Source organism: Cyrtonyx montezumae, unplaced genomic scaffold (genome assembly GCF_038088225.1).
Source record: "Cyrtonyx montezumae isolate F1298 unplaced genomic scaffold, pur_monq_1.0 scaffold_12, whole genome shotgun sequence".
Lineage (NCBI taxonomy): Eukaryota > Metazoa > Chordata > Aves > Galliformes > Odontophoridae > Cyrtonyx > Cyrtonyx montezumae.
This window is the reverse complement of record NW_027071848.1, coordinates 7,736,065-7,880,243: the sequence shown is the minus strand read 5'-3', so window position 1 is coordinate 7,880,243 and position 144,179 is coordinate 7,736,065. Positions and strand designations below refer to the sequence as shown.

General features: G+C 39.9%; 1 protein-coding gene across 1 annotated transcript; it reads left to right on the top strand.

The window, feature by feature from the left end:
- Positions 1-35,380: 35,380 nt before the first annotated feature.
- Positions 35,381-109,201, top strand: SLC36A4 (solute carrier family 36 member 4). Its single transcript, XM_065729985.1, has 10 exons — positions 35,381-35,499; positions 37,130-37,220; positions 38,326-38,414; positions 39,376-39,471; positions 41,004-41,088; positions 47,776-48,003; positions 48,845-48,943; positions 61,800-61,969; positions 66,193-66,362; positions 108,733-109,201. Exons 1-10 carry the CDS (start codon positions 35,381-35,383, stop codon positions 109,038-109,040), a joined length of 1,455 nt encoding a protein of 484 aa, XP_065586057.1. The 3' UTR covers positions 109,041-109,201.
- The last annotated feature ends 34,978 nt before the right edge of the window (positions 109,202-144,179 follow it).

Genomic DNA, 144,179 nt, shown 5'->3' with positions numbered 1-144,179 from the left:
AGATTTCCACTTGATGGCAGCAGAGCCCACCACACGGGCATGCACGCAGCACCAGGCATGCAAGTACACTGAGCATCCAGACAGGTCTGCTCTATCACACACACTAGGTATTTTTAATTCTAGTGATACTACAGTTTTCTGTTTATTATTGATGAGAGAATGGAAGTGGAATAGTCCTCACAGCACAGAAATGGCTTTTAAGAAAAATACTCAATAAATTGTGAATGTAATGGGTAGGAGATGAGAACAGACAAGCACCAGAGACCTGTCTGTTTCCAGAACTGGAAGGTATATAATATATTCCTCAAGTGGTGAAATTTCCACCTGTGACACTATATAAGAGAACAGACTGACTCTAATTCAAACCCATGTTCTCAATAATTTAATGGCTTGGAGTAACGTTTTCATTTTCAGTTTAGTTCTGCCTGTTTTCAGTACAAATGGCTTGTTGTGAATTCTGGGTGCTGGGGTAAACAGAAAATAGCCAGAAGTTTAACACTTCTGAGATGGAGCCAGTTTTCATTTGTTGGCTTTAGAGGTGTTTTCATTCTTAGATGTAAAGGAGAGCAGGTCCAGTGGTGGCCGTGACCTTCCCCAGCTCCATCTCCTGCTCAGCATCAGCAGCTGTGGTGTCCACAGATTTCTCATTCTTGGACATGTTTGCCATTGTTAATTAGTTGGCCCTCATTTTCTTGACAGGATAAAGAATAGCTTTTAAAAAGACAGATTTCTTCTTCATTGAAAAGTTAATTTTGCTGTAAATGGAAAGAGCTGAGGGATCAGCTGCTCTGGATGCCTGTTTCATGCATTCTGATAGAACTGCTACTTGTACATTCCACCCAGTTTGTGGAAAGCAGGACAGAAACATCCTGATAGACAAAATCAGCAGTTCCCAGAGAGATCTTCTACTGCTTTACAGAACAAGTCCTATTCCGAAAATCTTTGCTCTGTGTAAAGTTAGATTCCATACTCCACCATCTTGCATTTCAGGGGAGGCTCAGGTGTTGGATATTAGGAAGAATTTCTCTTCAGAAAGAGCAGTGAGGCACTGGCACAGCTGCCCAGGGAGGCAGTGCAGTCACTGCCCCTGGAGGTGTTAAGGAACTGTGGAGATGTGGCACTGAGGGCCGTGGTGTGTGGGCATGGAGGGGTGGGCTGGCCATTGGAGTAGATGATCTTAGTGCTCTTTTCCAACCTTAATGATTCCACGATTCTATGGTTTTGTAGTAATTTTATTAATTCTTGTTGTATTAATACTTCCTCATGCAAAGTTTCCCAGGAGCTGTCATCAAAAAAGTTCAGGCTTTAAAAGCTAAACTTGAATCGACGTTGTCTGAAGAGTGGGTCTGAAATTTAATTCACGTGTCATAGATGTCCTAATAAATGGCTACCTCAGCCAAAATAAAATTTTATGAATCCAGCAGGTGAACAGCTTGTCCATAACTTCATGATATACACACTTTTGATGAACCTGTGCTTGATTTACATCTGTAATACATTTGTAACAATTACCCATGTGTACACCCTTTAATAAATCCTCCGTTAAGGTAATGTAAAGCCCTAGGCAAGTTTAAAACTCTGACACTCTTGGCTGTGATAGTTGTGCCAAAGGCTTGAGACATATTTCCCAAATTCCCCAGAGATTAAAGTAAATTGTAATTCACGGAGTTTTAAAAATATGTCACGCACTCAGTCACAGAATAATTTTAGGCCAAAAATACAGCGTGTCAGTGTAGATCATGAACAGCTATTCTTGCATGGACACATGCTACCTGTAAGCCTGTCTCCAAGCAGCAATTAAGCGAGTCATCGTTAGCAGTGAGTAGTATAACAGGTACCCTATAGTGCTAAAATTACTAACCACAACTAAAACTGTGCTTCATTACTTTAAATATATTCATTTTTGTAAGTATTTATTTATTTAAAAAAAGCTTCAGGAAAGGAAAGTGACCACTGAGCTCTGCAAACCAGCAGCTCCCTCAGGCACTCTCCCCCTCTTCATCCCATGAGCTCCAAAGACACTGAAGTTAGTCCTGTGAAGAATCCGAAGCAGGAAGAAACCCAAACAAAAAGAGAAGCTGGACTACGATGCCCACTCCTTCATTTCCCTGAGCAATTTTCATGAAAAACTGTTGTGATGAAGAACCTCAGAGCAAGTAGCTCACAGTCCTGGACGTCGCTGTACTCCTCTTTGTTCTTTCAATGGCCACTACAGCAGGTGAAACACTAGATCTGCAGCCCAAAGACCTGCTACCAACAGACGTATGACTGAACAACGTGTCCAGCTATTTACCTCTTGGATTTTTGTGAGTCCTTTTTCTTTTGGCTTTATTTCCTAGGGCTTGTGTGTCTTTGGAGGAATGCCAGACTGCAGAATGATAGAATCACAGAATTATTAAAGATGGAAAAGGCCTCCAAGATCATCTCATCCCACGATCAGCCCATCACCACCATGCCCACTGGACTGAACTGTTCCTCTTGCGTGAATATTTCTTGCTGATTGGTAAATACAAGTCAATTTGTGTAAGCTTAGTTATGTGTTAAGGCATTCAGAGTTTTTCTAGGTACCATTTGACTGCTATTTATGTCAAAAAGATGATATATTTAAATTCTCTTTTGTCATTTATTGCAAGCTGCTTTAAGCATCATTATTTTTCCTTTTATATAATTGCAATCATTAATTTAATTACACCCTTCTGTATCTTAGTTCATTCATCTATTTGATATAATATTATTTATAATGTAGCATCAGTATCTTATAAATGTTTTTAATTCAGGAGAGGAATATAGAAGCTCAGAAGCTGTGAAGGCCTGCACTGCATCCATAGGTGCGGGTTCTCATAACACAGAAGGCTGTTACACATCCTTTTTGTAACAGGCAAAACTGAAGGCTAGGATTCCTTTCCTTCTGTTATTAATCCTAACTGCAGGTTTCTGGTGACTTCTCTGCCTCCTCTCCCACCTCCTCATGCTCCATCTGGAAATACAGATTCTTGAGGTGCTCTTATGAGGATAAGTGAAGCACTTCTGCCACTCTTGTTGACCCCCCCTACAAAACAAGTAGTGCCCTGATGCTTAATGCTCTGTGTATTGCCTACCATCTGTGTAAAACAGCATAGAAATTGCTATTTACCTCTCATATTTTGTGACATGTCACTTAGCTAGGACACCAGCACAGCTGCCCAGAGAGCTGTGGTGCCCGCCCCTGCAGGTGCTCAAGGCCAGGCTGGATGGAACCTGGGCAGCCTGAGCTGGTGGGGGCAACAGCCCATGGCAGGGGTTGGGGCTCAATGATCTTAAACATCCCCTCCAACCCAAACCATTCTGCGATTGTATGATTCTATGAAGTGCTCTTAAGGAGTTGGAAGAACGAAACAGTGTGTGGAAAGAAACAGTCTTAAAGTATCTGATGTTTTACTGCTAGAACAACTTAGGAATAAAAGAGGAAGAGACTTTGGGCATCCTCAGTTATTCAGTGACATGTAATTAAGTGATAAACAGAGTACTGGCAATATCACAGCCTAATGCTGTGTGTGAAGTGTGTGCTGTGAGTGAAATGGTGTACCCTGCTCTCTCCATCAGTGACTGCTGAAACAGGACAAGGCAAATTGAGGGTAACTCAGGATGATGGCAATATCCAGCTCTTACCCTGGGCTTTGGAAGGCTGCTTCCTCATAGATAGGCAGGCTCTGGGCCTTGCTGCCTTACAAAATTATGTACTTCATAGATTTGAAAACACTACCCGTGACAATCAGCTACTCAGAAACATTCAGTAAGGAAGGCTGGAAGGCCAGCTCTATACTTTTGTCCTTCTTTGCCAAGAAAACAGTTTTCTTGTCAGATGAGAGTTTTCTTTATATCAGAAATTTCTCGCTGTAGAGTTATTTTCTGGAAAAAATCATTCATCTGTTTTCAGGAATTGCTTAAGTAGCCTAGAAACTTTCTGCATGACTTACTGCTATTCTAGATGTATTAATCACCTGCCAATTCCAGCTCATAGGGCTGAAAAGGTTTTGAGGTGACCTTACAACAACTGAATATGAGCAACACATGTTACAGCTGGGGAACTTTAGAAATTAAATGTATTTTATTTGACTGCAATGGGGATTTATGCCCAGACCTAACATCTAAGAATTTCTTCAGAGATTAAATACTCAATCTGCAATTAAACACAATATCAGCTATTTTCTGCTCATGTGAATGCCCTCTGCAGAGTGACATATCTTTACTTAGGAGCAATAGATTTTATAGGTATTATTTTAGCCAGAGGAAAAAAAAATACTGAAAAGAGTCCCTGTGTTGGATTATTTCATAGAGCAATTCTCAGCTGGATTCCTTTGACTCAGGATGCTTTATCTCTCCCCGGTCGCACCTAAATCTTTTAAATGAAAAAAAAGCCCAAAAAACACAAAAACCCAGAGTATTCTTTCAACTTTTTAAAAAACAGTGTTAGAAGTTTTAAAAGTTTGGATAATGTTTTCTTTCCCCTGTACCCCTCTTCTGGCATAAGATGCAATAAAATGAAACTAGAGAAGTTTTTGGTTCTCTTTTTTGTACTTTTTAACTTGAAAGTAAATTTTAAAAACACAACTCTTCCAAATACAGAGAGGATAAAATTAGAGGAAAAAATGAGAAGAAGTAGAAAAAAAAATAATGAAAAAATCCTGGGTGGCTTTATTTCATCGGATCTTCTGGCCAGGAAAAGAAAAAACTTGCCTTTCCTTTCCATCCAGTCCACGGTTGGACTGGATGTTCTTGGAGGTCTTTTCCAACCTTGGTGATTCCGTGGTCTTTCACTTATGTCATTCTGACTGAGGGGGCTTAAGTGATTTACACTGTCACAAAGTTTCTGTAGCACAGTCATGACTTGGGATCATTCATAGGTAACTGTTCTATCCTTACTGTCTGGAGTTTCTGCTAGGCTCCAGGCTTTGTTGGTCTGCTGGACGCAAGATCCATAAGCTGCAGAGCGTACCTCTCAGTCTTCTCTCTACCTGCTGTGATTTTTGTTCCAGATACTTCTCTAAGGCTTTTGTATCCAATCAGTGTGTGATAAACAAAGCTCAGAAGGAACCTCCATCCTGCTTTCAGTGAGGTAACGTGGATCCAGTGCTTCCAGGGGTCACTGACACTTTCAAAACTGGAATGTCCTTCTGACCTCCAACTGCAGGAGAGACAGAGGATAAGATGCTCTACCATGAGACTAAAAAGCCTACGCATGTCAAGAGGTGCCCTAAGAGTATTATCCTCAGGCAATTCTAATCATCTACATTTTTAGATCATTATTAGCTTTTAAATCTTAATTGGTGCCTGATGTGTCCATCATGGTACCTGTAATATCATCATGATGACAATTTAAAAGTAATATAATGGTGCATAAAAGCCCAAAATGAGAGACTACTTAATGGCTCTCACTGTATTGATCTAAAAATAAGAGATCAAGGAAGAAATAGTACCAGCTGGGCTAGTCCATAACAGACCTGTACCATCAGCCATGGATGTGTCTAGCAAATTGCTGTACTTCTACAAATGGATGAAAGCAGCAGATGGTGTGCATTAGTGCAGATCCAGTTGCTTCACTAGGACAAATGGCGCCTTCCATTGGCACAGAATCTGCTCCTTGAAACTTCACTGAAAACAAGATGAGAGGTGATTGCTACCTAGCTTTATTCATAAATGATACATTAAATGAGAGAAAATAGAGGATGCTACTATAAATGTTTTATTTAGATTATGTAGCACTCCTGGGCTCAGAGCCAGTTCTCCAAACATAACCTAAATATTTCTCTATGCTCTAGAGAACATCTGAACAAGGAGTAAGTTTGAAAATAAAAGCAGTTAAGCATTGCAGACTTCCAAAACTGAGGATGCAGCCTTAACTTGGCAGTTTTATCATGCTCAGTGATTTGTAGACTCTACTCCTGAAGGTTTTTTCCAAATACTAACTAAACTGCACATCAAATGTGTCCTCAGGTTGTGAATAAAGCTGAAGCCCTGAGACCTGCATCTCACTGCCATCCAGACTGAACGGTGAGGTGGGCTTTGGGAGCTGCCCTGGAAGTGAGCTCTTTCCCAGCTCATACCTGTGTCTCAAATTGGAGAGAGCTAGCTGGGACTTTTCCAGATGTTTTTCTGCAGACCAGAATTAGCTCCATAATCACAGCCACATCCTTGAAAGCTCTGAGCTGCAGGAAAGGCATGAAAGCAAGCAGCCAAAGTTCCAAAATAACCTCAGCAGTTGAGATGCACCATGTATGTTGGACTGAAAGGGAAGTTACTTGGAAAGTCTGGTCTTGTGTGCTAGACAATGTACAAGTACAGAGCTTTATAAATACAGGTTGGGTGTATCATGGAATCGTGGAATCATTATGGTTGGAAAAAACTCTTTAAGATCATCTCACCCATCCCCACCGTGCCCACTCACCACATCCCTCAGTGCCACATCTCCACAGTTCTTGAACACCTCCAGGGATGGTGACTCCACCTCCTCCCTGTGCCAATGCATCATCACTCCTTCATAGAAGAAATTTTTCCTAATATCCAACTTGAACTTCTCTTGGTGCAACTTGAGCCCATATGCACCCAGCGTGCCCTAAAATTTTAATTTAAAAATTAAAACATATTTGTTGTGGGAATCCCAATCTTCTATTACTCAAACCACCTTGTTATCTATTTACTTCCACTGCCTTTTGCTATTCCAGGCACTGGTTACTGAAAACCAAAAAATTGCTATTGATCCTGGGAGTGTCAGTTCCCACCATATTCTCATGGGAACTGATTTAGAAGTTCTTATTAATTGAACTGACTAATTGGGTGAGTTTAGTTAAGATTGAAATTGATATTTCTAATTGTATTGGTTCTGGAATTAAAAGGAAGATTCTTAAACAGTTTTGTTAGGAAAATAAATGGAAAAAAGAGAACTGTGAAAATTGAAAAGACAGATTTGCTGTGTATTAGATGAATCTCACTATTCTTAGTATGAACTTGACTACACATTTTCATCCAGAAATATTGCACTTATCTTCACTGAATTTATCTTCCAATAATCTGCAAGATAATCCCTTTTCAGAACTAATATCAGATCTAATATTAGAAGATTTTTAGTGGAAGAAGAAGCGTCAAAACCAGACTATTTGCTGAAGTAATTAGTTGCTTGTGGCAGTCCACTGCTGGATGGTGTTCCATGGGAGCAGCAGTAGGCCCATCTAGCCAAGCCCAGGTGAAAAAATAAACTACAGCAAATTTGCCTTTGCACGAAGACGTGCTGTGCAGAGTAAATAAGATTGGACTATTCTTATATTTGTTCAAATCATTTCATTTTTTTTCTCTTTCTACCATGTCTAAGTCTGACCAGGATAGTCATACTAGTATTTTTCCTCTGCGTAATTCATCCTTAACTCAAGATGATCTTTTGCACCCCTCTATGATATGGCGTAATTTATTTATTTGCTTACAGTTCGTGGGAAGATGGGGATCCCCATCTTCGTGGGATTTGGAGCCAGAAGTGAATAAATGCAGTGGGAAGCAGTAGAGCAGTGAGCATGGAGGTGAACAGCTCCTGCTGCCTACAGACACGAAAAACCCAGCTGACGTTTTATGGCTGTGGTAAGCAGGCTAACGTGATTGCCGGCAATTGTCTGTCGTGTGGGAGGCTATGTGCTAAAAAGGGCTGTGACGTTCAAAGGAACTGAACAAAATGACCGATGTCAATGTTCAGACAAGAAAAGGGACTTCTGCTGATGGGATACTGGTTTTGTCATGACAAACTGAAGTCCCTTAATGGACAGGCTGGGAAGTGATTATGGTTTTGGCTCTGCAAGACCTCGGTAACTGCTGCCCGGAGCTGACACAAAGAACAGGTGTCATGCTGACCATAGAGCGGATCCATTGGTACACAGGCTGCCCTTGAGTCACACCGGCTTGGTGAGTTGCCACAGAGTGCTCTCCTTATGCTTCCACAAAATGACTTCTGCAATGATTTGTGGTAAGAACAATCTGAAGATCCCAGAAGCTAAAAGGGAGCTTGCACCACTCTGAGGTGCCCAAGGCAGCTCCAGGTCACCCCAATCAAACGTACAGGACTCCATGTGAAGACTGGGTGCATCCCTCCTGTGCTGGGAGCAGTTAACACAGGTCTTCTCTGTCTCAGTATAATGTTTAATGTAATTTGAAATGACATATTTAAGCGGGAGGAAGGATGGGTGGGAAGGAAATGACATTGCCATTATCAAATTTCAGCATTCATCTGTACTAGTCAGGTGTTGGCTTTGGTCAATAAGGTTTTATTTTTGTACAGCTCTCCTACAGAACAGATGTTGTAATTCCTCACAGCCTGTTCAGCTACCATGAGATACGTTTAGAAATACAATTAGCGATCTGAACTCTCCATTCCTTTATTCCCAAGGGGACTCCATTGAAATTGTTTCAGCCTTAAGCCTATGCAGAAAAACAGTATGTCTTATTTTGTGAAAATAAAGAGGAATTACAACATACTTAGTGAAAACTGCGTTCTTCCTCGGCAGAGAGAGATGTATATTATGTGGCAGGCTTTTTAATGAATGCATTGCTTTCGATAAAGGAGAGAACCAACCAGAATTAAACTACACAAGCTAAATAAGTATTTGCTCCCTATTTCACATACATATGGAAAAATATATTTTACAAAATAATTTATGTCCAAAGAGCCTTTTACATACTTTCTAAGGAGTATTTGGAATACCTCTAACTTAGAAGGAGCTTTCAAATGTAATGCTGAGGGCTGAGTAGCACAGCATGCCACAGCATGATGACTCCTCTTATCGTCAGTAATCTCTGACTTATTCCCTCCATCCTTTTCAACTCCAAATTAAGTTACAGTACAAAGGCAAAAGCTTAGGTTACCATAACCCATCTACTGCAGATCTTCTGTTGGTGGACAACAAGTTCACTGAGCACTAAATAACCTTATCTGTTATGTACCCAGAGTTCCTTTAGCCCAATTGATTTGAATGATGAATCCTCCTATTGAGAACAGATATTTTGTTTTCTGAAAGATCCATTGGGGAAATTTTTTTCCAAAAAAACATTCCTGTGTAAGATTTACCAGACTTAAAGTTCCTGAAGTTCTTCTCTATAGGAGAAGACAGGAAGAGCATGGCAGGAGAGGTTTCCTCCTGGGATGAGCTCCATGGAGAATGGCAGCACAGCAGGTGCCTCTCCATCACAGCAGGGAGATGTTGGAGACAGTTGTGATGGCCTTAGGCTACACAGCTATACACGGAAACAGGGGCCTCCATCCTTAAAAGTTCAGGATCTTTTGGATAAAAGAGGGTTATAAGTGTGGCATTTCTCCATATTTAAATACTGTTGCAATGTTGTAGGAGTAGCATAAAACATTATTCCCAGGGGTCAGTGCTGGGGCCATCCCATTAAAATCTTCCTTGATGATCTGGCTGAGGGGATTGAATGCACTCTCAGTAAGTTTGCAGATGACACCAAGTTGAGGAGGAAGTGTTGATCTGTCTGTGGAATGGCCACAAGTTGCGCCGGGGAAGATTTAGATTAGACCTGAGGAAGCATTTCTTTTCTGAAAGAGTGGTCAGGCACTGGAATGGCCTGCCTAGGGAGGTGGTTGAGGCACCATCCCTAGCGCTGTTCAAGAAGCGTTTAGATGAGGTGCTAAAGGACTTAATTTAGTAGTTGGGTAGGGATAGTGATAGGAGGATGGTTGGACTAGATGATCTTATAGGTCCTTTCCAACCTTATGAACTTATGAACTTATGAACTTATGTCTGAGGGGCAGATCTGTACTCAACACTTGTGAGGCCACACCTTGTGGAATGTATACACTTTAGGGCCCCTCACTACAAGAAAGACATCAAGGCCATGGGATATGTCCAGAGAAGGGCAAAGAAGCTGTCCAGGGAGGTGGTGGAGTCACCATTCCAGGAAGTGTTCAATAAATGTGGAGATGTGGCCATGGTGAATGGGCACGGTGGGGATGGGCTGATGGCTGAATGAGATGTTCTTAGTGGTCTTTTCCAACCATAATGATTGCATGATTCTATGATCATCTAAGGAAAGCTAGCAGGGCTTTGTCCCCCTTCATGAAGTCCTTCACACAAGAGTAGCACGTGAAAACAAAATGTAAGTCTAAAATCAGTTGATTAAAGCACCAAGTGAATAGCCCAGCCATATCACTGATTTGAACTGGTCATTTGCGCTGGAGCATATGTTCTGTAAATTGCAAATGAACTGAGTGTGTGAAGGTTGGACAGTCCCTGTGGATCATTCCTCAACAAAGTTTATCTATTGTGTTTGAAACTCAGTCATGTAACAGCTGGTTCTTACCTATAACAGCTGGTCCTTACAGGGCAGACTTTAAGCATGAACACATGAACATATCACACATCTTATCATAGAAAATCTCTCAGAGGATATACCGTTTTCAAACACAAATGTTAGAAAAGATAACTGATGAAAAAAAAATATATATATATATTTCCAAAAAGATATATATATGTTTTTTTCTTCTCATTTTTCAATGTCTTAAATCCATCCATCAGTTTCTTTTATCAGTCAACTGAGGACAAATATTTTTAGTGAAGCTGAATTTGGATTTAAGGACATGAAAGCTGTAGGTTAATTGAAATCACAGAAATAACTGAGCTTAATTACTAAATGGCTGAACGTTCTCTCCCAGTGAGAGGATGTGCACGCAGGGAAAACATTCGATGAAAAAATATCTTTGCACAGAGAGTGCTGTAGCACTGCAGCACTGGATACACCGTTCTGCAAGAGTGAAGCAAACAGAGGAGGGAGCATAAGTTTTGAGGTATTCTATGTTTGAGAAATAGAGGCTTTCTACTGATAATTACTTAATAGCCATTTTTCTATTTAATGATCTGTTCCAGTGGCAATGCAGTGATAAACTTTTCTTCTGCTTGAAAGTACTACAGGAATAGGTACTACACAAATGTACGGGGATGAGATGAACTTGTATTTCTTGTTAGCCATAAATATGGATTGATGCTTTTGAAATTCCACATAGGAGCCACCCTGAAGTAACCTGCAGGCAGAATCTGAACACGTGACACGGTCTGTATAACTTTTTGCATTGTGCACCTGTGCATGTGAAAGGCACTCACACAGTCTCTTATATTACTATGAGAGAAAAATGTGCCAAGTTATTGGAAATCAGATTCTGGAAAAATTGTTTCCAGAAATTTGCTGCCTTCACAACTATTTACCATCTTTAATGTTGGGGGTGGTGAGGCACTGGAAAGGTCCCTCTTTTAGAGACCCTTCCAATTCAAAGATCTCTATGATTCTATGAACTATGGAGGAGATATTTTGCATTAACAGTATATTCTTTTTATTCTTTTAGCTTTCTTCCCCCAAAAAACAAAAGAAAACCAAAACAAACATGAAACCACAAACCAACCAAGAAAAGACGTATTTTCTTTTTGAAGTAATAGCCATTCTTCCAGCATGCTAAGTATGAAATTTTAAAAATGCTGTTATCTTACTGTAGGTAATGATCCTCTCTCTATTTTTGCCGATTAATTGATTAAAGAGAGCAATCTTCTCCATTGGTTTATTGAAAGGTTCAGCTCCTTGGACAATCTGAGGATCTTAGACACTTTCAGCTGAAGGTCCTTGAGTTGATGTGCAATGCTTCCACGCCTTCCCACATGGAGCAAGATTTTCCTGGTAACTGAAGGTTTTCAAAGCATTTTTGAGATAACAAGAGAATGCATCATCCTGAAAAGTGCTTTTTATCTGTCACAACTCTTTCATTCTCTCTCCTTTCCCAATAGTTTAATGAAACACTACTGTATGAACAAGAGCAGGTCACACAATCTGCCAAGTTCCAACGTTTTTCATAAAGCTGTACCGGATGCATGTTTAAATGTCTTCCCTCTCAGCCTAGTGAAGCATTCCTCCCATAGGAGTAGGGAGGAGAAGAAGTCGAACTAGTTTATGACCAAGCTTGATGACTTGGTGAATGGCACTAAATGATAAGTTTGTCCCTTGACTGCAAGCAGCCCAGACTTCCCGCTGGCTCCCCTGTCCCCAGCCCGTCAAGAAAAGAATAGCATCAGGAAAGAAGCGAAACATCCTCTATTGACTTGGGAAAGTTTTGCTGCAGTTCACCACCTGCATCCCATTTGCAGTTCAGGATAAACTCTGCGTTTACACTTATGGTACCACTGCAATTACAGTGGCTAGCTGACAAGGGAATTGGGCCCTCAGCAACTTGCTTACTGCTGTCATCAAATGTTACTGCAGAGCAATGCTGTTAGCAGCTGTTTTCCTCCACATGAGACATTTGCCATTTTGCTCTAATTTGTACTGTTTACTCCTGTAATGGGAGCAATTACAGTATTTCATTAGCAGCATTCCTTAACAATGAGCTCCTGAAGGAGCAGAACATTTACAAGCAGGCCCTAGCAGCTAACACTAAAAAGCCCTATTTATTGTTTGGTTATATCTTCATCCTATAGGGATTAAAACATCAAGGTTTCATTGAAGAAACTGGCCTAGCCATGACTGAACATTAATACAGAACATTAGGAACAAGAGAATAAGTCTTTAAGTACATGCAACCTCATGTTTATTTAAGCAAATGTCACTCACTTAAAGAAATGCAATCGGAACCTCTAACTACTTTTGTTCCAGAAAAGTATCCAAAGACATGTTGTGGAAGCACTACTGGCTTATATTAAAATATATGCTGTTGGTATCTTGCACTGTTGGATCTTAACATTGTTTGAGTTCTACCTAGGAATATTTAAGCTATTTTTTTCTCTGCTTAGAAATGTCTTCCATATTCTGTGGCTAGCAATGCACTGGGATAAAAAATACATAATGGGATTTGTACTGTTTGTTAATTGGTAAGCCAACCATGCCTTACAAGCCTGAGAGTGTCTATAACTTCTCTGTGAGGTGTGAGCTGGCATAATTATATCTAATTGCTGAATGGAAACTAATTCTAAGATCCAGCAAGGCCTGAAAATGTTGCTTATTTTTCACCTGCTTAAAATAAACTGGATGGATAAGACAAAGCAGAATTGTTTTAACTGAGAGGGAATATTCAGATTAGATGTTAGGAAGAAATTCTTTACTCAGAGGGCAGTGAGGCCCTGGCACAGCTGCCCAGAGAGCTGTGGTGCCCCATCCCTGGAGGTGCTCAAGGCCAGGCTGGATGGGCCCTGGGCAGCCTGAGCTGGTGGGGGGCAACCAGCCCATGGCAGGGGTTGGGGCTGCGTGGGCTTTGAGGTCCCTTCCAATCTGAACTATTCTATTATTCAATGATTCTATGATGTAATTTGCATTCATGAATCAATGGCATCTTTCTGTGTGATGAAATACATTATTTTAAAAGTTATACAGATAATTAATGCTGTGATTTGTCTACTGATCAACCCTCTCTCCTTGGTCTGACTGCTCTTAGTTTGAGATGGAGCAGCTGAGGATGTAGAAGTGTACAGTTTCTAGACAAACTTGTTCTTTGCAGAACATATGCTTATCTGAAACAGGCTTTCTCAGAACGAAAAGCACCAAGGACATGTGCATAGTTCTCACACACTGCTTATCAATCCTATGTCTGGCACAGCATCACTGCAGGCAAGCTCTGTGTTTGCAAACAGCGCAGATAAGAGCACTGTTTTGATACAAATTCCTGTCTGTTAGGGATAAAGCCTGAATCTCCATAACGTAGCATGGGTAGTTGGTTCAGCTCTACAGACTACAGCAATTAGTCTGCAGCAGAAATCAGAAGGGTGTTTTATGGCTCATCCTTCTCACTGTCTTGTTTACACAGGCTTGTGCTTTAACACAAGTCATGTCTGTGTCTTGAGCTTACCTAAACTTGATTTCTGAGCTTGATTTCTGGTTGTGAAGAGATTGGACTGTACAGAGTTCTGCTGCACAGCCCCAGCTCTCTCAGCCTCAAAAGTGATGTATTTCCTCCTCAGTGGAAAGTGCATTGCTTATCCTTATTTACACTACAGTACACAACAGGACTAAACGTCACCATCCCTAGAAAATCTTGTACCATTTGGACAGGCTTCAACACATAATGGGTTGAATGGGTTGTCTGTTTTGGACAGAAACTCAATAGGTTTGATGTGAAAATGAACTCGGGAGCTGTGTGCTATCCTTCTGTAGACATCACACTAATGGCCCTAGTTTGCTGAAACCTGCAACGATCTGTGATATTTTCAAATGAATCTCAACACAAAATTACTGCTGGAGATAAGGAGACAGCAGAGGCTCAGCTGCCAGCAATGCTTCAAAGAACCAGTCACACCATGGCCACCACTGCAGCACCATGCCCAGAGGAATGCAGTTCCCAGAAGCATAGATGGTTCCAGTGCAGAAAGTACATCACAGCCATTTTTAACGTGACACTGAATGCTTTTCCAAGCACCATCTTTTACTGAGACCTAGCTCTGGCCTTTTACTGCTGCAGAGGCTGAAGATTTGCACACGCATTTGTGTGTTCAGCACTGGAAACCAGATTCATGAATCTCAGAGCTCTAAGGACATTTTGTTTGGGGACTCTGCCTGGAGTACCATTTATTAAACAAATCTGGTTGGCATTTATTATAGCAGCATGTTATTTTCCCAAACTTGCTTGATTATACTTCTGCCTTGGATCAGCTATGATAATATTTATTCCAACGGGATCTCATTAGTTGCGATACAGGAAATCATTGCTAAATTACCTGGCTCAAAATATTAGTTCTGAATATACTTATTCACAGAGCTATTTTTAAAAATTCTGGGGTTCAAGTGAGTATAAGCTTCTTCATGAATTACATGATGATCCCATATTAGTTGCTCAGTCTTTTGGGTCTGCTGTTATTTAGGGCCTGGCAGTACACTTGCTGAAGTTGCAGGAAGATTCCTTTGTCTGGGATGGACGTTTTGGGTCAGGCTGCTTATGGTGAAATTTTTTGAGATAATGTTATATGTAGAGGAGAATAAAAGTTGCAGAAAGACTGGAGGTTAATTTTACCTGCTTGCAAAGCTGTCGTTTAGTCTTCAGAGCAGAAACAGATCAAGTAAGTTTTGCAGAATAAGAAAAGATAATGGCTGATTTTCTTTTTTTCTATGTATGGTCATTATCAAGCATACAACCTTTCTTATTCAGATTATTTTCTATAGAATAACTGTGTAAAATGTTAGACACATTCTCAGAGATATTATTAATCATACAATCATAGAATGGTTTGGGTTGGATGGGACCTCAGAGCCCACCCAGTCCCAACCCCTGCTGTGGGCTGTTGTCCCCCACCAGCTCAGGCTGCCCAGGGCCCATCCAGCCTGGCCTTGAGCACCTGCAGGGATGGGGCACCACAGCTCTCTGGGCCTCACCACACTCTATACAAAAAAATTCTTCCTAACATTGAGTTTAAATGACCCTTCTTCTCATTTAAACCCATTTCCCGTTGTCTCACTGCTGTCAGTCAGTTCTCCTCGTGCTTGTAAGCTCCAGTCACACACTGGAAGGCTGTTAGCAGGACTCCACAGAGCCTTCTCCTCTTCAAACTAACAAGCATATCTCCCTCAACCTTTCTTCATAGGAGGGTTGCTTCAGCCCTCTGATCACGCTCCAGCATTTTGATCATCTTTGTGACCCTCCTATGGAAAAAATGTAGATCTCTTTGGAAGTAAATTAACCGAACTGAACGGAACTGTTGGCCTTATAAAGGAAATACTTCCTCAAACCACTACTGAGTAAAGATGCAAAATTATCTTCCTTATTGTAGAGTACATACTGGCAAGAGATTTCTAGTCCTTTGCATAAAGAACAGCAATAAAAATAAGACATTAAATCTAAATTCAAATTTTACTACATATTTACCTACTCAGGAGGGAGGAAGATATTTACATGCAACTGCCCCAAATCTCAGTAGGACTTCTGGGCTCTGTAGGCTGCTTGTTTTGAAAAAAAAACCATATTTCTGTTTACAGAAGCTCACTAAACTCTGTATTTCTCTATGTAGGAGGTCATTACTTAAACTTTCAATCTGTCTCTTTTATTTCCCAGTAGTATGGATGTAGCCAAGGGCTATGTCTGCATCACCACGTTAAATGCATTCTCCAGCACTTGGGCCAACTTTCAAACTCCTTTTTCCTCCCAAATTGAGTGACTATTTAATTGGGAATGGCCTGTGCCAAGTCCTAAATTATGCCTGGGAGTTGTTTAGGAAACTTTAAGCATGAAAATACCCCCGGCACTACCCTAACAAATAAACAGTACACATGATAATTTGTTAGTGTCTAAGACTGTGTGCTAGCACCATTTAATTTACTGTTACTGCTTATTGCAGTACATGCTGATAATACAAAGTACTTCAGATGATAGCAATGTGAGCCATGCTTAGATGTCAAATATAATTTAGAGATTCATTGGAATGAACACAAAGGGAGCTATTTCCTATTTAAGAACCAGAGATATTGAAATAGATCTTTATTAGTTATCTGTGTTAGTATTAGTTCTGCCTGCTGTGCTTCTCAAGAGGGTGAATGATGATCGCTTACAGATGGCCAATAAAAGTTGCTGTTACCCAAACAGGCGAGCACTCAAGCAAACTCCATCAGCCAGAACCCATCCCCAAGAGCATGCAAATGTGGCAAGGAGTTGGGTTCAGCCACTCACTGACTCACTTACTCTTCCCTCAATGTCTTTGCTGTGGGTATGGTGACGTGAGCAAGGTTGGGATACATGGCCAGATGATGCAGCCTCATCCTTCCTCTTGGGAGCTAGATTCTACCTGTCAGTCAGAGGGAAAGATATCAAGCTATGTGCTCATGTGCTCCTGAGATTTTACTGTAGCTCTTACAATCCTTTTTTTTTTTTTTTCCACACAGTCACTCTTATTGAGTGAACTTTCCACACCAGACTTTACCCCAAGATGGAAAGCAAGCTTTCTGTTTGAACTGTGGCAATGGGAAGTTCAAGAACACGACTTCCTTCAAGGCTCAGAATCCTGGAAGCAACAGAAGAGATCTACAGTTAGATTTATTTATTTATTTTTTAATTCTTGCTTTCCAGCTCCTAGGAAGATAAACGGAGGAAACAGAAGTACTTGAATTGGGTTTACTGATACATAGCAAAGTTCTGTATGGACTTCTAAGAAGCTGGGCCACTGCGTTAACCTGCCCACTGAAGTTATCCTTTTACTTTTAGTCATTCACCTCAAGGAATCATAGAACCATGGAATGGGTTGGGTTGGAAGGGACCTCAAGTATCCCCCAGCCCCATCCCCTGCCGTGGGCTGCTTCCCCCACCAGCTCAGGCTGCCCAGGGCCCGGTCCAGCCTGGCCTCCAGGGATGGGCACCACAGCTCTCTGGACGGCTGTGCCAGGGCTGCAAAAACGTTCTCTCTGACATTTAATCTAAATCTCACCTCTTTTAGTTAAAACCCTTCCCCTTTATCCTATCACTCTTCACCCATGTAAAAAGTTGTTTTTCCTCCTGTTAATACATTCCCTTTATGTACTGGAAGGCTGCAATTAGGTCACCCCAGAGCCTTCTGTTTTCCAGGCTGAACATACTCACTTAGCTATAGAAAAACAATATAATTGGCACTTCTGCTTAAAATCACTTGCTTACAAAGTACTTAGCTGCTCAGTACATTAATTTAAAAAAGATGTGTTGAAAAAAAATATGCATGGATGTAGCCACTAGATGGAGAGCAAGAGCTGGTTAGAGAACAAGAGCATCAGTACACGATGATAAACTTGAGCTCTCATCAGCTGCGATCTGCCGGCCTTGAGCTGCTTAATACATCGATAACGTCTCACTAATGCATCTAGCCCCTTGTATAACTGTACACAGGTAGGCTGTTCAATAAACTGGAAAGTTTTATTATTATTATTATTATTATGAGTTGGCAGAGGTGTTGATGAATTAGTGAGGGAGAGGACTATTTTTAAAATAGCTGTGATAATTCCTTGTCTTTCAATGGCTTTGCCATAGGAAATGCTCAGAAGGTGGGTCCTTGTTCATAAGTTCATAAGTTCATAAGGTTGGAAAGGACCTACAAGATCATCTAGTCCAACCATCCTCCTATCACTATCTCTACCCAACTACTAAATTAAATCCTTTATAAGTTCATAAGTTCATAAGGTTGGAAAGGACCTATAAGATCATCTAGTCCAACCATCCTCCTATCACTATCTCTACCCAACTACTAAATTAAGTCCTTTAGCACCTCATCTAAACGCTTCTTGAACAGCGCTAGGGATGGTGCCTCAACCACCTCCCTAGGCAGGCCATTCCAGTGCCTGACCACTCTTTCAGAAAAGAAATGCTTCCTCAGGTCTAATCTAAATCTTCCCCGGCGCAACTTGTGGCCATTCCCTCTCGTCCTGTCATTACTTATCAGGGAGAAGAGACCTACCCCCTCCTCACCACAACCCCCCTTCAGGAAGTGGTAGAGTGCAATAAGGTCTCCTCTGAGCCTCCTCTTCTCCAGACTGAACAATCCCAGCTCCCTCAGCCGCTCCTCATAAGACTTGTGCTCCAGACCCCTCACCAGTTTTGTTGCCCTTCTCTGAACACGCTCCAGGGCCTCAATGTCCTTCTTGTAGTGAGGGGCCCAAAACTGAACACAGTACTCGAGGTGCGGCCGTACCAGAGCTGAGTACAGGGGGATGATCACCTCCCTGCTCCTGCTGGCTACACTATTTCTAATACAGGCCAGGATGCTGTTGGCCTTCTTGGCCACCTGGGCACACTGCCGGCTCATGTTGAGCCGAGCATCAACCAACACCCCCAGGTCCTTTTCCTCTTTACATTCTTCAAGCCATTCTGCCCCAAGCCTATAGGGGCATGGGGTTATTGTGGCCAAAGTGCAGGACCCGGCACTTGGTCTTATTGAACCTCATCCCATTGAGCTCAGCCCAGCTGTTCAGCCTATCCAAATCCCTCTGAAGGGCCTCCCTACCCTCAGGCAGTTTGACACATCCTCCCAACTTTGTGTCATCTGCAAACTTACTGAGGGTACACTCAATCCCCTCGTCTAGGTCATCAATAAAGATATTAAACAAGATGGGCCCCAAAACTGACCCTTGGGGGACACCACCTGTGAACCTAATGAGGTTCAACAAAGCAGAGTGCAAAGTTTTGCACTGGGGTTGAGGTAATCCCATATATGTATACAAACTGGGAGAAAAACTCCTTGAGAGTAGTCCTGCTGAGAAGGAGTTAGGTTGACAGAAAGCTTAACATGAGACAGCAGTGTGCGCCGGCATCCAGAGCCAATGGTATCCTGGGTTCCACCACCAGAGGGACGGCCAGCAGGGCAAGGGAGATCACTGCCCCCTCTACTCCGCCCTCGTGAGGTCCCCCCTGTACTGCACACAGGTGTGGGGCCCCCAGCGAGGAAAGACACAGAGCTGTTGGAGAGGATCCAGAGGAGGGCCACAAAGACGATCCAAAGACTGAAGCACCTCTCCTGTGAAGACAGGCTGAAAGAACTGAGCTTGTTCAGCCTGGAAAAGAGAAGTCTGTGGGAAGACCTCATTGTGGCCTTGCTATACTAACAGGGAGTTCATAAACATGAAGGAAATTGACTTTTTACAAGAGTAGAGAGTGATACGATGATGGGAATGGTTTTAAAGGAGGGGAGATTTAGATAGGATGTCAGGGAGAAGCTTTTCACTGAGAGAGTGGTGAGGTGCTGGCACAGGCTGCCCAGGCAGGTGGTGGATGCCCCATCCCTGGAGGTGTTTTAAGGCCGGGTTGCATGGGGCCCTGGGCAGTCTGATCTAGTACTTGATCTAGTGGTTGGCAGCCCTGCCTGAGGCAAGGAGGCTGGAACTTGGTGAGCTGTGCAGTCGCTTCCAACCAAACCATCATTCCATGATCTTTTGCATTATCTCATCTACATGACATCTATGAGAAATACAGCGGCCAAAAGCAGGAGTGATAGTAGTCTGTGTTAAGAGAGTGCAGTTCAGGTCCTTACAGTGTCACAGATTACTGTTTAGCTTCAGGCAAGCCGCTTTTTCACTCTGTATTTTTCCCTCTGCTTCTCTCACATTTTTTTTCCTTTGTAAGTGTCATATAATGGAATTTTCCTCCTTCCTCAGTCAAGATAAATACTGTGGAGACTGTGCTATAATATTGTAAAACATAGGAATGTCTTTGAGCAATTTGTGGGTATATTTTTTAATACATAAATTTCTGATTTTTTTTCCAGTGTTGCGTGGCTCCTTACCTTTAAACTTCAGCCAAGTAACATAACTGTGGTCCAGCTTATTGCATAAAATTAAATGTAACATCTGACCAAAATAAAAAAAAAATGAAATGTAAAAACATAATTTTAAACAAATAATTTTAAACAAAAAGATACATTGGCATCAGTCAGAATCTGTCATAAAGTGTGAAATTCAAAGGGGATATGATTGAGTCAGCAGTGAACTAAACATGGTTACAGAAGCAATTAAGACTAATATGTAAATAAATTAATAAGACAAAAAGCAAATTAAATCAAAAGTATTTGCTGAAGCTTTTAATGTAGTGAGACAGACAAAACTGACTGTAATTTGACATCTTAACAACTGACTTCTCCCAAGTCCTGATAGGACCTTGAGTACATTTGTAATACGAGTGTACTTTCACAGTCCCATTTTTGCAAGCAACAGTAACAGTTTGAGACAAAAAAAAGGGAACCAAAAGATCCCTCATCAACATCTTTGTCAGCTGTGGCAGTGTTTGGCATTAGACAGAAAAGAATGACTCTTTAATAGAGGACTGACCCTGTAGGTTTGTTGCAAAGTCTGGCTACGTACTTGTTTTTAGCATGATATCCTTAGAAACTGTGAAATCTGTTAGCTGTATTGCCATTAGAAAGTTAAACCAAATTTGGACCACAGGGTTAGTGCTGCCAAATATAGGAAATTAATTCCAAAGGAGGAGGCAGATCAGTAATACTGTCTCTGTTGTCAGTACTTGTCTTGTGAATCATAGCAGAGTTTTGGGCTAGCCAACTCCAGTGTAGCAGGTGGACACAGAAATGGAGGTCAGAGTCTCCTGCATCCAACTCTACCTGCCTTTTTTTGGTCATCTTGCTCTCTGACACCAGACATGGTGGTAGCCAGACCAACGACAGTCACTAGTGAAAACAGGACATAGTTATTTTTACCTTGGCCTGTTCAGGCAAATTAAGATAGCATGAAAGTAAAAATATTAGCAGCTGACATTTTTCAACTGCTGGTTCTGGTAGCACAGCAATGGGAGGTTTTGGGGAAAACATGGATGTGATTTCTGCTCAATTCATCCCATCCAGGACAACCTTATTCCATTTCAGCATTATAATTAACAGCAGTTCAGTAGCATTTCACAAATGAAAGTATTGTATAATTTGCTTCTCGTTCAGCACAACACTTTTGGTGCTAAGGGACAATACTGGCCAAGAAACAGCCTGAGGCTCCATAAAGGCTATAGCTCCCTGGGGAATGGAGAGGGAGAACCAAATGAGCTAGGTCTTGTTGCTATACTTGTAATCTAGGTATGCAATAGTTTGTGATATTTTGGTCTGAAGTAACATTTTGCTAATAAAAGGTTTTCACACAGAACGGGAGAGGCAAAACCAGAGACCAAATATGTCTGGGCTATGTGATGATCCCAGACAAATCATTCCTGCAGAGTACAATAAATATAAAATTGATTTACAAGCCAGAGGGAGAAAGGAAAGGTGTCTTTCTTCCAAGTCTAAGTATACGAGGGTTTTAAATGTCCATCAATTCTCCATGAACATTTTGATACTTGGTAGAAAGCGAGCACAAGAGGTTTTTTGGTGTGGGTTAAAACTGTGTTACCATCACAGATGGTCACGTAACAGGGGTGGTTCCCTCCTCCCCAGATTTCACAGGTTGTGAGGGGGACATTTCAGTAACACCAAATCCAGTGGCATAGGACAAGAGGTGTTCAGTGCACTGATAAAGGAAATGCCAAGTAAGTTAAATAATTCAGAAGATGACACCACCTATTGGGGTATTCTCCCGTTCTGCTAAATGCTTTATGAGGTTTGGGATACACAGTTTTATGCAACTGACATCCAATAGTAAGTACTCCACTGAGAAATGGATTTTTAGGGTGAAAAATGTTTGTAAGGATATGGAAGATTTATTTCTTATTAGAGTGCTGCACTAGTTCTTTGTGAATGGAAGACACAATTTTACTGTGTTGACATTGAAAGCTGAAATGATAGCTGTTCTCTTGTGACACTGACATTTCACAAACTGAGTGGGCTGCCTAGAAAATGAAAACTGTATGATTTTTCTACTGCTCTCCTTTTCCCTCTGTCCCTTCCACACTTCCATTCATCCTGCTCTGGGTACCAGTACTTCTTAAATACCTTTGATGCTTTTTGACTTTTTTTTTTTTTGAGATAAGATTTAGTTCAGCATACCTTTATAGATTCTTCAAGTTTTAACTTCATCTCACACTATCATTAGTGTAGGTGGGCATAAAAAAATGGTCAGCATGTCAGTGAGAAAGGCTTCTACAGGCACCTTCCATTTTTGCAAATAGTACCAATACGAGTCCACTCCTGGATTGAGGTTAGCACAATGGAAGGTGTTAGTTTGGCCTGGCAGTCACAAGAACTAAGTTAGAGTCGTAAAAGCCAGCAAAAAATTCCCACAGCCTTCTCCCCCTTCCTCAAAGAGGCACTTCGTACCTTCACAGAATCACAAAATGGCTGAGGTGGGAAAGGTCCATCTGCTCCAACCCAGGGACACCCAGGGCAGGGTGCCCAGGGCCATGTTCAGGCAGCTCTCCAAGGAGAAGACACCACAGCTGCTCTGGGAAACCGATGCCAGTGCTTATTCAGAGCATCCTTCAGGCATCTTGTTTGGTGGAGAACAGAAAATTTCTGAGCACATCTGGTGTGAGGACCCAGCACTATCACCAACATGCAGAGCAGAGCAGTCCCAAAAAAGTGACTTCCAGAGGCCACTTTCCATCTTCCAAATCAAAAAGGAGCAGAATCTAAATCAATGCTTAGGCACAGATGGACAGGAGTCACACACAAGGAAAATAAATGGCAGCTATTGTCAGTTTTGATGTCTGTACTGCACTAGTCCAGGCAGCTTACTGCTTGCTCACAGACTGAATATATTATGCAGGCAGAAACAGATCATTGGTCATTTTCTGAACTGCCCATGTTGGGTCTGCCTATAGCGACTGTGTGTGATCAATTTTCATCCTGTTTAATGGCTTTCGTGGACAGAAAGACAGCTTCTAAATGCTTCCTGAAGATGAGCTGCTGACCTGGATTTCTACAGTAAGTGCCAAACAGTAACCCTTTTAGTTCCCACTGAGCACTGAACAAGCTAGGATTAGATGAAAAAAAGATGGATCATCATGTTCACTGAACACATCAGTACTACTGCAAGTCTTGTACCTACAGACCAATTACAAATTTCAGAATGATATGATCCTGGGAAAATGTTATAGGTGTATTTACCATAGTGCTCCATTGTCTGGTGATTATAGATTTCCTAGGAGCTTTCTGTCTCTTTCTCGGATTTTTTTCTTGTTTGATTGGATTTAGTTAAATGGAAACGTAGCTACTGTTCTGATTTCTATAACTGACATTTCCTACTTTAGCGTTAACAAATATTTCCAGTAACAACTTTAAATTATTGGCTAGCTATGATTTTACAGTATCCTGAAACTAGTTTTACTTCAGGAGCTCAGTAAGGCAGATAAGCCTCCCCCTCTTCACTCTCCTTGAACACTACTTCAGAGGAATACGAGGGCCACAAAAGCTGCTGACAGGAGAATTCCCACAAGAAGCATGAAAAGAACCCCCGCAGTGAAGGAGGTGGTGTGGATTTTCAGTAGCTCTGAGCTGCAGTTCTCTGGAGGTTTTCCTAAATGAGAGCAAGCTCTGGGACTAATGCTTCATGCCATAGGCTATGCTAGTTCCCAAATCAGATGTGAATCTGACAGCCACCCTAGGGCTCTGCTGGTAAGTCACGTCTTTTTTGTGGCATCACAGCCAGTGTCTTCAAAAGAGATCTGGGCTTACGTACTGTCTAGCTGTAAAACCCAGGAATAGTAGAGGCCCCTTATAACGGGGAGACATTTATCTTACAACACCACAATTCTTATCCCTTACTCAGACATTTATTTTCCATTCTTGTGCACGTATCAAACACTCAGGGAGCACTGTATCAGAATGTGTGGGCTCTTCGAAAGTGCAAAGGCTGCCGGGGTAATGGTGGGGGACTGTGGAAATGGAGGGAGTCACACTGTGCATTCTTGTCCTCAGTGCTTTTTGGGAGAAGGCGTGAAGAGAATTGATGAGTGCCTGGACATATTCTTGCAGAAATGTGGTTAGATATCCAAAACATTGGTGTTCCCCTGAACATTATAGCACAAGACACAACTGATCATAAGCTGGAGACAAATGTCAAGTCCTAAGGGCCATGTGCAGCATTTTAGATAGCTAATTAATAAGCATTACGGCCATGCAGATGCTCGGACGAGCCTGTGTTATATCTGTAGGACATGCACAGAGTTCAAGCACTATTCTTCAGGTTGTAACACAGGTGAATTGAACAGGATCATGTGGAAAAGCTTTATGAATCTGAGCCACTATCCAAAATTATCATATGATCTTCTTTACTGTGACTTAGTAAGTTTGTCATATGTTAAATTAGGATTTCTTTACTTAAAATATTTAGGATTAGTGATACATGTTCTGACAGAGATTTGCTAGTATCTAAACCTCTGTGGTATTTTCCCAGGTGATCTACATACTGAAGGGATGCTGCACTTTGAACAGTGCTGAAAGGATGTTGGCACCAGCAGCTCACTAAATTAAACAACTAAAGGGAACCTTGATATTGGCAAAGTTTGAGTGACAAGTCCCTTATGCAGATCCACATGCAAATATAGATCTTTATTTTCATTAAGTGACAGAAAAATATTTTACTTACGCCTTGTGACAATGAGTCATGTTGGGAAACATCCTGCTGGCTTTCTCACATGTTTCTGATATTTGAACGGTGCTGAGAATTTCTGTTTGAAGTATGAACCACCAACAGCTCTTGTGACAGCTGCAGCATCTTCTGTAATCATATTTATTCTTCATCAAAGCTTAAAGAGAATCAGCATATTCCAGGCTCATAACATTTGGTTACTCAACAGCCAAGTTTTACAGATTATAGTGGGAATCATCTAAAATTTCTTGTTCATCTCATCTGTAGCAATCAAATCCATGAACAGCGGTTTTGGAGTTTTAAGCATAGCTGTTGAACACCATGGTCCTTTTAAGATTTGTTTTCTTAACCAGTGACATTGAAAACACGCATTCTTCAGCTAAATACCTCATGAACAACTTCAGGACATGCTAGGTATCACCCAGCTGAAAGCAGCCTATCAAAAAAATCACCCAGGACTCCTGTTGGACATCAAGTAGAACGTGAACTAGCGATGTGCCCTTGCTGCTAAGAAGGCAAGTGGTATTCTGGGCAGCATTAGACAAAGCATCATCACCAGCAGGTCAGGAGAGGTGATCTTTCCTCTCTCTTTAGCACTGGTGAAGCCAGACCTCGAGTCTCATGTTCAGTTCTGGGCCTCCAGTCCAGGAGAGACCTGGACAGATCAGAGAGAGTCCAACAAATGGCTCTGAAGATGATGAAGGGGCTGGAGCATCACTCCTGTGAGGAGAGCCTGAAAGAGCCTCTGTTCAGTCCGGAGAAGAGGAGGCTTAGAGGAACCCCATCAGTACAAAGAGGGCAGAGCCAGGCTGGAGAACAGGAGATTCCAACTGAACACTAGAAGCAGTTCTGTGCTGTGTGTGACGGAGCACTGGCACAGGCTGCCCACAGAGGCTGTGAGGTCTCCTCCTCAAAGATCTCCCAAAGCTGCTGTGGCACAGTTCTGGGCACCCTGCTTTTGCTGTCCCTGCTTGAGCAGGGGTTGGAGCAGGCAGACACAGAGGTCCCTTTCCACCTCAACCTCTGGGCCTTCTTCCAAAGAAACTTATCACGGTGAAGAGATACAAGCTGTTCCATGCGTAGTCTGAAACTTCATAGCAGGAAGATAGAACAAAATGGTTTCTGAGACAATACACGACAAACTAACTCCCCCCTAAAAACTTCAGTCTTCAAGTTTATTACATTTTTTTTAAGCCACACTGACCATTAAGATGCTGACTTTGTAAGACAGTTTAGGATGCTGATATTTTATCAAGCAAAAGCAAAAATAGGAATCCTTGGAAACTGGCCATTAGATATTAGAAAATAAAACAAGGAATTTGTAAAAAAGGAAGCTCACAATTTTCATTGGTGATTTGGAAAATTAAAAAAATATATAAATGTTCTCAAGTCAGCAATTAAATGAGCTATTGCTCTTTGATTCATGGGTCAGCAATAAGCTATTTGGGGTGCAATGAAATGCAGATGCAGCATTCGTATTCAAGGTGATATCAGTGTGCTCGCATGCTCTTAAATAGATAACAGTGATATAAGCCTTGGAGCAATGCCAACCGTTTGCCAATCAGACAGGATTACAGACTGCAGGCAAACAGATGGCAACATAATTGAGGGCTACCAATGGCTCATTAAAGCATCATGCAAACTAATCATCTTGTAACTTAGAACCTGAATAAAATTTTAAAATATGAACTGCTACAAAAAGCAGAAGTAAAACTGGTCAGATGCAGGCAGAACGATTTCTAGTGTTTGTATGTCTGCACTCTGGAAGAGACAAAAGTAAGGGACAAGAAGAATAAAAAATGTGCAATGGTTTCTCTGCGAGGGGGCATTAAACAGACGAGGATTCTATATGAAAAAAAGAACAGAGCATACAACAGTATCTGCAAAATCAAGAATGACTTGGAAAATGTGAAGAAAAATACTGTGTTTTTACGTTAAAAAACCTACAGGTTGGCGGATAAATATCAGGTACAGGCTCAAAAGGACATGCCTATTTGGACAACACATAATTCAACTATGAGACTAAAAGCCACAGGGCGGTCTGGAAGCCACATATATAGAGCCTGAAAAATAGATCCTCTAAAGAATTGGAAGAAGAGTCCCTCAAAACTTGAGGAATCTCTGAACTAATGCTAGCTGATATCTATGTGGAAGAAACCAGCAAAATCAACATGAGTTGAATCCATGATTTCTATGAGGGATGCTGCAAAGGCTGTTCAGAATTTGAAGCTTAAGGTAAATATGCATTTGGTGCTTGCAATATTCACAGCATAAAGTAACTCTGCATTGATGGATCAATGAAATAAACCAGATGCTTGTAATAAAGTAAATTCTCCCATTCATACTAAAGAGGATCAATACAAATGTAGTAAAATCATGAATATCCATCACAACGTATTCTCTCCTGAATTTTCTGAACATTTATTGACCATCACTGGCTGCTCAGATATTTGATACATTTTTTGGAGCATACTGGAGAATTCTCCCTCGACACATCACAAACCTCTTCCCTGAGGAGCGACCTCTGATGCAGTAGTGAAATGCAGTGGAAATAAATGGCTTTCCACTGGATAGGATAGGAAATAATGATGTATCGTGGCCTTAAATGTTTTCAAATTGTATGAAAGATTTACTGTGTGCTAAATAGAAATGACAAAGTAGAAGGAATGAACATCCTTTGTGAATACAGATTTTTAATACGAACCTCATAATCTGATACACTTGTTTTTTCAGGCAACAAACACTGCTGTTATTAGAAACAGCAGAGAACACAGAATATACGTTTATATTGACAGAATTTATATATTCTAAGTAAATATACAAATACTGTAATTAGCAAATCAGTTTCTGAAATCAATAACCCACAGTCACAGGTTGCCTACTACGAACCCTTTTCCAAAATGAATTTGATAAGCCAAGAGCTCACATAAGTGACTCAATTTTTTTTAATGAAACTTTGTAGAAAAAGATAAAATTGACAATATAAAGTCAATGTTATCCCTCCTGGAACTTTGTAGATAATTGAATTAATAATGCTTGTATGAAGATGACTGAAGCTTCTGGAAATTTTCAGAAGATTCTTCTGTTTCTCCTGTTTAGGAAAATGATTATTTTGTTGTACTTTCTCACTGAAAAAGAAGTTCTCTGTTTTAAGAAACCAGCAGCTGGAAACTTCATTACTTAAATCGTATCAGGAATAGATATAGGCAGAACTTTTATAAAGCTGTGATGAAAAATATTGATGAGTTATTCCGGGAGCAACTGGTATGAAGATGGATTAAACAGAGAGCGAGGCTGGGGAGACCAGTTTCCAAGTATTCAAAAACAGCAAGCTTGATTGCTTGATATTAAGGTCTTCAAATCATGAAAACAAATACTCATAGAATTATAGAAGCTTCTGTTGTACAATACTTAATTTCACAGAGATTGCGAATGCTACTTCAGAGCGACCTGAAGCTGCATTTACACAGATCAGCTGATATCCAACCTAGCACCTTGAAACACTTGACTTCCAAAGACTTCTTTTCTTTTTTTAAATAACAGTTTGCTTGAGCAAGGAGAAGCAATGATCAACGCCACTCCGAGGCTTGGCCAGCACAGGACACGGCTCAGAAGGCGTCAACGCACCCAACATGGCGGCCGTGCCCCCAACCCCGCCCGGCAGACCAAAACCCCGTCCCACTCCCGCGCGCCCTCTCTTTCCGGCCGCTACCTATGGTTCGCCCCGGCTGTGCGCATGCGCGGCAGCGTGGCGGCCGGCTCCATAGTGTCGGAAGGGCGCGGAGAAGCCGGTGGGAGATGGCTGCTGGCGGAGGGGAGGAGCTGGGTGAGCTGTGTGCGCGCTGCCGGCAGGAGAAGCCGCTGAGCAGCGAGGCGGTAGCTCGCCGCGGGGCGGAGAAGGGAGCGGTGTGAACAGCGGCCGGCCGACTTCTTTCCCCCTCCCCTGGAGGTGGAATGGTTCGGTCCATGGGGGATGCGCCGCGGTGCTCAGCGCATCGGGGCGGGCGGGAGGAACCATCCCACCCGGGGGAGGGGTGGGCCTGGAGCCGCTCCGGATCTGCGGGGACGCCGCGCGGAGCCGAGGGGTGTTGGGGGAGACGGGTGCTGGGCCTTCAGAAGGAGATTCTTATTATTATTAATGGGGTTATCTGCTTACAAATGTAGCTGAACTCCAGATCAGACTTCATTTTTTTTTTATATTTTATTTTTAAATGTTGTTTGGTCCTATTGAGTATGTCTTTGAGTGTGTTGAGTGCACCCTCAGTACGTTTGCAGATGGCACCAGGTTGGGAGTACGGGCTGATCTGATTGAGGGTAGGAAGGCCCTACCCAATGCTGGGTCCTGCACTTCTGTCTCAAGCCCAGGCAGTGCTACATGGTTGGGGCAGAGTGGCTGGAAGGCTGCACAGAGAGAAAGAATTTGGTTGATAACCAGCTGAACATGAGCCAGTGGTGTGACCTGGTGGGCAAGAAGGCTGATACCATACTGGCTGGAATCAGAAATAGTGCAGCCAGCAGGAGCAGGGAGGTGATGGTCCTTCTGTACTCAGCACTGGTGAGGTCACATCTTGAGTTTTGGGCACCTCACTACATGAAAGACATCTGAAGTGTGTCCACAGAAAGGCAATGAAGCAGTGAAGAGTTTGGAGCACAGGTCTTGTGGGATCTGGGATTGTTTAGTCTGGAGAAGAGGAGGCTCAGTGGAGACCTTATCACTCTCATCACTACCTGAAAGGAGGTTGAAATGAGGTGGCAGTCAGCCTCTTCGCCTAGGTAACAGCAATAGGATGAAAGGTGTTGGCCTCAAATTACACCAGAGGAGGTTCAGGTGTTGGATGTTAAGAAAAATTTCTTTTTAGAAAGAGTGGTATGCATTGGCACAGGCTGCCCAGGGAGGTGGTGGAGGTGTCCAAGAACTGTGGAGGTGTGGCACTGAGAGACGTGGTTAGTAGGCATGGTGGGGATGGGTTGTTTGTTGGACCAGGTGATAATCATAGCAGTCTTTTCAACCATAATGATTCCACGGGTACTTAAAGCATTTAAGTTCCTATCCATGTATCATCAGTTGACTGCATATTAATCATGCAGATACATGCACCTTCGTCTAGATATTGCGCTGGGTTAGTTAAAACTTCGCAGATAATTGTGGTGTCAGCTGGGGTAAAAGCACTCCTCTACAAGACCATAATAAACTGTGAAGGCCTTTGGCTTGTTAATTCACACCTTGTTCTGTTGGTCTTCTCGATTTTGATGGTTATCATGCAGAAGCAAACAGTTCTTCTTGTGTATTCAGTGACGTTATTGACTTCTCAGCATTTATTGATAGAAAAAATTGTACTGTAAAGCAGAACAAATTGACTCCTACAACACAGTCCGTAAGGGAGAGAAACATATGATGCAGATTTATGTCCCTCTGCCTCAAATAATGATTAAAGTAGCTGCATTATGCATGGCACACATAGCAAAGAAAGCTAGCAGAATGTATTAAATTGTACTCTTCTAGAAAATATAAATAATGTTACCCTATAGCAATGAAAAAAAAAAGGTACTTCTATAACATATGAGTTTTCCTTTTAAATTTTTGTTCTGCAAAAGTTTTTTGTTTTCTTGCTTTTATTCCTCTTGCATCCAGTCAGAGTTATGGCTGTGGGAAATGAGAGGGGTTTATGGTTCAGTGGGTTATCTGTTAGTTCCCCCTCGAGCTACAAAAGGATTCATAAGACATTCAGTGCAGGCAGTGGTGCCCTGGGCACTGCCTCTGTGTAACCTTGTGTTCACTGGGAGCTGCTGTGGTGGTTGTGGGAGTGTAACAGAGTAACGTGGTAGAGCTCGTGATTGTAGACAGTGCTGCACAGTTCACCTGCAGAAAATACTGTGAAGGCTCTTCATAGGCTGAGGGTTAGGGTGTGGGGGAAAATACTTGTGGTTAAAAGCTTAACTGAGAGTTATATTGTGTGCTGCTTACTGAACCCGTTGCAGATTCTGAAAACGAGTGTTACTGTTTCCTCTGTGACTAAATATTTTTTTTCTGACTGCTGAGCTGAAGAGCTTCTCCGTGACTTTAAAATGATAAACGTACATCTGTAAATTGCATGGAATTGCTGAGCAGATGCCTCATCTTGTCATGGTGCTGGCTGCTGCCTGATGTTGGCGTGTTCCTGTGTTACAGACCAGGAACATATCTGCTGGTTGTCATTCTTCTTCCATACAGAAGCCACTGCTTGGTTAGGTGACACAGCCTGTGGGCTTGTGTGTAGGTTACCAGCATAGCCCTTGGGAAAATAGCAGCTTCAGATCGTACAGAGGCTGCAGTGTACACTTAGTGCTGCTGATTTTTGCTTTTATGCAGCAATCAGAACAATAGCCAATAAAACAGACTGTGTCCTCATAGCAGAGATGTGAGTCACCCTCTGTTTAATAAACATTTTGTGGGACCGTGAATATCCTGCTGTGTTTTTGGCTTTGTTAGTGTGTTCTTGTGTAGGAGCTGTGGTTGTGTGATGAAGTACCTGTGAGATTTGCTTTGATTAATGCTTTTGCCAGGTGTATAATGTGCAGAGGTTGCTCCAAAAGTAATGCCTCCTACTGATTTCCTTGAAGACTGCTACAGATGTAAAGAGCTTAATGACACCTTTTGATCGAACCGATTCTCAGCTACAGAGCTCTAGTTTTCAACATAGTCATCACCATTAACTGTGCATTTTTGCCAGTGATGAACAAGAGTCTGCATGCTGTGCTCATGAAACTGCACCAGCGAAAGCGACCCACTGTCACCATTGCTGAAGCACACCGCTCATTGCCTCTAACTGTGGCTGTGACCACAGTGGTCTCCATAAACATTCAGCAAATGCTGATGAGTGTCAGTGGGTACTGTTCTTCATCCAATGATGCCCCTTTGCTTCCTCTGCACTTCCATGTCAGATAGCATTTTGACAGACCCTCTGCTGCCAGCTGGAGCGGTTCCATAACACCAGCATCCACCTCTGATGTGGGCCAATGGAATAAAATAGGAGGCGTTACTTTCAGAGCAGCCCTCATGCGTTGAAAGTGCTGCTCCAGCAGGATCTGTCCTCTTCCATAAACAGAGTAAAACCAGCTGATATAAATGATGGTAAAGCTATATCCTACCCCTACACCTTTCTGTGCATATATGTCAAATCCAGTTCTTGCTGTTAGATCACACTTCCCAAACCCTCAAGGGAAGCAAAAACAAGTTGCTGAACTGGATTTGGTAAGCAGGTTTTAGATAAGAATCTGCCCAAGACGTGAACTCCTCTGAGGAACAATAGATTATTTGACCTCATTTTTCATATTTCTTTGTCTTTAACTTGGTTGGCAGCTGTGGAAACAGCTTCATCCTTTGGTCTCCTTTTCAGCCACAGCTGATGTTGTCGCCTGTGGTGCTGAGAGATTCAGTTCATTTTTGGAGTGTTAATTGCTTGAGCAGTACAGAATAACTGAAGTTCTTAGTGAAAATTGTGGAACTTTCTAACCAAGGGATTACTTGAATATGCTAAAGGTAGCTTTGGAATTAAATACGTTTGGTGACAGCTCAGCAGTTTCTTCAGCAATAAGTACAGAGGTGAGGTTGAATTCTACGTTGTAGGAAGATGCACCAAGCAGAAAATAATGGTCAGCACAATTTTACCATTGCCTAGTGGCTGAAGTTCCTCCAAGGTCTCAGGATGCAGGATTGATGTTTATGTGTGATGCAGCATAGCATGTATCCATAATGGATCGAAGATGCCTTGCTGATAGTAGAACTGTGTGCAGAGCTTTTTGGCATCCTTTTGTGGATGTTTGCAGAAGAGCACAGAAACAGCAACAAGCATTTGAATAACAGGTGAAGGCAGTGTGGATGGAGTGCTTGGTCTGATAGATTTCTGTAGTAGTTCAAGCAGAAAAGAGGTTTGTATTGGCTGATGGAAAGATGTCTGAAAATTGTGTGGTACTTTGGCTAAGTGGAAGCAAAGCATCTGTGGAAGTGAGTTGTCATTCTGAGCTGTGCTGAATTGTGAAATAAGATGTGAAATCAGAGTGCACAGAATCAAGTTCCAGTGCCCTGCTGTGGGCTGGTTGCTGCTCAGCACCTTCAGGGGATGGGGCATCCACAACTGCTCTGTGAATATCATTACTGAAGCGGATCTTTATTAGTGTGTATTGTTTCGATGCATTTGGGGCAGCTTGGTGGAGCAGGAACTTAAGGAAGGCTGAGGTATGTGCTGTACCATATGCTTTGTGAGGCAACAGTCAGGTTCACCTCCAGCTGAGCTTTGGCATGCTTGTGCTGTTCTTGTAGTTAGAGTTTAATCCTCTTTTTATGCTTTTTGGGCCATTCTAGGAAGCACTCTAAGTCAGTGTGCACATTCCATGCTAATAGCTCTGGCAGGCTATGGACTTCTTACAGGTAGTCTCTGTGTAGGCCCAAAGTACTTGCTCTTCTACTTTGTGGGTATGTATCTGTGTTATGGGACAGAGGAAGCTTACTTTTTTTTTGACTGATGTGCTCTAGACCACATGTTTGAATCCATTAAATCCATAATAACTAAAATTAGGTATCAGTGGAAGTATGGATTGTGCATCTGGGACACAGCTGCAGTACCCCAACAGTATAGATCTGTTATCACACGAAGAGCCATGCTCAGAAAGTTGCATGAGCCAGAATTTATTATGTTTTATCACTGCCACTGGTGGCTCATTCATGTGTTGTAGCCCCGAGGTGTTCCCAAGTCATGGGATCAAGGAAGAGTAATGGGGAGAAAGAGACAGTTCAGGAGCATTTGAATGCCCAGTTCTAGCTTGGAGATGTTAGGTTTTATTATTTCCTGTTTTAATGATTATCAGTTTAATTGGCATTTTTTTTAACTTCTGTCTTTAGTACAGCAGTGTGGTAATATAAAAATCAGCTATGGAATGCAAATACCATGCAGTGAATATCAGTAAGGATTATATCTGCAAAAAAGAAACAGAGATGTTTGTTTTACTTTAATGCAGCTTTAAACATTTTTTAACTGTGACATTTGGGGACAAAAGTCTGGAGGCATCTTTTATTTTCAAATAGCAAAGGATATTTTTTCCCCTTTCTCAGAGCTGCCTGTTCCCAGTAATCTGTGCACATCTCTCTCTGATTCAAGGGTGCTGCTCTCCTCCCTACACAGAACCCATCTGCACACACAAGGGAGGCCCAGGCAAGCTGTTAAAAGAACACGACCCTCCCTCTGCATGTGGTCAAAGTGAAGCCCAAGAAAGCTGCACAGAGCCAGCGAGTCACAGGCAGCAGCTGTTCAGCACCTTGCTTTGCAGGATGGGCACCCCTGCCACGATGATTGCTGGGTGGGTGTTGTGGGAAGCAAAATGATGATGCAGAGGGAACCTATCCCTGTCTCCAGGAACTGCCAATAAAGGATAATGGGAGTGGAATTTATTTTAATGATACTGCTTGGGCATTTAAGCAGGAGGACAAGTTTTTAGCAGGCAGAGGACACAATGACCAGCAGGAATAAAGGGCAAACTCCTCTCTGGATGTCACTATCCCCACTGTTTCTGCTCCATCCACCTCTGCAGAACCTATGTCATTGTTTTTCACTATTCTTTCAGTGCCAGTTGTCCATCCCTTCTTCTAAATGCTTCAGCAGTGGCACTGGTGCTTGAGGTCTATTCAACAGATGTTATGAATGGGTGTTGCAGAAGGCACACAATCTCTTTGCTGTTGGCAGGATTTGTTTTGCTTAACTGTAATCATTTAGAAGTGATTACAGTTTAATCAACATTGAACTGGCAAAAACTGCTGGCGTTGCTTGAGAGGCAGTTCTGTTCACTGCTGGCTGCTTGCTGTTGCACTGTGCTGTTATTTAGCTGGGTAGCAAGATTGCATATATAGACTGCGGTGTCAGTTTATATTGCTTTATAAAGATCTTGAAATTGCAGTTTAAGCATGTAGTTTAATTCAGTTATCTGAGTTTTCCTGATAGTGATGGGGGATATCTTCTAACGTACCTATTGTGCCCATCAGTTGTCTTGGATGCAGGACTTGAAGGTATAATGAGTAGGTCTGTGGATGATACTGAACTGGGAGGAGTTGTTCTCTCCTGGCTGACTTTTCTTTTTTTCCTGAATGTTTATTAGCTTTTAAACTAAATAAACAATCATTATTTGGATGATACAAAGTTATTTTCCTTAAAGCTGTAGTGTTTGGTCATAAACAGCCCACTTCTGAATAGTGTGAATGTGCGTTGGACAGCATTTGTTGTGTGGGCTTGTACTCTAAATACTAATCTATCTAAATCAGCTTTATACTGGATTCTGTTTCTTTTGTAACAGAAATAATTCTCATAGAATGGCAGATTATTTGAAAATTGTCTTTAATTTCTAAACTATACTTTTCTTTGCAATACTGAGTCTGTTTTAACTCTGTTGTTTAGACATGGAAGTAATGAAGCCCTTAATTGATGAAAAAAGTTCAGATGTCTCAGATGAGGAGCATGAAAATAATCTCCTGCCAGTTGAGAAGCATTACCAACTTGATAATGAAGAAGGCATTACGTATGTGTTATTCTTAACTGTCTGCTTGTTAAAATTTGTTGCCTCCAACTTTATTTTCACAAGTAGCTTACTAAACTCTTAAGGGGTTTCTGCAGCCATGCTTTGGTTTTGTAGTTATACTGGGGGCCTCTCATACAAAAATCAATGAATTGTGAGTAGGTTCTTTGGAAGCTAACATTGTACTGACTAAAATACTCCAAGGTGACCATTGTTAAGTGATGGGGCCACTCAGAATCCAAGCACTGTTTACAGTAAATTTGGATTGAATTTATTTTATAATAAAAAGCGTAAGAAGGTATATATTGGAAATAGATTATTTGTTAAAGTTATACTTGAAGATCTTCTAAGTTCTGTTTTTGTGATTTCTTTTTTAGTATTGAGTAACTTTCATTGTCAGAATTGTGTTTTGTGGCTGATGATTGTTTTGAATGTTATTATTATAAAGCAGCTTTGATGGAACTTTGAATCTTTCTGAGGCAAAAAGACAACAAAATTGCACAGAAAATAGCCTTTAGCAAACTGGGAGAAGACCCGGAGGTCAGACTTACATGTCCCATCATTTCCCATAGAGATTAATAATAACATCCTTTGAATGTGCTGGACCACTTGTAAGTAGTTAGAGCAAAGAGATGATTCACAAATCGTCTTCATCAATGACCTAGAAGTGGGATTGAGGTCACCCTTAGCAAGTTTGCTGATGATGCCAGGCTGACACAACAGAAGGAGGGGATGCCATCCAGAGGGATCTGGACAGGCTTGAACAGTGTGCCTGCTTGATCACAGTTAGGTTCAACAACACCAAGAGCATGGTGTTACATTTGAGTTGGGGCAATGTCAGATATGCCTACAGACAAGGAGATAAACTCATTGAGAGCAGCATCTGCAGAGATGGAGAAGGACCTGGTGGTTGAAAAGCTGGACATGAGTCAGCAGTGTTGCAGCCTGGAAGGCCAACTGTATCCTGAGCGGCATCAGCAGTGTGGTGGCCAGCAGGGTGAGGGAGGTGATTGTCCCCTTCTCTTCTGCCCTCATGAGGCCTCATGTGCATCCAGGCCTGGGGCCCCCAGCACAAGACAGACACAGAGCTGTTGGAGTGCATCCAGACGAGGGTCACAAAAGTGCTCAGAGGGCTGGAGCGCCTCTTCTATGAAGAAAGGCTGAGGGAGCTGGGCTTGTTCAGTTTGGAGAAGAGAAGGTTCCAGGGTGATCTCATCATGGCCTTCTTGTAATTGAAGGGAGCTTATCAACAGGAGAGAGAATGACTTTTTACATGATCAGACATTGACAGAACAAGAGGGAACAGTTTTACACCAAAAGAGGATATATTTAGGTTAGATGTTAGGTGGAAATTTTCACTGAGAGAGTGGTGAGGCACTGGCACAGTCTGCGCAGAGAAGTTATACATGCATCATTCCTGGAGGTGTTCGAGCCCAGGTTGGATGTGACCCTGTGCAGCCTGATCTAGTGGGTGACAACCTCGTTCATGGCTGAGTATTGGGACTAGATGTTCTTTAAGTTTCCTTCCAACTGAAGCCAGTTCTGTATGCCAAAAAATGACTGATAAGAGGATGTGCTCCCCCCACCCAATGTGAGTGTACATCTAACTTGATTATGTGTCTTTCATCCTTAGGTTTATACAAACGCTTACCCACCTTCTCAAAGGAAACATTGGAACTGGGCTTCTTGGTCTTCCACTTGCAATAAAAAATGCTGGCATTGTGGTAAGGTTTAATTATTTTTCATAGATAAAAAAATTTACCTGGAAGCTCTGTGAGTATGTGATAGAGCCTGGAAAATGATATATGTTTTATATTGACCTTTTTTGACTTGTTTTCTATTTTTTCTTTTCAGTGTGGTAAAGATGTGAAGGCTGACACAAATTCAAACTAAACTTTTTATTTTTTTAGTCTAGGTAACTGTGTTAGCATATATTGTATTTTTGCTTAGCCAAAACATTTCTTACTGTAGAAAACCACAAAAAATTGTCTGAAAGCAGAAAAATTTTTGATTCAGTCAGATTCCCATGAATGGGATTTGCTTTTGGGTTCATCTGACTTCTGTCCAATCTGTGGCTAGACTGTATGTCAGAGATGTTCTGTCGTCTTCTTAAATCAGTCTTCTGAGCACAGTTAGTTTATATCAGATAACGGTTAATTTTCTAAGGTAGTGTAAATCAACTGAAATTTTCAACAGAGACAGTTCTTTGTTACTGGAGGTTTAATGTATGGATGGAAGTTACATGTGAATAGCAAGTACCTTCTGTGAAAACTTGTGGTCAGACTTGTGTTCTATAACCAACTGCTTAATTCAGAAATTATCCACGACTCATAATTGTAAAAGTTACCATGGGGGTAATTGTGGTGTGGTTTTTTATTACACTACACGTCCTCAGCTGTTCTCAGGTAATGGGAAGAAGCCTTTAAGATGGCAATGCTGATGATAATGAAATGGTGCAAAGCATTTTATAGAGATGTGCAAAGTGTTCAGTCTTCTCTTGTGGTAATTCTTTTGGTGAGTATCTTAATGAAACTGTCCTGGGGGGAAGTTGTTCATGCACATTTGCTATTTGCTCGTGTGATCATCTCTAAGAAATCTTCCATCAAACAATCATTTAAAAGTAAGGAACGTGTAGAAAGTCTGCTGTGAATCCTCCAGTAGTGTGGGGAGGAGGAAATTGCATACAGCTGTAATCCTTAGAATCTATTTATGTTCTGAAATGTAAAATTTTTGCATGTGAAGATTTCCCCCGTGTATTTTCATGAGAAGTTCTGTTTGCATTACTTCTGTTGCTTATGTCCTTTGTCCTCCTTTTTGTCTCCACACCAGGTTGGACCAATCAGCCTTGTGTTCATAGGAATTATATCTGTTCACTGTATGCACATCTTGGTACATTGCAGCCACTGTCTCTGTCAGAGGTAAATGTGGAACTACTCACTCTGTTGCTGAGTTGGAATATTTTTTTCTTCTTCTCTAACTCTGATTTTTGGTCTGTGGAATGCTGTAATGTAGCAATTTGTTCAGATCAAAATCTTGTACTCAAAAAGGAGCACGCATACTTATGGTGCAAGTACAAATGATAGCTGTGCTTTGAACAGCACTGTGTTAATATATTGATAAAAAAATTTCTTCTCTGCTACACAAAATTAAGTTGGTTTAATATGTATCGTCCAATATCCTGTTCCCTCTTTTAATGGGGAAGTAGTCAGGTCTTTGTCATTACAGTTTCAGTGGCTTACCTTCAGTCCTCTTATATCTTCATAATTTTATAAGTTGTCAGCTTATAAATACTGAATATATGGGGAATTGTTAATTTATTTCATGATTACATGTGAGCTCTGTTTCCTTGGATTGTGACAGTTGGATTTTTCAAAATTATGATGCTAAGAAATGTGTTAAAGTGTTATATGTAACAGATTAATGCTAGACAGTCTTCCAAGTGAGATGCAGAACACTCTAGGGGAAGTGGTTTCAAATTGAACTAACAGTATTTCCATTAGTAGTCACTGTCATTAACTACTTTTATCTTGATCAGGTGATAAAGGACAGCAGTGAAATTTCTCATGTTAATGTTTCTGACCTGAAAACACAAAAAGTTGTTAGCATGCACGAATTTGGAAAAGCTATCATACAAAAAAAAAAAAAACAAACTTATAAGTACTATTGAATGAGTGGGAAGCAGCTTGGGTTTACATGCTCACAGTGTGCTGGATATTCCTTTCTGCAGGAAAGAAACTGTACTTCTAAAATTCAGTAACTGCAGAGTGGTGTCGTTCATGATTCCTTACAACCCTGTGAGGCCACTGGCATTTTGAGGGTGGACATCTAGGCTCTGATAGTTTCTAGTAACTCCATTATTTCTTTGCTCCTTGATCTCAGGTTGAAAAAGTCCTCACTGGGCTATAGTGATACAGTTAGTTATGCCATGGAAGTGGGGCCTTTGACTGCTCTTCAGAAAAGATCCTCTTGGGGAAGGTAAGTTTACAGTAGAACTTAATAAATCAGTTATTAAAATTAATGACTACATGTGGAGTGCTTAGGAGATTTGCTTTACACTGAGATGTAGCTAGCTTTAAGAATGCATTCTCTGTGCTTGAAACAAGAAATACCAACGCATGAAGTTATTTCCTAAAGTCAAATTGTACATTGGGGAGGTTTGGGGAGTGAGTCTGTCTGTAAGGCATTTCAGTTGTGGGGAGCTGTGAAGGAAGGAATTGTGTTCTGTAGTGTAGGAAGACGTATGGTATAACCAGAAGTGAGTTCTCTGTTGTCTGATTTGGTGATGCAAGTTTTTGCCAGCTTTTACCACAGACGTGTTTCGTTGTAACTTCACTTTCTGAGCAAGTTGGTACTGCAAACATTAATGACTTTTTGTGTTTAGTCTGGAAGGAATCAAAGCATTTTTTTATTTCTGTCAAGAAGAGATGATGGAGAAATAGTTACTCCATTTTTATAGGAACAGCCTGCAGGTATTAATAGCTTGTAGTCTCTGTTAAATGCTTTATCCCTCTTTGAAAAAAAGACCGTTTTGTTGTCGTTGCCATCTGTTGCTGTATAGCTCATGGAGTTTATGGTGTGACTATGCAGTGAAACTGAAAATCTGAGCTGTTGTTCCATGTTTATTTTAAAGGGTTTTTCTTCTCTCGAGGAGAATATTTTTGTCTCATTATTTTCAAGGATTTAGCACCTTGCACTGTGTGTTTTGGATGTTACTTGATTTCAAATAAGACCGAAGGAGGTAGAGTTTCAGGATCATTTGTGACTCCATAGGAATGAACTGGAGCTGAAATTGGAGGGAAATTGGTTTGTAGTAAAATAGAATGAAAATACTTTAATGCACCAAAGAGTTATATGCCACAAATGACATTTCTGCTTCCAAAGACACTGCTTCAGCAAATCTGTTCTCTGGGGCATTTCTCTACTGTTGAACTATTAAGAGAGTTTCATTATGATGTGTCTTCAGGCCACCATCCTGTGAGTCATTTTTCAAAAACAATATAAGCCATAGTTTAGAATTTTTTTTCCCAAGAGATGGAGTGTTTGAATGTGTATTTGGATCCATTTGTATAGACCCAATTAGCTGTGAAAATGTTTGTCATCTTGAATTGCTGGAGCTTATGTGACTAAGACTGTATGAGACATTTCATCTCTGGTATCAGTGGTAAACAGCTGTGTTACAGTTCTAAATTACTGCAGCAAAAGTCATTTGCAAACTGAGTATATATGTCCATTGTTTCTATTTGTACAACACCTTTAAATGTTTGGATTTCCTTTGATGCCACTTTAAAGTATGTGAGATGCCTTTTAAAAAATGCTTAGAAAATCTCCACGACTGCCAAAAAAGCCACAAAAACATCTTATTTTTGTCAAAAGAGGAACCTACATTCCAGTGTTCATGTGAGATTTGAATCTGGTGTTATGACTTAATGATAACTACTTTTGATACTGTGTATTAGAATGAGTTAACATATGTAAAGTATAATGTTTGTTTATTTTTTCTTTTTCAGATATGTTGTGGACTTTTTCCTAGTGATAACACAGCTGGGATTTTGTAGTGTTTATGTTGTATTCTTGGCAGAAAATGTTAAACAAGTGAGTAAAAAAATGGAAACTGAGTTGGCATTAAATTGTTTTTCATTACTTATATTTCCTTATACAGTCCAAAATAACTTGTAGAGTGTGGAGTTCAGAGTTGTACAGAATATGTTCTGTCATGGTTTCCTCCAAATTGCTTTTGGAAAAAATGAGCACTGTGCAAGGTGATCTAGATTTGCATATTGTGCAAGCAGTTGTAGCTTCCTTACCCTCTGATTTGCTTGTCAGATTTCAAGATGAATTTAAAAAATGATTAAAAAAAACAGGACTATGTCTGGTCTAGCATCTGTTTTTCTTGGAATTTTTCTTTATTTACCAGGCCTTGCTACTGCCTTTGTTATTCCCCCTGATCTCCTGAGTGTATTTTACCCTTTGCATGTCATGGAGTCTTTCTTTGGATGTATTTTTGTTTAACCTCTTCTGTTTTCCAGAACTGTCTTGCAGTTATTTAGCTGCTTATTATCCCACAGAATCTGTTGAATCTAAACCAATCAAAAAAAGACCTGGTCTTGGAATTTCCATAGTTATCAGTTCCAATGCTTTGGTAACTGTTAGACAACTTCTTCTTGGTGTCTAAGCTAGAATTTATTATTGACAATATAAGTCTTTTATTTCCTGCTCTGCCTCTTGAGTATTTTATTGTTTCTATGTATGGATGCATTTATGTTTAATGAATATTACTATCATGTTCTCCCCTCACCTCCTTTTTAAACTAAGATTTCTAGTCACTTCCGTCTTTATTTGCAATGAAGTGACATTTTTTACTTTCTGAATGCTGTGCAGTTGGTTGCATTCCTTTTGTTTTTGCCAAGTTTTATCCTTGTAGTTGTTTATGCTGGTCTTGAAGTCGTGCTTGTGACCAGTAGACTAGAGAGGTTTTGTCACAGATCTTGCAGTTCATATTCCAGACCTGGCATTTCGGTGTGGTTATCATCTAGCAGCATGTTGTTATTAGTTCATGATTGATTTGTGACTTGATGAGACTTCCTGATCCTTTACTGCAGAGTTACATTTGGCATTTCTTCTAGTTCATTTCATAGTGATAGTTTCTGCTTACCTATGAAATTCTTTATTTAGTGAATTGGTGTTTGGCAGATCTCAAGGCTGAATTTTCCTTCTGTATTTTTTCACTTTCCATCTGGAATAGATGTTTAAATTGTGCTTACTACATCTATGTTATTAATGAAAATATTAAATATTACTGCTTAAGTAGCATTTCATGTTTCACGTAGTGTCAAACAGATGCAAACAAACACATTTCAAGGTGTTATGTATTTTTAAAATAAATAATAATCATTAGAAAACTGCTGTGATTAGTTTATGCAAGCTGTAGACATCTCAGGATGTCTGAATGTCAAATATTTTGTAATGCTAGATTTATGAAAAAGTCAATAAAAACTTGCAAATGAATCCTCACAGCCACAATAAATTCCAAGTAACCCTCAAACCTATCAATAAAACCAGACTGTCCCTTTTCTCCCACAGTCATTTGTCCCCAGTAAAACCAAGCTAACAAAAACATGCGTATCACTGCTCTCGCTTCCATCTATGCTTTTTGCCTCATTCTCCAGCCTTTCCAAAGTCTCATTTTTCTCATCAGTGGAAATTTTTCTGTTGACAGTCTGTGGTGTCTGCTGGTCCTCTCTGCACACTCATCAGTTGCAGTCAGCTGTCTGTACCTGTCTGGGTGTATAGAAGGTCAGCAATCACAGACTGTCTACCTGGACAGAAGCCGCAGGCGTTTGGGTCTCTTGGTTCTTCCCTTCCATGCACTTAAATAAGTTGCTAGGATTCTACCAGTTTAATCTGCTCTGTATTCCAGATCTATGATTTTGGCTAGCAAGCTGACATAAAGCTATTGAGATTGAAAATTGATTGAAAGAGCTGTAAATTAGGAATAAGGGTGAAAGGGGCAAAATCAGACTTAGTGGTGATGAGCTGAGGGATAGCATGTTGCTGCTTGAGGTATGGTGTGCTGGCGAGGTCCTTCAGTCTGCTCCATGATGTGCTGGAATGCACTTGAAGTGTTTCTGCACTAATGCACACTGCATGTGGAATAAGGAAGTCTGCCTAGAAACTTTCGCTTAGTTCAAGAGCTATGACATCATTGACAAGAATGAAACTTGGGAAAAATCCTCTAGCTGATATGTCATGGTGGACAGTTGTAGGCCCTTTAGCAGGAACAGTCAGGAGTGGGGGTTGGGGGCTGGCACTGTGTGTGGAAGCAACCAGGCTGTTCCTTGTTCAAGGATGTCTTGAGATTGACTTGTTCTTGTGGGTAACTTTTAGTTCCCCACGTGTTAACTGGCAATGTCATACATCCAATACAAAGAAGCTGGCCCAGGAAATTCCTGAGGCAGTTGAATATAACTTCATGGTGAAGGTACTAAGGGTTGTAATAAAATAGAGGTACTTACATTTGTCATTTGTGAACAGAGAGGGTTTTATGGGTGAAGTGATGATTGGTGACTATCTTGACCATAGAGACCACAGAGTAGTTGAGTTTTAAATTTGTGGTGATAGGAGGAAAACTGCCTTGAAAATTTTGACCATAGATATGGGGAGAGCAAGACTTTGGGCTGTTCAGGGAACTCATTAGCAAGGCCCTTGGGAACCTGCTGTTGAGGATAATGGGATCCATCAGTGCTGGTCGCTTTTTAGGAGCCATCTCCAAAGAGTGTGGCAGCAAACAGTTCCAAAATGTCAGAAATAAAACAGAGCTGAAGACTGATGTGGCTGAGCAGATCTCTTCTAGAGCTTAGTTGGAAAAGTTTATTGATGCTGGAAGTGAAGCTGGGCAACATGGGAGGACTACAGAGATGCCATTGAAGGGAGAAAGTCTGTGCAAGCCAGAGCTGAAGATAGCCAATACTGAAAGGAACAATAAAAAGCTTTTTTTTTTTGCTTGTAAGAATGTTAGCAGCAAATTGTTCCATTGCTTGATGGAGATGGTCCCCTTACAAAATAGGGATGCAGACAAAGCAGAGATGCTTGCTGCCTTCTTTGCTTATCTTCAACACTAGTGGCAAGTGCTGGGAACCTCAGAGCCTGGAGTTAGTGATAGTGATGGACTTCCATCCAACTCTGTGTGGGATTTTCTGTTTCTGTTGGAGCCTAATGGGATTGATTCCAGATTGCTTAGAGAACTGCCCAGTGTCTTCACAAAATCTCTCTCAATTGGTCTTGGGAATATGAAGGGCACCTAGTCAACTGGAAGCTGACAAATGTTCCAGTTTTTGAGAAGGATGAGAAAGAAGACCCTGGTCAGGTACTGAAATAGGCTGTCTAGTTGGGGTGGTAGTCATGACACCAAACCTGCTCAACTTCAAGAAGCATTTTAAGAGTGCTCTCAGAAATAGTCTGATTTTTTTTGGGTGGTCTTCTGCAGAGCCAGGAGTTGGTCTCAGTGATCTTTGTGAGGCTCTTTTGACTCAAGATAACCTGTACTGTTCTGCGTTAAGGATGACTATGAACCTGTGTCTGAATACCTCTGCTTCTGTAATTATTAATGTGGGTGAAGAATAGGATAAGAGATGTTATAAAGTATTGATCACCTATGTAGGCTTCTGTTCTACCCAAAAGATAGAATAAAGATGTCTTGGTATATCTGAAATTATTTTAATGAGGAAGAAGAGTGCCTTCATGGGCAGCTAGTATGTTGTAGACATATGCTCCCCAAATAGATGAGTATATTTATTATATTTAAGAAGTATTTAGTGTTAGACAGATGTCAAGACTGGAAGAATCAGCATATACAGAAGCAGGGTACTTTGTATTCTCTTCCTGAAAGAGAAGAAAATCTTAAACATGGTCCCATTGTCATAAGCTATCTCTGTACCTAGAAATCCTATTTCACATCTGACTTTGCTGGCCTTTGAAGTGAGAATTTTTATTGTGTTCTTTGTAGTCAAGATTTGAATTGAAGCCTTTGACATCAGAGAAGTATATGATCAACTAGTCATTATATATACTTCTTGACCTTAAGCAAAAGGAAAGACTGATCACCTGTTCTGTAGGTTTTGGAAACAAAATTTTTACAGAAAATGTATTGCTCCTTTCTTGAAGAGTTTTAAGCTGGGAACAGAACTTACAGAAGAGACAAACTCTGTAAAAGCAGTAGCTGCAGAGACCCATGATGTGTACTCTGTGGATGAATTAAAGTCAGCAGTTCAGAAGTGCGATTTGCAAGCATGTATGATTTACATTGCTCTGTGTTTTTCCTCTGGGAGGGAGGTGGTGGTGTTTTATTCTGGGCAACTTTCTGTTTGCAGAAATCTGTCCCTTAGAGGGCACCAAAGAACACAAATTAGTACGACTTTATATCTATTTATTTTGATAAATGGAGGGATGAGGCAGATGAACAGAAGGAATGAGGCAATGGAAAATAAGATAAAGGAAATTCATAGTAATAGTGTTAATAATAGTAATCCTTGACCAATACCTTTCCTATTATGGATACTATGTATTTTGATTACCATCAATGCACCAGAATGTCTGAGGTTAGCAGGGACTTGTCAACTCCTGTCCCAGCAGAGAAACCCAAACCAGAGATACCCAGGGCCATGTCCAGGCAGCTCTGGAAGATCTCCAAGGAAGGTCTCCATTACCTCGCTGAGCAGCCTGTGTCAGTGCTCCGTCACCCACTCAGCACAGAAGTGCTTCCCAGCGTTCGAAGGGAACCTCCTGTGTTCCAGTCTGTACCCAGCTGTTGGCAACTTGGTGTGTGTGCACTTGACAGCCTGGGACCAGGGAGAACTTCCACTGACATCTCCTATTTGATATATATTCCTAGTTAGATCTAGTACCACACCAAACTTTGTATTCTTTTTCCTTTGCTTTAGCTGTCGCTTCAGAGAGCTGAGGGCTCTGGTAAGTGAGTGGGGTGTTCATCAGATTTAGTTAGACATTATTGTATATGAGGCTAAGTATTTATTTACCTTCTCACTACTGGAGATGTAGTGTAGCTTCTGGCTCTAAATCTTTTCTGATTATTTTGTGGGATTAGTATTTTGCTGACTGCATTACATTCCATTTTTCTGGATGCTTTGTGCTACAAGTCTGTTTCTAATTGTATCAAATTTCAAAGGAAGTTTTTCTGAAGAATTTTCTTCCTGAGGCATCAGAGAAACTCATGTTCCTGATTTCTAGGTAAATCTGATAGGGTGTAAGTAAGTTCTTAAATATGAGGACATCTAGAATTTGAGAAGAATGGCAAAACTGGAATGTAATGTGGGGGTGTGATTGCAACAAGACGTGGAGCAGAAACACAGAGGGAAAGACAAAAGAATCTGCCCAGAAGATCACAATCTCCTTTCATACCATGGTTACTTTGCTTTAGCAGCTTAACAGAAGATAGTAAGTTGAGAGTCTTAACTCTTGCCCACTTGCTCATGAATATCTCCTGAGTTTGCTGTGAAAGTGCCATTTTCTCATTGTTTGGTGATGAGGCTAAAATATACAAACATATTCTTTCATGTGTAGGAGCATTTTATAAGATCTTTGGCACTTTGAAAATAAACTGTCAATAGGATGAACTGTGAAACATTTCTTTGTCCTTTTCTTTCCAAATTACAGGATTACAGTATGGTCCCGTTTGCATTATATGTGTGATCATGCACTGCTTTGGTGCTAGATCTGGCCTTGTGTATTGTACTGCTTGTTGCTCTGTGTTGAACAAGGAGGGAATTATAGGAAACTGATCATCTCAAGGACTGCTGTTTTGATCCCACTGGATGTTGCATAATTTGTAGACTGTGTGACGTAAAAGTAGGATTTGGGATGTAAGCAAGAAGAGTGGTCTTGGTTGAAGCGACTAAAGAAACTGAATTCTTCTGACATAGTTCTAACATAAGCATGTTTGTCAATTAAACTAAATTTTCTGCAGTTGCTAACTGTGCATATGTAGCATCAGGAGTCAGTTAGCCAAGTTTGCACAAGGGTGTAGTCTTGGATAGAGCTGAAGGCAGTGGATGCTGTGTTTGGAGTATATACATGGAAAATGTAATGAAAAGTGGGGTACACAAATAAAGCACTCCTGTGAAGGAGTCCATTTCAAGCAATGCACCATCATGAATTTCTGACTGAGTTACTGTGACATGTAAAATTAAATAGTGTTTTTAGTTATCAGTAACTATGCTGTTTGCTTAGAACTGTTCTGACTAGATATGAAGTTGTATGTGATAGTAATACCAGTGGTAGGACTAGAGGAAATGGCCTCAATTGCTCCAAGGGAGATTCAGGTTGAATTTTAGGGAAAATTTCTTCTCCAAAAGAGTGGTCAGGTGCTGGAAGGGGCTGCACGAAGTGGTGATGGAGTCAGCATCCATGGAGGCTTTCAGGAAACATTTCGATGTTGTACTGAGGGACGTGGTTAGTGGGAAATATTGGTGGTAGGTGGGCAGTTGGATGATCTTGGAGGTCTTTTCCAACCTTGATTCTATGATCCTGTGCTCATGTAGATTTCTTTAGTCACTAGTGGGATTATGATGAAGTCCTTTATGGCCCGATTTCATCTTAAGGATGAAATAACTTGAGGGTGAAACACTTGCCCTTTCTTCCTCTTTGCATTGTGAGTATGGTGAAACCCAAATGCTTGACATTCAGCACCGTAAAAAAACAGGAGTGTGATCAGTAATGTGACCACTCAGTGCTACTGCTATTTAAAACTTTTTATTTTCCGTTCAGGTCCATGAAGGATTTTTGGAAAACAAGACTGCTTCTATAAATGTCAGCCTTACCAGCAATTCTTCTGAGAAAAGGAGCACGGATTTACGAATATACATGCTTTGTTTCCTGCCATTTCTGATCCTCCTGGTCTTTATTCGTGACCTGAAGAGCCTGTCCCTGCTTTCATTGCTAGCCAATCTGTCCATGGCTGTCAGCTTGGTGATCATTTACCAGTATATTGTTAGAGTGAGTATAGAAAAAATTATTATTAATGTGATGTCTTACGTGTTGCTTGGGATAATTAGTTTCTGACTGATAATTTCTGAAAGTCAGAATGATCTTGTGATTTAAGGTAACGGGGCACTTTTATCCTTGAGACATGACAATGCTTCCATGGTATTTTTGAAAGAATGGATAATATTGCTGCACTCAAGATATTGAAAATAAAGGTTATAAAGTTTCTTGAGTTGTTGAGTGGAAGAGACAGTGGAGTGCACCCAACACTATGGAGGTTTTAATATGTGGACAGTCAATTTCAGTTAATTGCAACAGAAGAACAGATTTGAAGTTTTATTTCTAGTGTTTCTCCAATACAGTTTCTTATGGAAGAATGGATACTGCATTCTTCTATCTCCTGAGAAGTAGAAGGTTTTTTGAGTTTTCTGGGTTGCTGCTGTTTTTATCATTTGGGAGCACTTGAAAATAAAACAAGTAGAACCGATGACTGAAAGCAGTTGCATTCAGAAACCTCTACATCTTTTCATTGGTATGATTTTTGAAAAGTATAAATGGTAAACACCATTGCATGCACAGTACCTGGATGTATGGTGTGCACTGTTACTGTTAGAGAAAGCTTTCACATGAGTCATAATAGGGGCAGGAAGCAGAGGATGAGGAGGAAGGCAGAAACGATAAGCTAGAGTTGTTGGCTGGGATAGGAGACAGAAGTTCCACAGAACATGTTGGTGGAATATGTTCTTTTGTCAACATCTACTGATTTTTCTTTCCTAGAGGCAAATGCAGCAATCAGAATTGTAGGAACAACTTATATTCTTTATGTAACACAGTTCTGCTTTGTTTTCTTTAGGATATAACAGATCCCCAAAAACTGCCTCCTATGGTTGGCTGGAAGAAATATCCTCTCTTTTTTGGAACAGCAGTATTTGCTTTTGAAGGAATTGGTGTGGTAAGTTGTTAGTGCTGACTCTTCAGAATATCTAGATCTGGATGGTTGATGGAATATAGACAGTTTGTCTGGTGTCTAAGCTAGAAGTTGAGGACTTAACATCCCTGTACAGGGGTATTTTAGTGGTTGCTGATTGCTAATTGAACACTTAACCACCTTCCCATTTAGAAGAATGTATGTAGTTCATAAATAGATTAAGACAGCAATGTAATAATAATTAGTATCATCATATAATATTCAGCTGATAATGTGGTAAGACTAATTCAACAGCTCATTTGGAATTGATGAGTATACAAAAAAAGCCCAACATATTTCAGCATCTGTCCTTTTCCTTTGGGATCACAGGGGACAGAAGTGATTTATCGTAGAGGTATTATTTGTCTGGCCTCAGACTTGTCTATAGGGATATAGACAAGTGGTGATAAGAAAAAGTTTAGAAACTTCCAAATATTGATTTGACTCACGGACTCGTGACAGTGAATGTTACTGCTTCCTGAAATGTTTTAGTTGTTTATCGCTCCTAAAATGTATTTTTGAAGAGTGATGGTTTTTTTAAGCTCTTGTATTCGTATCCTACTGCATCTGAGGACTTTCTGATTGCATCTTGCAGTAGCAAGGTCTGCAGGTTACTTAGCATTTTTGTTCCACATAATATTTTAAAAACAGACGAAGAGGCACCTGGAAAAGGTAGGTCATAATGTTGTGAACTTTTTGGAAATTATTATGTACGCTGTATTTGTTACTACTATAACTATGTACTTCACCACGTGCTAGTGAGTGCTTGAAACTAAAGCTAAAGAAACAGCAAAACTCGGTCAGCTCTGAATTAAACCAAGGAGCTGAATAGCAAAATCCTAACTCTGAGTATGTTATGGAAGTGTTTTCACAAATATATGGGTCTAGTGATGATGAATCTCCATTTCTCAAACTGCTTCTCACTGTTACCTAGACTGAACTGACTGATGTAGAGGTTTAGCTACAATGTGATTGCATGAATCTGGACATCTTTTTTCTCATCATCTGAGAGTTCTGCCATAGGAAATGGACCTAGGCTGTTTGATACCCACAGCAGCTCTTGAGCAAAAAAAACCCCATCATCATTTAATCTAACAGATTGGCTGTGTTAAACTTACTGCTCCTAAATTCCGTTGCTGTCTACAACTGCCTGAAAGGAGGTTGCACTGAGGAGGATGTTGATCTCATTTTCTCAGGTGTTAAGAGGTAGAACACAAGTCAGTGGCCCTAAGTAGCACCAGGGGGCATCAGGAGGGATTTACTTGTGGAAGGGATGGGTGAGCATAGGAACAAGCTGCCCAGGAAGGTGGTGGGATTGCCATCTTTTGAGGTATTTATGAGATGTGGAGCTTAAGGACATGGTTTAGCAGTGGACCTGTAGTGTTAGGTGGGTGGTTGGACTGATTGTGTGATCCCTCATGCTTTGTTCTGTTTTCTAAAAAAATAAGATGATTTTTTACAGAATACCAGCTTGAGTAGTTTTTCAAAGTCATCCTACAAACCTGAGCCTTTAAAAAATATTTTATGTATTAATATGATGATTTGAGCTGTTCATGTCTGCAGGATCAACCTAAACTCTTGTGTGATGACTGATTTGAACAATGTTGTCATTTTACTAAATTTCAGGGCAGTTCACTTGTAATGCAACTCCTATAGCAAAAGTAAGGTTAGTCCTGTTAGAGGGCTGATTAACAGTAATGCATCCTCAGCTGTGATACTGAAACAGTGCTGCACTTTGATGTGCTTCCTATTCCTTTTTTGTTTGGTGTGAGTTTTCTGTAGAAGTGGGAGTACTTTATACCACTGCTGGTTGGTATAAAGTACCTGCTGCAGCAGCTTGCACTTGGCAGCTGGGTTTTGATCTGTCTGCTAACAAGAAGAGCTGGAGGCAGTGTAGGCAGTGATTTCTTAATGCTGAGCTTGAATCAGGAATTGAGTGCTTAGTACAGTAAATCTGGTGGCTGTCATTCATAATGATGGGAATCCATTTCAGAGTTCAGCACATGTAAATTAAAATGTTAGGATCAGGGTGACCTTTGGCAAATTGTATTGACTAGTGACATAAGTTGTGAAACAGTGGTAGCTGTAACTGGATATGATAGATTGTTTTGGATATATGGTTTTGTTTTAATCCTTAAAGTTTCAATCCAGGAAATCATAATGTGCTGGTCAACAGATGGCAAAATTCAGAAATTGAGAAATAGTGTAGCCAGCAGGAGCAGGGAGGTGATCATCCCCCTGTACTCAGCTCTGGTACGGCCGCACCTCGAGTACTGTGTTCAGTTTTGGGCCCCTCACTACAAGAAGGACATTGAGGCCCTGGAGCGTGTTCAGAGAAGGGCAACAAAACTGGTGAGGGGTCTGGAGCACAAGTCTTACGAGGAGCGGCTGAGGGAGCTGGGATTGTTTAGTCTGGAGAAGAGGAGGCTCAGAGGAGACCTTATTGCACTCTACCACTTCCTGAAGGGGGGTTGTGGTGAGGAGGGGGTGGGCCTCTTCTCCCTGATAAATGACAACAGGACGAGAGGGAATGGCCACAAGTTGCGCCAGGGAAGATTTAGATTAGACCTGAGGAAACATTTTTTCTCTGAAAGAGTGGTCAGGCACTGGAATGGCCTGCCTAGGGAGGTGGTTGAGGCACCATCCCTAGCGCTGTTCAAGAAGCGTTTAGATGAGGTGCTAAAGGATTTAATTTAGTAGTTGGGTAGGGATAGTGATAGGAGGATGGTTGGACTAGATGATCTTATAGGTCCTTTCCAACCTTATGAACTTATGAACTTCAGCCCTTTGAGGACCTCTTTATGGACAGAGAGCTGCTGGGGGTGGGATTGTTGTACCAGTACTGCTGCTGCTTTTCTTCTGTGCTTTAGCTCCTCTCTGGTTGTGGGCTCCCTGTTCTGGCTGTGAAGTTATGAGGTTGATATTCAGGCCACAGAAGAGAAGGAAGTACCAACAGTACTTTTTGAATGCTGCATCTGCAGGTGATAGATGGAACGAGTGTTCACAGAATATGTTATTTTATTAGAATAATGTTTGAAGCATCTTTCTTATTCTGTGGATGAACAGATCTGTTTATATAAAGAATGTGAGATTTCTGTGACTGAATTAAAAAGTAGTTTCAGACTGTGCTTCTGAGCAGACCTGGATTACAGTTAAAACTATTTTTTAGAAGACTATAAAACTGAAGCCTTTGGGCTTGGATGTCTGTAGCATTACTGTGTGCAAGTGAGAACCTACGCAGACACAGTAGTAATCAATGAGTACTTTGCAGTGAAATTCCAATTTGCTTTCTTGTTTGAGGTATAAAAAACAAATCTAAATATGGAAGCAATATTTTAATATAAACTCAAGGAGAGAGAAGGAGGGTCAAGTAGGTTCATAAAATTTAAACAAGATATATATTCTATATTTCATATAAATATGTTTGTGTAGTTTAGTATGGTTTTTTTTTTGAGTGCTGCACACTAATTAGCATAGCAGAGAGAAAATGTTACTAAACATTATTTCCAGGTTTAGGAAATAAGTGTGATATTTCAGCCTAGTTCTTGAAGACATCTGCTGAAACTGCTTTTAAACTTGGATATCACAGCTTTGCAGTAGGGAGGTAGGGTGGTATTTGTATACCTAGTGGCAGGCTCTAGAATCCCCTTTGGCAGCAGCTAACCAATTCCAGGAGATTTAAAAGGAGAAAACTAAGTGGATTATAATTTTTAAATGTCAGTATTTGCATTTTGAAAGTGATGCAGATGAGCTTATTAGACCTATGGATTGAGATAAACACCTCTCATTCTTAGAAATTCTTTTGGCTGAGTAGTAGTATTCTTTTAAATAGTTAATGAATCCCAGTGGCACTCTTCTGTTGTCAGACTGGGTTTGGCAGATACAGACATTTAACAGGTAATGTGACATAGTCTGGATATACTTTAGTCATCTCTAGATTGGGGTGTATCAGTTTCATTGTTGTTCTTCTGAGACAGCTGACACATGAAGGCAGTATCATCAGAGGATGCTTTCAAATTTGGTCACCAAAATGTAGGTATCACAGAATCATACAGTATCAACATATCATACTGAATACAGAATCATACTATATCAACAGTATTTGTTGACTGTGGATATGACCTCCTTGTAAATTTACATGGTAATTGTGGACTTTAAATGTCGTGTCAGTGAGAGGCATGCCATAGCTGCTGAACAAAGCCTCTTGGTTTGACTCTCTTCTGAACAGGTTTAAAAAAAGGAGTAAGAAAGGAGTCAAAAGATTATAGACATAAAAACAGTGATACTAATTGTAGCAGATACAATTCTTTTGGTTAAAAACAGTCACACTCAGATTGGTGAAAAGCTAGGCTTCTTCATATTAGCTCCTGTGGAGATTTCACAGTTATGAGCAGCTCAGCGTTATGGTGCAGCTATCTCACTTCTTGAAAGAGCAGAGGGAGAAAATGTAATGGACAAAAAGCTCATGGCTTGGAGATACGGACAGGGGGATTACCCACCATGTGCAGGTGGTGTTCTCTGTCCCTTCAGTGGCAGGGAGGGATACTGAGAGGACCAGGAAAAAACATCTGATAAATACATGGCTGAGAATTGGTGGTACCACAGCAGGATGTTTTTATTGATTATTATTTTAATTTTTTTACTTTGAGACAGTTTACTCAGCACCTGGCACAATGGCTGCAGATGGATCTGTCTCAAAGAAAGAATGGATCCTAGCCCAAGAGCTGGCAGGACACATCGAGAGGGCTTTTAAGTGTGAAGGAGGAAAGGATGAAACAAAGCACAGTAGAGATGAGCCTGGGGGGAGCAGTGGCAAGGTTGGGGTTGAAGGCAGTGGCTCAGCTGAAGTGCATTTACATGCATACAGCATGGAGAACAAACAGGAGGAGCTGGAAGCCACAGTTCGACAGGAAAGTATTGACTTAGTTGCCACTACTGAAAAATGGTGGCATCACTCCCACAGCCTGAGTGCAGTGATGGAGCTGACTTGGGCAGAATAGTCATGGAACAGTAGAGTTCTCAATGCTTGGTTGTCAGCAGTGGAGTCACCAAAACTGCTACCCTGGTTTTCAGTATTATTGTTGCAGTATTATTGCAATGGAATATACTCTTCTGCGACATTTTTTGTGTTTCTGAATCATATTTTCTTTTACCACTTATCCTGTAGAGGTTTTGAAACTAGCAGAAGTTATAGAGGGCACATTAGAATATAGTATTTTATACTCTATTGAGTACAGTTCTAAATGCAACACAGTGGGGAAAAATAACTGAAGTGTATGGCTGCAACTGTCTGATCAATTAAGGAACATAATTTTTGTATTGGCTTATATCTTACAGCAGTCTGATGTGAAGGACAACAGAGCCTGTAACACTTGAGTGATTTTGACAGATAAAATACCTTAAAATATCATTGGTAGATGTAAGGTGCTCCTTTGTAGTTTTTGGTATACATCGTAAAGCAATATTCTAGATTTTATTTCTGAATAAAATTATTCTAGTAAGACGTGGTAGTACACAAAGTTGTTTAGCTTCTGTTAAATCTCAGAGCAAGCTAAAGGTTGAGTAAATGTCATAAAGGGGAGATGAATAAAGTCTTAAGCATAAAAAAAGGATTAAATTTAAAACCTCACAACAGCTCTGAAGGAAGTGCCAGATTCAAGGCAAGCAAGATAGGAAGGGTTTGATTAATGCCTTTACTGTTAAATCAAGGCTGTCAGAATTGGGCAATGGATTGTTTGTGGTGGATACAAATAATTCTTTTATTCCTGCAAGAAACTTACTTGCTGGAATCTGGGGGTATTGCTTTTTGGGGTGGGTGAAATTGCCCAGCAGATTCTGTAATGTAGTGCTCTGTAATAAGAATTTTGCTTGAGTTTATTTTGTATAAACCATTTACTCTAACAGAATCAGAAAATCACAGAATTGTAGGGGTTGGAAGAGACCTCTAGAGATCCCCTAGTCCAACCCCCCCTGCCAAAGCAAGCTAACAAACATATAACAAATAATGCTTAATTACCTTCTGTCTTGCACCTTTTCATAAGCAATAGTAGCCATACTTCCATTTTCAGCCATGAGGGATCTTAGGGAAAATAAGATTGATTATATTAGGCTGTATTAGGAAAGTATCATCAGCAGATCAAGAGAGGCAATTCTTCCCTTGTCCTCAGCACTGCAGATGCCATACCTGGAGTGCAGTGTACAGTTCTGGGTTCTCAATGTAAGAAAGACCTGAACATACTGAGAAGGGTCCAGTGTAGGACACCAAGGTGGTGGAGGGACTGGAGCACCTTTCCTATGAAGAGAGGCTGAGTGATCTGAGTCTGTTCAGTTTGGAGAAGAAGAGAAGACTTGGAGGTAACCTTACAAAGTTTAACAGGAGTAAGCACTGGATTCTGTGCTTGTAATAGGACAAGTGCAGATAGATGTTCAAACTGGGAGATGAAATGATGGAGAACAGCCCTGCAGAAGGGATTTGAAGTTTCTGTTTGATGGAAAGTTGAATATGAGGCTGTTACAGTGAAACCTCACATGTGCAGATTTGAATGCCACAATGTAAGAAAGACATAAAACTATTAGAGAATATCTAAATGAGGGCTACAGAGATGGTGAAGGGTGTGTAGGCCAAGATGTATGATGTGGCTGAGATCCCTGGTCTGTTCAACCCAGAGCAGGCTGAGGGGGGAGGCCTGATGGTGGTCTTGGAGGGACAGCACTGTGCTCTGCTCTCTGTGACAGCCACAGGGCCCGAGGGAATGGCATGGAGCTGTCAGGGGAGGGGCAGCTGGGGGTTAGGGACAGGGTCTGCACCAGAGGGTGGTGGGCATGGAACAGCCTGCCCAGGGCAGTGGGCACAGTCCTGAGCTTCTGGAGTTCAAGGAGTATTTGGACAGCACTCTTAGACTGATGGACGGTTAATTTTTAGAGTCCTCTGTGGAGCTAAGATTTGGACTCGTTCATTCTTATGGGCCCAATCCAACTCGGGATATTCTGTAGTCTTAGCAATGTCTGTAAATACTGAAAGAGAATGTGGAAAGAGGATGGAGCCGTTCTGTTTTCATTGGTGCCCAGCAAGGAACAGTGGGCACAACCCAGAGCCCAGGAGATTTCCTCTGAATACCTGAAGCACTGCTGTACTTTGAAGGTGATAGAGCACTGGCACAGTGCTCTGCATGGACATGGACGGTCCTGGATGCCATTGCTGGGGTTGGAGCATACCCAGAGGTCCCTTCCCACTCTGTGATTCTGTCCGTTGGTATAGGAGATGGGCAAGAACAGGCAAGAGAAGCCTAACAGTGTAGAATTAGATAAGTTGTGGTGGTTATTTTACTTGCAGAAAATATACTCAAAATCTTTATGCCAACAGTTCCCATGTAAGCTGCAGGGTTCTAGGTCCGCCACTGACCAGAATACTTTTTTAAAACCATTTGCAGACCAGAAGGAATGACCAAGGTGTCATGGTTTTGTGATTCTTTGGTATTGGTATTCTACATCATAACATCATGTAGTGCATTTGGAGTTAAAGAGTTAATGCTCCAGCTCCGTGGATCATCGATAGTTCCAGGTATGCCTGTCTCAGAAGAGAAGAAGAACTCCATTCCCCAGAGGACTGTGCGATGCTTTGCGTTCTTACGTGTTTACACTCAGAGGGAAAGATAGATAAACACTAAGGTCATGGGACACTTTTTTTTTCCTTTGGGATGGACTCAGCAGTGGGTGCTTGCTGTTGTCCGCCTTCAGCGTTAGCATAAGGCCTTGGGTTTATCGGACACTCTCTCTCATTTTATTTGATTTATTAGCTTTAATTCCAATTATATTGTATTATATTGTGTTATTTTGCTTTCTGATATCTTATTTAGTAAATTAGCTTTCCTCCTCAGATGGTTGCCGCTGTTTTGTTCCTAGGCCCATCTCCCTTTTCCCTTTTCCCTTCCCCCTTCCCCTTTCCTGGGGCGTGGGTCTGAGGGTCCCCCCACGAATCGTCACAGAACCGGGCTGAACCTGCCCGTAAACTGTTGGCACAAGGCCTGGACTACATTGGATTGCTCTAGAAGTTAGGTAGTAGAATTTACATTTGTATACCTTTTGAATATCTTTGATACCAGCTTCATAAGTATCTGGTTTTACAAACAAGTTGTAAAAGAAAATGGCTTTTTTTTCCTTCTTTTAGCAGTAGGGCATAATTATAGATAAATAATTTTTCATAGAGAAGAAAACATTGATGTATAAATCATTTTAAATAAAAACAAAGGAAAAAAGCTTGATCTGACTCTGTACCTTAATCTAATTAAAACAACCATTTGACTGTATCTTTTAACATGGAATACTCATTTAGAATGTGTAAGGGAGGGAGGGCTGCTTCTTTTCATTTTTGTGGCCATTCATGAAAGAAGGGAAGATGAGCATGTGTATTTAAGCATACACATGTGTTACTGAGTTATTCATGACAAGATTGGTTTTCAGCAGCAGTGACAGTTAAATCAATCCGATTATCTGCAGGCTGAATTCTCTTGTTCCTGTTATTTTTGGTTGTGTGAGGGAAAAAAAAAAGTACAGTTGAGATTTCTAATTAGAATTAGACAGTCCCCTGGAGCTTACTTCTAAATGGTAAAGTCTAATTGCAACCAGAATACTCAAGTCAAGTAGTGAGGAGACAGTGTTATTTCTGGGGAATGATTCTAGCTATTGTGAGCAGCTTGAAATGAAAGGGTAGATACTTCATATGATTTGTGATTGTAGATTTAGGCAGGTTATTTCAAATACTAGATTATGATGCTTTTCCAGCGCAGTATGGATAGTTCTAAATTAATCTTTTGGTGGATTAAGGGGAGTTGGATTTCTTGTTAATGTATTTTCTTGAAAATTAAGAAACCAAAAGTTAATAGCTTTTAAAAGAATCAAGCATTAAGTTCTAAGTAAGATATCAGTAGCAAAATATGTCAGTGTCTCACAAGTGATAGAACTATCTCTCTAAAACAGGTGACAGAGAAAAGGATAGAAAATGTATTAACTGAAAAAATGATGGAGCATAAGAAATAATGCAAATGATCAGGTTTTGGTTAAAATAACTAATTTCATGGGTATTTAGGGCTGTGATGGGACTAGTGTAACTGGGACACACAGAGCATGAAGAAAGCAGAGAGAGCATGTAAATCATAAGGAGAGAGAAAACCAGCTCAAAGTTCCAAAACACTGAAACTATCTCTTAGGTATCTCGAGGTTCTCTTGCCTCCAGTGTTCTGCCTTTGGTAGCCTTGCTTGGGAGAGACAGTTATTCCCCAGAGTTCTCCCTCAGGAAACTATTTCACATTACTAGATTCTGAGATGGTTATAGACATGGTGATAGTTGATAGATCTGAAGAGTGTGGAAGAGCTAGATTAATTATACTGTCTGATAGAGCAGAAATATTGTTTGAATGAGTGGACAGCAGCATTGAAGCCTTGACATGAGGTACTGAATTAATGCAACATTTCTCTTGAGGGAATATGTTCTGATGCAAGAATGGGACAGATGGAGGGAGCTGGAGATGTGGATTTTGCTCCTTCAGGTGTCCTTCGATCATCTATTTTGGGTGTTAGCTTTTTAAGAAAATTACTTAAAGAATTAAAGAGTGAAATTAATTTCTGGTTCCAGAAAAAAAGGACAAGAAAAACATTCAGCCTTGGTGTTTCAGAAGGAAGTAAAGAAAGAAACTCAAAAGCATTTTCAAAAAGATCCTTATCTCTGTTGCATTTAGTTAAAATGTTAGGCTATGTGAAGTCACCTCAACAGGGACTATACAGGAACTGAAAGGAAATTGAGAACAAAAATCTCTGCAGCAGCTGCCTGAGAGTGGCACAGAAAGAACAAGCTTTTGGGCATCTTCCTCCTGCTCTGTTCTCTGGAAAGGGAGTAGAAACTGTTGTGCCATTTGCCCCATCCTGCAGGCATTCAGGGTTCAAGGCCAGGTTGGACTGGGGCCCAGGCAGCCTGATGTGGTGGGAAGCAACCCGGCCCATGGCAGGGGATTGGAACTGGGTGGGCTTGAAGGTCCCTTCCATCCTAAGTCATTCTATGGCTCTGTGATGATGAATTTAATGTAAAGCACAGCGTATGTACAAAACATCATTACTGATAAGAATTATTTATTAAAATCTGTTACCTTCCACTGTGCAGTCATACAAGCATCTTTTATTTTTAATGTTCTTCAGAATGACCGTAGCCAGCATGTGTCATAAATATACAACATTCTGTTTTTTAATTGAAGATGTGGTTGAAAAGGAAGAAGTTTCTTTCTCTCCTGCAATTTTTATGAGTAGTCTGACAAGAAATCAGCATGACTGTTAGGTTTGTTTGAAGGAGTGTTATAATGAACAGCCCAGTGGTATCAGTAATAGGTCTTTGATTTGAGCTCCCTCTGACAGTGACACCACAAGATTTTTTTCCCATTACAAGTCTCCCACAGATGAGTTTTGCTGCCCTTTGAAGGATGGATGATCTCCAGGATCTCTTTCCTGCGAGGAGTCCTAGTGGAAAGCCGCCACGTTTTTCGTGCCAAGCACGTGTGTCTGAGTTCACTGCTCCCCTTCTGCCAGGAATTTAGGAAATGAATGTTGAAGACTCTGAGAATCAAATCTCTCAGCCTGAGAACTTAATGAGAGATTCCTCATATCTATAAAGCTGGGCAAGCAATTGATGCTACAGTTCTGTAGGGTTAATATAGGTTGGAATAAGAACTTAGTGTAACAGTTGAACTTACTGGGACTCCTGGAAACTGCAAAATGTTTTCAAATTTAAGCAGAAATTGTTGCATTTGTAACCACCAGAGAATTAACAGGTTTGCAACAAATCAGCAGTTTTATTGCTCTTCCAGGCCCAAATGCTGCCTGTTGATTCCTTGTTTCAGAATAGTTTATAGGAAATAAAGAATGAGAAAACTCAGGTGACAGGAAAAATAATCCATGCTCATTTGCATTCTGTGAAGTTCTTAATAAGCAGTTACAATAGAACAGTCCCATACCTACTCAGGACAAGAAAATCTGGAGTGTTTTCTGTGCTAGCTGGCAGTTCTTCACATGAAATAGAAGAATATGATGTGATGGGCACTGCAGCGTCCCAGAAGCTTAATCCTTTTAGAGGAATGAATGTCTTTGTCTCTATGACAGTGAATTTAATATTTGTGCCTACATGTCTCCTTTTGTTTTTCCTTGCTGCACACCACTGTCATTTAATAATTAAGTTTTGAAGTACTTCTTGGTTTCCATTTTTGCCATCTCCTCAAGCAGATTAAGTTACAGTGCCAGTTCACGTTGCTTACTGGAGCAAAAATTTAACAGTGGAAGCTCTGGGACATATGAAGATTCTCAGTTTGGGCATTTAATTGATTGAGTGTGAACAGAAAACTTGAAAAAAATTACTTCTAATTTTGCATCTTTTTTAGATGTCTCTTCCCAGTTAAAATGACCTCATCAGGATTTCCAGTGTGTGAGACATAAAATATGGGATGAATTGATAGTTGTGATATTCAGTGATAGATCAGGAAGTGAGTATCACTGAGTGACCGTGAGGAATGATTACTGTGGAGAAAGTAATATGGCAGCAATTTGTATGTAGTTTCTGTTTACTTATTGGTGGAAATCTGCTTTTTTTTGTGATGTGTATTTGTTAAATTGTAGAGTAACTATTCATATGTTTAGAATCCAGAAAAGAAGAGTAGCTTTTACAGGATGGCCCTGTTGTACTGAATGTCTGTATTGTCTCATGTGAGTGCATCCCAGAAGTGAAAAGCTAGTTTAATTCCATTTCATACCGTTTGCAGAGTGTAAGCTACCTGCCTACTTGAAGATAAGCTAAGCTGCAGTTTTAATTCCACTGACTATACTGACTAGATCTTCATTACCCATCTTTATTACAGAAGCTTAGACATTTTACTCGTGTAGACATAAAAAATTAGCTGTCTTAATGTTGAACCATCTCCCATATTAGTAACCTGAGATGAGTGTAGACTTGAGAAGGATATGAGAAAAGCATGCTTGTCTGGGAATGTCTGCATACCTTCAGTTTGCATCTTCGTTAAAGCATTCAAGGCTCTGTTACATTGATGAAACTCGAAATGAGAGCAGCAGAACTATGTTGTACTTATTACATGTGTGTTAGTTGGATTTCCTGCCCTGCTTTGAAATTCTGTGTTGATGGCTAACAAGTTACTACGTATGTTTTTCTGTATCCCACGTAATACTTGTAAAAGGGATGCAGTAATGGTTGCAGTGCCTGTTCCTTTGCTTGAACTGATGAGCCTAGCAAGCTCAAACAGTTCAGACTCAAAGCATCTATGCTACATTCAGGAAAAGCAGCTTTCAGTATGCCTGGCCATATCAATGTCAACAAAATGAGAAATAGCATCAGCCCATGTTCTGGTAGTTCATGGAATCGAGAGAGAGCAGAGGCTGGCTGCTGAGCATCAGCTTGTGTGCAAATCACTTTCATGATTGGTTTGTCTGTGATGGATGCTACCAGTGCAGTCCTAATGGAAAAAGGAAAATTACTTTTGGATTTTGAGCATAATCTGTTAAAAATAAAAATAAAAATCATGATACTCGTGCTGCGTATGCATTTTCACCTGGGCATCAACAGTTTCTCTTCTCATTTTTACTAACCTATAAATACTGCTCTATACATTCAAAATTATGCAGTTTTCCAGCCAAGATCGGTGCTCTTCAGTAATTGACTGAATATTTCCACTGTGTATATAATACAGCTTCAGGATTGTAAAAGGTTATTGTAGAGCAATCTTGTTTATTAATAATGGCTCTTAAAATTTCATAAATCAACTTTGAAATGCAATTTTTCTCACTGTGTTTCCAGGTACTCCCATTGGAAAACAGAATGAAGGACACCCTGCGCTTCCCAGTGGCGCTGAACATCGGCATGGGGATCGTTATGACCTTGTATATCTCATTAGCCACTCTTGGCTATCTGCGCTTTGGGGATGAAATCAAAGGCAGCATAACGTTAAACCTACCACAGGATCAGTGGTAAGTGTGAGTGTGACTCTGAAACCCTTGGTCTCCACACGTTGCATGCTGAGGAAGCACCAAAGACTTTCACCTGGTTAGAATTCGTAGTTCTGCCTCCACCTGTGACTGCATGCATGTGATAACTCTTAAGGTTGTTGTGCAGTTCTAGTGTTTTTCAGAAGTTTAATTGCCAGATTCCAAATATAAATACATGGTATGATAATAAAATGTGTCAGGAAGGATGGAGGGGTTTTTTGGTTGCTAGAATTGTCATTTATCTGTTATTTTTGCTTTGTTTGTGTGGTGTTACTGCTTGATGTTCCTCAATGCATATTGCTCATAATGTCTATTTAATTGTGGCCATTTGCACACATTAATAACCAGAAGTCTTCAAACACTATCCCTTTCTGTCCGTGTGATGAATCTGAAAGGGAAATTATTTCTGTTCATGATAGTACATGGTATTAATCCATTGATAAGATTAGTGAAAAGTTTGTTTTAAATGGTAGCTCTGAGTTCCTTTGCTGAAATTGAAGTTTATTTGTTCTATAAGATGAGTTCTGTTAAGAGAAGGAAGAGGAATGCAGAACAAGGCGAAGTTTCTCACTGCCTTTTTCTGCTGCTTTTCGTGAAGCTCAGGCAAACAGGATGAACTTTATTAGCTGCTGTCTAACAGGGCTATTCAAATACAAATTTTCAAATAGCTCTTGGCTACAGTGCAGATGTGATGATATTTATCCTCATGCCTTTACAGACCTAATACAAAGAAAGAGATAATAAAAGAGATGGAAACTGGTGCTCTATAAGGTGGGGAATTGACATTATAAGCTAATAGCATCAGAGCAGCTGCTCAGGGCTCAGATGCAGAGATAACAAATAGTCTGTTTTCCTCTTACCCTGTTTGGTATCCCAGAGCACCAAGCAGAACGAGGAGAAGCAGCTCAGGGGTACACCCATGGGTTATGATGCACAATGTTATCTATAGCTTTGCAGTACTTAGGGTCTACTTGAAACATTATTGCTGTGCAAGTGTGTGCAATTAACTGTGCTATCAAAACAAATTTCCAGTGAACCATATGTTGGTATTTTTTTATTTGGTCCTCACATAAAAGCCAATAAGCAGCTGGATTGAATGCAAGAAGCAGAGAAGTTTTTCTAAGAGTGGTTGTGCAGAAGAACTTGGCTTGTAGCTAAGCAATGAGATTTGGTTTATGTGTTTAATTTCAACTGGGCAATCCCTGTCTTTCCTGATAGAAACAACTGACATTCTGCCCCTTCCTGAGTTTTATTTGATGTGCATGGAAAAGAATTATCTGAAAGGTATTTATGGGCCCTACATCAGTTAAGTCCTTAAGCTCAGGTTAAAGAAAGGACTGCTCCTACGCTGGCTGGGTCAGAGCATTGAGATAAGAGATTTTTTACAGTTCTAATTTGGATTGTGTTTTGGGAGGCAAAATGTTGTTCAGCATACTAATTAATATATGGTGTTTTTTAATACTTTATTTTACTTCTTGATCATTATGAGCATCCACTTGTTTATGAACTTAAAGCATTTTATTTTAGCACATCACATTTTTTTCTCTTCATTTACATACAGTTCTTTATCTGGTTTGGAATACGTTAATAATAATTTATCAAGTCCTTGGAAAAATGTACAGGAACCGGTTCCCAATTTTTTTCCAGTAAGAGGTGCAACAAAATCCAAAACACAGACTGATGAGAGGCACTTTCCTTAACTTCTTCCAGAATCTATAGGTGTAGTAGAACTTCTTTAAAGGCCAACCGTGAGCCATCTTCAACTGATTGCACTATAGTAGCAAATTGCCACTGTATTCAATCTAGTAATGCTAAACATTATTTCTTAAATTGAACAATATGAATCCCTATAGAGCAAGAAAATTAGTGTAGTGGAGACACTTTCTTTGAGCTGCTGTGTATCTCTGTGTATTTCAAGCTCTGAGTCTTCCTGTTTGAAGCTCTTTTTGTTTTTTTAATTTATTTTTATTTTATTATTTTATATTGGTTTTTGTACAGTTTGGAGTGACTTGAAGACTGAGGATTAAAGGGTAACTCAGAGTAGCTGGAAAGTTCTTGTGTTGTTTTTGGTAACTGCCCTATGTGCATCCGAGCTTATGGAATGTATATGATGATGGTCGAATATTTGATACCCATTAGCCCCAATGAAGTGCATTTTTCTTCCTTCCACAGTTAGACACTTGTAATTACTTCTGTGTATTTGTTCAGATAATGAAAATTACTGACTTTTTGTTGTTTTTAGCACTCCTTAGTTATCATCAAAACCCAAAACTTGATGAACTGTCTTATAGATGTGAGAGGAGAAACTGCAGGCAGGATTGATAGGGTTATTAAAGCTCATCCATTACATTCCTCTGCTCAGAATCACTCCATTGTAACAGAACCATGATTTGTGTATAGCACATCCTTCAAAATGCTGAATGATGGAGAATGTACCCCCCCTGTGCAGTCATCTGGGAAAGCATTTCACTTTTCTCTTTCACTTGAAGGCCTTTCCTAATACTGAAATAAACCTCACTTGCTGCTGTTTAAGCCTACTGGTATTACCACTTTTGTTTGAACACGGCTAAGAGTTTCAGCCTTGTACAGCAGTCTCAAGTATCTGAAGTCAGAGTCTGTTGTACCTTCCCTCAGTATTACCTATTTTAGACTAAAGAGTCCTCATCTGCAAGCTTTCCCAATAGGTCGTGCTTTCTAATTACTCTCATTATTGTTTTCTCTCAAATAGTTACATTATTTTTCAGGGCAGTTTTACCAAATCAGTGCTTTCCTAGTGCTGAACGTTTGATGTGTGTTTTGAGTATCCTTCTTCACAAATATTAAAGGATACTGTGGAAAAGGTAAATATCACAGATAGGTTTTTTAATTTATCCACCTTTTCTGAAGATTTTATTTCAGTTTAAGTGTAATATATATTTTGTTATGGAATCTTGCTCTGTTTTTTTTTTCCCAACACTTTCTCCAATTTATGAAAGTTACTCTGAATTGGAAACATGACTTCTCTCATGCTTGCACATAGCTGTGTTTGGTAATATCCAAAGATGTATGATATGTGTTCTTTACCACAATTTTCATTAATAAAAGAGTGATTAATGAGAAATTCAGGACAGATTTAAGTGGAATCACAATGCAGTTTTCCTCATTTGAAACTGAACCTTGCACTGGAGTTCAGACCATCTCAGGGAAATGCAGTTACCTTGCTATATCTGTGACTGTTTGCCAGTCTGTGTCATGTTTGATTTATTAAAATAAAACAAAAAAGATTCCTGACTAGTTGTTAGGTTTAGAGTCAGGTTTGAATGCAAGCTTGTATTTTAAGGTATTTCTGAAGGTTTTAATTTAAAGAAAAAAAAAAAAGAAGTAAAACATTTTCTTTGATTGGAATAATTTTTATCATAACATATTGTAACATATTCTTCCAGTCCATTACTGGCATAAGATTGGACAATTTGGAGCTGTAGAACTTGATACTGATTTTTTGTTACAAAACCTCTGAAATCCTGTATTGGATGGTATCTTAAATACAGAACAGTTTTTTTTTTTCACGTTTTGCTGTCTTTCAGTGTTGTGACCACTATTTAGAGGTTCACAGCTCCACAATATCTGACCCAATCCTACACCAGAATCCTCACTATTTCTCTTTTCTGATGTGGCACTGTAGTGATGTTCTGTATCTTTTGCTTTTGGAGAGGAGGTTTTAGAATGCAAGCAAATTGGGTTTATGGATATTTTCCAGCCTAAGGAAGTACTTCCAATTTTGATAAACACACTGCCTACATCTTCCTTCTGTTTGGAAGAGATTGTTGTAGTTATGTATTTTTTTTTTTTACATACAATTTTAGAAAAAGCCACCATCATTAATTCAAATCACTTCTAGGGAAGAAAATGCTAGTCACTTTACCTGTGTTTTTAATTAACAACCATGGGGATTTTTTGTAAAATTTACAGTGAAGAGAAAAATATTGTATTACACAGCTTAAATTTTGGTAGAGCTTACAGCTTGTTAATACATGGAATTTTCATGGGTGAAATACATGAGATAAAGAATCTGGATGTAATTAAAGATGTGAGGAGTCTACTCGCTTAGCCATTAATGAATTCTCAGTGTTGTGTGATAGAAAATTCTTTGAGAGGAGAAAAAAAAAGCATGCTAATTTTATAAAGAATTTGCAGCTTACAAGAGTGTATGTAAATGTTTTGAACAGGTTGTATCAGTCTGTAAAAATTCTGTACTCCTTTGGGATTTTTGTGACCTATTCGATCCAGTTCTACGTCCCTGCAGAGATCCTCATTCCAGCTGCCACCTCCAGAGTGGAGCAGAAGTGGAAGTTACCCTGTGAACTTGTGGTGAGAATGTTGCTGGTCTGCTCAACCTGTAAGTATGCACAGAACTTCCAAAACAATTTTGCTGCTGCACATTGCTGAGGCCTGCTGATGTGTGTATGTTGTGTTATGTACTTTTCTGAAGCCCAGCAAATCTGAATTTCTGTTTCAGTGATTCAGTGCGTTTTGCTTTTTATGAAAAAGTGAATTTAGTGTTACATTTATATTTTAAGCGTGCTTTTCTTAGTAGAGAATTTGACAACCAAATGTCTTTTGTCAATAATAGTGCAAAGCTGGCAGCATGAAAATGATTTTCTGAAAATAATGTTGTTAAGAAGTAAATACACGTTGCCATTTCATGTCAGCATTCCTCTATGTTACCCGCAGTATATGCTGCTCACAGAGAAGTCCTCTTTCTTTTGTTTGCCTGAAAATTAAGGCAGACATGGATCGTAGATGTCTGGTCAGAGGGTTCACGTGGAGGACTGCTTATCTGAGATGCAAAACTACTCTGGAGCTCTATCCTCTCTGCCCTCAGTGTCTGCTATGCTCTCTTCTGTGGATTGTTTTATTTTGCCCCCTGCTCTTCCCATCCCTCCTGTAGTGTCTCTGCATTTTTCTCAGCTGGACGAAGTGCTGGGGACAGCAGTAGCAATCAGTCGTGATCTCTGAGAGGTGAGAATGGTCTCATGCATGTCAATATTCCTGAAGATGGTAGACTGAGGAGGAAGTGAGGGCTCCCTTTACAGCTCTCATCAAAAGTGCTCAGTAGTATTCAAATCTTTTCCCAAAAGTATTATCAAAAATTGTTTCACTAAAAATTCTAGACTCTTTAAAAATGAGTCTGCATTTAACTAAGAACAGCTATTTACTTTAAAAGTAATTAAAAACTCCAGTTAAGCAGAGCATGCTAAACATTGTTCAATAGTAGAGAGAACTGATGGAAAAGACAAATTTAGTCTTTGATTCTGTGGATGTGGTTGAAGCAGTGGTTAATGGGCTGGGAGGCAGCAAATAATCATCTACTGTGTAAGCAACTTGAACATCCAGTGAGACCATCAGTGAGACAGGCTATTAAAGCAACTGTTTAATGTGGGCGCAATTTAATTTCTGAAGTAAGCAAAGAGAAATACCATTAATCTAATAACTTGCTGCTCTGAAAACATATCTACTATATAAAAATATTGTAAAAAGAAAAAAGACATAAAATGATTTCTTGCATAAGGGAGTGCAGATCATCCTGAGGCATTGCGTAGCCTAAATCATCTCCAAGGAACTGAAGGAGGTAAAGGAAATAAATTTAACTTTAAATGCTGGAAGAGGAATCTGAGAAAGGTAAAAAGAAATGGAAGCAGATCAGAGTGGGATAGGTAGTTTGTGCTTGTTTTGAAAATGAAGCCGTTGCCTATTAGGTATAACCAGCTACAGCTGGGTGAATTGGGACAGGAGGAATCCAACAGAACCTGGAATGTAATGTGTCCCTTTCTCCCTGAAAAATATTGTTATCTGTCCTTCTTTTCTTATTATTTTCAGGCAATTGTCCATTGTGTTTTTTCAGATATCTGATTGTTTCATTACAAGACAACATGCAGCAGTCTTTCTTTTTTGAAGACATAATTAATATATAAAATGATTTAATATAAAGTGAGTGCTACATCTTTTTTTTTTAATTATGCAAAGTTGGACCTCATCTGTGTCAGTGCAACTTTTCTGTGATGCCAGTCTATAAGCTGCAAACATTACTGGGTTATCTGAAAGTATTGAATCATTGACTGTGAGGCATAGAAACATCTCAAAAGTTTAATATTTGCAAAGCTATTGTATGGTCTGCTGTGTTTATCCTAATTCTGGTTTTATTTTTTGCCAGGTGGTTTATACAAATTCTGTGCAGGGTAGTACCTATAATACTTTTTCCTTCAATAATACTGTGTGTAATCTCTCATTTTTTACACTCACCTGTGTTTGCCATTTTTCAGTGAATAGCATTTTCATTGAATTTTGGTGACAAACCAGAACTGATTTTTCTGTGCTTCAGATCAGTAAATGCAGAACACTGTTTCTAAAATGAATCAAGTGCTTTTTTATATATATGAAAAATCCAAAAACTTTGAAATTGAGTTTTAAAAGAAATATTTTGGTTTCAGTGACAAAATATGTTGTAATGTCTGGACCATTCAGAGGTCATACACTGATGAAAAGAACTCTGCCTGCTTTAAAAAATGTTTTCCTATTTAGAAATATATTAGCTGTGTTACTGATAATGCATTAAGAGATTATTTGAAAAATCACTTTCATTATTCCTACTTTTTTCTTCATTTCTTAAAAATCTGTGAGGTCATGGTTTTATTACTGCAGTGTATCATAATCTTTGCTAGGAAAAAGCATACTGTGAAGTTGTTCTCTTTGGTCTGGAAAGGTTTGTTAGAAGCAAGAATTAAAATAATTAGAGAAACAACGTGCATGCAAAATACCATATACCTTGGCTGTTGTTTTTCCCTGTTCACTTGTGCACTATTATACACCTTGTACTACAGGAGGATGGTCACAAGCTTGCTTTGTGTTTCTAGATTATATGCTCTTATCCTAAGCATGCTATAGAAAATGCAGTTCACTCCTAATGTCGTCCATCTGAGACCAAACGTCGAGCCAGGGCCAAAGGGAAGGATGTACCTGACTGCAGGTTGGCTGCAGTCTACTCCTTTTCTAGATAAATTGATAACTAAAGCTGTTTAAAAGTTATGATTTTTACCATATCAGATGGGAAGTTTGTTGCAAATAGATCGATAAACAACGATAGCTGTATCTGTCTGAAGTGTCAGATCCATTTCTCGCGGTGTTTTCAATACTTTAACAGTGTCATTCAAGGTAAGAGCAAATGCTAAGGGGTGTATTTGCTGGAATAGTTCTGGGCTGCCAAAAACATGACTCTCCTTTATTTGTGTTTTTTGAATGAGAATACAGTGAATGCAAATGATTGTGTGGTTAGAAACGCAAGTTATGTGCTTTTGAGTTTAAAGAAGAACGAGAGAATAGGTAGATCTCCACTTCATTTGATGTTGAATGTTTCTCTCAATTTCATTTGCAAGAGATCAACATCTCTTCATTCACCATGGAAATGGTTGCAAGTTGAAGGATCTCACCACACTTCATAAGTGGATACTAAGCCGTTGTTTTACAAACTTGGATGAGTACCTTGTGCACTGGCTGGGACTGAAGGGATGAAACAGACTTCAGGTCTATTTCAAAAAAGTCCAGAGCAGAGCTGCAAACTTGGTTTGGTCTTTTGTATTAGCTGCTGAAAGCAAGTGGGAGTTGGTGTTGTGGATAGGTAGGCACAAGTACGATTGAAAGCTGGGCTGAGCATCACTGCAGTAGGGTGAGAAATCGGGAACAGATACAGAGGCAGTGGGATGAGAGCCAATGCAGGATTTGGAAAGCACAGAGAAGTATGGAGGCACAGCGATGTCTGGGTTGCCCTCAGGCCATGGCTGGAAGGTTATGAGTACAGGAAACCTCCGGGCTGTGCCTAATGATCTCCAGCACTGCACTGCAGCCCTGACTGGAGCTTTGCCAGCTGCTATCCTTTGGTGAGTCAGCTCAGCTCATCCTGAATGGTTCAGGAAGACTGTCTGTATGACTTAAGAGAGATAAAAAAAATTGTGTGATCATACTCAGATTGTACAACTACATCCTTGTAGTTTCAGTAGGTGCTGTTGCTGTTGCATTTGTAATTTTATTTGAAGTGTAAATTCTTTTCATTTATTTTTCTCACAGATTTTACCTAGTGCTCCTGATATTTGAAGTTATCTCATCAGTACTTTGAAATATTTGCTGGGGTGGAATTTTTATAGTATGAAAGTTTCCCTGGTGTTTTTACGTGTTTAAATGCATCACAGAAATAGTTTGGGGGTTTGTTTGCTGTGTCTGCTTGGATTATAGTTGGGCTTTGAGGCCAAGCCTTGCCATGAGCCAGCTGAGCTGCTTACGTGATGGGGCTGCTGTTACTGCGTGTTGGGACTGAGCATGTGGTGTGAAGCCTTTTACTTTATTTCTGAAGAATCTGGAGCATCCTGGCTGAATTTTTAATAGCTTGGTAATTCTCTTAATGTCTTTACATATAACTGAAGAAGTTTCTACCTTGTGACAGACCAATTAGTCTGGGTGAACAGGACAAAAAATGCTCTACCCCAATGAATTCTGTTTAGTGAACGTGTTGAAATAAAATGTAGTTATATCATGAAAGTATTTTACTCCTTTGTGCTTCCTGACACTAAGGTCATGGTAGTTCTGTGAGGGGGAAAGTTTGGCGAGGCTTTTGCTGAGCCTGACTAGTCCTTTCTCTCTATTAGTAACTTCAAAATATGCTGAGTGCTCTGCGATTGAGACAAGATCTGGAGATCATCTGCTTCAGCTGCCAAGCATGACTCAGTACTGATTCTCAGTACCATCAGGCATGCTCACTTTTCTTGATATGTCTCAGTGGAAATTGTGATAAATGAATTTTAGGATAGGGCAAGAATGTAAGATTTTTAATGAATGTAAATTTATTATCTACTGTCTAGCCAAGTCTTAATCTTTTGCTTCCTGCCAGTAGGGTATTAAAGATGAAACTGCTTGCTGGAGGTGTTGGAAGAATAACAAAGAAATGAATTACTGAGAAAGGAATAAAATAGAGAAGAACAATCTAAGCAGTACTTAGCTTTTAAAGACTAAGTTACTTTTGATTTATTAGTTACAAGATAGTAATGAAGTAATTGTTTTCTGAATTGATCAAAGCTGCTGAAGAGCATCAGCAAATCGAGAGTGGGGAAACCTGGAGCTGAGAGGTAATATTATCTGTCATCCATACAAGAAATATTTTTAGGGCTGTATTCTCAAAGCCGTGGTGCTCCTGTTAAAATGAAAATGAAGAATTAACACATTTGAATATGGATGTTGAGTTATTAGTAGAATTGTCAGCTGTTTTGATTGCTAGATTGAAATGAAACAAATTTGAATGGCTGATCCAGCTGAGCGTGAACTGAGCTATTAGTGAGCTGCTTTCCATTAAAAAAAAATAGCCTGAACTTGCTGTGTAATTTTACCAAGAGAATTCTTTATTCAGTTCAGTTTATCAGTTGTGCTTGTCTAAATATTTCCCAATTTTAACTCTACTCGTTGCCGAACAATTAGACAGAAGAGAACATGGTATTTGCCACATCTGTTACGCTGTTTAATGCGTTGTGCCAAAAAAAATACTTAGAGTAGGTGCAGCATAGGTAAAATGGAGAGATTTAAGATCAGTGTATGCACACGAAGTTCAAATATTTTTAGTTAACTTATGCTACAGAAGCAGTATCTAGTGCAGGTTGAAGATTCATAGTGCTATTCACAAGGCAAAACTAAGTGGCTGTCTGTGCTCTGGAAGTTTTGTGTGGCTAACAGCTGAGACAAAGTGGATCTAATTTCACATAGAATCATAGGGTGGTTTGGGCTGGCAGGGATCTCAAAGGCCACTCAGTTCCAACCCCCTGCCATGGGCTGGTTGGCTCCATCCAGCCTGGCTTTGGGCACCTGCAGGGCTGGAGGTGGGCAGCTGTGCCAGTGCCTCACATCTGCTCTCTGAGCCTCTGCACTTGAAATGGTCATCCTGAGTAGACTCCTTACAAGGGAGGTCACAATTCATCTGTTTTACATACTTGCATACTTTTACATACTGGAAGGGTTGGATTGGGCCAAACAAATGCTTCTTTCTTTCTTTGAGCTGTAGAAGGAATATAGGTGAAAAATATGTCTTATGCTGGTGAATCTTTCTCAGGAAGACAGAGAAGCAAGGCTGAATATTATGCTCAGTTGTAGGCAGTTCAATCCTGACTTCCATACCCAGGAACAGTTTTAAAACTAATCAAGCCTACTTTTGTTTTTTGTTCCATTTTGTATTTTCCATCTACATGTTCACAAATATAATGAAGCAGGAATGTGAGAAATCTTTATCCTAAAAAGAAATATTTATTTGCTTTAGTTCTTCAGCAGGACCTGCTGATCAAAGTTGTAATAATTTCATTTCTTCTTATCTCTCTATTATTTTGGCCCTTATATTTATGCATGGTATGACTCATAAGGGAATTTAATTTATGGGGTGCATTCTTCAATGTCATACACGAGCCACTGATTATCTGTCATGCTAACTGAGTGGAGTGGCAATTTCTGCATATGCTCCCTGCACATTTTATATCCAGGAGTTCATAGACTTGAAATTTTGTTAAGATCCAAAAGTCTCCTGGGATGAAGTAAAAGAAAATACAAGTGGTAAAGCAGCACTCTTCTTTCCAAGCACCCAATTCAGGAGGAAATTGATAATGTTAAAATCTCCCCACTGTCTTCACAAAAGCTTTCACTGTTGATACATAACAACACAGAGTTGTAAAGAGGTATTGTGTTAACTGGAGTACCAAAAGTAATAGGGTGCCAGGTTGTGCTTAACCTGCTGGTCTGAGTGAAGTATTACTGAATCTGCAGTTTTTTCCTTGCTGAGATCCTGCAGCAAAGATGTGCTGATAAATACACATCAGTGTACAGTTACAGTGAGGCTGAGAGCTGTATCCCAAGTGATACCCCATTCAGTTTTTAATCCTTCTGTTTTCACTGCAATGTTCAAGGATTCATCTGTTTGATGTTTATTCCTCTTGCTGTGCAACAGAAAAATCTGAACAATCCCTAATGTTGGAGTATAAAGCTGCAGACTTTGGGAGACAGTTGAACATAGTAGATTGTAATGAATAATTTTGAATCAGCGCTTTAGCATTATTTTTTTAAATTGTTTATTGGCTTTAAAGCAATATGTAAATAGCACATTGCAAATTTGAGGGGCTGTGGACCTGCTTGCTCACAGGAGTGAACTTCTAAATCAGTAGGACAATTGATGAGGCTGCTGGTTGACACCTTATTCCTTTAACTGCTACTGCAGTGCATGTTAATACCTATACTCAGTATATCCATCTGCAGTGTTGTTGCTGTTCCTGCGCAACTGTTCATAGGATAACACTGTGTAATGTCTCAGTGAACTGATTTGGCCTAAGTATCCTCAGTGTTTTTGCATTTTCTTTTTTCTTTTTCTTTCTTCTTCTGTTTTGTTTTGTTTTATTTTCTTCCTAACCTGGAATTTTCCTAGGCTTGATGTATCCTGGGGTCCGTTAAAAATAGCGTGGCCAGCATGTCGGGGGAGGTGATCCTCCTCATCTACTCTGCCTTGGTGAGGCCTCACCTGGAATATTGTGTCCAGTTCTGGGCTCCCTGTATAAAAATCAACTGGAGGGCTGCAAAGATGATAAAGAGCATGGAACGCCTCTCTTACAAGGAAAGGCTGAGAGACCTGGATCTGTTCAGCTTTGAAAAAAGAAGACTCAGAGTGGATCTGATCCACGTCTATAAGTATCTAAGGAGCGGGAGGCAAAGAGATGAGGCTGGAGTCTTCTCAGAAGTGTGTGGAAGTAGGATGAGGGGAAATGGCCACAAACTGATGCATGGAAAGTTCACACAAATGTGCATAGGAACTTCTTTCCAGTGCAGTGACAGAGCACTGGCACAGCTGCACAGAGAGGTGGTGGAGTCTGCTTCTCTGGAGACATTCAAGACCCACCTGGACGCCTACCTGTGCAACCTGGGCTAGGGAGCTGCTTTGGCAGGGGGTTGGACTCAATGATCTCTAGAGGTCCCTTCCAACCCCTACAATTCTGTAATTCTGTGTTGTGTCCCCTGGACCTTTATGCCTTTATGCAACCAGATGAGCTGTATTCTGCAGTTCAGGAGACAGAGGAAAGAACATTACTTTTAGAGTGTAATTTTATCACACATGATTCAAATTAACAACTTACTACTTAGAAACACAAATATCTTACTTTTCTCTCCATCCTACTCCAGCATGCAATTTCATCTCTTCCTCATTCTGGCTGACATGTTTTCAGAAAAGAGCATTTTGAAATCACCGATCAGCACAACATTCTGCACTGTATTTAAATATTTTGTATAGCTTTTGATTCAGCAAATGTTGGAGTGTATTGTGTTTTGACTTGCAGTAATTACTGATCGATGCTGTTCTGCAACACTGCAAAGTATTAAGTTATTTTTCTTTGGAATTAAATTAATTTTTCATTTATTTTCTGGTAAGGTTTCAAGGCTATATTTCTCCAGTAAAAATTGCATTGAGTCATGTTACTGCCCTGCAAACTGGTAGCTCATTAGCAATGTGTTTCTCTGATAGAACAAAGTATACATAACCAAATAACCCCTGCAGGATCGGGCCATCTCTCTTAATTATCCATTCAAAAATTTATCAGGCTCCTTTTGAAGTTTTATGTATTCCACAGTGTTTCAGCTGGACATACCTACATACCTATCAGAGGGCAGTTGACAAAATGGTTGAGCATAGGCAAACCTGCCAGCCGGGTGCCTAAAACACTAGAGGGTGAAGGTTGTTGTTCTAAACATTTTGGACTGTTAATTAGTATTAGAATCATAGAATCACAGAATCACTGATGTTGGAGAAGACTTACAAGATCATCCAGTCCAACCATCCACCTATCACCAGTTGTTCTCACTAAACCAAGTTCCTCAACACAAATGTCTAATCATTCCCTGAATACCTCCAGGGTTGGAGATTCCACCACCTCTCTGGGCAGCCCATTTCAGCACCTAACCACTCTTTCAGATAAGTATTTCCTAACATTCAGCCTTTATCTCTTCTGGCGCAACTTGAAGCCATTCCCTCTTATTCTATTCACTTGCAAGAGAGAAGAGGCCAACCCCTAGCTCACTTCAACCTCCCTTCAGGTAGTTACAGAGAGCTATATGGTCTCCCCCAAGCCTCCTCTTCTTCAGTTAAGTAGTTGATTAGTTTGCCTTATCTGACTGGTGTGCTGTTCGGTAATACTGAGTGGTTTGATTCTGCATTGTGCTGGAGGTGCCTCGAGCAGTGTACCATTTTGTCAGGTTGTTGCAGCAGTGTTTCAGAGAGACTTTAGAAGAGTACTTTCATTTAAGTAGTATGTTCACACCATGCTGGAAAGCTCTGTTTAATATTAAAGACAGGTGTAGAGGAATTTTCCGTATTAGAGCAGCAATGAGGACTCACAGTAAGACTAACAATAATCTTTATATATATACATATTTAACTTTCATAGTCTTTGTCCTCCAGCTGAATCACATGAGCTGTTTGTCCTGCTGAAGTTGCTTTCCAGTATGTTCTGCAATTGGAAATGTTGCCATTCCTAACCATAGGGAATTAGTTGCTTTTCTGAATCTCTTGGAAAGAAAGGGAGGGGGAAGAGGCAATTTGTGTTATGAAAGTAGGACAGTATGTATGGTTTCAGTGCATTTCTGTGGAGTCACTGAATTTTAGAATTTTCCTATCAAATATTCTCTTATTTTCAGTGTGATGATCTACCAAATTTCAGTACACCAGTTTGATAGATGTAATGAAACTTAAGTTACAGAAACGTAATTACCTAATATAGGAAAAGTAGCACGGATGTGTAATTGTTTATACAGAACATTACTCACAAAGACTGCAATGCAAGATGGCAAACTGACACTCCTGTAGTTTGAGTCAAATTAACTTTGTTGGCTTTCAAGACAGAGATTGATTTTCTTTGCTTTGTTTTCTCTCAAGTACCTTTTAATGCATGTTTTGTAAATGTGTGGCATGAAGCAAGTAAGCAAATTGCACAAATTACCATTTTGGTTATAGTTCTTGGACATTATGAGATGCTTGACACTCACAATCAATTATCCAGGACTACCACAACTACCAGTATGACTGTGAAGTAGGGCCCCTCATTATCTGGAACACCGTGTGTATTACACAATATTTTCATTTTTAATTGCTTGTTGGTATTTCTGTATTCTTTTTTATTTCATTTGAAGCATATTACTAATGGAAACAATTATGTAATTAGTCTGAGCAAAGTTAAGTGGAATACACACATTTATTATGCATTCTTGCCTTCTGCCAGCCTGTTCTAAATCCAATAGACTCTGGCTAGGCAGGTAATTCATAAATTAAAGGCTTTCAAGGACAAGGAAAGTGTACTTATATGAAGGAGCTGGCTTTGAAGAACCTCTTCTGAATCGGTATAATGTTTATAAAGTAAAATAATTCATTACAGGTGAAGAAGTGAAAATTCCATATAAAATAATTTATTGTATGCTCTCCAATATCTGTTTTAAATGAGAGCTAGATGAGACAGCTCCAGCTGTTATTCTTCTTGAATTATTTCAGTGGTCTGTGGTCTCTTCCAGTTGCGTAGTGCAAATGTGCATTATTATTCCACGGCAGTGCAGTTAATAGATGAACTGGTAAGCATTTGTATAAAAGTGCTCTTTCTGGATAAAAAAGATAAATCTCTGATTACAATGTTATGCTCTGAACGTGTGAGAAATTTTACTATGATTGCCAAGATTACTTGAAATATTTGTTGATATTATCCACCAAGAAAGCAAATGGGATGCATTTAATTTACAGATACGTTTTAAGAATTCTGTTTGTGCCATCAGGTTCCTTCTGCATGATTGGGTAATGGCTTCCTAGAAACTGCACACTTTCTGTATCAGTTTGACTGGCTGTAATGAAGGAAATACAACTTTTCCAAGGATAGGAGAGGAAAACCTTTTTAAAATGATGTTGAATGTTTGATGGATTTTTGTTTTGCTTGTTTTCATGACTTTGTGGAACGTTAAAACCAGGTGAGACAATCACAGCAACATGACATTTGCAGAAAGCAAAAGATTGCAGAATGTTTGATGCGTAGATCTGCAAATACATGCATTTTGAGAGGATTACCAGCTTTTTAGTGTAAGAATCAATACTTTCAGTTCATAAAATAACATCTTTATATTTTCTTGAATTCTGAACATTTTGCAATGTGGATGGTTTGCAGAAATGATAACGGATTCTTGCCAGTTGCATTCAACTTAGTATCAGATACTATGTTCCTCTGTATTAGAAGCTTATAAAAAGGAGGGAGAAGTAGAAGGGTGCACTAAATGTTACTGTTGTTTTGTATTGCAAAGAAAAATCCAGGATGGGTGAACTGCTAAGCTCCTACTTCCTATGGAAGCCCTTATCTCACGTCTAATGAGCTATTTATATTTTATCTTGTGTCTTTACTCTGTAAAACCATTCAATAAAAAAGCATTGCGTGCTTTCAGGGAAAGTGTGTCAAATTAGAAGATACAGCTAGATACCTGGACTGATTAGTTTGACACGTGATTTCCACTGATGAAGACTGGTAGGTGTGAAGTCAGTTTTCCTGAGGAATTATGTGCATCCAATTGTTCCCTCAGTGTACCCCCCCGATAAGTTGTGTTTGAAATTGTAGAATAACAGACAAAATTAAGGTTGGAAGGAAGCCTTGAAAATTACTCTAGTCCAACCGTGTGCTCAGTTAGGCTAACTGCAGACTTGTCAGCCAGTTCTGAAAGAAGGCTGGTGGTTGAATAATGATTGCATTAACACAATTTTTTCCTAAATTGTTTCTTACGGGCAGACAGCAGAGCCAGGTGTTTCCACTGCATTAAAATCAGTGGAATAAGATATTGTGCAGTATGTTCAACATTAACAATTGTGCCTGAATGCTTAACTGGTATAGTATCTGTTGGAAGGAGAAGTAGGAAGAGAAGTTTAGGAAGGCAATTTGAAGGGAAAAGATAGAAATACATAGGGTTCTTCACTGGAGGACAGTGAAGCTTGGATCGAGCTCCCCAGGGCAGTGGGCGCAGTCCTGAGGTGCCAGAGTTCAAGGAGTGCTGGAACAACTTTAAGACATTGGGTTTAGATTTTGTGTGATCTTAATGTGGAGTCAGGAGTTGGACTCAGTGGTCCTTATGGGTTTCCAACTTGGGATATTCTATGATTCTATGGATGAGTATGCATTGTTCTTGAGAGATACTATTAGCATATTAACTCACATTATTTTATGTTTTTTTTTATTGTATTACTTCAACAGCTCCATTACAGAATTTAAAATCAAATGGTTAATGAAGAATATGAAAAACATTATTTTAGAGCACTGTGTACTTGTGCACTATAGTCTGTATAACATCCTGGAAATTTGGCTGGGTCTACATGAATGCAATATATTTGGAGTCTGTCTGATGTAACACTGCATGTGTTAAACATTCACACAGCAAACTTTTAACAGGTGTGTTTCACCATAAGTTTACCTTGGTAAATTTTGCTTCACAATGTTCGTAGGTTCATAGGTACATGAGGTTGGAAAGGACCTACAAGATCATCTAGTCCAACCATCCTCCTATCACTATCCCTACCCAGCTACTAAATCAAATCCCTTAGCACCTCATCTAAACGCTTCTTGAACAGCGCTAGGGATGGTGCCTCAACCACCTCCCTAGGCAGGCCATTCCAGTGCCTGACCACTCTTTCAGAGAAAAAATGTTTCCTCAGGTCTAATCTAAATCTTCCCTGGCGCAACTTGTGGCCATTCCCTCTCGTCCTGTCATTATTTATCAGGGAGAAGAGGCCCACCCCTCCTCACCACAACCCCCCTTCAGGAAGTGGTAGAGTGCAATAAGGTCTCCTCTGAGCCTCCTCTTCTCCAGACTAAACAATCCCAGCTCCCTCAGCCGCTCCTCATAAGACTTGTGCTCCAGACCCCTCACCAGTTTTGTTGCCCTTCTCTGAACACGCTCCAGGGCCTCAATGTCCTTCTTGTAGTGAGGGGCCCAAAACTGAACACAGTACTCGAGGTGCGGCCGTACCAGAGCTGAGTACAGGGGGATGATCACCTCCCTGCTCCTGCTGGCTACACTATTTCTAATACAGGCCAGGATGCCGTTGGCCTTCGTGGCCACCTGGGCACACTGCTGGCTCACATTCAGCTGACCATTGACCAACACCCCCAGGTCCTTTTCCTCTCTACATTCTTCAAGCCATTCTGCCCCAAGCCTATAGCATTGCATGGGGTTATTGTGGCCAAAGTGCAGGACCCGGCACTTGGTCTTATTGAACCTCATCCCATTGAGCTCAGCCCAGCTGTTCAGCCTATCCAAATCCCTCTGAAGGGCCTCCCTACCCTCAGGCAGTTTGACACATCCTCCCAACTTTGTGTCATCTGCAAACTTACTGAGGGTACACTCAATCCCCTCGTCTAGGTCATCAATAAAGATATTAAACAAGATGGGCCCCAAAACTGACCCTTGGGGGACACCACTCGTAACAGGACGCCAGCTGGACTTAACTCCATTAACCACTACCCTCTGGGCACGGCCCTCTAGCCAGTTCTTCACCCTGTGAAGTTCTTCATTTGTCTGATTGATCATACTATGTTCTAATTTGTGATATCTCTAGAGATAGAGTTTGTACTTCATTACCAGAGCAGTATCATGTCACCCAGACAAGTATCATGTCACTTACTGAGGCTGCCAGTTCATACATCACAGAGGAGTAGGATCTCCATGCATCTTTTTGCCATTTGAAAACTTCTGTGAGTGTGACAGGTCAGGAGCACTGTCTAAATCTACAGAACTATTCATCAGCTTTTTTGGTTACTCTTCAACTCCTATAACTTAGGATATGTATGTATATATATGCATATGTGAAATAGTGTATGTATACATATATAAATATTAAAATATATAATATAACCATACGCAGAATGAAAGCCATGCTCTGCAGTAGCATAACTAGCATGTACATACTGTATCATATGCATTGTGGTAAGTCTTCAGATTTTTGTCCTCCCGTTGGCAACTTTCAGCCCCTTTTCTTTAAGTTTACAGTAGATGAGGTTTTTAGATGTATCACAAAGTGTCTGATTGTTCTCATTGATAGGAATAAATCCATATTTTTTGTATTGTGATCTCACACTGACAGCTCTCCTCTCTTCCCAAGCTCCCAGTGCTGCTTCTCATGCAGTAGGTTAGCAGAAATCCTGTGATGTCATGCTTCTTCCTTTGTAGCCTTTGCTAGATCCCTTTGTCTTTGCAGGATTTAGTCTCTATGTTCAATTTTTGTTGTTCTGCATAGCTCACTTCTATCTTCTATGAGCTACTGCTTTTTTCACTCTTCTTCTGCTCGTTTTTTAACACAGAAAAGCCGTTCAGTGTCTTCTGTGTTAATCCACTCTTCCTCTAGTACCTGGAACCCTGTAGTTCGTAAGTTTCCTGTAGTGGTTTTTTTTTGCTTTTTTTTCCATCTCTATTCGTATGCCTTTGCCTGTATCTTACACTTGTCTGTATTTTAATTGTATGACATAATTCATCTGTAATATCAGACAAGGAGCAAGAGGATTATTAGCTTAAAAGCACAGAATGAGCCATTATTATTATTATGTGTCATGTAATCAACTTGACAGAATATATTACAGATCTGAAGCCTAAGTGGTTTGGCTAAGTGAGCTACAATTACATGGTTTGTTTCCTTTAATTATCCCTATTTTATAGTTACAGAATGTATTTCTTATTAGAATGTGCAGGCAAAATGCTCCAAGTGCACTGCTGAGAATATGGTAACAGTTTAATTTTAATATTTGGTGCTTAGAAATACAGGCTCGGCAAAAGGAACGCACTGTTCAGCTAAGTGTAAAGTGATATGTGCTAACTATTTTAGATTTGATTTAAAATTTTAATCTTGCTTCTAGATTGTCACCTTGAAGTTGGATATTGTGTAGAAATGTCTAGTAGACTTAATGTGCTACTCTGAGACATGAATGAGTTTTGATTGCATGACTATGTGTTCTAATTTGGCGCTATTAGGAAAACTGTGTCATCATTTTGGATATTATTGCTTAAATTAAAATGCTGTCTGTACGGCGATTTTTTTTTAATTCAATCTGAAATAATATTTGCTGAGCCAGATGGAAATTGCAAGGCAGTTGACTGTGGTTAAGGAGAGGTTAAAGTGCCAGGAATGAAAACTAAAATAATTCAGTGTTGTGGCTCTGTTGAGCTGAATATCTTAGATACAGTTTGTACTTGGCTTTGTGCTGAGTTAACTGTGGAGCACTGCTAAACAGCCTGCGTCCTGGGTCACAGCACCCTGACATGTTAGTGTTAGTAACTGGGGACTGCTTGGCAATGCTAATAGTTGTTCAGTAGAGAAAAAGGGACCATGGCCATTCATGTTTTGGGGCTTGTGCACGTTTCAGTGAGTCAGTAAGTCTTTGAGAAAGGGCTTTGTCTCTTAATAGCTCTTTTGGTATTATTGATAGAAGGAACAAACATCCTTTAAAACTGGTTGTGTCTCTTTTGAAGCTGGGAAAAATGCTTGAATTGTTGGTTGTATCGATCTCCATCAAAATAACTCTAGTGGCTTATTTTACCATTAGTGTTTGGTTGTTTTTTTTTAAATCTTTCTTTTGTCTTACACTCATCAGGCTTCAACTTTTAGTCACTGTGCCTGTTTATCTTTTGTCTGCTAGGCTTAGGGATACCTTCCAGGATGGTGACTCTACCCTGTGACTCCCTGTGCAGCCTGTTATAGTGCCTGACTGCTCTTTATGAGAAAAATTCTTCCTAATATCACATCTGAACCTCCCTTGGCACAACTTGAGGCCATTTCCTCTCATCCTATCACTGTTACTTAGGAGAAGAGGCTGAACCTCACCTCACCACAACCTTCTTTCAGGTGGCTGTTGTAGTCGGCCTTCTCTTTGGTAAAGTAAACAAACAGAGTGTAGGAGGCAATTTTCTGTCCTTGTTTCAGAGGATTTTTTTTTAAATACAGACTGTAAGAGAATCTTTCCCAGTACTCACGCAGTCTCTTTCACATCTGCAAACTGGAAACAGTTTTCAATACAGTGCAATTATTTCCCCATTTTAATAATGTTCTTTCATGTTTATGACCACGTTGTCACTTCTGTTTGTAGAGTTAGCCTCATGTTCACCTGAGTACCTGCCATGGCTCCCAGGACAGTAAAGCAAAGTCATTTGTTCCAGACCCACTTAGGCAGTTTATTAGTAGTAAGTCTAGCAGCAAAATTGTACTGCTAAGTCCCAGCAGTATGTTTGTTGTGAGTACTGAGTTGATGCACCTCTCTCTTAAACATTGGTAAGAACTGTCCATGTAACACACCACATTCTTCCGAGAATAAACCGTTTTCTTATACGTGTTATATTCTACATATATTCTCAAATAATGCTAGTTACAAGTGGTTTTTTTTTTTTAATTAATTGGTGGCATAGGTAATTCTTACTGACCATTTGTTGGTGACATTTACTTAACAGTATCAGGTGTCTACTTAAAGGATCAGAAGGAATTACTGCTGAGTTCAGATGTTTTACTGTTTTCCAGAAACTTCATCCTATCAGTTGGACTTAATGATAACTCTAATTTAGTCTGATTGTTGCTCTGCTGTATTGTTATGTTTAAGATTCATGTCAAGTCTGTTTTGTCCTGTCAGATGTTCCAGACTGGTTTTATGCTGCCCCCAGGAAAATACTGCAAATTAGAGATGTCTTCTTAGCCCAAATATCTGCTAATACATTTTTGAATGAAATTACTGAATTAAGGCCTGCCTTTACAACTCAAATCTGTGAGATACTGAGAAAGAACGGTACCATTGTGTTTTAAAAAAATATTTTATTTTGTTCCTTTTGATTATGTCTCATTTAATAATTCATGCCTTAGAATGTAGACAAGATAACATAATGCTTGCTTGCACGTCTTGCAGCTATAGCTGTTTCTTTTAGCTTCCATTAAGCAAGCTAATAAAAGGCCACTGTGCCAGAGCTTCATGGTCTTTCTGGTAAGCAGATTTAGATAAACATTTTATTTCTGTTGCCTGTACAGACAAACTCTGCATATGTAACTTTATTAATCACAGTTACCATTGATTTCCATTCATACTCCTGCAGTCAGCATTGGTGTTGGAGGGGACCTCTGGAGATCGTCCAACTCCTTGCCAAAGCATGTTCCCTGCTACAGGAGAAGGAGACTCCACAACTCTTTCCTTCTTTTGTACACAGGATGCTCCAAGCCCTTAGTTTTCTTTGTGGCCCTCTGCTGGAGGTGGGAGGCAAATGGATGAAGCCAGGCTCTTCTTGGTGGTGCGTAGCAATAGGACAAGAAGCAGTGACCTAAAACTGGAACACAGGAAGTTCCATACAAACGTGTGGAAGACCTTCTTTACAGTAAGGGTCATGGAGCACCGAAACAAGTTGTCCAGAGAGATTATGGTGTTTCCTTCTATGAAGATATTCAAGACTCGTCTGGATGCCCACCTGTGCAATCTATTGCAGGGAACCTGCTGTATCAGGAGGTTGGACTCAGTCTCTTGAGGTCCCTTCCAATCCCTGCCGTTCTGCGATTTCTTTCTTCTTGGGTGTAATACGGATGATACTTTTATTAAAATGTTTTAAATTCTTAACCAAGATTCTTCTTAAGATTTAAGTGTAGTCTGGAAACTGAATAAATTCCAAGGTCTTTATGTTAGTTTTCAAATATATTGTGAACTCTCATGTATATTCACAATTTTGTATAGGTAAAATGAGTGCTGAGAGTTAAGGGTGGAAAAAGTAAGGTCAACTGTATTTTGTGGTTGCAAGTGATCAATTTAAAAATGAAAAATATGATTTTTAAGTGTTGTTTTATGTAGTGCAATATAGCTCTTCGTATAGATTCAAAGCAGACTTCATTGGCATTGGCTGCATGTGAACTTGTGGGATCTCCCCACTTTCCTGTGAAGTACTTTTGTTGTAGTTTTGGCATGTAAGTTCTCAGGACCAGCATCTGTGTCACCTAAAACATGGGTGTAGCACTTAATCTCTTATGAATTAAGACTTATCTTAAACTCACAAAGGGAAGGATCACATATTATGGTTTTCTCATTCTCATGAGCCCTATTAGGTTTACATGTAGGTTGATGTTTTTAATGCAAAGAGATCCTATGTTATGTTAAGTATATATATCTATAACTCAATCATAGAGCATAAATAAGCTTGATCATAAAATCATTCATAAAGCATAGAATTCTTCTCAACGGTAATGTGTGAAGGGGGAGATGATTGCTGATCTTGAAGATCCTTTCCAACTTAGATATTGCTATGATTCTATAAGTATTTCTTACATAGTGCAGGACTTGGAACTACCCACTAAAACATGGGGTGGGTTCTTAGACACGTTGTCATCAGGCTTCTGAAAGCAGCATCTTGACATGCTGGCAACAAGAAGGCCAGTGTGGTTGTCAGAGAAGAAGAAACAGGACATTACTTTGATGCCATGTAAAACTTGTTTTCTCCACATTTTAATTACTGGTTCATTTCTGGTCTCAATTTTTGAGGATATACTGGAGTGAGAGGCAGTAGTTAAAGACAAACTGTTCTCTGCTTTCAGCCCAGTTTGAACTCTGTGATGTTAAGTTTCCTATTAATATATGTTGGTAGCTCTAAAAACTATTCCTTAGCAATATGGAAATACATAAATAAATAAATCTGATTCTTTAAAGTGGTGTAAAGAATATAGTAGTTTTCTTTATGGCCCTATTATAATTTTTACTGGCAAGTATGAGACAGATAACTTATTTTCATTTTTGATGTTTGACTCCCAAGGAGAAGTACAGCTTAGCTCTTAAATGGTCTGTGCCTGAGTAACTTTCAGTGATTTGCTCTTGCAGTGGGAGAGCTGAAATGACAGTAATCACAATAAGAATAAACACAGAAATCATTGTGAGCAATTGTTTTAGCTCAAATAACTGTCATCCTATATAACATAAAATTGCAGGGGTAGGTACAATAGAAATAATTGCTGTGACTAAATATGAACAAAGTACATGATAGCAAAAGAGAATGAGAACACTTTATTACTGATTTTCTGGGGTTCTCGGGACATTCACTTGTATGAGTTAATTTACTCTGGAAATTAGCTTGCATGATATGGAGTCTGCTGTTGGTTTTGTGATTCAAACCAACTTTTTTGTTAAGAAAATGGGCCAGAGAATTACACAAATATGTAATTGGGTGCTACAGACAGATACTTAAAAAGAGTTGTTTTTTGTTTGTTTGTTTGTTTTTGAAGGATTTCCTGTTTCTGTCTTAAATACACTGCACTTGAATTTTTCATAGGATGAGTCGTTTTAGAAGAAAGTCATTTATAGTTTGTTAGGTAAGGATATAGACTATTTGGGGACAAGCCTTCCATTGTTGGCTGTTGGATCCCAAGTGAATAATATCATTACTGTTCATTGTTTTTACTGTTTGATGCTTTATGGTCGCTCCCTTATATAACAGAATAGAAGCAACTAGATCTGAAATGCTGAAACTGTTTCAAAATAAATATTTTGAGAATGCTCTCAGGCTGCACCAGCACTTTGTGGTCTGGGAGCTGCTTTGGCAGGGGGTTGGACTTGATGATCTCTAGAGGACCCTTCCAACCCCTACAACTCTGTGATTTTCTTCAGTCACTTTATAGTTGTGGTTAAGACATGAGGATCATTTATGTTGCTGAAGAACATATTAAAAAAATAAAGTTGAAGATACTTGATGTGCTTAGTTTTTTTTGAGACAGCTTTTAGTTTTCTTAGAAGTAACAGATAAGTCTCCTGCCACTAGGAGTGTTTTGGGAGGGAGAGTTCTCACAGCTGACTTTGCATAATTGAGGACATGTTTTATGCACCCAGGTTCATCTTGTTTGAGTCTCTCCCAGCAGTAAAGAGTAGGTGCTTCTTCCCAGTATGAAACTGACCGCCATAAAGCACCAAAATCACGACTGGTATCAAAAGCAAGCTTAATAGCTAAAATTATAATTACCTTTTTTTCTCTGGTTGTACTGGTGGTATGCTTTCATAAACATCATTTCATGGATAATAGTAGGAAGAAAGTTTCTGCTTTTCTCGCAAATGCCTCTCTTCTATCTTTGTACCTTTTAAAAATACCTATACTATTTATTTGTATTAACAAATTTCAGCAAAACTGCTTTCTGAGATAGAGGTAACATTATTTTTCTCTCTTAACGAAACAATTTAGATGGTGTATTTTGAGAGTGTAAAGAAAAAAAAAGATAATAGGGAGAAATGACATCTGACATGCATTTGGAGTCATGAAAGAAAACATGCAATTTCAGATTCATCATCATCATCTGGAGGAATACTCATAGCTTTTTTTTTTTTAATTCAGCCAAGCACATGTTATATATTGTCTCTTTCTTTCCAAAAGTTCACAGTACTTAAGAAATAAAAACTAAACAAGGTACAAGTACAAGGTATTGGACAGTATGTTCTGGAAATGATAAGTATTTCAAGCTAAAGAAAAATATGAAAAACTTTCAGAGTAAAATACTAGCACTTATAGGTTAATATTGCATGTTAATAATTGGCTGTTTAATTACTTTTGATGAGTATACTTAGATGGAAAGTGTGAATGAAGTGCAGCAGTGCATACCATTATATGGCATTTTATGTATGACTATGTTTTATTCATAGGGAGGAGTATGTGTCTGCTTCTGAGTAAAGACCCTTGGATTCAGTAGGGAGCAAGCAAAAAGTCAAGAAAACACATGGTGAAAGAACTATCCAGCAGTTCCTCTGCGACTGGCATTTGTCTGTTTAGCATTAGCAAACAGAGTCAGCTTAATGAGAAATTCCTAGCTAATGTAAATGTAAAGGCAATTCCTGGAAAATGGACTGAGAAGTTTATGTTCTGCTTACTTAGTGTTCACAGTTCAGAGTGTGATACGACTGCACACCAGTGGCAGAGCTTTTGCAAAGGTGATATATTCCAGTGAAATTGTGAACTTTGTATTGAGATGGTTTGGAAGATATCATTCTTGTATGTCATTTCAAGTTCTTTCATTGCCATTATTTCTTTTCTCTGCCTTTCTTTTTCTGGTCACTGAATTCATTGTCTTCAAAGCCCTGTGCTGCACAGTAGTTTTAAATATTATTTCGTTTCCTTTGTGTGTTTGAAACCATGGCAGAGTTGTGTAAGTGGATATCTGATGTAGGTTTCTTAATAAATATAAAAATTCAATTTCTTGAAAAACAAATAGAATCAATACAAGCAACAAACATTTACAAGTATCTACAGAAGTGAAGGCACAAAAAACGGTCAGTATGGGGCTGACCTGCACTGTTCTGACAGTGACAGTCACTGTGACTTCTGAATTAAGTCCTGTGAAATTACCTTGTGCTTATCCTGAAATGCTTGTATAGTCAGAACAGTAATTATGACTTACAAATTAAATCACAACTGTTTTTCAGTTTCCATCTTGCTCCAGTGAGAAAGCTGAAAATTAAAATGTAGTTTCCCTGATGCGTTATGCTAATGGATACCATTAGATAATAGGAAACTTAAAATAAATTGTACGTATTAAGTAGTTGTTAAGCAAAAATAACTTTCTTGTTACTGACCTGATCCAAAGCCATTGAACTGAATGAAGGGTTTGGGATTGAGCCTTCATGATTGCTGTTACAGGTTCTGAGGCATCAGTTGCCCGAATAAGTCTGAGTGCTTGTAGCAGTTTCCAGGAGAAGAATGGGAAGGGGTGAATCCTTATTTCAAAGAAGATATTTGTTGTAATGAAGTGAGGAGTACGTATGTGTCAAAGAAAAGAACTTAATGGCCATACAGGCATTGGGAGTACTGTAGTGCAGAGGACAAAATGATGTTGGTCTGAATGGGATTATCTAAGGTCACTCTTCTGAAGCTGTCAGCATTTGTTTTCTAATGCCACCACAGTTTGAGCATATATCACAGTTCTGTGATCAGCAATATCTTCTTTATTGCGATAAAATAAGAGAGCAGGTAAACATCTAGGGCTGGCTCAAATATCAATTGGCATATATTCCTAAATTTTACTCTTATTTACACTAAAATTCTTGCTGTGATTTAAGACAGAATGCATCACACGTAGAATACATAGATGTAAGCATTTATTGTTAGTCTAGGTAATACTTATAAATTAATTGAAATATGGTGCGGTTGTTGTTAGTCCACTTGTAGCCCGAAAGATTCATTATAGAAAAGGAGGTCAGCCTCTTCTCCCAGGTAGTAGTTACAGGATGAGAAGTAATGGCCCTGAGTTGTGGCAGGGAGTGTACAGGGTGGGAGAAATCCTTTCTGAGTAGTGAGGTATTGAAACAGGCTGCCCAGGGAAGTGGTAGAGGATACTGTCCCTGGAGGTGTTCAAGGAATGGGCAGATGTGGCACTGAGGGACATGATCAGTGGGTGTGGTGGGAGTGGGTTAATCAGACCTATGAAAAGCTTCCTCAGTAATTACTGAAATTGCTTTACACTGTGTAAGGTCACTCAGCAGGTACATGAATTTACTAGATTGTTAACATAAATTATGTTCACAGAGCTAAGCTAGAACAAGTTAGGGAAAATCTGATGGGCTGATAATTGCTCTCACTGTTAAAACAAAGTTAGAATGAGCTCAGGCTAATACAGGTCCAGACAAGTGCAGGGTCTGTGCACTGTTGGGGCTGTACAATCAATTTTATTAGTATTAGCCCATCTTCAATGGGCCACCTAGCTTTAATGGAATAATATTTTGAAAGTTCATTGTGAAGGCTAAGTAACCACATGCAAAGCTGTTGAAAAAAATCACTAGGAATGTATCAGCAATTTTAAAGATCCTACTTGTGTTTATTCACAGGGCAATCCTATGGTGTCTTTCTGTAGCAGCTTCTCTTTGCTTGGATGAGAAATGTTCACTTTGTCTTTTCCCAAATCTAAAATGTTCTCATATGTTCAAATATTAGAGTTTGATTTTGGAATGTGGTATGTTCATGGAGGAACTAAATGTTGCATTCTTCTGTTGAAGCCAGATATTGATTTGAGGACATTATTAACTAGGCTTTGTCAATGCTAGAGCTCACTTCATATTTTTAACTTGCTGATTAATAATTGAAATACATAATGCTGGTGATACTGATTGTGAATGCTTACACATGTTTATTTTAAGATATTTTCATTTTCAGTGTTAAGAAATTAAATGCACCTTTAGTAGAAAAATTATGTCTTAGTAAAGTGCATGTCTTAACTCTTTCCACTGATTCACTATAGACATGACACCTTTAATTAACTAAAAAACCTAAAGATACCTGCTAATTCAAAGGGCAAGAAAATGAAAATGTGTGTGTGTGTGTATATGTATATATATACATAGCACAGAACTGATGTCCAAAAGATTGTGGAATCAACTCTGTATAACCAGCAGGGTAGTCCTTAGAAATCAGCAGAGAATTAAGATTCTTGAAGAGCCAATTACAATTTGCAAATGTGCTGCAAAGTTTGGTCCGCGTAGTTTAATATATTTTTCTTAAGATCAGCGTACATGCACAGATCCTAAATATAACATTAGATTACATGTAACATTAAATATAGCATTGTTGCTTGGTTCATAAATCCAGGCATTAATTAAGGAACATTGCCTGACAATTACAAGTCAGAAAATGGGATTTGTTGATGGTATGAAAAGACATTTTATTCACTTAATTTCTTGCAAGTTTGTTTTTTTAACAGTGAACGCTGTTAAAAACTGCATGCTAGCCAAAGTTATTTGTTTTCTCTGTTTTAAATAGCATCCTTCCTCCATAAGGTTGCAAAGTGGATGTTTTTGTTGAGCTGGGATGTGAAACACAGTAGTTACGCCGTCTTCATTATGTCGCATCTGCTTTGTAGGGGATGGTCACTGAGCTGATACATGTTGGGAAAATTAGGAGTTCCTTTGTTACTCTTATGTTCTTGCTACCTACTTATTTGTCCAAATGTTCTCAGGAGATATCCTAATTAGTAGGTACTTTGGAGTGCTAGGGAATTAGTCCTGTTTAGCACACAAATGGCTCATTACAAATACGCTGATTTTGCTGGTCTATTATTACAGAGCAGAGAATGCCTCCTTTCACCTGTTGCTAGATGAATGTTTGAGGCACACTTTAGGTCATTTATAAAGAGTCTAAAAGTTGAGATAATTATACACATGGTGTCCCATGTAGTGTTAATGTAATATTAATAAAATCTAGATTTTTGTTATTAAAAGGGTAGTATTCACAGTGCCTGCCTTTCAGAACCACATGTATTTTACAACCATACAGTTTTTTTAGAGTCTACTCATATGGTGTAAATGACACGATTCCTGAGGTTCCAGTATGGTAGAAATCCTTTCCCTCAGTTTGCTTTGTAAGCACACATAAATCAGGTTGGAGAAAACACAGTTTGATAAACTTCCATTAGCTATGCTATCACACTGGAAAAGGTGAATGCTTGTATTACTGAGTTAATGTTGGTACTCTGGGTGCTCTTCAGTTTGGGCTTTATGAAATTAACCATTATTCTGTCTTTATGTTCAGTATTGCCGTTTAAATTGCTTATGCTATACTAATCTGTCCACCTCCGTAAACAAGAACTGATACAAATAGCTGCTCCTAAGCAGTTTCATTATAGAGGTAAATGACCAAATGATATTCCAGAATATGAAAGCATATCTAGAATCACAGAATAACTGAAGAGGGATGGCATTAGTGCAGATTATCTACTCCAGTCTCATGCTCAGAGCATAGTACATTGCCCAGGTGGGTTTTGAAGATCTCCAGTAATGGAGACTGCCAAGCTTCTTTGGGCAACCTGTGCCAGTGCCAGACCACCTGTGTGGTTAAAAATGATTATTCTTATGTCTAAATGGAACTTTTATTTCAGTTTGTGCTTCTTGTCCTAGCACTGGGCAAGAGCCTGGCTCCGTCCTCATTACACCCTCCCTTTAGGTATTAATGGACACTGATGAGATTCCTGTAAGTATTTTCTTCTCCAGGTTGAATAGCCCCAGCTCTTTCAAACTCTCCTCCCATGGAAAATGGTCCAGACTTTATAGCCTTTTTCAAATGCATACCACTTTGCTTATGAACCATGCAGGCATGCACCCAGTGGATCTGAAAACAGGATTTTAAAACTTATTTATGTGTTTTAAGAGCAAATTTTCTTTAGATTCTGAGTCTATCAGTAGTCAACAATGTTTGAAATTGATTTTTAAGCATAATTTCTGTTTCGTAGAAAACATTTGAGCATTACAAAGTTTTTCCTGTTACATTGTAAAGTTGGGTCTTTTTCATGAGTTCAGATAAACTGGCAATGAATGTGCCATGATGAATGTATAAATTAAAAACCATTTTACCCCTTTACCACATGTAGCATCTGGAAATCCTTAGATGTGAAATAGATTAACCCATAAGCTCTTAGAAAATGACAAGTTGATTATTGAGAAAACTGTGGGACACAAGGTAGTAGTTCCTAAAACATCTTTTCCATTATAGTGGTGAACTCATAATATAAATATAGAATGTTCTGATATCTGTCATCTGTAAGAAAAAGGTAAAAAATAGATTAATTAAATGCATACAATTTAGCTTCTGTAAGTATCTGACATGGTAAATGTATCTGAAGTATGAATAATTGTCTTTGTTTATCTTTATTCTTTAAGTTTACTTTATAAATTCTCGTGATGGACAACATTTTAAAGAATGAAATCTTTCAATTAATGCAGCCCGTATAAAAGCATTTACTACGGATATCTAATGTGCACTGAGCAAGTGTTTGGTGATTTTTTAAGTCCTTTTCTTCACTATTATGTTATTCACTAAAATTCATCTGTCCACCCTTAACGTGAAGGTGAATGTAATCCTTCAGTTTTGCTGTGTCATGTGGAAATGCTTGTAAAAACAATATTTACTGAACAGCAGAAGCAGTAAAGGGACTTAGCTCTTATGGAGCGGCTGCAGCTATTGGAATAATCTCTCAGGTTTTACAGATGCTTGCAGTTTCTAAGTAGTTCCCACGTGTGAGGAGTAGTTATACGCTGTGCCTGCCTTTCTATGCCTTAAAGAACCTGCATCGTCCACGTCATCCTTGGGCTCCTCTTTCTGATTCTCCCCTCCTGTCAGGGGGGATGAGTCTTTCCTCTTAGCATTGCAGTTTTTTGCTTTGACTGCCATTTTCTGTTGCTTTCAATAGATAGACAGATCTAAATCAGTTCCTCTTACTGTAGTTACGGAGAATGGCATTGCAGAAGTGAACTGGAAATGGTTTTATTACTGGGAAGGAATAACAGCTTCCTGATAAGATGCTTATTCAGGGAAGAGACGAAATTGCATACTTAAAAACTTAAATTCCTCTGTTTTGTTGTGAGGACTGCATGACATTTAGCTTTTTTTTTTTTTTTCTTTCTCTCTGTAGTTCATAATCCCAAGACAAGACTCATTCAGCTCAACAGTAGAGAGCTCTTGAGATGAAATGAGTGTCAGAGCCATCATCTTCCTCTGGAGGTGGGGAATGTAACTTCAAATCCAGAGGGGCTAGCTTCTTCCTCAAAGGCTGTGATCTCATGTTTATTCAGGGAAGCCATGATTGCAGAGAAGTTTGAGAAAGAAGTAATAACGACTAAAGTGAAATAGATTATATTTGAAAAAATACGTAATTCTTAAAATATGTCTAAAATGTTTCTGAGTAATTTTTCAAAAGCACTTCTCATGCTTTTGAAATATCTGATGGCGAGATGAGTAGTATTTATAAGTGCTTATTGAGGATGATTCAACCTTTCAAACTCAGCTCAGTTAAACTTTAAGCAAAAGTGTCCTCTCAGGCACGCAAAGCTTCATTCCCTTCACATTATGTTTTTTAGTTTGTACAGATCTTACTGTGGTCCACTTTCCATTTCCTGCAGATTCAGTTCAGCTATTTTCTGTTTCATTTTTTTAAACAAGAGGTCTCCTCTGGTTAAAGTTATATGTGCTGGAGTGCCACAGTCACAGATCACCAAGTTCTCTGTAATTATTTCTGAAGTAATGCCATGAAATTACTTTCCAAAGACATTCCCAACATAGAAAATGGATCTTCACGCATCAAATATGTGTGTTATGTCCTTAGAGCACCTTACAAGCATCAGTTAGGTAAACATCTCACGTGGCAGATAAAGCATTCATAAAATGCTATTGATGTTGCAAGTTAAAAAAATACTCTCAGAAAATAGCATCTGCTGAAGTATATAATGATGTTACTCCATTACCACAAAATTGCTCCTGAAATGTCATGCTGTAGAAAACTATCTGCTTTGCAGATGCATGGAGATTGATCTGAACACTGGGATTAAATGTAATTACGGAATAATGAAAATACCTGTGATTATATGCTGTGAATTCATCTAAAGAACTCTGTAGAGGAAACAATTTGATTCAGACAAGGAATTAAAATAATGTACAAGGTGTTGTTTGAACACCTAGAAAAACAGCACTTGGTTCTAAAACATAAGCAATGGTGATGATTTATATCCTGATTGTTCTTGATGAGAACAAAAGAAGGGGAAGCAGAGAGATGAGATGTGTGGTAGTGTGCCCAGAGAGGGCTGCGTTGGGAGCTCAGGAGCAGGACAGATTACGAAGGGGAATAGAGTTCAGGGAATTTGACAGCAATTCTGTGAAACTGTTGAGGGAATGCCCATCTCATTCGTTCAGAAACTTTCTGTCTAAATGGTGATGCAATATTTCATCATATTGTCATTTTTCTTTATTAGTGCCATAAAAGTCTTCATCAGCATCACCTGTACCATACACAATTTGGAAAATGCATTTCTGATTAATGAATACTTTGAGATGCTTCATTGCACTTAGGCTTGAACTAGATTTGTAGCAATAAGCATGTTATGAATATTGAAGTCATGACATCATCACTACATTTCAGGAGTTCAGGTTTCTTAAGCCAATATGTGAACCTGAAAACCTTCTGAGTTTTTCTTTTTTCGTTATTATTAATAATCATTCATGATTCTTAAGCATCTCTATAGATACTGTGTGCTGTGAAGGAGAAAGAAGCTTATGACATCAAAGAAATCATGGCTAGCTCTTAAAATAACCCGCACAAATATAATAATCAGAGCTAAATAATCTTCATGCCTTCTTCTACTCCTCTAACACGAGAACTGATTCTTGAAAGTTCTATGAGTTCGTACACAAATGGAGCAAATAAAAAAAAAAGGGAAGCAGGTGACGCATACCAAATCCAGTCCTTGGCAATAGAAATGCTTCTGAAAGCAGAGATTGGATTGCTTTTGTGAAAGAAGGAAATGATGAATAGAAATATATGCAGTGTGCTTCATATCCAGTGTATTCCTACTGAGAAAAAATATTGTCATCCTCAGGAAACAGATGTGTGTTATTTGCATATTAATTATCACAACATCGATTTAAATTGAGTCCTTCAGGAGGCTTCCATATACATGGGAAAATGTAGCGGAAATTTCATTTCTCTTGCACTCAGATCAGCAGCAAACCACTGGGTTCAACTGCTGCTCACTTCTCAACTTGTGGAAGGCAAAACCTGTTGTGAATATCTGGGGGCACAGTGAAAGCTTTTTGTGTATGGCCGGTACTGATCCTTTTTCCACATGGAAAATTTAATTGCAGTGGCAGTTCTTAAATGCACTCTATTATAGGTCAAAGAGAATTGATTCGCAGTCTCTAGAGTGGAGTGCAACTGTGGTGATGTCTTGATGGGCATTAAAACCCCTTGTAGTGCACTGGCAGACATTGTGTGATGGCTGGATGGAGGGGAAAGAAGGTCTGAAGGTAAGTGGCTGCCTGAAGTGGCAGCTCCTTGAAGTTCCTGTCTGTAGTTAGCAATACTCTTGACTGTCTTCCTGGATGAAAGAAGAGAATTAAGACCTCGAGATGAGAACTACGGTATCACAGCATTTTTTGATCTGTAATTTTGTTTTTAAGCACAGTTGGCCGTTCCCTCTAAGCTTCAGTTCTTAACTTTGCATGATGAGCTGTCAGCATTTCTGTGGGACAGTTACAGAATTAGCATCACTAAAGGCGTGCTTAAAGCTATGCTGTAAACAGAAACCTTGACTTTTATGCTGACCTCAGCTGCAGAAATCAGGAATTTCAATGATATGCCCAGCCTTGAAGGTTTGTGCAGTGCATAGCTGTAACAGCATTTGCATTGCACCGACAGTTTGCAGGGTAAGTGCAGTGGAAGCTGGCAAATAGATTGCTCCGCTAATCCAGGTCAGAAAAAAGAATCTCAAGTATTGATGGAAACATTTGAAGGAGTAATGACTTGTAGCAAGTAAAGAACAAGTGTGTGGGTTTTCTTATTTTTAAGGGCGGCAAGTAAGTTTGAATTTCTCATTGCTGGTTACTCCCTGTGCTTCCTATAAATTGAATGACTTTTAACAGATTACAAAGCAACTTGGAAATCTTGCTTCTAAACTGTTTCCATGAAGTACTGGCACACTTTTTGATGTCAGCTAGGAAGTTTTTTAAAGCCAGTGTAAGCAGAAGACAACCCATCATTATGTATGCTTCTTTAAGTTGATACTTTGTGTAGGGTGAATACTCTGAATGAATAGTACCCAAACGGTATAATGAAGACGGACAGTGTATTTTTGGCTGGATTATCCAGATGGTATAAAGACACCTGATAAATTAGGAGGGGCTCATCTGTCACTGAAGGTCAAGGCTACCCTGGAACTCCACACAGGAGGGATCTCCAACAAGAGATCCTTTCCCAGTGGTGGTCAGCCCTTAAATGGGGTCTGGGAGAGGTGCAGCCTCTCCACCCCTTCTGCTCACACAGTGCATTGCCGCCACCTGTGCTCCTGCAGCTGACTCAGTGCTCACCTCAGGTGATCCATCAGTGGCTCAGGCCGTGATCCAACAGTTCCATACACTGTGGTATGTGACTTCAGGTTTTTGATGAGGAGGGAAAATGAAAACTATGTTAAATATTTTACCTGGTCCAGGGGGAGATGTCCCTGCCTGTTGCAGGGGTTTAGAACTAGATGATCTTAAAGATGATCTTCTTTCCAACCCAAACCATTCTATGGCTCTATGAGCTCTTACGGTTTAGGGACGCTTCATCTGTCATTGGTACAGCTAAAATAGGTAGGATTTTTTATCTTCTAATAGAATTTTGTTCATTTATTGAAATGTCTCACATTGAATGTGTTTGATATTTTAATACAAATCCAAATCACAAAACAAACCAAAGTAACTAAGTTTGTCAAGCTTTATACTTCACTTCCCGTGTAAGTTTGACTTTTAGTCATTGAGTTTTGAAGCATCATCTTCCACAAAAATCAAGTTACATTACTGCATGTATTTTTTCCTAGTATAGGTTAATCAGGTCACTTCTCAAATTGTTCCAGTTGTCTGTTTTGCCTTCTGATCTACTTGGCAGCAAACTTGTTCCAATTTTCTTTCTCTAGTTTTTCAGTATCCTTTGGTAACATGGATACAAGATATGTATTCCAGTGTTTGAGTATCAATATGCTGAATGGGATCTTAAATACCTTTATACCCCTGTGCACTTCTTCAGTGCAGCAAAAAGTCAGCCCACTAGAGCTGGGAATATATAACTTGAAATTTGATCTTCATAAGTAATCCAAATCTAAAAATTTCAAATATTAGAAGTACTTATGTTTGAGAGAGTTTAGATCCCAATTAGACCTTCCTTCCCTATTTTAATTCTATTACTATCCTTGTATATTCCAAATCCCTAACAATTTTTTTTGTTCTTCAAGACGTACTGCTCTGTATCTATTACTTAGGTTAAATGTTGTCATTCAGATTTGTCTTTGGTTAACTTCGTGCTAATATACAGAAGGCGTGAATTTCAGCTCATCTCTAGGAAGCAATTTATGGTTTGATGGCACTGGTACTTAGTTTCGACTGTGTGGAAACACTCTGATGTTCAGATTTAAGAAGCTGGTGCTTTTATGTGGGGTGCTAGTAAGGTTTATGCACTCTTTTGTCTGATTTAAGTGCAGGCGATCCAGTGGTGAGGAAAACAGCCTGCTTACTTAGCAGCCATAGTACAGTACGTGGAGATCTAATATTTACTATTTTGAGTACCTGTGTTTGAATACACATCTTGAAATGTTGCATTCATTTTGGTTACTGTTTGCAGTTCAGTGTAAGTCCGTACTGAATTGTAAATAATTTTTATCTGAAGATGTTAACATTTTTTTTTTTATTTAAAATACCCATTCCAACAACTGTCAATGCAAACTGCTGCGTGTACTGTAGTTGTACTATATTGCTTCTGTATTCCATGCTGCATAGCAGTATATCCCACCCCTTACTTCTTTTGTTAGAACTGAACAAGGTCAGCCATAAACAGTCCATTCTGTGTAAGAATGTGGTGAGATTTCTTAAATAAAAAGCAATTAATATCAAGTACTATAGAACGTGTAGTTCCAGAATGTCTGCATAGTGCATGTACATAGTCATGAAACGCTCTGACCTTTGAATTAGTTTGTATTATTTTTATTTATGCCTTTGATAAAAGTGTAAGTATTTAATAGCAGTAATTACAAAGCTTTTAGAACTTTTAAATATGTGTCTGTTGAGAAAACAAGCAGACTGCACCTCATTCCTTCATGTGGGGAGGCAAATCTGCATTGTGTATGACACTACGGATTTGGTGTATTAGCAAACGTGTGTAGCTAAGGCTTCTTTTAGGGTACAAGCTGGGCAGTTACTTCAGTTGAAATTTCATGCAGTCTACAGAGAAGACAACACCTAAGTCTCATTTCTAAGGTAATTTTCAAACTGATAACTCAGTTTTTAATTGTGTTTTGTAAGGAAATGAAAATTCCAATCTTCTGTAGTGCTACAGACTTCTTCACATTAATAATGGTTATTCTTTTTTTTCCTGTTTATGATATACTGTGTTAGAAGCTTGTATAGCAGCTGGCACTTCTAAGTTCTGCTGTACTATTTTTACTTTACTAACATCTCTGATACAAAAATCGAGCTTATTTGTATTGCTTTTCAGTATCACCAAACTGCAACTGCTACACTGCACGTTGCATTCCTCATAGTTAAGACATAACTGAGTAGTGCTAACGTGCTCATTATAGCTTGAAAGGCATTTCAGGCTGCTCCTCCATACTTAACTGAAGTAGATGTTTTCTAAAAGTATGGCTCTCTAGCAACACCACTCAATTTTGGACTGTGTTACTTTTTGTTTTATACTGTTTTAAACTGTAGTATTAGACAGGAAAAAGTGTTCTTGAGATTGATTTTTGCATGCTTGGATAGAGAAACAAAATAGTTTTGGATCCTTTTCAGCATCATATCTGAAAGTTTTCATTTTTAATGTACAATTTTATGGGCAGCTGAGTGATAATGTAGAACTAGACTGCCTTTTTGTTTCTGATGCTATCTTGCAAGTCTAACAGAATGTGAAACTGCTTAGCATTGAAGTAAGCAACTATGTTTGTGCAACAACTTCATCTCATTTTAGCTGCATATGTTTGATTATAAAAATTCTGCATAAAGTTTATTCAATGATAACATTAAAAACATAATTACCTCGTTCTTGCAGGCTTCCTGTGTTTCACTGTTATTTTCTGTCTCTTTACAAGAAAATGGTGCTGAAGTCAAAAGTGAGATTCTCTTTCATCTGAAGGCAAAAGAGATTTGCTAGAAGGAAATAATCTGTGTGAAGTAAGATTGATTGTGTTTTTATGTGGCACTTAGCTTAGCAAACTCCTGCCACAGTTTGTATTTTAGATGTTCAGATATTAACAGTCACTGTCTTATTATCACACTTATTTTTACTCTCATATTTTCCTTCCCTGAGAATCACTATTTTTCTTTTGTGTTTCTCCTCTTTTCATCTGAAACTGCAACTAATCCAGGGCTTCTGGAAAAACAGAGTTGAAGCCAAGAACTGGAAGCAGTGCATTGCTGTTTTCACCTGCTTGTGGTGACACAGGTTTATGTTTGTCCTAATGCACTGAGGTGAAAATGAGAAGTTTACAAGTATTAAAAGTTGTCTGTCCAGATGGAAAAGTGAAATATGTTTCTTCACCAACCTTGAGGGAAATTTCAGCAGAAAGTCATTTGAACAGTGGTAGGACTGTATGATTCAATGTTTAACTGTCTCTCTGGATGCATCATCTTGCTACCTCTGCAACTCCTGCTCAGATGTTTTCTCTTTGCATCTTTTTTTGATTGCATATAACCTGGGGAGGAAATTAAGCTATGGCTTTTTATCACATTTTCTTCTGCAAATTTAAGGTGCCTACTCAACAGCGTTCATCAAAGTATAAATTATTGACTCATTCAAGTAGAGAAGGAGCTAGAAACAAAATGATGCTTAATTTTACTTAAAAGCAACTTGATTTGCTTAATGCAGTAACAAGATTGCAAGAAAAGCTTACATTTATTTATTCTCTTTAACGTCATAAAGAGAAACAAAGAGAGTCTTATCTGGGGTGGTAGATTGAATAGTGCAAGCCATTGAGCTACTTAAGTTCTGTGGAGTTTTGCTTCACTCCTTACTTTTATATTGCTTTGTATTTTTTACATCGGAGAAGTATACAGAAAAATTTCATCTGCAGTGCCTGTTTGTACCTTGCAGTAGAACATTTATTTTTAGTTTCTTATAGCATGCAACAAAGATACTGTAGCCCATCTGTGGGGGAAGTGGATGTGTTGGTCTTCAGAAATCGGGCTACTGTGTTAGAAGCCTACTGCAACTTTTATGTCCTACTTAAAGATTTAAGGTATCAGTGATTGAGTCTATAAGCATAACTGTTTTATCTGTGTTTCCTGGTGAAAAGCTTTTGGTTTGTCTGCAGTCAGACAACTTAAGATCCTCACTGGATAGATGCATCACATAGACTGGGTTTGAGATAACTGCTTGAGACCTCAACTCCGTTTATTAAAAACCTCTGAATTCTTTCTGTGACATAGATTTGACTAATTGTATGCCCCATTTGTTCTTTAATTAAAGCCTGAGCCAGTAAGTCAAACTTTTGTGCCAACAGCAGGTACTACTCAGGTCCTTGCTCTCCTGCAGTGTATCTATTCTAGTTCAAGACATTATGGATTTTAGAATTAAATACTTACACTTTGCTAAGAGAAAGTGATAGCTTTTCTAAAAATTAAGGTTGGTAAAAGCATGTAGTATCTATGTATTTATTTTTTTGTTTTGCTTTTTTACTCTACCAAGATTAAAAGTTGGGAAAGCAGCAAGTTGTCATTAATTAAAGGAGACAAATATGGTAGCAATGTTTAAAGCAATTCTGGGGCAAAAACATGGTTTACTGTGTTTAGCAGAGCTAAAGCATGTAGCTCAGGAGGGAGTTGTGCTGGACTGGTTTTGATATGGGACTTAAAGATGAAAGACTTAAGTTTTCTAATGCAGAGGTTTTGAAGAAGGACTGATATTTGGAGAAAATGAAATCATTAATAAGGGTCAAATCATAACAATGGAAAGAAAATAAACAATGAAAGGACTGTGGTCTGCGGATCAAGGATTCACTGTGGTAAGAAGTCAGACATATTAATGCCTTACCCTTAGTGTTTGAACAGCACTCAGCTAAAACTGTATATATAAATATATATAAACTGTAGTATATTGCAGTTCATTATCCTTGTGATGGCTGGTTATAGCTTAGATTTCAAAAATTCTTGAGAACTCATTTACTTTTAACAGAAAATAAATTTCCACAGGATGTACCAGTCTCTTTTTGGAAGCCAGTTTACAACAAATCAAGAGAGATAAGCTCTGCTTTAGAGCACCCAGTGAAATGAGACTGCTTTTTTTTAAGTTATATTGTTTTAAAAGAAGATCTTTTATTATTATTATTATTTCTTGGCATAGCAGAAAATGACATCTGAAGAAATTGCTTCATAAAGGTTCAGGAATTCTAGGCATAGGAGTCCTGCTTAGAGCTGATGTATCTTCTACATCTGTACCCTTTCTCATTGTGCTGCTGAGTCAAGCTGTGGTTCTTGCATAATCCGATGACTTTAAGGAAAGGAAAGCCCAACTGTGTTATTGCTCCCTCATTCCATTGAGTTTCATCACAAATGATCTTCCCTTTCTTATGAAGTTATGTTTGTATCCTGAATAGCATCCAGTTGTCTTGGAGTGATGTGGGTGTTCGATCAAGTGGTCCTGCCTGTGGCTCTGACCCAGAAGGAGCTGGTAGAGACTGTTAAGCTGCTCATAAGATGGAGGATGCAGAGCTCCTTCTGAGCTCCTCCTGAGGAGATAGCCCAGGAAAGATGAACACTTCAGTTAATGTATCGTTCAACTTGGGAAAAAAGTGGGTGCAAAAAATTATAACAGCAAAAACCCATTCAGCAGGCTTTGCTCAAATGAATTCCTGTTACTGATTGTCAGTGAAGTCTAGTAAGTACTTAACTCCTAGGGAGCCCTTACGATGTTATTTAATGTACTTTTGAAAGTCACTTCGGTACAATTCCAAGTTGTTTTCAGATACATGCTCTACGTTAGAGTTTGCAAACATGCTGCTAAGCAAGAGAAAGAAGATGTTTGAGGAGCAGAGTCATTCTATGAGGAAAGGAAACTGGAAAGTATTGTCAAAAACACTGGAAATATTTGTGTTTCTCCTCAGGATTCTACATAAAACATGGGGCAAAACACTGAGAGGTACTGATGCTACCAGTATCTGCAAATTATGTACTGAAGCCACTTCTGCTTTGCTGTGTTGCTTTCAAATTCAGACAAAATCTGAAGAGGAAGAGGGAACAACAGCCCAGCTGTTGACTGCAGGATTTGTTTTCTCCTGTCCTCAAAATAAGCTAGAAGAAAATGATCTAAGTCATAGAGCTGTCAGATAAGTGAAAAGTTTGAAGCAGTGATGTGCGGCACATGGGAAAAGCTGACTACAGGGCAAGAAGGTGACTCAGCTAAATGTATGTAGGTGCATTTTTGTATTTGTCTTTTAGTATTTTGCCTAATGAAAAATGAGATCAGCAGGGTACTCAACTGCAGCTCTAGTAGAGGCAGTGTGGTCTAGTGAATTCTTTGCTATGGGCTGTCTGTGCATAGAGCTCACTGGGTCATCGACACACCCTTCTTTGCATTGTATGCATGTGGCAGCCTGGATACCACTGAATACCACTGAAATGATGGCAGATGTTTAGATAAGATCCAAATGGAGGAGTGGCAGAGTCAGAGTGATTGCCTTCCTTTAAAAGCAGTACTGGGTATGGGGCACACTGCAGAGTGTCAGCATCTCAGATAGGCTGCAGTCTCGTGCAAATTCATGTGAAAATGAGTGGAAAAGGTTCTTACCCATCTGTATTGCTAGGTTAACATGAGAAAGCATTTAAACTTTGAATATCAATATACCACACAATGTATACTGAATGAAAAAAATCAGAAATAACTGTCAGTATCTTGAAGTGAGCTCTAGCATGACATCTGTAGCAAAGGTTTGGTTGGTTTTAACGAGACAATTGCAGCTTGTCCTGAATGCAGACTTCTAATTAGAAAAACCCTTCTATTTCAGAATTATTTTTCAAATGAGGAAAAAAAACCCACATATATAGAGTGCTGTGCAGAGAGCCAAATGTATAATTTTTTCTCTGATTTTTTTTTCTTCAAAATCAGTATTGTAGGCACATAGGAAGAAAACCTTTGATATTGTAAAAGATAAGGATAGTGAAAGCATTTCTTGACAATATTTGAGAGCTTTGTCATTGTATATTGAAAACAATTAGCAATAAAGGAAATACTCAGGAGCTTCGAAGTATAACTTTTCTACCAGTTTGTATACTGGCATCCTAGTGCTTCTTTTTCTTTTCAATGAATTTCAATGAAAGCAAATCATTGATTTGCTTTAAATTCTTAAAACTTACTGCATAGCTGGAATTAGTCACTCCAGGCATTTTCTATCCTAGTGCTTCAAAAAAATCATAGAAGGTAAAATATTAATGATGCCTCACAGTTATTCATGATCAGTGACTTGATAAGCTGATCCTTGCAACAAGCTTTGGAGTGTCTCTACTCTTTTAAGAAGAAGTGGAGACAAAACAGCTTAGAAGTGGTAGTTTGTTGTTTATTCTGCACTGCCAAAAGTCAAAATGAGCAGTTTTTGTAAGTTTTATTTTGTTTTCTCTACCCCGACTGTGTATAATGGCAAGCAACATTAACTTTTAGTCTTGAGGTACACATACGGGCCTGAGAATTAAGTCCTGACAATTATAAGGTCCTCACTAGCCTGCAGGAGAGTTAGTGCTTTGAAGATCTGTTGTCATCATAAAGGTATACTGCTTTAAGACATCAGAGCAACCAGCATGAAACTACTTCTAATAAAATTATGAAAAAATGTGTAGCATATTATAATGGATTACATCCTTGCAACGTTAACGTTTTCACATGAATGTTTTCTTTCTATGTCATTTTTTTTTATCCCTGCCATATCAAAACATTGCAGCTCACCCTGAAAAGAAAGATGCTCATGGATGGCTGTATGATTGGCTTGTGTGGATGTACCTGATAAATTTTTTGCATAAATGGAAGGGCTAGAGAAGACTTTGTCACTGAAATAACTGGTTGAAACTGAGCTCCAAGTGCCACGCTGTGATTGAGGAAAGAACACAGTCCTTACATTTTTCAAGCAGAAGAAAGACTTCATTAATAACAATATACAGAAAAGATGATGAAAAATACACTTGATAGGATTACAAAATTCAGTTTGTTATCTGCAGTAAACAATTAAGTGTGATAATGGTTAGAGCTTTGATAATCAGAAAGAACAAATGTTACTTGTCTTTAATTTGAAATCACTCAAATTCATACTGGAAACTACAATGGTACAGGCAGTCAGTCTTAGAAGAAGCTCACCTCTGGAGACAGTGTGTCTTCTCAGTAGGACTACCACTCAGTTCCGCATGGGACTGATAAGTTCTAGCTGAAGTAAGTGCAGATGCTTACCTGCAGTGTTGTATGAATAAGCACATGGCACAACTTCATTTCTGTTGCACCTGCCAGACCCATGTCAACTTGTGACACACAGCCTAGGTCTGGAGAAGCGGATTCAGGCTTTTCAGTCTGGAGAAGATAAGGCTCAGGGGAGACCTTATAGCTCTCTATAACTACCAGAAGGGAGGTTGTAGAGAACTGGGGATTGGTCTCTTATCTCTTGTAACTAGTGACAGGACTAGAGGGAATGGCTTCAAGTGGCACCAGGGGAGATTTAGGCTGGATGTTAAGAAATACTTCTTCACTGGGAGTGTTCAGGCATTGGAACGGGCAATCAGAGAGGCAGTGAACTCACTAACCCTGGAGGTATTCAAGGAATGTTTAGACATTGTGTTGAGGAACATGGATTAGTGAGAACGATTAGTGATAGGCGGGGTGGATGATCTTGTAGGTCTTATCCAACCTTTGGTGATTCTATGATTCTGTGATTCGAGGTCATCAGGGAACATATTTTCTTTGACGTGTTTAAAAAGAGGGGAGCTGGTACATCTCTGCAGCTTGATAGCCAAAGAGAGTGTCTGATCACTTAAAAGGAGCTTGGTTCCTTATATACCATGTAAGCATGTGGACAATTATGAGTAATGCTCTTTGATATCAGAGTTCCAGCGCTAGTATTAAAGCTTTAGCAGTTTCTGCACTGATATTAAAGTTTACTACTTTCATACTGTTTTTTATCTGTCAGCGTCAAAGTGCCTTGCAAAGGATATCTTGCATATAAAAAAGCCAATGATGGGAGGGGAACGGATAAGCCCAAGGCTACTAAATAGAGCTGAAATGAGCTGAAAACAGATTTCCTATGAATAGATTTAAAGCTTTATTTGTGAGGCTACAGTGCCTTCCTGCTGTATATAGAGATAGAAAATTCCAGGAGGTACAACCCCAAGTATTACAGCCACGGGGGATTCAGAAGGTATTCAGGGGATCATAGGGGTCTAGGACTTTTACAGTGTTGAAAATCACTTTCGTGTTTAGACCTTTAGACCAGTTTCATTGCTTGTCTCCTGAGAGACTGAAAAAATGAATATTCATTCTTCTGTCGAGGTGATTTCTGTTCCTTTGCTGCCTTTTCTTCCCTCCTCAGTGGAAAGAGTCATCTCCTCTAAGTTGTTTCTGAGCAACCTGACCATATCCTATGCAGATCTATCAAATCATACTCAAATAGTACGATATCAATCAGTACTATCAAGACCTACACCAGGTCGCACAGGTAGGCGTCCAGTTGGGTTTTGAATAGCTCCAGAAAAGGAGACTCCACAACCCCATGGGCAGCCTGTGCCAGTGCTCCGTCACCCTCACTGTAAAGAAGTTCTGGGCACGTTCATGTGGAACTTCCTATGCTGTAGTTCTCACTGTTTCCCCTTTACATGCTAAAATGCACCCACAAAATGGGATGTCACAGTGTTAGACAGTAAATGTTACTGCCTAGCACAGAGTACATGCTGCCTTCCTTCTGTAGTTCAGGGGCTCCTCCTTCCGACCCTTCCTGGAGATGGCAGTCACACTGGGAAGCCTGCAGTCTTCTGGGACCACTCCAGTTGAACAGGAACACCAATAGGTGATGGAAAGCGGCTTAGCTCTCACCTCCACCAACTCCCTCAGCAGCCTCAGGTGGATCCCAGGATGCATACACGTCCACGCAGCAGGGAAATGTGTTACCCCCTCCCACAGGGAAATATTGTGTGTTTTTTCTTGTGTCTTTGAGTGTCACTTGTAGTTCCTGTGTCTTTTAGGAGCTTTCAAAATGAGATCGAAGCAGCACCGTGGGTTTAATGAATGCGAAAGTTTATTTTGGAAGGTTGTCAATGTTTTTTAATTGTGTGATGGCTTCTCAGTGTTGGTCTGAAGGCTGGCAGTCTTGGTCGCTGCTAAGTTTCATGGCCGATCTCAGGAGCACGCTGGGTTTCGGTGCTTGCCTTCTCTCGGGGCTGTGTCGTCTGTGGTATTTCTGACGCGGGCCCGGAATCGGTGCGGACCCTCAGGCTGCGTGCAGGAGCACGGCGCGGTGCCGAGCGGGGCGTGTGCTTTCCTCACGCTTCGGGCGGTACCTTGTCCAGAAGGACAAAAGGAGGAGCAGCCGCCTGCCCTGCTTCCCTGTGCTGCCCTCACCTGCACAGCCCTGCTCACCGGGTTGCTGCTCTGCAGCCTTCGTTAGAGCTGTGGGGGAGCTTGTCAGCATCATGGGTTGACTTGGCCTCTCCAGTGTGTAGGTCCAGTGCCAGGACCTGCAGTGGGGCCAGGGTTCAGCAAAGCAGCACTACATATTGGGGTGAGGGCAGGGGGATCTTGGGAAGCTGCCAGGGTCCTTTAAAACCCAGAAATCATTGTGTTTGTGGCTGGCTTATCTTTTATGTTCCTCATGGAGAGCAGTAAGAGTGCATAGGACAGGTGTGTGTGCTGCTGTGGTTCCATCGCTGTGCGGATGCCCATCTGCAAGGCAGAGGGGAAGGAGGGAAGGAGGGAAGGAGCAGCCACCTGCCCTGCTTCCCTGTGCTGCCCTCCCCTGCACAGCCCTGCTCACCGCGGTGCTGCTCTGCAGCCGTTCCCATGGCCGTGTGTGGAAAGGGGGCACTGCGGTCTGAGGTCCGGTGGCAGGACCTGCAATGGGGCCAGGGCTCAGCAAAGCAGCACAAAATATTGGGACAGCACAGGGTGATCTTGGGGAGCCTCCAGGGTCCTGTAGGACCCAGGCGAGATATAGTGTGGGAGCGACTTATCAGTCTATAGAGCGCTGGCCTGTGGTCGGGAGACAAATGCGGCTGGGGACAGGAGCGTGTCGCCGTGCTGCTGCGTCCCTGTCCCCGCGTGCGGCTGTGGGGCAGAGGAGGAGCAACAAGGGAGGAGCAGCCGCCATCCATCCCCATGGGCCGCTCCTTCTCGCCACAGCCCTCGCTCCCTCGGCTCCTCGGCGCCGATCTGTGGCTGGCACTGCCCTCCCGCTCAGCGTTGTGGGTTGCTGTGACACCAAGCTGGCTGTGGAACGCGGGCTCCACCAACCAGCACTGAGCTCTTGTGACGTGGCTGTGACGGCTGCAGTGCGGTTCCTGGAGCTGGTGGCTGCCCCTCGTGGCCGTGACGTAGCAGGGCTGGTGCTGCTCGGGATGGGGCTGCCTCCTTCCGCCATCCGTGTAATAAAATAATGACTTTGTCATCCATTATTGCTTTTTGGTACTCTGTGTCTGTGAGCATGATGGTCACAGCCGTTCCCTATCTGCGGTGTCCACCTGGAGCCAGGCAGCCAGAAGGTGATGAGGGGGAGGAGGAGCTGGGCCCCATAGCACAGCAGTGGGAGGAGTGCTCCTTCCTTCCCAGAGTCCATGCATGCATGGCTGAGTGCTTGTTGAATGCCTTTTGTTGCTGAGACTGAAAGTAGCTCTTCTGATCTTGTGCTGTCCTGGAGGCTTTGGAAACGCACCTCCCATTGCCAGGATCATGGCATGACTGGATAGGATCCTGGATGGCAGCAAGCAAGATATTTTTCCCTGCTGGGACTTCTCCCTGTGGCGGTATGCTGAGGTGCCAATGCAGGTCTTGCCAGAATTCTGAATATGAGACAGTTGATGACCATCAGCTCACAGGGAAGAATCTCTGCAAGTGGGAAGTTCAGCCTGGGAAATGACTAAGCTGATCAGCACATTATTTTTCGTCCTCGTGTGTTACGTGAGGATTTCTTCCCTGCTTGTTCAGTTTGTTTATTGTCATAAATGTTATTTCTAGAATATTGAGTTGGTGGGTTGCATTCAGAGAAGAGAGAAAAGACATCCAATTCCAACACATAGGGTCATATTGGAGCCTGTGCTCAGCTGGCCTTGGAAAGCTCTGTGCTAACAGAAAACTGAAAATGTCACATGACAAACAGGCATCTCTCAGTTAATACTTAAGTTAATATCTTTCTTGGGGTTGCTGGCCAAAGAGGTTAAAAGCAGAAATGTTTCTATTCCTTCTGTAAGGCTGTACTCTGTTCACAGGAATGCTCTTGCTTCTTGTTGAGACCAGTCATGCCATCCTACCAGACTTACTGGGCCTTCTTTTCAGAAGCTAAACTCTTGGTTTAACTAATTTCTCATTCATCAAACTGGGCAACTGCTTTCTTTTTTACACAGAGTGGAATGTTATAGACCAAGATTTGTCAACAGAAAAGTATGTAGATGAATGATAGAAATGTTTGTGAGACTTCCAAGTGGCCAGCAGCTTCTGTGCTATTTTGAAGAAATTTACATGATTTTGTATTATTAATAGTAATATATTTGTGAGCACTATCTCCTGTGTAGTATGCAGCATCTGCTGTCACTGTTCTGCCTGAACTTTATTCTTTTGGCTCAAAAAGAAACCTATTGGTAGAAAAACTAAAACTATCTCTGTAGAATTGGATGTATCTCATGTGTCTGTGATTTGCAGGTCAAGTCTACACACCCTGTAAGTATAACAAAATTCTAACCTAATGCTATGCCAGCTCACACAGAAATTCATAATTGAAGCTGAATATCTCTCATGAGTATGAAAATGCACCTTATTCACAAATAGATATGTTGATCTGTGCAGTGCCTGCTGATTTTATCTGGAAAAAATAGTGATATAACATTTCTAAAAGCTTGACTGAAGGATTATGTGTTTATTGCCACTGTTTTTTGTTTTTGTCTTTTTTGACGAGGATGTTGAATCTGCAGCCAATATTGTTGTCTTTATGTTTTAGGTGCTGTAGCAGTCTTGATCCCTCGCCTAGACCTGGTGATTTCTTTGGTTGGAGCTGTCAGCAGTAGCACTCTGGCACTGATTCTGCCACCTCTGGTTGAAATCCTTACTTTCTACAAGGAAAACCTGCGTTTGTGGACAATACTTAAAGACGTTTTTATAGCTGTCTTTGGAGTGGTTGGATTTTTAACAGGGACCTATGTGGCAGTTGAAGAAATCATTTACCCTGGGTCTACAGTTCTGGATAACACAACCGAGAGCATCTCTGCTGTTTTAAATGCTACAGACTTGGTGATTGGTTTAGATTAATAATGAGATGCCACAAACTCTTTTGTTGTTTAATGAGAATCCGGGATGGATGGCAGACCTGCATGTCGGATAAATTCTAAGGAATTGCAAACGAGTTCTTAAAAAATCACATGTAGACCTTTCTCCCTCTCTTTGTTCTTTCTCTCATTACTTGAGGTTTACTACCTGAATTAGCACATTCTTTCTCAGTCTTCTCTGCTCATCTCATTAAAAACTGAATTGATGTCAGGATTTAAAATACGTATATGGATATAAGAAGGAAATATGGTATTAGATTATTTGCAAGACAGAAGAAGAGTTTTCCTAAAGAAGTTAAAATACTTCTCTCCTCAGAAAAGGTAGAAGCTTGTCCATTCATCATATGTAGATACAAAGTGTAGACACTACTGTTTTCTCTCCAGCCCTGTTTTAAGGGCTTATGTGGGAGTTAAGTGATGCGTGGATCTGCTCTTGGCTGTGTCCAATGGGGTGCACCCCGATGAACCAGAGACAGTTACTGAAGAACTGTGTTTTTTATTTCCATTCTGAGAACTTTGGTATTTGCCTTGGAGAAGTTCTAGTGTGGTTACAGTTGTGTAGATGTGGTCCTTGGGAGCTGGTTTGTCTAGAATCACAGTGCAATGTGTAGAGTGGCAGTGGCTCTCATTCACTCCTTTCACATTGGTTCCAACAGGAAAGACTAATCCCTTGCAGTATAGACTGGTGGAACAGCATGACCACTGATGTTGGTGGGCTGCGTGATAGTAGGGTAAAGACATTTTTTCTTGCTGACCATCTGAACATTAAAGCTCAAAAAATGGACAAAGCTGACAGAGAGCCAAGGCTTAGAGTTAAAGGTTGGATTCTTTGTTAGAACAAAAGAGAGACTGTTAGGAGTGCTGTGATCTGTTAGCATGAACTGCTCAGCGTGGTCACATCTAGGCTCCATGAGAATGGCATCCATGGAACTCTGCAACATAGAGGTTTGACTGCCAAGAGCAGCTTAAGGTTTTAGAAAGGTAGAGATACTGCTTTCTAGAACGGAGCTTATGCCATCTTTTCACACAAATAACCTATGGGTTATTGTGAAAAACTTGTAATTCACTGTGAATGGGTGGGAGCACAGAGAGTATCTGCTTTGAAGTCCATTCTACCTGCCTGCAGGTTGTCTGAACATGTTGGTTATCTCAGAACTTGCTTTCAAATTCTGCATGGAGATGTACAGCTTATATGAGATATAGGGTATACATGTGAAAATATTAATCTTTAGAAGTAAATATTTATTTCCTTTAGAGTTTGAATGAAATGTTACAAGATGTTGTTTAGCAGAGCAATGTTACTTTCTTTAGTGATGTGAAAAACATTCAACACCACAAATGATAAGTCGTTTATTTTTGTATATTTTGGTAACTGCTGCCCTGACATTTTTTACACCATTATTTTTTTCTTAATTACAACTATAAAAGAGTATGAAAATATATATATTTTTTCCTTTATCTATTGCTAGAAGTCTATAAACTATATTTCTATTGGAACATATAATAATTATTTTTGCATGCTTACATTCTGCCTTAAATTGGATCTTGTATGCCCTTTGGTGGTTTTTTGTTCTTATCTCCATTTTGGAAGAGGAAAAAGGATATGTGACTACACTGGTAATTGGGTGGAAATGACTTTTGTTCAGCCTGTCTGCATACTGAGTCCTCAGCTGGAATCCTGATTTTCAGGGTTCATATTTGACTTTCTGGCTAACACTGCGTGGATGAAATTCACTCTAAACACCAAAGCTATATTTTTGATTTTGTTTCCTGAAATCATTCTATGTTTTGTAAAACAGTAGAATTGTTTATGCTATAAACATATTGTTTATATTGTTTTGCTGTTTATGTTAGTCTTTCTTTTTACGAAGATATTCCTTTTCTAAGGGATATATTTAATTATAACATTCCTCTAAGAAATATGGTTTGATAAAAACCTCTCTATTCATAAAAATTAACTTAAGAATATATTTAATATTTGGTTGTCATTAGTATCTGTCTCAGAAATCTATTATTTGGTAATCTGCCATTTGGCATTAGAATGCTAAAATAATATAGTCCCAGATACATCTATATTTATATTTTTGGAACATTTCTCCCAACATTTACCACGTACTGGCTGTATTTGAGCACTTTCTTCTCCATGCTTATAAAGACATTTCTGATAGGAATTTCTGCATGTGGTTTGAACTGTGTGCACGTGTTTAAGCAATAGTTCTGAGCGATGCTCTTATTTTTCATTTAGTGTGGAGAAGGTTAAATACTTGGCATGAGACTCGGCGGGATTAATGCTATAGCATTAACTTCTTGTGTGAAAGTGTCGCTGAGGAAGAAACACAGGTAATTATCAGAGGGGCACAAAGTAGCTTCAGCTTCTTCTCTTAAGGGCTTTTTAGTTTTTTAAGCTGCTTTAAAAGACATCAGAGCTAAATGTTTCAGTGTGCTTGGTTATAAATCTGTTGTAAACCATACACTACATAACAATAGACTATTTCTGCGCAGCACATTTTACTTGATATACATACTTCAACTGGAACCTTTTTTTAGTGGGATTGATAGGATTTAAATGAAAGTTATTTTACTTGTTAGTTCTGAATCTTTCTATGTGTGTTTGTCGAGTCCATTCATATCATCTTTTCCTCAGTGGCTGTGTCCTAGGGATGTGTTTCACCTCTGAGAAAGCCAGGGTGCAGCACATCTTGCCCAGCTCAGAGTTTGGTGGTACTTTTTGACTGGTGCAAGTGGGTACTGACGTGAAGATTTGCTGAGCTCAGTAGGAGGCCATGGTACCCAGGTGAATGCAGCAATGTTTTGAAACTATGATCACCTGTTAAGAAGCTTGGTAGGTTTGAGAAGTATAATGTGAGCTGTCAGACTTCAGATAACCCGGTCCAAATACAGGTTTTACTGTTGTGTCTCATGGACTGCCTGGTGAAGGAGATTTTCAGACAGATTTATTGTTATTGATAGGCCAGATATGAAATAGTGTTTTTATGCAGTGGGTCAATGTTGCTGTGTCTACTGTTGTTACATCTTTTGAATCTTTAAAATGTTAATATATTTTACACAATGTTTCTCCTACAGTGTAGGATTTTCATGACTTTAACACTCACACAGAGCATTTGTGTGGCCTGCTCTTTCAAATAGAAAGACTGAAGAATCAGAATATCTTGCTTTGGATGCCACTAAAATTGTCATTAGTAGAACTAAAATAGAACTACTACATCTGAATAATAAGAGTGCTCCTGTGAAACACTGCCAAAGATGTAAAAGATGGGAAATCTGACAGAAGTCTCTTGTGAATTATAAGGTTGTTCATTTTGCTTTTAAAGTACTATAATATAAATTTCAAGTTAAGATGCGGAGAGTGAAACTCCAGATTTAATGGTTATGGTTTACATTAATATGTATTTTAGAGGGAAGTGTACTTGAGCACAAGCTAAATTAAACAGCAAAATGTGATTGGCTTATGTTCTTGACAAGGAACAGAAAGCTGTTGTTTTTATATACTGTACATGCTCTTACACTTAACAATATGATATTGTCAACTGTTTCAATGTAATTTAATTATCAACTGAATTATAAGGATCTGGATCATTTTCTTGTCTGTAAGTTTTCATCCTGAAATACTGAGCAAGGAGGAGGGTGGCTTTGCCTAATGTTCTGTAGCGTGGATCTTCTGCATCAATAAAGACTAAAATGATAACCTCCTCCTAACTCACTGTTATCCTGCCTGTCACCACATTACATCATTAGAAGAAATAGATGCCTTAACTGAAAATCTACTTTTGTTTTTATTTTGAAGTTATCCAAAGGATGCTAGGTGGTTCACTTGGAACTATCAGGAATGCTCAAGAGCTGAAGGTTCTTTGAAAAAGAAACCTCACTTCATAGTAATGTAGACGCTGTGAAAAATCCTGCTTCTGCTCCGAGGTTATTAATGGGGGCACACTTAGATTTCAGAGGTGCTTTAGTATGTGAGATAAGTTCAAAATGTAGAAAGGCAGCCAGGAGTTCCTGCTGAAATTCCAGTTCATGTCTGAAAAACTGCCAAGAAAAAGCTGTGCTTTTTTAAACAGGACAAGTTCTTATCGTGGTTGGGTACGTACTAGCCTTAGTTTAAGTGTTGGCCTCAGTGAAGCGTTGGGTTTTGAGTAATCAGGTATGGAGAAAATTGATGTGAGAGTTCTGCGCTTTCTAACTAAAATGGAAATTACTAGTTGGAAACAAAAGCAGCTTTATAAGCTTTCATTTGCTCTGTAATTATCAGATATCGACTTGGAGATCTGATTTGCAATGGTCCCAGTTTTAATACAAGGTGCTGTGAAGGTGTGCTTGGCTAGGCATCCAGAGTCAGTCAGCCCATTACAATGGCTTGCATAAATAGATTATTCTTTACATCTCACATGTGAGACAAAGCTACTACTTCATGAACTTAAAAAAAAACCAAACAACAAACTGAACCCAAGAACTTAGGTTTTGTTTTTCAGTGCTCATGTTTATTAAGATATGTATTTATTTATTTTAAGCCACTTTTTACCCCTCTCCACTTTCCAGCTCTGTGAGCTTCATGTGTACAGGTGACGTAGCGAACAACATTTGAACAGGACTTTAAAGTATCAGTATTGAGGCATAGGAAATTTTTCCCACATACCTACACATGTTGTCATTTTAGTCACTTTGGGATAGGTTGCATCATGTTCAACTGCTGTTGCATAAGAAAGGCTTGATTCTCCTGTAGATCCTGTTCTGTATTGGTCTTTCTGTGATTATGGATGTCTTAGACAGCAAAGGTCATTTCAAACAGCAGCAGCCATCTGTGGTTAGGTAACTGAGTCATGGTCTTAGAAAACATCAATACGAACTTTTAGAAAGGATCTAGGGCTTAAGTAAGTTGTTTAAATGTCAGTCTTGGTGCTATTTGATATGCATCAGGGCATCTAGACATCCATGTGCAGTTTGTAGATTGCACAAGAGACCCGAGCCCTTCATGATCAGCAGCAAGACACGAGGCTGCAAGATACACTTGGACATCCCAAATGGCAGTGGGCATTAAATGGTCTCTTAAGCATCATTTATGCTATCTTCCAAGTCTGTGACACTGTTGCTGTTAATGGGTTCATGTTGATGCAGATTAGCAGAGCAACTCTTGGCCCACTGGGGAGTGGATCATTTGATTCCCATAGCTGGGCTGGCTCTGGAGGTGTCGGCCTGGCCTACGCAGATTTATTATCACTGAAGTGACTAAATGTGACTCAGCTGTATTCAGGAAACCAGTCTGCCCCGGAGAGCTGGCATCCACCTCATGAGCTTTATAGGTCACACTTGAAAGGGCATGCAGTATGTGGGCTTTCCTGCATATGCATCATGTTTTACAACACAGGCACTACTTTACTTTCATCCCCGTGGCTTTTACAGACTTCTCAAAATGTTTGCATGGCTCTTTGGATTGGATTTTTGCTGCTGACTTTCCCCCCACAGGTGACAGCTCTTTGTTGTCTCAAGCATCTATCAGAACATGTGGTGCATATTCAAAGTTCTATACTGCTGTTATAATTGCTGAACTCCTGTCAGCTTGGATGAAAGATTTTTATTTATATCTATAAATACATATCTTTCTTATGTATCTGTTAACACTCCACATTCTCTTCCTGCCCAAGCAATTTGCTTGCAAGTCACTGCTATGCCTGCATCCAAAACTGTTTCCTGGCTCAAAATGAGAGGCTCGTTCTGTCCATTGCTCTCAATTTTAAACTGTCATGCTTCTTGTCATCCTGCTGCAGGCTGTTATTATGCTCTGCTTTGTTCATTCAAAACACCTACATATTGTAAATGCATATCTGAATTAAATTCCTTCCAGAATTTCCAATTGCTGTGTATTTTGTTGAACACAGCTAGCACAGCTGATTTTAAAAGATGAGAATCAGGGAGTTCAAGGACTTGGATGGCAGTAATGCTGACAGAAGTGTGTGCTGACAATGGTGGAGTTATCTAAGAAGGAAGGTACAATCCATTGTTGTGGACTTGAACTACCCAAACCCTTTCTATTAGAGCAGTGCTGAAGAGGACTCTTAACAATGGTGCCACAAAGATCACATACACAGCATTGCATTGATTGCTGCTCACAGTTCCAAGTATTAATGGCTGAGGTCTCCAAGTATTCCTAATGTTCATCTTCATGTATCTCCTTCTGCTCCCTAGTTTTCCCCATCTGAATGGTCTATACGCAAAAGCACAAAACGTGATCAGCCTCCTAACAGAGGAAGCACAGTTTTGCTGCAGCACACTCATTTTCTCTTTTTGTTAAGCATTTTGGATCTTGCTTCATCCACAGAAATCTGCATTGGCCAGTCAAGCTCTGGTTCTTCCTGTGATTTCCTTCCCTCCTATTTAGCAGAACTGTTTCTGTTTCCATCACTTTTAGCCTGTTCAGCTGATTATCTTTTCTCTTTACAAATGTATTTCTGCCATGTTCCTTTTTTATTTATGTAACACGCCTTGCCTTGTGCTATCATATGCAATGCCAGATGCTATTTACAGCCTCTATGATTTTGTCCTATTGGCATTTACTTGTTTTGGAGGAAATGGCTGTAGTTAGTAAGAAGATTGTCAAACATTTTTATTTGGGTCCTGGACCTCAATGTTTGGGATGTTTTATTCGTAATGTGGAACTGTTTTCCTTTTCTCAATTTAAATACAGCTGGATGACCCTTCTCAATGTCCTGAATTATAATGCTCTTCATTTTTTGGACAAAACAAAGACATGAATCTTGGATCTGCTGGAGACAGCCACATTGTCCAACTCAAACAGAAATGATTGCTTACAGCCTTGCAATCCCATTGAAATTTGTTGGTATAGCAATATTTCCCTATCGCAGTTCATTCCCTTTGGCTTGGTTACACAAGGAAATGCACAGCTTGTCTTGCAGTGAAGTGAACTACAGCATGTCAAATGGCATTTCCGCAGGCCTGGACACTTTCCCTTCAAACTATGCATGTTTTGGTTCCATTGTGGTTGTTGTCTTCTATATTTCCGTTTTCACTGTAATATATCTTAATTTATAAGACAGTATTTTTCTTCTTCTGTTTGGGACTGCATAGGTTATCTCTCTGTGTTGTGTTTGAATTAGGTGGTATTGTGATAAAAACATGAATCAACATAGATATAATAAAAATCTAAAGCTGTCATGGTATCCTGAATGTAAAGTAAGGCCTTTACCAACACTAAAGACAAGGTGCTGAGTTTGATAGACAAATATGGAAATAAAGACTCCTTTTTTCAGTAACTCAAGACAGGCAAGACTTGATTTGCCCAGGTCTGCCAGTTACTTTTGAAACACTTGATTCATACTAACACAGTTGTAAATTAGGAAAGGATCACTGTGCATATAATTATTATATTATATATGATAATGCACATTATAATTTATATTATAATTATGGCAAATGTTCAGTGCTCTACACACATAATGATTTATTGGCTCTCTTCAGTTAATGTTTGATGCAAACTACAGGTATTAACTATCTTTTGCCTTCCAGATGTTCCCCTGTACAGTAGTACATGAGCAGTTGTATGGGTACTGTCATCCCATGTTGGATTACCTCTTAAACTTTGCCAAAAGTTCCCTGACCTGGAAGTCCGGGACGGGGTGCATAATGCACCCCCTGTGATTCAAGCAGAGACGGTCAGAGATCTTCTCCTCCATCTGAACTGCCACAAGTCCATGGGGCCAGATGGGATCCACCCAAGGGTGCTGAGGGAGCTAGCAGAGGTGATTGCCGAGCCACTTTCTGCCATCTATCAGCATTCCTGGTTATCTGGAGAGGTCCCACAAGATTGGAGGCTTGCCGATGTGACTCCCATCTTCAAGAAAGGCCGTAAGGAAGACCCGGGGAACTACAGGCCTGTCAGCCTGACCTCAGTATCAGGGAAAGTTATGGAACAGATGATATTGAGGGAGATCACACGACACGTGCATGGCAATAAAGGGATCAGACCCAGCCAGCACGGGTTCACCAGGGGCAGGTCGTGCTTGTCCAACCTCATCTCCTTCTATGATTGGGTGACCAGACAGGTAGATGAGGGAAAGGCTGTTGATGTAGTCTACCTGGACTTCAGCAAGGCCTTTGACACGGTCTCCCACAGTATTCTCCTAAGGAAACTGGCAGCCCGTGGTGTGGACAGGTTCACTCTTCTCTGGGTGGAGAACTGGCTGGAGGGCCGTGCCCAGAGGGTAGTGGTTAATGGAGTTAAGTCCAGCTGGCGTCCTGTAACGAGTGGTGTCCCCCAAGGGTCAGTTTTGGGGCCCATCTTGTTTAATATCTTTATTGATGACCTAGACGAGGGAATTGAGTGTACCCTCAGTAAGTTTGCAGATGACACAAAGCTGGGAGGATGTGTCAAACTGCCTGAGGGTAGGGAGGCCCTTCAGAGGGATTTGGATAGGCTGAACAGCTGGGCTGAGCAAAATGGGATGAGGTTCAATAAGACCAAGTGCCGGGTCCTGCACTTTGGCCACAATAACCCCATGCAATGCTATAGGCTTGGGGCAGAATGGCTTGAAGAATGTAGAGAGGAAAAGGACCTGGGGGTGTTGGTTGATGCTCGGCTCAACATGAGCCGGCAGTGTGCACAGGTGGCTAAGAAGGCCAACAGCATCCTGGCCTGTATTAGAAATAGTGTAGCCAGCAGGAGCAGGGAGGTGATCATCCCCCTGTACTCAGCTCTGGCGCGGCCGCACCTCGAGTACTGTGTTCAGTTTTGGGCCCCTCGCTACAAGAAGGACATTGAGGCCCTGGAGCGTGTTCAGAGAAGGGCAACAAAACTGGTGAGGGGCCTGGAGCACAAGTCTTATGAGGAGCGGCTGAGGGAGCTGGGATTGTTTAGTCTGGAGAAGAGGAGGCTCAGAGGAGACCTTATAGCACTCTACCACTTCCTGAAGGGGGGTTGTGGTGAGGAGGGGGTAGGCCTCTTCTCCCTGATAAGTAATGACAGGACGAGAGGGAATGGCCACAAGTTGCGCCAGGGAAGATTTAGATTAGACCTCAGGAAGCATTTCTTTTCTGAAAGAGTGGTCAGGCACTGGAATGGCCTGCCTAGGGAGGTGGTTGAGGCACCATCCCTAGCGCTGTTCAAGAAGCGTTTAGATGAGGTGCTTAAGGACTTAATTTAGTAGTTGGGTAGAGATAGTGATAGGAGGATGGTTGGACTAGATGATCTTATAGGTCCTTTCCAACCTTATGAACTTATGAACTTATGAACTTATGAAAAGAAAATTTGCTTCATCCATTAAATGAGTGTGCAACTCACTGATTTCCCTCTGTGCAATACACATGGAAGTTACAAATACACATATTAGGAAACAAAGGTTCCCTTGTCTTCTCTTCTGCTTGGTTACTCTTTGTAAACCCAGCTAGGACTCATAGCATTAATCCTTGTTCAATTGCTGTGAACTGAGACAACAAAGAAGAGCTCTGCTTCTTCCTAGCCATGAGTGCTTGGTGAAGTAGGTACTTCGTTTAGAACAATTGTGCTTTACATCAAGAGAGCTCCTCTTGTAGGACATTGCAGGACACTCCAGACCATTAAGTATTGGCTAAATGCTGAAAGAATGAAAAATCTTTTAGTCTGTGCAGTGTATCATTTCTTGTTCACTTGGATTTCTTTTCTGGGGAGACATGAAGAGGAGACTGTAGAACTGAAAGGTAATATCTGAAGGGTAGAGAAGAGTAACACTCGAAAATATTCTGTTGTATTGTCTGAAAACATTCTGTTGTAATGGTTATCCATTACTGCCAAGGGACAAATTGCAATTTTTTGCCTATTTTCTCTTCTATTTTTTTCTTCTTTCTCATAAATATTTATAATCTCCTAAGCTATTATTTTTGAGCAAAGTAAATTTATTACCTGTAGGTGAGTTTAATTTTATTTATTTTGCAATTATCTATGAGTAATGGCTGTGTAGGTGAATTCACAGTGTTCTCAAAGGCTTGCTTTCCATGAGGCTGTTCCTGGCAAGAAGCATACACCTTGGTGTTTATTCAACTGTTAAGGATACAATTGCTTCAGAACTGTGATATTTTCAGCATTGCTTCAGTGTAGGCCATTGCAGATTCCTTAGCAGATAAGCGACTCCCATTGTGCATCAAGGCCCATTTTGCATTAAGTTCTTGGCAAGAAATAGCTTAGTTCCTGCGTGGAAAAATATGATGTAAATACAGGACAATCAAGTAGTGGTGGAAGAAACACGGTACCCAAGAAATACAGTTGCTGGGCCTGAATTGTGTAGACAAATATTAGGCTAAGGTACAGGTGCCCAGTGGTGTTGTTAGCATGCTGTCCTCCACCTGTGCTATGTGCCCTGCAGAGGCTTTGTGTCCTGTTTTCTCCATCTAGATAAGACTTCCTCCAATGCAAAGCCTGCTCATTCATTAAATCCTATTTTTAGGGTCTAATTCTTAGCAGGAACAAAGGTTGTTTTGGGACACTGCATTATATTTTGACAAAACCTCACCTTTCTTTACTGCAGAGTGATCTTTTCTGCTTAGCTTGGTAATTTTTCTGGACTGAGCTGTTGCATCGGATGAGTTTGTTTTGTATCCAGGTGTTGTTTGGAAGAGGAAACAAGGGGCTGAAGCTCTGGCTCACCTGTGCAAACAGTTAGCTGTTGCTTGCAATTCTATCTATGCTCACTTTGCCTAGTTAAGTGTTAAGCATTTGGAAGCTCTTATCCAGTCCCATTGCCTTTTTTCTGTCAGCTGCTCCTGATCAAGGTTAGTTGAATTGTTCAGTGGAAATATGTTTTGCTTTTGAGTTAAACCATTTTTTTCTGCCTCTCTGATTGTGAATCTCCCACAGCCCACTGAGCACTGCTTTTATCACCTGCCTTACAAATTTGCCTTTAATTGAAGCCCAAGGAAGAGAAATACATTTGTATTCCTCTGCAAAATCTTTATTACCTACAGCTTGCAAATTGGAGCATATTTAAAAAATGCTTTTGTACAGTTGATTTTGATTGGATTATAGTGCACTTACATACAAATATCTGCAGGAAATAATGCAGTTCAGAGTAATGATGTGCTGTTCTAGAGCCTCCCAGGCAACATGAAAAGGAACCTGCAGAATACGTTTTTAAAATGCTGTGTAGATACAGCAAATAAACTCTGTTTAGTTGGTTTCACTTTGCAGTTTTAACCAGTGTTTGAAAAAATAGAGAAAGGTATGGAGCAGAACTAAGCCCCTTCCTTTTTTTTTGTTCATTGCTGGAGAATTCAACAGTTGACATGGATGTGCATTAATAAAACATGCACTGCTCATAGTACCACTAGGCAAAAAGTAGTGGATTTCTCAGTTTGACTAGAGGCTGAGACAGCTGTGAAAGTGTAAAAGCAACAATGTTCATAGAGCTTAGAGATGAAAAAGGGATCAGGAGATCACCAAACTTGAGGCTGGTGCGTTACAGACTGCTGCCTGACATCCAGTGACCTCAGCCCTTAATTAAAAAGGCATCATATGCGAGAACTTCAGGAGGATGAAAATCTGACATTTCTTGTGGTATTTTGTTTGAGAGTTTAGTCTCTATCACAGCTAGTATTTTGGCTCTAGTTTTATATTTATATTTGTCTTCTTTGTGCTTCCAGGCATCTTTTCATTGCTGTTGTTACTGTTTTCTTATTCTCCACTACAGGACTTAAAACGTATTTGCTCCTTGAGAGGTATTACTACATTTGAATGAAATTGTGGATTATTGTGAAAACTTATTGAACTCCTTTGTCTCTTGCTGTCTCTTGCTGTCTCTTGCTTCTGTGATCTTTTATTTTTGCAGATGTGCAGAGTGTACTCACATAGAATTGTCTGTGCTCTCTAACCCTTAAGATTTTACCATTTCCCCTTAGTGCATCACTACTGCATTTCCTTTTCCCAAGTGTATTTGCACTTATCTCATGGAATCACAGAATGGCTGAGGTGGGAAGGGCCCTCTGGATCATCTGCTCACTTAAAAACTCCGAATTTTTTTCCAGCATAATAATCTTTACTTCAGTCCATGACCTCTGTGTCTGTGTGGTCTTCATCTGGTACAGAGAACAGGCTTTGCATCTAGTCCTTGAGGAAGTGTGAAATCATAGAATCATAGAATGGTTTGTGTTGGAAGGGACCTTTAAGTTCATCTAGTTCCTACTCCCTGCTATAGGCAGGGACACCTCCCGCTAGACCAGGTTGCTGTAAGCCCTATCCAGCCTGGCTTTGAACACCTCCAAGGAGGAGGCATCCACAACCTTACTGGGCAACCTGCTCCAGTGTCTCACCATTCTCACAGCAAATAATTTCTTCTTAATATCTAGTCTAAATCTACCCTCTTCCAGTTTAAAGTCATTTCCCCACATCCTCTTACTACGTGCCCTTATAAATAGACCCTCCCCAGTTTTCCTGTAGGCACCCCTTAGGTACTGGAAGGCCACTATAAGGTCTTCTTGGAACCTTCTCTTCTCCAGACTGAAAAGCCCCAGCTCTCTCAATTTGTCCCTGTAGAGGAGGTGCTCCAGCCCTCGGATCATCTTTGAGGCTGTCCTCTGGACCCGCTCCAACAGCTCCACATTATTCTTGTGTTGAAGGCCCCAGAATTGGACACAGTACTCCAGGTGGGGCTTCATGAGAGCAGGGTAGAGGGGCAGAATCTTGACTTGTGGGTCATGCATCTCTTGATGCAATCCAGGATATATGGTTGGCCTTCTGGGCTGCAAGTGCACATTGCTGGCTCATGTTGAGTCATTCATCAACTGACACCCCCAAATCCTTCTCCTCAGGACTGCTCTCAAGCCATTCTCTATCCAACCTGTATCTGTGCTTGGGATTGTCCCAACCCAAGTTCAGGACCTTGCACTTGGCCTTGTTGAACTTCATGATGTTGACATGGGCACACCTATCAAGCCTGTCCAGATCTCTGTGGATGACATGCCTTCTTTCTAACATGTCAACTGCAACACTCAGCTTGGTGTCATCTTCAAACTTGCTCAGGATGCACTCAATCCCACTGTCCATATCACCAACAAAGATGTTAAATAACACCAGTCCCTACACAGATCCCTGAGAAACACCACTCTTCACCAGTCTCCATTTGAACATTGAGCAATTGACCACAACATTCCAAGTGCAATCATCCAGGCAATTCCTTACCCAGCAGGTGATCCATCCATCTAATCAGTTTTTCTCCAATTTGGTGATGAGGTTGTCATGCGGGACAGTATCAAATGCTTTGCATAAGTTCAGGTAGATGAAGTCAGATCTGAATTATTAGGACTTAGTTTTCTTTGATAGATTAGTATGTCAAGTTTCTCTTCGCTCTCTCCATAATACATTGACTATAGGCTTCATTATTTCCATCAGATGATATTTTCCTCTGGAAATATTAGTGTTTTTAGTCTGCTTCTCCATTGCAATAACTTACATAGTTATACATGTTGCTTACCGTACCATCTTTAACTAGCCTTAACAAATTCTGGTCAATTCACCCGTCTGGCAAAAGGCATGGCTATCAGCATTTTGACCCTCTCAATTCCTGACAAAATTGGGACTCTGCAAAAGAGACTCGAATGAGTTCTGTCTGGGTGTGATCATCTATACTGATGACCTTGCTCACTCAAGGAGCATGCTGGCCCAACAGCTCTGCTCCCACACCTTGCAATCAGCAACAAGTCGAGGCATCTTTCACTCCTTCATTTTTTAGTAGATGGGTGGGGAGTTTTGAAAATGGAGAAGAGGAAACAAAACACTCTAAAGAGTCCTTAGACACAGATCTGAATGATACCAGGCTTCCTTAGCTTTATTCTCCATGAAGGAATCCATTCACATGGTAACACTGTGGTCAGATTGTTCTCGAGTCTCTCTCCAGGATCTGTCCGAATGCATTTGGAAAGGGGGGGAACAGAGACGCTATAAAATATGGAAGTGGTTTCACAGAGAACAAAAATTGACTGAAAGAACATGAAACACCTCATTATTTTTAACTTGGTTTTGAAATTAAAAGGGCTACTGATGTTGATAATGTAAGGGCTTTGATCTTACTACCACAACACCAGGAGAAAAATGAAGAAATTCTCAACAGAATTTTCTAGTCTGCAGATGTTGAAGTGAAAATAATTGGTTTATGCCATTAGTTTCATAGAGGCAGAAGACAGCTTTGGTGGTCTTTCTTCTACTGATATCTAGCCTGGGAAGTCTTCTGCAGGACAGATGGCTGCAGCATGAAGTGCTAGGGACTTTGGGGCATCTCTCTTGATGGGAAGGCTGACAGGTCTTGTAGGCTTACCATTAGCTTGTTATGGAGCAGACTTGGTGTTAATTGTTTTCTGAGAATTAGGGTTATTTTTCAAACAGTATGTAGAAATAAGGTATATTCTGCACTGTGACTTGATGGCAAGTATTATCAACTCATAGGATTAAACCTTGTGCCATAATTATTAATATAGAGAGATTAACAAAAAAAAAAACCCAAAAACCAACCAACCAAACCAAACCAAACCAAACAAAACCAACAAAGAAAACCAACTGTTTTAGCAGCTTAAAAGTTTAGGACTACAAAGATGATAAAGGGTGTGGAACACCTCTCATATGAGGAAAGGCTGAGAGACCTGGATCTGTTCAGCCTTGAAAAAAGAAGACTCAGAGGGGATCTGATCCACATCCATAAATACCTAAGGAATGGGAGGCAAAGGACAAGGCTGGACTCTTCTCAGTGGTGTGTGGCAACAGGGCAAGGAGAAATGGCCACAAACTGAAGCATAGGAAATTCTGCACAAATGTGCATGGGAGCTTCTTCACAGTGAGGGTGACAGAGCACTGGCACAGCTGCACAGAGAAGTTGTGAAGTCTCTTTCTCTGGAGACATTCAAGACCTGCCTGGATGCCTACCTGTGCAACCTGGGCTAGGGTGCCTGTCTTGGCAGGGGAGTTGGAGTAGATAGAGGTCTAGAGGTCCCTTCCAACCTCTACAATTCTCTGATTCTGTGTGATACACTTGGTTTAGCTTATAGCTCTGCATATATCTCCTTATGATTATATGGAAAACTCTTCAGTCAATAGTAATTTTGGGGTTTATGTGGTGGTTTCTCCCTGATGGGCAGATGAACTGTTCAGCTGTTCTCTCACTTTCCCTCTTCAAAAGAAGAGAGGGATAAAATATGATGGAAGGGAGCTCAGAGGTCAAGATAAGGACAAGAAGATCATTCACGAATTACTGTCATACTGTCACGGGCAAAAGAGACTTAACGTATGTAGATTAATATAATTTGTTGCCTATTAATAACAGACTAAAGCAGTGAGGAACTAAGAGCAACCTACATACACCAACTTCTGTGACATTATGCTATACAATTCCTTTTCTGGCTTTGTCATTAAGAAACAAGTTTCATAAGCTCTTCATCTATAATAGATGATTTCCCTAGGGGAAGAGAGAGAGGGGGAGGACATAATCCTGAAAAGGTGAAACTGCGACCCTTGTTTTATTTCTGTTATTTTTCTGTTACTTTACATCACTATTCAGTGTGACAGTGCTGTAACACGCATAGCAAACTTCTCCTTTTAAGTCTAGAAATTCTGAATCTCTGAACTTCAGGGAATGTAAATGCTGATTTATAAAACTTGCTTATTTAGGAAAGGCTAAATCCCTTAAGTAGAGATTTCTCTAAAGCATTATTTCTTTTTAAAGTGAAAGGGATCTGGGTAATATAAGACTTCAGGTGAAAAAAGGAAATATATCTATCATTAACTATGATATTAACAGATAAACTACATCTTCTCTAGGTGTATTTAATCCAATTCTTCAGAAATGTGCTTTCTCCCCATTTTGTGTTTACTTTCTTTCAGTCTTAGACAACTGGGCTCTGCAGGGTTACCAGTGAGTGGAATTTGGTTCCAGCTACGCAACTGCACAATAGCTATCTGCTAGTCAAAATCAGGTGTAAAGACATCCGTGAATTCCTTTCTGGAAAAAAATAGTGGGAGTCATTGTCTTTCTCCAAAAATTGCTGTCATTCAGTTTGAAATATTCCCTCTTCCATCATACATTGTTCCCAACCAAACAGGAATTAATAGTACTCCACTGAGAAAGGATACTAAAGTAATTCTCATTGGTAATGACACAGCACACTCAAGAAATTTTGCCCCCACTTTAATTTTTTCGTATTCTTCCAAAGCGATTAAACCTCCTACATCTTTTTTTTTTTTCCATTGTCCCATGAATAATTTCTCTTCAAATACATCAAAGAAATGTAATGCTGTATAAAAGCTGGAAACTGCTGCTTTTGTATTGTAGTTACTATTAATAAGACTGGTGCTAACTGTTCCCTGATCAACGCAACCTGATTTTTCCCTTGTGAAATGTAATGTTCAGTTCACAAAAACTGGAAAAGTTACAGGTCAGGCATTTAGTTTCTCATAACTTGAACAGTGTTTTAGATATGCCCTTTGCTTTACCCTGTCATTTGTAAGTAGGTTCTACAAAGGTATCTTTTGTTGAGATAACTAAGATTACTGCTCTGCAGTCATATTGTCAGTCATGTAAATAGAAATGGTATGAGAAGGTTCACCAGTTGACATAGAATTATCTTGTCAGTTTTCTCCCCAGTCGGGGACATGGAAAAGACATTTTCTGGTAAAAGGTGCAGCAACCTGGGATTGATAGAGATGTGAAGAAACTGATAGAGATATGTTGGACAAAGTCTGGCAACATGCTGGCAGTGATAAAGGAAACAGAAGCCACTTACAAGCTCATTTAATCTTATTTAATGGCAGCCATCTGAAAATAAGTCTCTAGTCTCACTTTGTTGACAGGGAAGTGACACAGGCACCTTCGGAAATCATTTGTGCCACCCATGGGTGAGACAACTCTGTGAATGTGCCTGTTTCTCTCCAGTCAGTGTAAGGAATGTGCTGACAACTGTGAGCAGATGCACAGAGTTAGGCAAGAGAACTTGTACTTTGCACTGTACGAAACTGGGAAATGTTAATGGGAATTTATGGACCCTCCACTCTTACAAAGTGAAAAGCTGATCTGGTGTCCTGTTTAAATAAATGCTGTACCTTTTCTGGACAAACTGGATGAATCTGTGAACTCCAGCAGCTTAGTGGAAAGAACTATTCCCAGGACATGTCCCTCAACACAGGTTGAGGGCCTTTGATGATGAGTTGTGAAGGAACATTTAATTATTCACTGTAAAAGTAAACAGATAAATGCATTTAATTTTGTGATTACAGAATTTTGTCTGAGAGAAAAAAGTGAAAAGAGAAGTGAAAGTGAAAAGAGAAAAAGGTCAGCTCAGAAGTGTAAGTAAACAGTTGCCATTCCCTGCTATTGCTGCACCCTTGTACTGAGCCGTTCTTGGAAGGCATTGAACAACTCCTACAGGCTCTGAGTTATTCTGAGTGCCTCCACAGTTCCTAACATTGGTCATAAACTTGCCTCATAAAGTGTCAATTTTGCACAAATTTCATCCAGTCAGTCCTGAGCATGTCAACAGAAAAACTGCAGTTGGCTTTGGTGGTTACTGTAGCAGGTTTTCCATTTACCCTACCTAACTTTGGCAGTCTGAAAGTAGCCATCAACTGAGCAAGGTACCCAGACCTCTTTTACAGCTAGTGCTGAGGGAAAGTAAAAGCATAGGAAATGAAAGACCGATCTCGCTTTCTTACCCACAAGTCTTAGAATATGAAGAGATCCCATTGAAAACTCTCTCCTCATTTAATTTCTGTATTTGGCATGTAGAACTCAGAAGGAAGTGCTACATGCCTGCTTGAGGCTGTTTTCACTAACTTTAGGATGACTGTCTTGAAAAACAGCTCAGTGTTTTCACTATGGAGGAGGGGAGTAGTCCAGGATGTGAAGCAACAGTCCCTGAGATTAGTCAACAGTTGGCATACCAGTTATAAAAGCTCTCAGTACTATCCATTACAAGGACACTCTTGTTATTTAGGTCTTTTTATGGGCAATGATTTGGTCGTCCCTCTAATGTCCTCGGAAGGGAAAACTAAATTGTATTGCAGAAGGAGATTACCTTGGTGTTGAAAATAAATACAACAAAAGGACTGCAAACGCTGTAAGTCATAAAAATAGTTGCAAATGTCGGGCTGGTGGAATGGGTCATTTGGAGGAATTACAACTTCGTAAGCCTTAGATTTTTCTGCTTTGGAATTAACTGCATTACTGAAAGAACTTCAAGAAGGTTGAAGGTTCCAGAAACTTTTATGCTGTAGATTTGTCTGCTGCTGGAAGATCCAAATTGTCCTTCCAAACCTACAAGCAAAAAGATTTTTTATTTATTGTTTTGGACAGTTTTCAGAAGAACCCAGGCTGTGGCTCTCACAGTAAGTATGAGATATATGGAGTGACTACTCTGCTGGGATGCAACTTCAGCTACGTAACTTATCTTCTGACTGATATTCTCTTAATTTTAGTCTATTGAACTCCTGGTAGCATTTCTAACTTTTAAAAATGAGTGTAACAAAATAATTTGGACATCTCACTGCCATATTAGTGCTAGTGATGCAACATTTTGATGTGAAACTTTAAAACGTATGAAACAATTACTTCAATATTAGACAGTCTTTTTCATTGGGATACTGAAGGCATTCATGTACTGTAGGCAGTTTTAAAATCTCTCTCTCCATGCATAAATCTCTTCATACTATAAAGACTTGCAAAGCAACTGTAGAGTTAACCTGTAGACCTTGCCCTGGATGGAGGTGTTGGCAAATGACATTATGATCAGAGATTGAATGTCAAACGTCACTGTGATAATAAATATCTGATGCTGCTGTCTCTCTGATTTAGTCATCACTTCCCTAAGAGCCTTAATCAAAAAAAGGCAAATTCAAAATTAGACAGAATGTGTCAAAAGCAAGGGTGAGAGTTGTGGAGTGTCACTAACTTCAAGTAGATGCAACAAATGTCAAAAATCATGATGGAACTTGAAATGTTTAAGACCATGTTTGCCTCAGCTTTCATGAGAAGAATAAGCTGCAAGTAAATCCATATCAAAACAACAAGTAAATGAAGTTAAGACCAGATCCCAAACTAAAGCAAGCTGAAGGGTAATGAAATTAACACAGAAAACTTGTCCATCCAGTATCTTAGACAAATTAATCTTTATTAATTTGCCATTTGTTAATTGCTAAAACAATTTCAAAATCTTTACTTATTAGCTCTGAGAAGCTACACAGGGCAGATGGGGACTGCAGAAAGGTAAACTTACCACTAGTCTTTAAAAAGAGAAAGACAATCTGGGGAAAATAGGCCAAGACCTCTTGTCAAATCCTGCAAGGCAGCAGAACATGTAATTAAATGATGAATTTGTCTATCTGAGGAGAAAAGGGAGATTAGAGAGAGCAAGCACAGCTTTGTCAATAACAATTTGCATGAAACCAGACTATTTTCCTGTCCTTCCATTTAATTGGATAGGAAAGTAACAATAGTATTAACAGTAATAGCAATAATATTATTACTTAGAAAGGATTTTGGCACTCCCTGTTGTGGAAAGCAACATGGCCTTCCTTGTGTTATTATAGGGTGAATAGATGTTGGCATTAACAAGATTCCACAAGCCTGAAAGGCAGTGAAGTTAGATTTCCTCATAATTTTAACCCCCTTCTTCAGTGTTCTAAGGAGATCATTCGAATTTGCCAATAGCACTTGCCTGCAGGTGCTTCTGAGAACAGGGTTAGAATTTCCAGGTCTTTTCATTAGAAAAATGGCATGTAATCAATGATAAAACAAGGAAAAAAGAAAAGAAGAGTCTTCTCAGGAGAGCATGTGGACAAATAGGAAATAAAGTGCATGGAGAGGAATTGAGAAAGTAGTGAAGCACTAAGAAATGGGTGGATGTAGCACTTAGCAGCATAGTTTACTGCCATTGTAGTGATGGGTGGATGGTTGGAAGGACCTCAATGATTGCATGGTTCTACGATTGGACTGGAGTCTGCTAATGTGAACTCAAAGCTCCAAAGGAAATGCTAAAATTTGATACAGATTTTTATGATTGCATCTATATAGGTTCCAATCTACATTTAACCATCTGTTTAAAGGAAGTGCCTCAACACTTTGAATTATTTTCTGAAAAGTAAAACACCCATTGTCCAGAAGCAATAGGATTTCAGTTTAAGTTTGGATAGCGTCATACAGATACATGGAATAAGCAGATGCTGTTCAGCATGAAAATGGATTCTTTTCTTTTGCACAGGTGCTCACATTGTTATTGGTGTGAAGCATGGCTACAGGGCTGTGCTGAACGTTGGATGGGAGGTTTATCAGCAAGCCCTCTCCTATCAGCTCCGTTTCCTATTCCTGGGCAGTTGCATGAGGTAGAGGGGGTTGCATGAGGCACTGTTGGCCTCACTGATTGGCATGGCTGGCTAGGTGTGTTCAGGGGATGCTGCAAAGGAGAGGCCCTCCTGGGTAAGAGGGCTAGAGGGCTTGTTTGAGCTTGGTGATGGCTTAAGCCTACACAAGCTGAGGGCCCTCAGTATTAGTCTTCATTTTTTCAGGCCCACTTACTGAAAATGGGCTGCAGGAGGGTGCAGCCAGCACCAGGGGAAGACACTGCTGGAGGGTATTGTCAGATGCTCAGTGCTGAACGCAGGCACTTGAGTGCTTTTCTGTAACAGATTTCAAGTGCATCAATGCATGGATGAAAATGAGGCCCTTCATATAATATAATATTCTTGACTTATTTCTTAATACTCTTGACTTATTTCTTAATACTCTTGACTTATTTCTTGACCTAGTTTTAGCATTTTAGGAAATACTTGAGCCCATATTTGAGAGAGATGTAGCTGCAGGAAAAATAGGAGGTTTTTTGCTCTTTTCACATCAATGCAAAGTATGGGCTGCAACATAGGGCCATGTTTCCTACATAGTGCAGCTCTACTTAGAGAGCTGAGGTGGCATCTAGTGAGGTAGTGTATCTTCACAGCAAAACACAGCATGAAAAACATGAAGCTATTTCTACAGTTGGATCTCTGGTCCTTTAACAGACAGAAGAGAGAGTAAAGGGTTTAGGTTTGTTTTTCAGGTTGGATACTGGGGAGAGTTTCTTATCCGGGAGTGGTGAGGCATTGAAACAGGCTGCCCAGGGAGGTGGTGAAGTCACCATACGTGGAGGTGTCCAAGGAAAGAGTGGATGTAGAACTCAGTGACATGGTTCAGTGCTCAGCATTAATGGTTGGTGGACGGTTGGACTAGATGATCTTAGAGGTCTTTTCCAACCTTAATGATTCTATGATTATGTATTCAAAGAGCTTTGAGTTGCTGAGCTGAGCTGTACTACACAGTTGATAGGAGGAAATAAAAGTTAAGTGAAATGGTAAGAGATGATCTTTTATTTCCCCTTAGGAGTGTATAGTTTTTAGAAACATTTTACCTTTACATGTATAATAGTTTCTATGTAATTGCATTTACTGTTGCAAGTGTGTTATCTATCATGCTGTTTAGAAAGGCAATGTACACATACAAACACATTTAATAGGTGTTCTGTGTAAGAAGAAGGATGAATGTGATTTTTCTGTTCCAAGATTTCTGTAAAAGAATGGATAAAAAAAAGATGGATTGCTGATAAAAACAACAAACAATGAAATTGCATAAAAGCAATAAGGGGTACAGAAGATGTGATTTTAAAGAAGATACAACTCTAGAAAAAGTAGATGAAAACATGAAGGTGGAAAGTGAGTGAAATGAGAGAAACAAACAAACAAACAAAAAACAACCAAAGGAAAATAGAAAGTTCAGGAAAAAGATATGGCATGTTTTTTTGTTTTGGTTTGTTTTGCTATTACTATAATCACTACAACAGGGAGAGAGTGCCTTCCAGCAAAAGGGCCTGGATTTCATTTACATTAGATATCAGGGGTAGGATTTTCATGAGAGTGTGGTGAGGCCCTGGCACAGCTGCCCAGAGAGCTGTGGTGCCCCATCCCTGGAGATGCTCAAGGCCAGATTGGATGAGTCCTGGGCAGCCTGAGCTGGTGGAGGGCAACAGCCCATGGCAGGAGTTGAAGTTCTTTCAAAGCCGAGCCATTCTATGACTCTATGATAAAGATGAATGGTATTTATTTGGCTGAGGAGTGCTGTGCTGTCACAATGTAAGTGGTGTTTTCAGCTCTGTGTGTGCTGGCTGCTGTCACAGCAGCAGTGAGGGACCCAGCAGTGGCTGGAGGCTTAGGAAGAGTGAGCAATTGGCAAACATTTTTAGACCATCTTCTCATGCAGTCAATAGTGTTGATGGTTATCGATTTTTGTATAGCCGGCAGAAGGTGTGTTTCCACTGTTTGCAGCTATCTCCAAATATTTCATTTACAATGTGACAGAAAAAAGAGTGGTCATTGCTGACTTCCACAAGGGCTGCTGAGTCCCAGTCCTTCTGAGAACCAGGCTGAGGCAAAGCACAGATGGCAAGCATCATTTTTAGGTGGACAGATGGGAAGGCTCAAAGCGAAACCTGCCTCACCTACCCTAAAATCAGAGTGCTTCAGCTTCTTATGCTGAATTACTTCCTAACTTTGTGAAAAAGTAGGTTTGGAACCTACTCTCCAAGCAATAACTACCTTAATTCTCATGGGTATAGCACTGCAAAGGTCCTTAGTACATTTCTGGTAAAGAGAAGGCAAGGAGGCACAAGGTCTGCCTTAGAGTTGCTGTGAGTCTGTAAGAAGCAGAAAGCAAATCCTGCTTAGCATCTCTACCACCCCAGTTTGGTATTCCTGGAGTTATTCCTGCAGATGTGGTCTCCAGCTTTTTCACAATCTTTTCCTTGAGTGTCATGTCCCAGCCCGACCTGCAGAGTGCAACCCAGGGTGCTCCATGCAGGGCCACTGCTGGTGGGGAGCACAGTGTTCTTGCAAGCCCACTGGTACCCTCACTGCTGGCTTTCTGCATGCATCACTGCATCCCAGGGAGACTGAACGTGTCCTATAGGTCTCCAGATCTAGGCACCTGTCATCCTTTTGATTATGGATAATTTGCTCTCTCCTTCCTTTTATTAATTGAAGGGCAGTACGTGCACTCCCCAGCTTTTATATAACAGCTCAGTCAGTCAAGCACTTATTCAGACATAAGGGATTTTTACTTAATAACACCTGCTCCTGGCAAAGCCCCATGTGATGAATAAACAGTTCACTGGAGGGATAAAGAAGGAAAATAGAAAATGAACAAAAGTCATATTGTCTGAGATCGAGTCTCTGAAACAAATTACCTTTAATTTTTTATTTCTTGCATTCCTCCACTCAGTTTCCTCATCAGACTTTCCCGAACTTTTATGCAGCATAAGTTTTGTTCCAGATCTCTTCTCACATTTATTTGCAGATATCATACTAGTGTATTAAGGGAATCATTTCATTTTATGCTCTTATGTTGAATATATATATATATATATATATAAGCAGTTGTAATTTCCTCTGCAGCCACATTTTATAATGAGAAATATTTCAAGAACTGGCAATTTTAAACCCCATAAGCTGTTTCTCCCTCTAGCAAAATACCTGCAGTCACTGATGGAAGGTCTTTCTGTTCTGCACTGCTCATGAACGGGCAGGAAGCAAAACAGCATCTCCAGCCACCTAGGCTGGGGCCATTGATTCACATATGCTGATAATTTTTTTACCCATGGGGGGAAAGAGCAGCCATGAAAGAACAAACACTGCCTCTTTTCCTGAGGCTTGAAGTATTCCGCATCTGCTTTAACATGACAGGCTTCGTACCCCTTCATTGGATGGCAGTCCTCTTGTGGGGACAGCGTTGCAATCTGTGAGCTGGACGCTAGGGCCTGATCAAAATTTCAATCCCTGCATATGGTATATGGAAATGGGAAATCATTCGCAAGAGAGATCCTCATGTAGGAGTAGACCAAGAAAAATCAGCCCTCACTCACTCTGCGATAGAGACATGGTACTTTTACTCTGTTATTGGATCATATGACTTTATGTTGTCATAAAGAGAGAAGAAAAGACTTCATGCAAACAGTAACAGGGATTTTTATTGCCATACTGGTTGCAGCCCCAGATACTGATCAATCATCCCCTGAAAAGAGATGTCAAAAAAGGCTTCCAAAAGCCTTCCCAGCCTTCTGCATACAGCTCTGACTCAGAGCCACAGTTCTAGCAGCTCTGAATAGGTGCTTTGTTTGTTGTGACGAAGGGTACAAGAATCTGTTTTTTGACTAACAAGAGTTGCTGTATTCTCTCTTATGATTGGTCTTTCTGGTCTATCAGGAACACATCGCATTAACATTTCAGACCCTCTTTCAGACCCTGTACATCTTCCTCTTCAAGTTTCTCTGTTAGTGATGGACACTGTGTCAACCCACATTGCTCGTTCAGAGTTTTGCCAGCATCTCAGACAGCAAAAAAGGGTGCTCTTCATTCGTACAACCATAGGCCATGCAACCTTGAGCACCTTCACAGAAATGATGGGGTGATGTTATCTGTAGTTTTTTTGCAGCAATTGTGTGGAAATTATACTAGGTCTAGGATATGGCTTTCCATCCATCTATTTGGCTGAATCATTTTGGGAAGAGGAGAAGAGGAGCCAAGATTGCCCTTTCCTTGAGTCATTTTAAAAATTGTGAGGTATTTCATCAGGTAAATGTAAGTGAGTTTTTGTAATGTATAGCAGTGCTTTTGAAGGTATGAACCTGCTGTCAGTAGCTAAATGAATAGTGTTTTCCAGATTAACTTCTCAAAATGAGTTCAAAGAAGTTGGTCCACAGCCAGAAGCAGAGCAGAAGGAAAGGAAGAGAGTCACAGAATAAAAAGCAGCCAGTAGCAGGAGGCTCAGGGGTGGGTAGTATTGTGGGTAGCATTTAAAATGGTGACATTTACATTTCAGCACCATTTGAAGGCTGCAGTCAGAGAAGAAGCCCCTTTGGAAGTCCCTGTGAACATGCCAGCAGATGGGTGGCAACAGGCCTGACAGAAGAAGGCAACGTGGGACACAACGTGGAGGAGGGGAAAGATGATTCGATTAGCAGAGTTGCATGGTCACAGCCAATCCAACCTTGACCTTCCCATGACTGCTGTGGAGGTGTAAAGTGTTGAACAAAATGGCAGTGCTCCTGTGGCAGTATTTTAGTAGAAGACTGGTGGGTATTTGAAGGGTTGCCACACCCCTGTCCTTTGCTTCTATCCCATCCTCTGAAATCCTGTTCATGCACAGAGCTACGTACATTGCAAGGGACTTGCAGGTTCTGTTGTCCTCAAAGTAGTGCTGGTTCAGGTGGTTTGTGATGCTATGTTGAGTTTTGGATATCTCCAAGACCCCCTCAACCTATTCCAATAACTGACCACAGGGATGGCATTATTTTTTTTTTCTATCTTTCTAGAATTTCCCATGTTCCAACTTGTTGCTTGCTTCTTGTTTGATCACTGTGAACCTCCTAAAGAGTCTAGACTTGTCTACTCTCTATCTCCTATTGGATAGTCAGGACAGCAATGCCGTTCCCACCATGTTATATTGATTTTTTTAAGGATGAGTAAACCCAGTTCTCTTGGTGTCTCCTTTCCTGCCATGTCATGCAGTTCATTGACCACTGTGTTGGTCTCAGTTGGACACAGCCCTCTATGTCAAAAAATTTTTAGCGTCAACAAGACAAAACCTGGCAGCAGTCCTCCAGATCTAGTGTGATGATTACTTTCTCAGAGGCTGGTTTTGAATCCCATAACCTGACACTGTCATCTTTCCTTCTCAGTGTTCTAACACACGAGGTTATTAAAAACCATTGTCAAGATCTATGAATCTTTCTTCTTGAAGTTGAACCTTTCATAAGTTTTCTTCCTTTCAGGAATGAAAAGAAAAAAGGTAATCTTTTTTACTAGATCTTCAAGAGAAAATTTAGCAACAGAGAGGCAAACTGTTTAAACAAATGGGAAAATCTGTGGACTGGAGTTAAGCACGACCTAAATGCTTAATCCCAGTGACATGTGTTAGTCATACCATCATTTTCCCTTTTATTTAGAGTCCTACCTATGAGGATGTAGAACTGATACTTCAAACAAATATTAATCACTTCAACCTTATTTATTAGCCAAGAGTCTTTGTGCTTCTGTTTCCCAGAATATTCAAGTTTCAAACAAAGGAAAGCATTTCCTTTTCTTAAAGTCACAACAGTCTTTTCAAGTAGATTTTTTCCAAAGAGCTTTCTAACTCATAGATCTACACTCTCTGTGCTTGTGCTGATTGCTCTCCTGGTCTTCTGTCTTTATTCTTCTTTCTGATATCTATAGCGTTTTTATCTTTTTTATTTATCTATTTTTTTCCTCACAGAGGTGCAGTTATGCACTTTCATTTGAATAGTTTCTGGGGATGGTCCTTGTGCCAGTTCTCTGTTCTCACCTCTGATCATGTAGGGCTCTAGTTCTGGATATTGCTTCTTCATTTTCATCTATTTTGCCCACTCACTTCTACACTTTCAGTAAATGAAAGCTGCTTTATTCACTGGCTTCTGTAAAAATTCAGCACAGCCTATATCATTATTTACTGTCTGTATTGATTTTAAGTCTGATAACTCAGAGATTGGTCCTGATACAATTAGACAGTGGACAAATGTTCATTATGGTTCTTGCATCCTAAGAGAGTCAACGAAAAAAAAGTCCTGTAGTTCGAACAGATGTGTCACTTTTAATGTGATCGAAAGAGTTATGAAAGACAGTGGACTGGAGGGCAGAGATTAATAGCTGAGCTTTTCAAAGGCTGCAGATTCTTTCTCAGGGACCTGAACAAAGTGACAGGTCTGTTTAAAACTACTGAAGACTGATGGCCTTTAAAATAAGGCCTTAAGTGACATACGTGCATCAAAACAGAAATGGACATTAAAGTAAGGAAGTGGATTCAGATTTTCTGACTTCTAGATAAGAGCCTGCCTGAAAATTCTCTGGGCAGAACTGAAGACTTTATCAAATCCCAATTACCCTCAATAGAAAGGATTTCACTCTCAGTTTGTCGATGTCTGTCATACAATACTTCACAGGTATCCCATCTATAATATATAAATGAGAAGAAAGAGAATCATTCTTGCAAGGTGGTAAACAACTCACATCCATCTTAATGAAATGTTAACTTTAAAGGTGCTCTCTGCCTCCCTGGCTGAGTTTCTTCCTCCTCTGGGTGCATCAGGGAGACAGATGAGCAGATAGGTAGCATTAACATCAAATGCAACATACCAAGCTAAATTTAATCTTATAGCTTTTGCTTCATTGTGGAATGTGTTTTGTTCTGGAAAGTGTAGCTTTGTTGTCTGTCAAAAAGCTGAAAAACTTCTTTGATGGAGAATAAAATTGATCCACTGGTGAAAAGCGATTTTACTTCCCCTGCCCAGAAAACTTCAAAACGTCATATTTTGATGAGAGAAGAAAGACATAAGAAACTGGAAAATTGTTTAGAAAACAAATATAGGACATCTTTGTCTTGAAGATTAGGAAGAAAAAGAACTTACTGTAAAAGAAAAACAGGAAAGCACTTACCTTCTGAACAAGCACAAGGCATTTGGAAGAAAAAAAAAAAAGAAGAAAGAAAGAAAGGGACAGCACAGAGCCTAGGAACTCTGAGCTTTTGCTTCTCTATGGTGGAAATAACCCAAGATATAGCGAGAAAATAGCTGCAGTCTGTGCCAGAGGGCAGTGGGTTGTTCTGTGCGTCAACCCAAGATGCTACTTTTGCAACAGATACAGGTACTGTGGTCATGAGCAACAATGCCTCTGAGAAGATAAGTGAGAGCTCATGCATTTCTGAAATTAATCTATGGCATATGTCCTGAGGCCAATTAATGGGTCACCCACCCCTAGCTATCTGGGAGTCTGAGTAGGTGCTTGGCAGTATGGGGATGTAGGAGTTAAAGTCTGTCTGATTCCTCCAGCTGCTGCTAAATCCATGCTGGTGGTTCAAATGGCAGCAAAATCTCAGAGCATCCATAGAATAAAACAATCATAGAATCATTAATGTTGGAAAAGACCACTAAGATCAAGTCCAATCATCACTGCATCCCCACCATACCCGCTGACCATATCTCTCAGTGCCACATCAGCGCAGTCCTTGGACACCCAGGAACAGTAACTCCAAAGTCTCCCTGGACAGCCTGTGCCAATGCCTCACTGCTCTTTCTGAGAAGAAATTTGTCCTAATATCCAACCAGAACCTGCCCTGGAGCAACATAAGGCCATTATCTCTTGTCCTATTGCTGTTACCTGGGAGAAGAGACCGACCATCAGCACAACCTCCTTTCAGGGAGTTGTAGAGAGCAGTAAGGTCTCCTCTGAGCCTCCTCTTCTCCAGTCTGAACAACCCCCGCTCCCTCAATCGCTCCCCATAAGACTTGTGCTCCAGACCCCTCACCAGTTTTGTTGCCCTTCTCTGAACACGCTCCAGGGCCTCAGTGTCCTTCTTGTAGTGAGGGGCCCAAAACTGAACACAGTACTCGAGGTGCGGCCGCACCAGAGCTGAGTACAGGGGGATGATCACCTCCCTGCTCCTGCTGGCAACACTATTTCTGATACAGACCAGGATGCCGTTGGCCTTCTTGGCCACCTGGGCACACTGCTGGCTCACATTCAGCTGACCATTGACCAATACCCTCAGGTCTGTTTCCTCTACACAGTCTTCCAGCCACTCTGCATAAAGCCTGCAGCTTTGTTGCCTGGGGTTGCTGTGACCAAAGTGCAGTACTTGGTCTTATTGAACTTCATCACATTGGTGTCAGCCAAGCAATCCAGCCCCATATTCACTGTCAGACAACCGATGTCTATTCCGACATCAGCCTGATAGGGACAGCTACATTTTTTTATTCTTTATCTGTAGTGTAGGAGCTGCTGTCCTTTCTCAACGCTTCCCCAAGTGTTCAAAAGCATCACTTAATAATTCCCCTGTGATGAACAGATTGCATTGCCTAGGCTTTCAAACCACCCTGCTGCACATCATACTTACAGTGGCTTTTGGTACCATGTTCTAAGTCCTTTGAAGGGGAATGCTTTACCACCAGCAGCTGTAGACAGGGACACAGCAGGTAGTCTTGCTGTGGATCCCCCTTGCTAAAAAATCTTTTTCAAAGCTGCCAGTGGTGACAGGTGTGTGATAGAAAAACCTGGAGCTGACAGAAAGAATTGTGACCTGCAAGAGAGCAGCTTGTACTGCTGTCTTTTTGGAACTTTGTACAAATGAACTGCATCAATGTTCTTCCACTGTGATCAGCTGAAAGAAAGACCCAGTTAACCTGCACCATCCTTGGCATCCTCAGCTGTCTTTGTGGCAGGGGTAGAGGAGAAACAGCAGAAAAGAGCTGTAGTTGGTTACTGGAAACAAAGACTTGTAAGAAGTGGTTGGGTGAATTCCTGCTGAGTATCTTGGTAGCAAGGGCTCCTTTTTGTAGGACATTAGGTATATAGTAGGCTTTGCTCATGAAAGAACAGTTTCCAGGGTGGCTTGCACTGTTGTCCAAACATGCCAAAACCCATTGGTTTTTCTGTGTGTTTTCTCATCTTGGCTGCTTCCTCTTTGTCTTTTCTCCTTTCTTTTCATCAGGGCTTGTATTCAACTGCAGAAGATACGAAGAGACTTTCAAGTGCTAGAAACCTCAAGAGTAATTTTTTATTGTCATACATTGTATGCACATAATTGCACATCATTATATAGATAAGGATTTAATTACACCTTATTAAATAGATTTGTCATATAAACTCAAGCCATAGTACAATGCAAATTAAACAGAAAAAATATTTGCTTTCCAATAATCTAAAGGGAATTTCAGGGCTAATGGAATGAAATTCACAGAAATTCATGCAGATATGTGCAGCTCATTTGTAAATCCCACAGCTCCTCTTATGGGCAGTGCAGAGGTCTATGCTTAAGTTAGAGATCCTGAGCCCTCTTTTTAAATATGATGAGTAAAAGATGTTTCAAAATCAGGGTTCGCCTTTTTTAGTTTAGAGGTCTAGTTTAGGAGGAAGTGAAGTGTTTCCTACTGATGCCTATTTCTTTTCATAAGCTACAAAAGGAACATAGGGTGATTTGCCTAAATACGTGCACTGCAGTTTCAGATAGCACTCCAGTCTAGACTTCTTAACCCAGCTGTAGGGACTACTGACAAAAATATGGCTGGAAATATAGGTTTGGCATTTAGTTTTCATGCCTGGCCCAACTTCTTATTTGTCAGTGCTTTTGTTTAAGACTATTTTTCAGTCACAACCAAAAAATCTGAGGCTGTTCCTATTCTCTTTTCTCTGATAAGAAGCTGACAGTAGCTTAGCTCATGGTTGGATATATGGGAATGATTACAAGAGTAACTTTCTGTTGTTATGTGCCTGAACCAAATCCAAGTGAGATGTGAATGGAAGTGTTCCTACTAGCTCCCCTGACATTTAAATTGAGCTCCTTGTCCCATCACCTACAGGAAACCCAAAGTGGTGATTATTTATGTTGTCTTTAGCCATGTTGAGCATATGTACAGCTATACATAATGCATACACAAAACATATGTATCGTTAGGGAAGAGGCAATGTGAACGGGTCATCCACTGATCATTTCTTTCCAGAAATATGGGTTCAAATAACACATCTGCAAATGTCAGATGCCATACATCTGGTGTATATTAAAGAGGATATTGGGAAGATGACAGTGATTAGAAAAATGAACTGAAATGATACTTCATAGTTCTGTATAGAGAATCCACAGAGAAAGGAGGAGTTTTAAATTCAGGGCAGCCTTAGCAAGAGTAAAGCATCAACTTCATATCTGCAGTGAAGAAGACATCATTGAAAAGTGAACACGAGTCCCTTCATTGCATTACAGTTATCGAGAAACTGCAATTGTTGCGATAAAGGTGAAACAATGGGCAAACAAATAAATTCCATTTTCAATTGTATTCTCTCTAGGCAGATAATTATGTTTACTTCAATTTTATAGTAACACGAGTTACTAATGCGTGTGTCCTGATATGAGGTTAACTAACCTGATATATCCTTTTCATTTCTAAACTGTTTTACACAGAGGAGTCAACATAAGTTTGTTGGTTTTTCTTGATGTTTGTTTCTTTCTTTTTTAAAGAAAAAACAACCACATTTCTGTGTCTTTTCTATTTTTAAACCTTGCTCACCAATGCAGTCAATTAGAAAATGTCATTGTACATCAAGGGCAAGGATTTGCTTTTTTAAAATGCAAATACAAAATCATTAGCCCTCTTACTTTCTTGTTGCAGCTTAAATATTTACATATCCCTATTGCAGACTCAGTTAGACAGCAGTAAGTTTCCCAGAGAAAGGCTTAAAAATGACATTCTGCCAAGTTATTTGTTTGGCCAAGTCCATGAACAGGATGGACAAACCAATCATCCTGGAACACAACGGTCCCAAAGACAGCTCTGTCTTTACAGAGACCTGCATCTTCCAAAAGTAATTTGGAAATGTTTCTATTGCGTATTTCAATACAAAATAAATTGTAGTTTCTAATTGACTTTCCTCAAATAATAGTCTCAAAATGTTGACAAGCACTGTAAATGCCATCTGCTTGGGACATGCCCTGTATACAATGCTAATGCTGGAAACTTCTTATAGAAAGTTCTAAAATCCTAAAAATTAATCCCAGCTCAAAGGTTCTTTTGCAGAATTGTTTATTTTTCTCTACCAAAAATGTGCTATTGTGTATTTTTTTTTCTAATTAAATAATGCTGGAGATTAAACAGAAATAGCAAGAAAATTGTGAGCAGAACTGATATCCAGTTAATAACCAACCCATCACAGTGTGTTCTGAGTCTAAAGTAGGAAGCCATTGTTTCCAAATAATCACAGAATTATAGAATGGCTTGGATTGGAAGGGACCTCAGAGTGCATAGTTTTTTGCAAATCTTATCTTTGGAAAGATCAGCACAAAAGATCTATGACACATTTCTGTGCACTTGGAATCTAGCAAACTCTTCTTCACCTATTTCTCTTGAAATAAAAAGTTGGCCTAGTAGCTTTCTACAAAGGGTGATGTTTTTGTGACTGTGACTTCCCTAAATATTCAGTCTCCATAGATTCACTAAACTTTAGGCCAAACACAATACTTAGTTGAGGAGAATGTGGCTCAGCTTGTGTCACTGAAAGTTGATTCATCTTTGTAAAGATTTTGCAGGTCAGAATCAGGTCTGAATTTTAACAGTAATCCAACGGAGGTTTGAATTAAAATGCAACATGATAACTTCTATGCAATGGACTGATAAAAGAGCAAAATTTGGTCTTCTGTCTTCAGTGGCATGAGTGAAGGAAAAGCTTGTGAGAGGGATTTAGTATATATTCTGAACTGTAAGGGAAAAAGTGATCTTTGTTTATTTTAACAGAGAAATAGCTCTGAGATGTGAACATTTAACAATGAACAACTATATCAGTGCTTTGTATATTGCACAGACATTGGTCTAGTGTTCTGAACATTAATTTTGGTGTGAACAGGGAACAGTTTCCATGATGTTCAAAGAAATGACACATACCATATGGGCAATGCTTGGTCTGGAGATGGGGTGGACATCAGATGGAATTGATTGGAAATGCTATAGATTAGAAAACAAAAAAATATAGATTCAGACATGAAAACTTAAGAATATAGTAAACTATAGATTCAAACATTAAAAAAAAGATGCATCTCTTGGCATTTTTCTTTGAAATATTTTAACTTTTCATTAAAGATAAGAAATATTTTGTCAGCACAGTGATTCCATTTCTGGAGACATTTTCTGTTGAGAAGATTTTGACAGAACATTTTTGGCTGGCTTTGTGCTTAATGACTTGTCACTGAACTGAAGCCTCTGAACGATAGAGAAATGTTTACAGAAAAGGAAGAAATGACTTGTAAGTAGAAAGTTTGGTTCAATGTATTTTTGTAAACGTGTTGCATTTTCACAGATAGGAGAATATATGAAGGAATATATGTGAGAAGTCAAAATCTGCTTGACAGGCAAACAGGTTGCAAGTGGTGAACTGCATGAATCCACACGCTCAGCCTGCTGGGGGACAGAAAACCAGAGATTTGGAATGACTTAGAGCCTGACCTTGACAGTTTTCTATGTTCCAGAAGTCTTGTTGAAAGCTCGAAGAATATCAAGGACTGCTTGCAGGTGCTTGGTGTAAAGTAGCAAGGAGCAAACCTTTGGATTCTGATTTTCTGGTGCCAAGACTGCGTGGTTTGCTTGCTGTATTCTTCCATGAAGCCTGAGCAAGATTTTTAGAGAAAACAATTCAGTTCAATGAATAGGACAACAGTGTTTTATTTATTGATGTTCTCGAAAAGGATAAAGCCAAAGTGATAAAGAATTCTCTATGTTTGGCCTGAATAATACCTTTTCAAAAGAAAATAAGAAGCCCTCAATATAAATTGAAAGAGCATAAAACACATAAAGCATAAAGTGAGAGCAATAAGTTACTCCAGGGAATGTTTTTATAGATCCATTACTTCCATTAACATACATGCTTCGAGGCCTGAAGATGAACAAGACCTTCCTGATGTGCATAGAATAGCAATAGGAAACATGCCCACTTGTGCCTTATTGCTTAATTAAATGCCATATAAAATATTTTAGTACCATGATGGCACACAGAGGAATATAAAAAAGAGTACAGAGGAAACCATCAGTTCAAACCAGCTGTCTCTTTGTGCAGATTAGCTAATTTTTTTCAACACCTAAAAGGAAGCTAAATGATGTATGAATGAAGGAAGGAGCAATCAGCCAACAGCAATACAATTAGTAAATTGTCGCTGTTTTTAAAGCATAAAATTGCTATAGATGTTGTTCCTTGGGGGAAAAAGTTTCTTTTTGAAACTCAGCTTCAATTAGAAGACATTTTGCAGGTGATGGTGGTACTTTTTTACCAATAGTAAATGGTTCTACAAATAGTGGCAAACATGAATGGGATTTCCCTATTTAAGCTTTAATAAGTCTCATTAACTCAGTTTAAATGAGTGTATAAGCATTATGCTAATTGAAGATGTACTTGTTTGTAGTGAATTAAGAACTATGGAGTGGTTGCAATGACTGATCCAAGATAATCTGAGTCAAAACTGATCTGCCCAAGTGAAATAGAGACACTCAATTTAAGTTATAAATAAATAAAAAAGACAACTGGCTCAGATTTTAAGCTGAGCACCCTTGCAATCAGTTGAGGAGACTGCAGAAGAGCAGATATATAATAAAATTTAGGGATTTTGCTTCCTTTGAAGCTTGTATTGTGGAACACTTGAACAAACTGTTGACTGCTTCTTTCAGGGACTGTAGAACTATGGTTGTGCATAGAGGCAGTAAAATCTGGTTCTCTGTAGTAATGGAGAACTAGGAATGTACTTACTTTTGTAAGGCTGTCAGATTTTAAAGCTTGTAACACATTTCGCTCTCCTGTACCTTTATTACAAATCATATTGAAGCCAATTGCTTACTATTGAAGACAAAATGAATGTAAAAATCTAATTTCCAGGGAAGATAGGAAAAATTAAAATGAAAACTTAAGCAAAAATAGTAGCTATTATTTACTGTCATTCTGACTTCTGACATCTTTTTTTACAATCTGCGATTTGGGAGAAGGGGAGACTGACTCATGGTGTTCAGCATGGCTAGCAAGAGGATCTCTGCAAAATGCCAGATGTTCAGAGCCCAAGCATAAAGAGAGAAAGCATGAGTAATTCAGTGGTGTTTCTTCTTATTCTGAATACTCCACATCCCCCAGGACTGCAGCAGTGCTGAGCAGTCAGAGGGCTTTATGAATTAGTGGCTCATTCAACTGAAGCACAAGGAATATAACCAGAGATGAAAGTGAGATAATAGTGAATTTTCCGTGTGTATACTGCAAGGAAAATTATTTATCTACAGATGTGTACTGGAGAGATTTTCAAGGATGATTGGGTGTAATGACACTGAGATCACAGGTATGGAAATCACGTGGTGAGGGAATGTCTTAAAGAATCATAGAATCCTTAGAGCTGGAGGTGACCTCTGAAGGCTATCTGATCCAGCTCCTCTGTGATGAGCAGGGACACCACAGCTAGATCAGACTGCCCAGGGTCTGATCCAGCCTTGTCTTGAAATTCTCCAGTGACAGGGCATCAATCACATCTCTGGGCAACCTGTTCCTCACCATTCA

Excerpts from the sequence above, each read along its gene's own strand:
- SLC36A4 (XM_065729985.1), top strand. The coding sequence starts at position 35,381 with ATGGAAGTAATGAAGCCCTTAATTGATGAAAAAAGTTCAGATGTCTCA. Across the intron at positions 38,415-39,375 it reads AGCCACTGTCTCTGTCAGAG|GTTGAAAAAGTCCTCACTGG; the intron begins GTAAATGTGGAA and ends CCTTGATCTCAG. Across the intron at positions 48,004-48,844 it reads TTTACCAGTATATTGTTAGA|GATATAACAGATCCCCAAAA; the intron begins GTGAGTATAGAA and ends TGTTTTCTTTAG.